The sequence below is a fragment of the Budorcas taxicolor genome, chromosome 1 (genome assembly GCF_023091745.1).
Source record: "Budorcas taxicolor isolate Tak-1 chromosome 1, Takin1.1, whole genome shotgun sequence".
Classification (NCBI taxonomy): Eukaryota; Metazoa; Chordata; class Mammalia; order Artiodactyla; family Bovidae; genus Budorcas; species Budorcas taxicolor.
In genome coordinates, this window is record NC_068910.1 from 113478627 (window position 1) to 113622805 (window position 144179).

The window sequence follows — 144179 nt, forward strand, 5'->3', positions numbered from 1 at the left end:
CGGCCTCAGCATCAGTCCTTCCAATGAACACCCAGGGCTGGTCTCCTTTAGGATGGACTTGTTAGATATCTTTGCAGTCCAAGGGGCTCTCAAGAGTCTTCTCCAACACCATAGTTCAAAAGCATCAATTCTTTGGTGCTCAGCTTTCTTCACAGTCCAATTCTCACATCCATACATGACCACTGGAAAAACCATAGCCTTGCCCTTGTTTATTGTGTTTTTTACTAATAAACTTTTCATAACTGTTCCACCACTCCCAGCATCTTTCATTTTAGCTAAAGATGATATTAAAGGTAGTGGCTTGGGCCATTTCAGAAAATTTTCCTGGGTTTCTCCTATGAATAAATGAGGTATGCATGTTATAAAATATCTTTTCATGTATGTTATTGTTTTTTATTTTTCTCTTTGTGTTTTACTACACCGGGGTTCTTAGCCACAAGAACCTAGAAAGGTAGAAGGAAAATTATTTTCCTCTCCTACGAAAGTCAACACATCTTACGATATGTAATAAGGAAATAAGAGAGGAAGAAACAAAGGTATTTTTGTAATGTGCACACACATACTCATGGCAAAATAAAGAGAAAATATTCATGATAATTACAGTTCTCCTTTCTGTAACTGATCATATGATGTTATACCTGGTCTTTATAAATATATTCTTCCACTATCCATTCTGGTTTTCCTATGCTTTCAGCAAGTAACTCAAGTGGTCATGGGCCTTTCCTTGGAAGAGAGACCAGGGACTTCATTCCTGAAGGTATAGTCCAGCCCAGATCATGTTGTTATTGTTTTCTCTTGACCTTAATCATAGGGCATGGTAAAATTAAGAGACACATTAAAAGATCTCTTGCATTCTAGACATGTATTTCCTTACCATTACTGTGGAACAACAGTCAAATTTCCTTTTGGTGGTCAGCAATAATCAATCTAGCCAGCACAATAACTTTCTATGCCTGTATGAGGTGTCCAAAGTAGCCAATGGTAGTCCTAACTTCCAATTCAACAGACTAATTACTGTGTCTTTTGGTGGAAAGTACTCCTCCCTCCAGAACTGAGATCTCTTGGTCAGCAAAGCATAAGACCAGGGAACAGGAAACAAACATTGTGAGGTGGATCACTAGGGGTAATAGTGAATAGAGACACTCCCATTTCCAGGCTTTTATTCCTAGGTCTCTAAGCCCCCAACTATGCAAGAAACAACATCATACACTGGACACTAATTCAGAACACATATAGCCCTCTGGAGAGAACCTTTCCCAGGCCTGCAAGGTATAGCCACCTGGCTGATGCTATATCTCATTCTTCAAAAGGCTTTGGATCCTTCTATCAAACAGCTGACTCAGGAAGATATGGAACATGATTAAGACTAGTGAATTTCACAAGCAGAAGCTCACAGCCAAAATTATGTAACTGTGAAATGAGTTCCTTGATAAGAAGCATGACACGCCAGTGGATAAAGCATTTTGTAAGCCTGTGGATGATAATTTTGGCAGACACACTGTATACAAGAAGGAAAATCCATATTAGAGGGTCCATACTCCATTTAACACCAGGAAAAGGTCAGTTTTCATTCCAATCCAAAGTAAGGCAATGCCAAAGAATGTTCAAACTACCACACAGTTGCGCTCATTTCACACTCTAGCAAAGTAATGCTCAAAATTCACCAAGATAGGATCTAACAGTATGTGAACTGAGACATTCCAGATGTTCAAGCTGGATTTAGAAAAGTCAGAGGAACAAGAGATCAGATTTCCAGCATCCATTGGATCATAGAAAAAGCAAGAGAATTCCAGAAAAACTCTACTTGTACTTGATTGACTATGCTAAAGCCTTTGACTGTGTGGATCACAACAAACTGTGGAAAATTCATAAAGAGATAGGAATACCAGACCACTTTACCTGCCTCCTGAGAAATCTGTATGCAAGTCAAGAAGCAACAGTTAGAACTGGACATGGAACAACAAACTGGTTCCAAATTGGGAAAGGAGTATGTCAAGGCTGTATATAGTCACTCTGCTTATTTAACTTACACAGAGAGTTCAGTTCAGTTCAGTCACTCAGTCGTGTTCCACTCTTTGAGACCCCATGAATCGCAGCACGCCAGGCCTCCCTGTCCATCACCAACTCCCAGAGTTCACTCAGACTCATGTCCATCGAGTCAGTGATGCCATCCAGCCATCTCATCCTTTGTCATCCCCTTCTCCTCCTTTTCCCGATCCCTCCCAGCATCAGAGTCTTTCCCAATGAGTCAACTCTTCACATGAGATGACCAAAGTACTGGAGTTTCAGCTTTAGCATCATTCCCTCCAAAGAAATCCCAGGGCTGATCTCCCTCAGAATGGACTGGTGGGATCTCCTTGCAGTCCAAGGGACTCTCAAGAGTCTTCTCCAACACCACAGTTCAAAAGCATCAATTCTTCAGCGCTCAGCTTTCTTCAGAGTCCAACTCTCACATCCATACATGACCACAGGAAAAACCGTAGCCTTGACTAGACGGACCTTAGTCAGCAAGGTAATGTCTCTGCTTTTCAATACGCTCTCTCGGTTGGTCATAACTTTTCTTCCAAGGAGTAAGCGTCTTTTAATTTCATGGCTGCAGTATACACAGAGTACATCATGTGAAATAGAGGGCTGGATGAAGCACAGGCTAGAATCAAGATTTCCTGGAGAAATATCAATAACTTCAATATGCAGATGACACCACCATTATGACAGAAAGTGAAGAGGAACTGAAGAGCCTCTTGATGAAAGTGAAAGAGGAGAGCTGGCTCAAAACTCAACATTCAAAAATTAAGATCATGGTATCCAGTCCCATCATTTCATGGCAAACAGATGGGGAGACAATGGCAACAGTGACATACTTTATATTCTTGGGCTCCAACATCATTGCAGATGGTGACTACAGCCATGAAATTAAAAGATGCTTGATCCACAGAATTAAAAGAAAAGTTATTACCAACCTAGACAGAGTATTAAAAAGCAGAGATATTACCTTGCCAACTAAGGTCCATACAGTAAAACCTATGATTTCTCCAGCAGTCATGTATGGATTTGAGAGTTTGACCATAAAGAAGGCTGAGAGCTGAAGACTTGATGCTTTTTAACTGTGGTGTTCAAGAAGACTCTTGAGAGTCCCTTGGACTGCAAGGAAATGAAACAAGTCAAGCCTTAACGAAATTATCCTGAATATTCATTCATTGGAAGGACTGATGCTGAAGCTTCAATACTTTGGCCACCTGATGTGAAGAGCTGACTCTTTAGAAAATACCTTGATGCTGGGAAAGATTGAAAGCAGGAGGATAAAGAATGACAGAGGACGAGATGGTTGGATGGCATCACCAACTCAATGGACATAAGCTTGAGCAAGCTCCAGGAGATGGTAAAGGGCAGGGAAGCCTGGCCTGCTGCAGTCCACGGGTCACAGAGTCAGACAGGACTGAGCAACTGAACAGCAATGACTACATTTTAGAGAATGACATCCCATCCTTTCTGGGTACCATCTCAAGGCTTTTGCTTTATAAGCTTCTATAAGCCATCCCCTTGTCTATCAGGCCAACGGCATTTTATTTTGGTATTTGATAGGATCAGTGGCTACAATACCACAGTCATGTGACTACTACTGCAAGTCCTTTGCTATAAAATAGAATACTTAAGTTGATGAAATGTTATGGTGAGTCCTATATTGGTGGATCAAACACTTCAGAAGCCTCAAATAATAGAGGTGTCTGAGGCTACATAGGCAGGAGAGGCAAACCCACAAAAAGAATATGGGCATATTTCAATAAAGATATATCTCTATCTTTTTCAGAGATATAAGGGTCCAATGTAATCAAATCTCTAACTGTATTTGGTTGATACTCTAAAGACATGCTACTATGTCAAGGGATTGTCAGTCTATAGATGACAAATGTATAGATACCAATTGCAGAAACTATATCAGTAACCAATGAGCCCACTGGGTTCAAGAATTGTTGCTATTCCTGCCACCATGACTAATGCATTCATGTGCCTATTGTGCCAGCACTGAAGTGGCTAATGACAGAAGATAGCTGATATCAACTATTTGAGTCGTTTTGTCTGCTTTGTCCTTCAGTGCTTCTTCTGAGAAGAATGGTATCTGGTGGGCTTTAATGTGCTCCACAAAGTTATTTTGCCTTCATACCCAAGTGTGAACCTTTTGACCTTTCCTAATGTTGGCATCCGGGGAAGGCATTGGCACCCCACTCCAGTACTCTTGCCTGGAAAATCCCATGGATGGAGGAGCCTGGTGGGCTGCAGTCCATGGGGTCGCTAAGAGTCGGACACGACTGAGGAACTTCACTTTCACTTTTCACTTTCATGCATTGGAGAAGGAAATGGCAACCCACTCCAGTATTCTTGCCTGGAGAATCTCAGGGACTGGGGAGCCTGGCGGGCTGCCATCTATTGGGTCACACAGAGTCAGACACGACTGAAGCGACTTAGCAGCAGTAATGTTGGCATCTTGACTTCACATAATGAGGATCCTTGTTTTCTCTGTTTCCAAGAGTCATCTTAACAGCATGTTAGTATCATGTCATGGAATCCTTTGCATTTTGTTAAATAACACATCCCCAAAACTGCTCCGATATTTATAAACTCTCCTTATTAAAAAAAAAAAAAGACCTACCATATCATCACCATCATCTTTAAAGAAATGCAAAGGTCGAGTTAGCAGTGAGGAATGGGATGCTGTCTCAAGTTCAGAAGATTAAAGCAAAGTGACTGTTCAAGATTTTTTAGAATATTAACCAACACCATGTCTCAGTAACCAATTGCTTCTCAGTATGTATGTATGTATGTATAATTCAACCAACACTGGAGATCTGCTACCCTTATGATAAAGTCTGACTTAGTACTTTACTCTTCTGTCCTCTAGTTGGAGGAAATAAGACTCCCATTTTAAGTTGTCATGGAGGCTTTCACACTTAGCCTTTAATTCCAAATTATTACCCCAGTCTTTTATTTTCTTTTATTAAGGCATTTATGGCCCTTAGCAACAACCAACTAGTTCTACAGTCTCTCTAATAACTTTTCCTCACAATTCTGAAGTTTGATATATTTTACCTCCAAGGCACATTCACTTTCCCTAATACAGTATCTCCACTTAACACCTTTAAACTTCTAACAATTGCACCACTACTGGATAGGAAACCATGGGTAATTCAGCTCCAGAAACTCATTTTGCAATGTGCTTTCTTAGAACTTCTGGTACCAAATGTCATAGGTCTGATTCTTTGGGAAACAGACTGAGAGGGAAATTTGTGTCCATGAAGTTAAATGGAGAGAGCACTCAGAAACAACAAATGTAATGAAGTCAGGGAAGCAGAAAAGGCCAGGAGGCAACAGAGGAGTTACATTAAAGACCCTCATTTGATCCCACAAAGAGTTCTGAAGATGAGAGGGCCCTTTAGTTTTGTCACAACTGAGACAAACAGGATGAATCTTTGCACTCCTCCATGGATCACTCATTAGATGTGGGTTGACTCCCTGAGATAGTGCATCCTTCAAAAAAGCAGATCTTCCGGGCAGGGTCGTGGAGAGAGACTTAGCTGTGGCCTACCAACAGGTAACATTCCGATAAGCTGGGGAAGATAAGTGTTTCTCTCCTGAAGGGGTAATCTGGTAGTGCTCTGCAACATCCTTTATGGAGGTTTGGACACCAATATGTGCTCCCATGTATACTTCACTGCTACTGAGCCATAAATTACCCACTTTAAAACATTACTGCTAATTTCTACATGATACATTTGTGAAAACCAAGCTTTTTATTTCTGGTTGGAAGTAGCACTGTGTTCTACTTATTAAGTAGGGAGTATTTCATGGGTGTTACTTATCCTTAAATGAGAGCAGACTTATTCAGGTTTGCAATTTACTGCTAAAGAATAAAGTAGAATTTTCTTCGGTCTTTCTTTCCTGTTTACCTATTTATCATCAGAAGCTTTCTCTTACATCTTCAACTAGAAGCCTCAATTTTATACACATCCCCTAAAGCCAAGTATCTTGTTTTTTGTTTTAAATCACTTAGCTCCCGGGAATGTGATGACTTAAGCAGATACTTACTTTCCATTTGCATGATATTATAAGGCCTATAATTTGAAGTAGCTTGTGTCTGGCTTTTCAATAAATCAGAGAATGAATGGAGGGCAAAATATGTCCCTCTGAAAGTCTAATGGCTCTTTGAGGGTGAACACTTTACTTTTGCTAACTTCCTCCAACCTGCAAGTTCACTTATTATTCACTTTCATAATTACCTTGGCAATATTTCTAAGATTTACACTTATATATTTGTTGTAGAAGAGAAATAATAATGGATTATAGTGCAGGGTGAAAAAGCCCTCATTTTCTGGGAAACTAATTGTGAACATTAGTGAAAAGCCTCAACTCCTTTCAGTTTGGGAAAGCACTTTGATATAATGATGATATGTGAAAGTGGGAAGACATAATTTTCTACAGAATATTGCTTGGACTCCATCACTTTTCTGCCTGAGCCCACAGTGTCTACTTCACAGAATAAAATTCCTCATGGTTTCTAGCAAATACACCAATATGCCTATACTATATTCCCAGGCAGTTAAATCTTTTGTATCTGTTTGCATTTTTATGAGTATTTTAACAAGATGGCATAAGATATCAAAAATCAGGCATTATACATAAATCAGGCATTATATATTAGAAACCTCAATATTCCTTTTTAAAATGTTAAGTAAACATAAATAGAAAATGATATAGTGATAATTTAGGTTTTAAGAAAAAAAAATACATAGCTTATTTTTTAGAAAGTCTCTTCAGTAAATTACATGCTTACTCAATATAAATCCTTATCTTTAAAGACCTCAGAAGAACATAGCTGAAAAGGGAGAACAAGAGCATAACTGACACTACCTTTCATGGTTAGTTTTGAAATTCAAGAAATAACTTTTTCATCTCAGAATATGCCATATGTATGAGAAGAGTCTCCTGCTTTCTTCCTTCATCTGGGAAGAAGAAAAATTAATAAGCAAAACTCAAAATGAACAAAAATTAAAATCTACTTCTCCCATCCCCTCCCCCTCAAAAAAACTTTGAGGGCTTTTACTATCCTTTAAGGCTTCCCAGCAGTGAAGAGTCCTCCTGCCAGTGTATGAGATACATGTTTGATTCCTGGGTGGAGAGGATTCCTTGGATGAGGAATCCTCATGAGGGAATGGCAACCCACTCCAGTATTCTGGCTTGGAAAATCCTATGGACAGAGGAGCCTGGGGGGCTGAAGGCCATGCAGCCATCACAGAGTCAGTCACGACTGAACACGTGCACATTCGTGCAGACACACACACACACACACACAATTCTTTAAGCACTCTTTTGCACTTTCATTCCACATAAAAAACACCAGAACTAAAATGTTGCTGTCTCATTCATATGATCAAAGGATCTAATAGGTTACATGATATTCTTTAAATAAAACTGAATAATTGTTTATAGTAAGTGTCATTACTTAAATTTAGCCAGGAGAAGTACATTGCATTGGTTCTTTTTTTTTTTAAAGGTTTACTGTTTTATCATAATATAGCTGTTACTGCATGTATAATAAGCTTTTTCATGTCATCTTATGTCTAATAACATTGGACAAGAGTTAAAATATGCCCATTCCTAAATAATATCAATATAGGGCATGTTCCTGTTCTCTTTACTGAATTTTTGCTAAGTTCATTTTAATGTCTACAGAAAAATTAAAATAAAAAGAATGTACAGAACAGGTGACAAGAAAGAATGCATAAATAATACTTACTTTGTTAAAATAGGTATTTACAGCCATGCAAGAAACTAACAAAGCTGTAGCAAATACACAAAAACATTCAGTCAACTTACAAAGATTTGAGAGGAGTTTTTATCCTAATAACATTATTTCACTTTTACCAAAATTAATTCAGAATAAGAATGCACATGAATCAATAGTAGATACCCAACCTGAAATGAAGTGATTGCTTTAAATGATTTCTAATACATCATATCTTATTATATTAGGATATGACAGGTTATGCTGTGCTTCATTGGGTTACATAATATCATTTGGAATATAACTTCAGTCTATCTAATATAAGATGATGAATCACGAAATAAAATGACAAGGACTCATTTATTTCAGGTCTTAAATTAGATTTTTCTGTCCACACAAAAGGAAGGAAACCAAAATGGCTTCCAAGAGGGCTGTCTCATTCATGTCAATGAGCAATCACCAGCTACTGTCCCTGATTCATTTTGGGAATGAATGTTTGTTGTCTTTGTAAGAACTAGCATAAATGAGACAGTTTTTATGAGACTAGCATATATCTGGCTTTCTACTGGTTTTGTGTGCCTGTGATACTGTCAGAAGCATTATGTCAAACTTGGGAAATCAGAATAGTGCACTCAAAATTATTATATAATCTGAGAACACCATGGAGACCTGCTATGATCCCATTATAATATATATTAAGAGAGGAAACAAGCTTAATGGGCATGTATAAGAAGAACCTAGTAATCAAATCATAACTGGATAGAATGTGGTTTAGTATATATTTTTAATATAAACATAGGAAATGGAAAGATGGAAAAAATATTTTTAGTTAAGAAGAGTAGGTTTATTCATGTCAATGTATAGCAAAAACCACTACAATTTTTTTTTTTAAGTCAATTCAAACATGTCTGACTCTGTGGGACCCCACAGACAGCAGCCCACCATGCTCCCCCGTCCCTGGGATTCTCCAGGCAAGAACACTGGAGTGGGTTGCCATTTATTATAAAGTAATTAGCCTTGAATTAAAATAATTAATTTTAAAAAACAAGAGTATACCTTATCTAGTTTAAAGCTCACTCTGGTTTCATGGATGATAAATATCAAACTGTATTCCAACATGGTAGGAGCAAAAATCTCATCACTAGAAAAATGTTAATTTTTATTGCTTAGGTAGGGAGGGAGGTAAACTTAAAGGGCATGTGTCCAAAGGTGTTATAGGTAATGTGGTATAAAAGATGTGTCATTGGATTACCAGTGCTGAAATATTAAAACCTTTAATACAAGTGAAAGAAAATGTGACATTTAATAAATGCAAATAAAAAGAGGTTGGAGTCAATATATTTTAATTCAGTTAATTTGTATTTCTCAGATATGTCTTCCTATGTTGCACATTCATTATATATCAAGGTTCTAGCAATCTACAAATTTAAGGAAAACAAATGGATCTCATTAAAACTTTAACAAAAAGTTACTTAAAGGGACAGTAAACCATGATGGCAAAAATAAAACCATTATATTACTCTGTGGTTAGTTTATCTATAAGGTAGAAATAACTGAATATTAGATGATCAAATTCACATTTGTTGTCACAAGTTAAAAAGACACACAAAAAACCCTCAATTATTTGCTATAGTTTCATGCTATAAAATTTGAATATATACCTTTCATAACTTTGATACTGGATCAGAAAATATAACAAATGCTTTTATATACTCATCATAAGTTACTTATGGGTTGCAGTCACTAAAATGTGCTTCAAGAATATTTAGGCACAACTGAAGACCAAAACATATAAGTATATCACATACAATAGTGAAGAATGTACCTGTTTCTCTCTTCCACTTGGAATGTGCTGGTTTGGCTGATAATTAATGAAATAGTAAATATTTGATTATACTCTTATAGACAGATAAATCAATACTATTTTCTGTATATAGAATAATTTTAGCTTCACTGCTGTAGATTTAAGACAGATAACATTCTATCCTGTAAAAATCTGGCAGTGATTTCAAACTAATAATGAGTTAGTCTTCAAAGCACTGAAATGTAATTAGCAAAGAAGTTTACATTGTTCAACCTAAAGATAACTCTACTTGAGAGGTATGGTTAAAGCTAATATCCTGTCATCTGCAAAGCACCATGTGATTATTTCAGATTATTTGACAATATAAGGGCTTATTATATATATCTTAACAGAATTGATAGTTTGCTGTAATGCACAATTAGGACACTGAAAACAACAACAACAACAACAGTTCAGTTCAGTTCAGTTCAGTCGCTCAGTCGTGTCCAACTCTGCCACCCCATGAATCGCAGCGTGCCAGGCCTCCCTGTCCATCACCAACTCCCAGAGTTCACTCAGATTCACGTTCATTGAGTCAGTGATGCCATCCAGCCATCTCATCCTCGGTCGTCCCCTTCTCCTCCTGCTCCTAATCCCTCCCAGCATCAGAGTCCTTTCCAATGAGTCAGCTCTTCACATGAGGTCGCCAAGGTACTGGAGTTTCAGCTTTAGCATCATTCCTTCCAAAGAAATCCCAGGGCTGATATCTTTCAGAATGGACTGGTTGGATCTCCTTGCAATCCAAGGGATGCTCAAGAGTCTTCTCCAACACCACAGTTCAAATGCATCAATTCTTCAGCGCTCAGCTTTCTTCACAGTCCAACTCTCACATCCATACATGACTACTGGAAAAACCATAGCCTTGACTAGAAGGACCTTAGTATGCAAAGTAATGTCTCTGCTTTTGAATATGCTATCTAGGTTGGCCATAACTTTTCTTCCAAGGAGTAAGCGTCTTTTAATTTCATGGCTGCAGTTACCATCTGCAGTGATTTTGGAGCCCCCCAAAATAAAGTCTGACACTGTTTCTACTGTTTCCCCATCTATTTCCCATGAAAAGCAACAAGGGGCTCCTAAAATAAATAATCTTTTGAAATTCACTTTTCCTTCACAATCATTTTTTGTTAGGTCTTCTTGCATTAGATTGTGAAATGGATGGGTAATTCTGTTTTGCTGATTCAAGTGCTATCATCCATCATCCATGTGAAGGCATCAGGGATACATTTCTTGTTTTCAGAATACATATACTACATTTTGAAAATCTTAGACATAACATCTAGACACAGTGCCTACTTTTTTGCTTTTATGCCATCTGCATAGAACTAGAAAAATAATTCTCTGCATCAGTTTAGCAAGGACAATCATCCATGAAAAATAAAAGTAGTTGGTTATTGTGTCTTGAATTTTGTTTGCTTTTGACTTTTTACTCAAAATTTAGTTTGGTTTTATTTGCTAATTATAGAGGAAAATTCATGTATATTCTTTTTCTTATTCCATACTTAATATCTATCTCCCTTTATCTCTTCTTCCCACTCTCTCTCTCTTTCCCTGCCTCTTTTCCTCCTTTTCTATCTCACTCACCCTCATGTATGTTAATGGCACCAAACCTAGAAGTTTTTGATTAGTTATTTACCTAGTTGGTTTCTGTTTTTATAATATTAAGGAGACTGGGATTCCAATAAATTCGATGAGACAGTACTTACATGTAAGACTCAAAAACAAAACTTTTTAGTATTTTTCAGAAGTTATTCTTTTCATGGACCTTAATAAACAGGCACATAGACTATCTATCAAATTGTTACTAGAAAAATAAAACAAACCAGTAATTGTGAATCGAAATGAGCACAAGCTTCACTGTAAACTAATAAAAATCCTTCATTTTAAAATGAGAGGTAAAATTTCACAAAGAAGTAGTGTGAACCAAAAGTTAAAACTGTTTTTATTTTCATTTTTTTGGCAGCACAGCATAACATGTGGGATTATAGTTCTTCTACCAGTGATCAAACCCACATCCTCTGCATTGGAAGCATGCAATCTTAACCATAGGATCACCAGGGAACTATATATTCTAAACAACTATGAAAACAGAATACGATCTCTAGCTGAAAATAAAGTTTCTCTATGAAAACTTGCTAAAAACCAGTCTATTGAATTTGAAGGAATTATTGATTGAATATTCCTGTTCAATAAAATGGTTTTCTTTGTAAATTCAACCATATTGGAAATATTTCATCATGCCAAATGCATGATTTACTACTCAATAGATATGCTACTTTGCTATGTACACATATATGTAAAATACAGTATTCATTAGATAGATAAATACCTATGTAAATTAATTTAGTGAAAAGCTGTGAACTAAGATTTAATAATAAGGACAGGTGTGTCCAACTCTTTATGACCCTGGACTGTGGCCCGCCAGGCCCCTCTGTCCATGAGATTTTCAGGCAAGAATACTGGAGTGGGCTGCCATTTCCTCCTTCAGAGGCTCTTCCAGACCTAGGGATGGAAACTGTGTCTCCTGAATTGCAGGTGAATTCTTTACCCACTGAGCCATCAGAGAAACCAATAATAAGGTCAAATAGTAGCTTATAGGGTAATTGTGTAGGAATAAATAATTAATAAACAAAACATTCTTTTTTCAACAAATCTCACTAATTCTTTGTAAATGTATTATTCAGAAATCCCTCATTTCCTACACTGCAGGTGGATTCTTTACTACTGGAGCCACCTGAAAAGCCCACAGTAGTAAATACAAAGCAGTAATTTGAAGTTTTGTTTTTTTTATTTTTTTAAGAAAAAGACATTTGAAATGATTTTATATTAATAAGTAAGTTGTCAAATCAATGGAAATTTCCTTTTTCATAGTAATGTTTCACTGGAGCATGAAGCTTCTTGTAATAGTAAGTTCTTTCCCTCAAACTATTTTAATTCAAATATTATGAGTTTTTGTTTTGCTCAAATATAAAACAGACAGAAAAAGGACAAGATCTACACAGATATTACCGTTAGTACAAAAATGTTATTTCTGCCCAATTCACATAATAATTAGGAACACAAGCCTTAGAACACATGACAAAGAAAATATGATGATATTAAAATGTAGATTTTTTTTCTTATAAATACACCATTTCAAAGGCAGTTGTCCTCTATAATTTAAGTGTCTCTCTCTTAAAATATATGAATAAAGTTGGCAATCAAATGATCCATGCAATTAATAATTTTATTATCACTTTTATTTTATGTTGGATAAATTCCAAAGCAGTCCTGAAATATGAGCAGGTATCTCTATAAAAATCAGAAATACCATGATCTACATTCATCCTGTGTTACTCTAGCTAGTTAAATATTGTTACTGTAATGATGGTTCAATTGTAATTTATAAAACATCTATACAAAATGAAATGCTGTAGAGTATTCTCTATAATATAATTAATTGGAATGAAATGGGTATATAAACAATCAGTGATAATCATCTACAGATATTATTAAACTTCTGTATAATAGGATATTGCTATGTGGAAAAGGAAATGTTCAAAACATGATTACAGTGTCTCTCTTTACCTGTGGGGAGGCTGCGGAAAAATGAAAAAGAAAGATGACTTGTTCCAGTCACTTTGTTGTTGCTGTTGTTCAGTCACTGAGTCGTGTCCAACTCTTTGTGACCCTATAGACTGCAGCATGACAGGCTTCCCTGTCCTTCACCATCTCCCAAAGTTTGTTCAAACTCATGTCCATTGAGTCAGTGATGCTATCCAACCATCTCATCCTTTACCACTCCCTTATCCTGCTCCAATCACTTTGCAAACATGTCAAGTGGTATATGGTAATCACACATACTTGGTATTTGGTAGCAGAAGAATCTTTATATTTGAGATGATTTTGCGAGATGCACTTAGCCTGATCAAGATTGCTTGCAGAAAATAAATGTGACATTTTAAGATGTTTGAAAAATGTAATATAAGATATAACTATCAAGGTATAACTTGTAGGTGTTTCATAAACAAATCAGCTCCTTTTTGTGTTAATGATGACATACATACATCATTTAGGGACCACAATGTTAAAAATCAAACCAGAGTACATCCTAAGGCTGCAAGTAACAACCTGGGGAGCTGTACAGAGTCCTGCACTTCACAATGCTTCTTCAACTATGTCTCACATTTATTGTCATTTTTGAAATGTTTAAATTAGTAAACTTTGATACTAGCTAGGTGCTCCAACTTTTATGGGATTTAACAATCCCAGGTTGGAAGTTATCTCAGGGTGGCAATCTTGTTTGAAAGAAGGAATTAAACTATTTACTTTAAAGCTACCTTAGCAAAGATATTAGTCTATATTTACATAGTCTGTATATTTTGGTGGAAAGGAGATTGCAAAGAAAGGTTTGATACAGATTATAGATTTAAAACTCCAAGCCCATCCAATTCTAGGCACTGTTGCTGTAGTATAAATAGTGTAAATGCCTAAGAGATAACCAAATCTCATTTGGTATGCATCAATTTCTTGAGAAGAAGAAATGAGACTAGTCATTTTTTCATTTTCTGTGTAATTTTTTATTCATATACTAGAAATGGCAACTCACTCCAGTTCTCTTGCCTGGAGAATCCCATGGAGGGAGGAGCCTTGTAAGCTACAGTCCATGGGGTCACAAAGAGTCAGACACGACTGAGGGGCTTTACTTACTTACTTAATTACTTAGGTATATACTACTATTAGTCACTAGGTGGGCATGTGAAGATATTTAGCAAATAAATGACCTACATGAATGTTCAGTTCAGTCACTCAGTCGTGTCCCACTCTTTGCGACCCCATGAATTGTAGCATGCCAGGCCTCCCTGTCCATCACCAACTCCCGGAGTTCACTCAGACTCACGTCCATCGAGTCAGTGATGCCATCCAGCCATCTCATCCTCTGTCATCCCTTCTTCTCCTGCCCCCAATCTGTCCCAGCATCAAAGTATTTTCCAATGAGTCAATTCGTCACATGAGGTGGCCAAAGTACTAGAGTTTCAGCTTTAGCATCATTCCTTCCAAAGAAATCCCAGGGCTGATATCCTTCAGAATGGACTGGTTGGAACTCGCTGCAGTCCGAGGGACTCTCATGAGTCTTCTCCAACACCACAGTTCAAAAGCATCAATTCTTCAGGTGCTCAGCTTTCTTCACAGTCCAACTCTCACATCCATACATGACTACTGGAAAAATCATAGCCTTGACTAGACAGACTTAGTTGGCAAAGTAATGTCTCTGCTTTTGAATATGCTATCTCGGTTAGTCATAACTTTCCTTCCAAGGAGTAAGCATCTTTTAATTTCATGCCTGCAATCACCATCTGCAGTGATTTTGGAGCCCCCCAAAATAAAGTCTGACACTGTTTCCACTGTTTCCCCATCTATTTCCATGAAGTGATGGGACCGGATGCCATGATCTTCGTTTTCTGAATGTTGAGCTTTAGGCCAACTTTTTCGCTCTTCTCTTTCACTTTCATCAACAGGCTTTTGCATTCCTCTTCACTTTCTGCCATAAGGGTGGTTGTCATCTGCATATCTGAGGTTATTGATATTTCTCCCAGCAATCTTGATTCCAGCTTGTGTTTCTTCCAGTCCAGCGTTTCTCATGATGCACTCTGCATATAAGTTAAATAAGCAGGGTGACAGTATACAGCCTTGAGGTACTTCTTTTCCTATTTGGAACCAGTCTGTTGTTCCATGTCCAGTTCTAACTGTTGCTTCCTGACCTGCATACAGATTTCTCAAGAACCAGGTCAGGTGGTCTAGTATTCCCATCTCTTTCAGAATTTTCCACAGTTGATTGTGATGCACACAGTCAAAGGCTTTGGCATAGTCAATAAAGCAGAAATAGATGTTTTTCTGGAACTCTCTTGCTTTTTCCATGTTCCAGCATTTGTTGGCAATTTGATCTCCAGTTCCTCTGCCTTTTCTAAAACCAGCTTGAACATCAGAAAGTTACCGGTTCACGTATTGCTGAAGCCTGGCTTGGAGAATTCTGAGCATTACTTTACTAGCATGTGAGATGAGTGCAATTTTGCGGTAGTTTGAAGATTCTTTGACATTGCCTTTCTTTGGAATTGGAATGAAAACTGACCTTTTCCAGTCCTGTGGGAACTGCTGAGTTTTCCAAATTTGCTGGCATATTGAGTTCAGCACTTTCACAGCATCATCTTTCAGGATTTGAAACAGCTCAACTGGAATTCCATCACCTCCACTAGCTTTGTTCCTAGTGATGTTTTCTAAGGCCCACTTGACTTCACATTCCAGGATGTCTGGCTCTAGATGAGTGATCACACCATCGTGATTATCCGGGTCATGAAGATCTTTTTTGTACAGTTTCTCTGTGTATTCTTGCCACCTCTTCTTAATACCTTCTGCTTCTCTTAGGTCCATACCATTTCTGTCCTTTATCAAACCCATCTTTGCCTGAAATGTTCCCTTGGTATCTCTAATTTTCTTGAAGAGATCTCTAGTCTTTCCCATTCTGTGTTTTCCTCTATTTCTTTACATTGATTGCTGAAGAAGGCTTTCTTATCTTTTCTTACTATTCTTTGTAACTCTGCATTTAGATGCTTGTATCTTTCCTTTTCTCCTTTGCTTTTCACCTCTCTTCTTTTCACAGCCATTTTAAGGCCTCCCCAGACAGCCATTTTGCTTTTTTGCATTTCTTTTCCATGGGGATGGTCTTGATCCCTGTCTCCTGTACAATGTCACCAACCTCATTTCATAGTTCATCAGGCACTCTATCTATCAGATCTAGACCCTTAAATCTATTTCTCACTTCTGCTGTATAATCATAAGGGATTTGATTTAGGTCATACCTGAATGGTCTAGTGGTTTTCCCTACTTTCTTCAATTTAAGTCTGAATTTGGTAATAAGGAGTTCATGATCTGAGCCACAGTCTGCTCCTGGTCTTGTTTTTGTTGACTGTATAGAGCTTCTCCATCTTTGGCTGCAAAGAATATAATCAATCTGATTTTGGTGTTGACCATATGGTGATGTCCATGTGTAGAGTCTTCTCTTGTGTTGTTGGAAGAGGGTGTTTGCTATGACCAGTGCATTTTCTTGGCAAAACTCTATGAGAGTTTGCCCTGCTTCATTCTACATTCCAAGGCCAAATTTGTCTGTTACTCCAGGTGTTTCTTGACTTTTTACTTTTGCATTCCGGTCCCCTATAATGAAAAGTACCTCTTTTGGGGTGTTAGTTCTAAAAGGTCTTGTAGGTCTTCATAAAACCGTTCAACTTCAGTTTCTTCAGCATTACTGGTTGGGGCATAGACTTGAATAACTGTGATATTGAAGTGTTTGCCTTGGAGACGAATAGAGATCATTCTTTCATTTTTGAAATTACTTCCAAGTACTCCATTTTGGACTCTTTTGTTGACCATCATGGCTACTCCCTTTCTTCTGAGGCATTCCTGACCAGAGTAGTAGATATAATGGTCATCTGCATTAAATTCACCCATTCCAGTCCATTTTAGTTCGCTGATTCCTAGAATGTCAACGTTCGCTCTAGCCATCTCTTGTTTGACGACTTCTAATTTGCCTTGATTCATGGACCTGACATTCCAGGTTCTTATGCAATATTGCTCTTTACAGCATTGGACCTTGCTTCTATCACCAGTCACATTCACAACTGGGTATTGTTTTTGCTTTGGCTCCATCCCTTCATTCTTTCTAGAGTTATTTCTCCACTGATCTTCAGTATCATATTGGGCACCTACTGACCTGGGGAGTTCCTCTTTCAGTATCCTATCATTTTGCCTTTCATACTGTTCATGGGGTTCTCAAGGCAAGAATACTGAAGTGGTTTGCCATTCCCTTCTCCAGTGGACCACATTCTGTCAGACCTCTCCACCATGACCCGCCCATCTTGAGTGCCCCACGGGCATGGCTTAGTTTCATTGAGTTAGACAAGGCTGTGGTCCTAGTGTGATTAGATTGACTAGTATGGCTTCAGTGTGTCTACCCTCTGATGCCCTCTTGAAACACCTACCATCTTACTTGGGTTTCTCTTACCTAGTGCGTGGGGTATCTCTTCAAGGCTCCTCCAGCAAAGTGCAGCCACTGCTCCTTACCTTGGATTTTGGGTAAATGTATCCTGCTCTTGATCTAGAGAATAATTTGGAAAAGAGCATAGAAGGCAGGGTTGGGAATGAAAGATGATATTTAATAAGGGAAAAATTGATGTAGTATTTATATATGGATATATGATTTATATATTGAGTTGTAGGGTTTATATAAGGACAGTCCCTTGGACTGCAAAGAGATCCAAGCAGTCAATCCTGAAAGGAATCAGTCCTGAATATTTATTGAAAAGACTGATGCTTAAGCTGATACTCCAATACTTTGGACACCTGATGCAAAGAATTGACTCATTGGAAAAGACCCTGATGCTGTGAAAGATTGAAGGCAGGAGGAGAAGTGGACAACAAAGGATGACACTGTTGCATGGCATCACCAACTCGATGGGCATGAGTTTGAGTAAGCAAGGGAGTTGGTGATGAATAGGGAAGCCTGGTGTGTTGCTGTCCACGGGGTTCCAAAGAGTCAGACACAACTAAGTGACTGAACTGTAATGGACTTATATATGGATGGGCTTCTCAGGTGGCATAGTGGTTAAGTATCCACCTGACAATGCAGGAGACAAAGGTTCGATCCCTAGGTCAGGAAGATTCACTGAAGTAGGAAATGGCAACCCACTCCACTATTCTTGCCTGGGAAATCCCATGGACAGTGGAGTCTGATGGCCTATAGTCCATGGGGTTGCAAAGAGTCAGACACAACTAAGCACACAGGCACTCACTAATTATATATGGATAGGAATGACAGTTGCAGAGATAATTTGGAAGCACTTGCAATCTGTTGAATGTCAGGAATTCTGGGTAAAAGTAAAATTCAGGATGAATGTAATTATATGTTTTCCCATAAGTAGTATTTGTAGACAAGAAACAAACAAATTACATGAAGAGTCCCAGAATACAATAGTTTGTCTTTTTTTTTTTTTTTCCTTTCATATAATCCACTGGTATTGGGAACATGAAAAGGGTGTGTTAGAAGATTCTCCCTTAGTCCTATGGATCTAAATGGATCCTAAATGGCTATTAAATACTATAATATATTCACATGATCTGTTCACACCAAGTTTCTCTTTAGCTGCAAAATAGATACAACCAGCAACCCTCCTCAAAAAAAAAAAAAAAAAAAAAGTGAGCTTTTTTAAGCTACATCAGTCACTTAATACATTGACAAGTGCCTGAAAAGCAAACAAGTATGAGAAACTGAAGCACAAAGAAAGGGCACAACATCTTGAAGAGTCAGAGAAAATGCATTTCTATCAAGAATACAATTTCAAAAAACAGAGAACTTTAGTATAAATAAAGGTGCTGGAGAACAAAAAGGGACCAGAGGGGCCTCCATGATGGAACACTCTTTGAAAGCACAAGCAGTAGTAGCAAAGGACAGACCCCACCTCTGCTCTGTCTACTGGCCAGAGAGGGGCACACTTCGGAGAGCTGGAGAGTGACTAGTCATACGGTGGAGACAGGGAGAGGGAAACCGACTGGCACAGGCAGAGGACAGGGTCACCGCGATGCGTTTTCCTCAAGTCTGTCTGAGCCAGCCAGGGGACCCTCTACCCATTTTCCAAGTTTGTGCAAGATGTGAACCCGAGCCATTATGTGCCATGGTTAACCTCGTTAGTAAATCAATTTGTTAGGTCAGTGGGGAGGATGAGACATAGGATAAGGGTCCACCACATTCACAGCTTCACATCAGTGCCACCTGAGGACTTACCTGGTTGTGAGGAGATGATCTCTACCACAGACTAGCTGGGTGACCTGCATCAGTTTCTTCACCTGCCAAGGTTTCATCTCCTTGTCTGTGAAGACCTTGATGGCTGGCCAAGCAGCCCACCCGAAGGGGTGTGATCATGTGGTCCTCCAAAAAGAGAAGAACTGGGCTGCCCCGGCCATCTTCCTGCATTCCAGGGCTTCAAGCAGCAGCACCTCATGGTTGTGCTGCCCCAGCGGCATGTCCAGCACTTAGACCAGGGCCAGCGGGTCTCAAAGGACCCAGCCTCTCAGTTTATCCTTGCTGCCCTTGTCCTCACTGACGGCCAAGCTGGTGTGACCCAGGAAGACAGTGAATAAGAACTCCAGCTGGGCCTCTGAGCCAGAGTCATTTGTTGGGCATGGAGCTGTTGAGCAGGACAGACAGCTGGACACGAGACCAGGGTGGGAATCACTTCACAGGAGCCACATGCACCAGGGCGGTGCAAGAACAAGGCACATGTTCAGTGAGCACCCAGAGACCTGCGCTTATGCATGGCTGGCCAGGGAGCCCACCCAGCAAGTGATAGATCCTACAGTGGGCTGAGCCAAGAAAGTCCTCAGGTTGTACCTTCAACTTCAGGGCTCTCCTCCTCCTCTCCACTCCTTCTCCTCAGTCCTGGCTGCCACCACCCACTCAACCCCAGTGAAGAGGAGGTCCAATATCACTGCTTTAAGTCACCACTCAGCCTTCAGTGAAGAACCACATGGTAACAGGTAACCTTTGCTACCTGTCACCACATAGCAGCAGTCAAAGCTCTACAACACTAAGAGCAGAACCCCCAAAATCAATCTGTAGGCGCCCAGCAGGAGCAGGGAGTGTACATGGGGACTCCCCAAAGCCATTTCTGCTGGTAGGCTAGGTACACGCCATGGGCTGAGGAGGCCCATTTGGCAGTAGGTCATAGGACCCTTGCTCTTGGCAGTTTAAACAGGGAAGTCTGCTTTTATGAATACTGGGGCTGGCCCAGGTGCATAGGTGGCTTTCCTTGTACAGAAACAGGTGTCCACTGACACGTAGGGACAGAAACAATTTCTCCAACCAAGGCAGCCAGCCACTTCATATATGTCTCCTTGGTCTAGTGATCAGACATTAATCACTGAGTGCTTTGTTGGTGTCCTTCTTGATGAAATTTAGGTATTGCACTTGGTCAATGGAGAACCCACCAAGATAGAGATGGTCTTTGTGACATCAGTAAATTGGTTGAAGTCTTGGCAGGTGTGCTTTGTGCCCTTCTAGATGATACAAATAGTGCAGAATGACACTGATGACTTCCTTTAAGTAACAGACACATACAAGGAAAATATTAGAGAAATGAGAAGTCAATATGACTCTTAGAGTTCAGTTTAGTTCAGTCATTCAGTCTTGCCCAACTCTTTGTGACCCCATGGACTGCAGCATGCCAGGCCCCCCTGTCCATCACCAACTCCCAGAGTTTACTCAAACTCATGTCCATTGAGTTGGTGATGCCAACCAACCATCTCATCTTCTGTCATCCCCTTCTCCTCCTTCCTTCAATCTTTCCCAGCATCAGGGACTTTTCAAATGAGTCAGTCCTTTACATCAAGTGGCCAAAGTATTGGAGTTTCAGCTTCAACATCAGTCCTTCCAATGAATATTGAGGACTTATTTCCTTTAGGATAGACTGGTTGGATCTCCTTGAAGTCCGAGGGACTCTCAACAGTCTTCTCCAACACCACAATTCAGAAGCATCAATTCTTCAGTGACCAGCTTTCTTTATAGTCCAACTCTCACATCCATATATGACTACTGGAAAAACCATAGCCTTGACTAGATAGAAAGCTTTGTTGGCAAAGTAATGTCCCTGCTTTTTAATATGCTATCTAGGGTAGTCATAACTTTTCTTCCAAGGAGTAAGCATCTTTTAATTTCATGGCTGCAGTCACCATCTGCAGTAATTTTGGAGAGAGAATTTTCTTCTGCAATTAAAAGGGAAGATATAAAGAAAAATCAAGGAAATAAAGAATTATAAGAAAATTCAAGTTCTGTTTTATATTAAAGTTAAGAAAATTCTAATAAAAATTGCATATAAGATTAAAAATTTTGGTCATATTGGAGAGAAAAAATATGAAAGATAATAAATACAAATGATCTCCTACATATAGTAGTAATTACTTAGAAAGCAGTGTTATCAACAATATTTTGAAAGTTTCTAACTCAAAATTTAAAAATAATTTGTCATTTTGAAAATGTTACATAAATATTCTTTTGCAAAATAAAACATTATTTAAAGTAGTACTCCACCTCACCCTTAGACTGAATTACAAACTCAAAAATGAAATAGTATGGCCCAAAATCGTAATACCTTTATATTTTAACCTAGTTTTATTGATTTTATGTAATTAAACTCTTTATACCTGGATAACTGTTGCTTTTGGTGGCTTCTTGAGAAAGAAAAATATTGAGACTTGCTGAGCTTATATAGAATAGCTTTGTTTTGTTTACTGTGGGGTTGAAAAATGAATCCCCTTCTAGTTTTTAAAGTATAATTTCCTACATTAAACTTAGAGGAGTATTAAAAAAATCCCAATCCATGAGTCTTCAGCAGTGTTCAAATTTTTATGAAAGATGTGAAGATAATGAAATCAAATCAAGAAATAAATTATTCTAACCAGAAAAAATAAAAATAAAAAATTAATATTATCTTAATCAAACACTAAAATGGCATATATCAAAAAAATCAAAGAATATTTTACATAGAGGGATAAAATGTAATGGCAAAATATTGAATATATAGTAAAAACACTGTGAAACAGAATCCAAAGAACTTATGTTAACAAAAACTAATTGAGTCCTTAAAATAACTAAAATCAAATTGACCTAAATACTTTCCTGTGCAGAAAGGAATTAGAATATTCTAATTAAAGAAATATAAGTAAAAGCAGGGTTTTCAAATATATAGACAATGAATTAAAAGCAGAAGGTATACCTATCAAATGTCCTCAGTAGTAAAGAAAGCAAACCAATGACCATGCAGAATAGAAAATAAAGCGACTGCAAAACTATGTAAATATGGAAGTCGTAAACATAAAGGTATTAGCACATTAATTATTAACATACATACACATATGTGAAATTGTATTAATATTTTTCAGATTTTATAGACATATTTGCATAGTACTTAAAAATTCTGGAGAGAGTAAGTGCTCAGTAGATAGTAGTAATTATGATAGTAGTAATAATGATAATTGTTCTATGATGCTTTTAAAAAGCATACCAAAAATATTCACACTCACACTATATACATATATATGCTGTTGCTAAGTCACATCAGTCGTGTCCGACTCTGTGTGACTCCATAGACGGCAGCCCACCAGGCTTCCCCGTCCCTGGAATTCTCCAGGCAAGAACACTGGAGTGTGTTGCCATTTCCTTCTCCAATGCATGAAAGTGAAAAGTGAAAGTGAAGTCGCTCAGTCGTGTCTGACCCTCAGCGACCCCATGGGCTGCAGCCTACCAGGCTCCTCCGTCCATGGGATTTTCCAGGCAAGAGTACTGGAGTGGGGTGCCATTGCCTTCTCCAAATGGAATATTTATTTATATATATATATATAAATGGAAAATAAGATGGAAACAAGTGTAAATTAAGATTAAACAGACATGCAATAAATAAGAGAGTGCATTTTTTTATATTAATTGATGCTTTAGTTTGGGAGGTTTTTTTTTTCCTCTCAGTTTCTAATTTCTGTTTGATATATCTACTATTTATTCAGAGAAAAGATTGTAGTGGAAAACAGAAACGTCAATGATTAACTCTGTCTTTTGAAAGCCTGAAGGCATTAGTGTAACAGAAAGGTTTTTAGGGTATAGGCAATGAATTACAAAGAATTTTAATAAGCTAGAACTTTTCTAACTAAAGAATATGTGCTTTATGTGTGCTGTACTTAGTCACTCAGTCATGTCCAAGTCGTTGTGACCCCATAGATTGTAGCCCACCACGCTCCTCTGTTCATGGGGATTCTCCAGGCAAGAATATTGGAGTGGGTCACCATGCCCTTCTCCAGGGGATCTTCCCAACCTAGGTATCGAACCCAGGTCTCCAAAATTGCGGGCACATTCTTTACCATCTGAGCCACCAGGGAAGCTCAAGAATACTGGAGTAGGTAGCCTATCCCTTCTCCAGCAGGTCTTCCCCAGTCCAGGAATGAAACTGGGGTCTGCCGCCTTGTGGATGGATTCTTTACCAGCTGAGCCACCAGGGAAGAGGTTTCTTATTCTGGGGAGGAGGTACTCTAAGGTCCCTGAGATATGGAGCATGCTAGTGAGAGGAGAGGCAGAATTCTCAGATAATTTTCTTCAATCTAGGAGTGAAAGACTTTGCTGTATCATTTTCTATGCTAGACTAGTTGCTGTATCAGCATTCTCTGAAACAGTTCTCAATGTAAAGGGCCTTTAAGTTCACTAAATTGGCTGACTCTCAGTGCTGTATAAGGACTGATGATTTCAATATGCCCAATATGCTTAAAGAGCCAGAATGCCTTCTAGATCCATAGAAATTGCTACTGGGAAACAGTGTAGCAAAGCAATATGCATGGTACAGTGACACAAACTCAAATGGTTAGTGTTTTTCTATGTGAAGGCAGTGTAGGAAAATATCTAGCAAGAATGAAAAGCTCACTGTTTCTCACACTACATCTTTATAAAGTCTTTTCATTGTAAAAGTTTTTTTGGAGAAGTGTTGAAGTGACAGATGTTGATGGAGTCCAACAGTGACTTGGAATTAATTTTGTTATCTAGGAGGGATGGAAACTCAGGAATTAAGTTGAGATTCCAAAAACTAAAAGGAAAAAGGTTTTCATTCTTATATATTTGAATCCTTGAAAGGAAATTTTGTATCAATGGCAATTATATAAAGATACATGATTGTTTGTGTGTTAATCGTGTTATATCAAATTAATAAATGTAAGCTACAAATTTATCAAAGATGTAGTATTCTACCTATAAAACCCAAGCCAGTCAGCAAAAACAATGAATAAAATTGATGAGTTTATGAATATGAACATTTTAAACACTTTCTAACTTACCACTAACAACTTGGAAAACTTATGAACAAAATATTTAGAACTACCTTAGGGAAAAAATGGTGAAATATTTAGAAATAATTTTATTGAGGACAATATATGATTTAAGAAATATTTGAAGAATAGAAATACAGAAGATATGAGTCATAATTATAAAGAAAGACATAAGTACTTCACAAATCAATGTATAAAAGTTACTGCAAAAGTAAAAAGCCCAAGGAAATATATTGAGAAATCTACAAATTCATTAAAGTGCTTTAGAAAGTTTGCCAAATACAAAATTAAAAACTATAAAATCACTATTATTCATATATAGAAAAATAACCAGGTAGACAATGTAATTGAAAAAAAAAATCCATTTTAGCAATAGCATAAAGCAAGGTGTCCAGTAATCAATAGTGATAATTTTGATTTCAGATGTAAATAATTATGAAAAGTGTGATAAAGAATTAGATTATAAAAAGAAAGTTCCTATTTTCTTCCACTGAATATATAAATGGAAGATAAAATAATACACTCAAATTTCCAGTTGTACGCAGAATGAGGAAGCTTGGGGCAGACCAACCAACATTATATCTGAGAAGAAATAGAAAAGCTGAATAAATTACAGAAATTATCTAGGTAAAGGGGCACCAGTCTAGAATTATGTAACAACAAAACATATCCTTACAAAATAAATGAAAAGATATCTCTCAATGATGGGAAAGGTAAACAGTGAGTAAATATAAATGAATATTGAGTATCTAAAGCAGTTATTTTAATATGTTGTCCTTTAAAATATATGCAACAGATATCATAAAGCAAACAGTAAGTACTTAAATACGCTTAAAGGCTCTAAACTTCTGGCGATATCAGTATCAGGGCTAAAGTAAAAGAATTGATTATATAGTATTGTTATATAAGTTATATAGTAAGCATTCAAGTCATATATTAAATTATTGTTGTTCATTGTTCAGTCACTAAGTCGTGTCTCTTTGTGACCTCACAGACTGCCCCATTCCAGGCTTCCCTGTCCTTCACCAACTCCCGGAGTTTACTCAAACACATATCCTTTGAGTCAGTGATGCCATCCAACCATCTCATCCTCTGTCAGTCCCTTCTCCTCCTGTCCTCAATCTTTGGCAACATCAGGGTCTTTTCCAATGGATCAGCTCTTCACATAAGGTGGCAAAGTACTGGAGCTTCAGCTTCAGCATCAGTCCTTCTAATGAATATAAGTGTTGATTTACTTTAGGATTAACTGGTTTGATCTCCTTGCTATCCAAGGGACTGTCAAGAGTTTTCCATAACACTACAGGTGGAAAGCATCAATTTTTGGTGTTCAGCCTTCTTTACAATTGTCCAACGATTACATTCATACATGACTACTGGAAAAATCATAGCTTTGACTACAGATAACTTTATTGGCAAGGTGATGTCTCTGCTTTTAATATACTGTCTAGGTTTACCATAGCTTTTCTTCCTAAGTTATATATTAATCATTTAAGTCATATTTTAAGTTAATCAGTAAAAATAAGAAAAATAACAATTTTGAAAGAAAAAGCACAAAAATATATGATTAATCCAAATTAAACCAAAAAACGAGATGAAAAAACCAGTAACATGATGAACCAACCACAGTAACCATAGTAATGCTAGATAAAGTAGTCCCAGGTTTCTGTAAATAAAGAGAATCAAACTTTTTATGTGGTCCCAGTCATACCCTGAACCCTCCAGGACTGATAAAACCAGGAGTAATAATCCTTGTTTCTTTCCAAGTTTCCTGTTGATTATTGCTGAAGATGTCTTACAATCATAACAAGAACTACAAGGACTGGTCCAACTACATCACTGCTGCTGCTGCTACTGTTGCTAAGTCACTTCAGTCATGTCCGACTCTGTGCAACCCTGTAGACTACAGCCCACCAGGCTCCCCCATCCCTGAGATTCTCCAGGCAAGAACGCTGGAGTGGATTGCCATTTCCTTCTCAAATGCATGAAAGCAAAAGCTCAGTTGTGTCTGACTCTTTGCGACCCCATGGACTGCAGCTTAGTCATTAGTTTCTAAAAGGGAACATGGGCCCTGGTGACAACCCCTAGACATTTCTAGCCAATAACATCCTTATGCATAGGATGAGGATATTCCCAGGCCAGGCTGTGTGGAAAAGGAGAAGGAACCCTGGCAGATCTTGACCAACTCCCTCAATGGAAGTGAAGGAGCTAAGTGTTATCATTCACATAAAATTCAAACAGGCAAAATTATCTTATGATGATTCAGGGCTTCCCTGGTGGCTTAGATGGTAAAGAATCTGCCAGCAATGCAGGAGACATGAGTTCAATCCCAGGGAAGATCCCCTGGAGAAGGGAATGACTACCCACTCCGGTATTCTTGCCTGGAGAATTCCATGGACAGAAGAGCCTGGCAGGTTACTTTCCATGAGGTCGCAGAGTCAGACATGACTGAGAGACTAACTCTACTACTAAGTCAAGGAAATCACTTTCAGCTTCCATATCAGGAAGAGTTCTCCTAACAAATTATATATATACAAGAGAGTCCCAGAAGCATCCTATAGAAACCTAGCTAACAATCACAATGTTGAAGAGCTTAAATTGTTCATAGAAGATATGCATAATTCCCTTCCCTAGATAGAAACCTTGTTGTTGTTTTGCTAAACTCATCTCTCTTCCAATCACCCATATCAAAATTTATCACATATTCAACTGCCTTCTGAGCAGCAACATCTATATATCTAAAATCACATACAACTCAGTTCAGTTCAGTTCAGTCGCTCAGTCATGTCTGACTCTTTGTGATCCCATGGACTGCAGGATGCCAGGCCTCCCTGTCCATCACCAACTCCTGGAGTTTACTCAAACTCATGTCCATTGAGTCGGGATGCCATCCAACCATCTTATCCTCTGCGGTCCCCATAAATTCCAAAATTAATTCATATATTCCTCCACTAACAAATTTCCCCATACATGTTCCATTCCAACTCTGTATTCTATGTCTAAGTAAAGTAAATGAGTATTAATAGCTCAGTCACGTTCAACTCTTTGCAACACCATATCAGGCTTCTCTGTCCATGGAATTTTCCATGTAAGAATACCGGAGTGGAATGTCATTCCCTTCTCCAGGGAATCATCCCCAGGGATGGAACTCAGGTCTCCTGCATTTCAGGCAGATTCTTTACTGTCTGAGCCACCAAGGAATCTCATTCTATGTCTAGGATATTTCATTTATAGACAATTATCACAGGTAACTTAGAAAGTAAATATTTATTTCTCTCTTCCCTTTATTATTTTTCTTCATAATAATCATCTAATCCTGGTAATCTTCTACCAGAGGTCTCCCAAATGTGACTGTTCTTTTCTGTCCCTAGTACTCTCGCTTTAGCTTATGCCATTGTTATCTCTTTAGGTTAGTACAACAGTCTTTGGTGTATCAGCTTCTGATATCCCTTTACTAACATAGTGATACACTTCTGTTGACATGGTCTAAATTTCAGATTTATACTTTCAGTTCAGAATGCCCAACCACAAATTAAACCTACCCAAAGCCAAATAAGTATATGAACATGTAAAAGAACTGGGGAAATGAAAGTCAGCTACCATAAAATCTGAGGAACTCCTAAACTACACAAAGATTTTATAAGACTTAAGTTAAAGGAGGAGATGAAGTCACATCCTAAGAAACTGGTGTTAATTGTAATAATTCTTAGATTAACCCTAAGAAGCTTTAAAATCAATCAACAGTGTCCCTTTCTCTCTCTGGAAATTCATCATCAGCAATGATTTGTATTCTCAGGCTAATTGCAAAAGGGAGTTAACTAAGGAAAGCAAGTGCCTGTCCTTCTAGGTCATCAATGGCACACAGAACAAAACAGAAAGCAAACGTCAAAGATGGTAAAGAAAAACTAAAAAGCAGCCCTTTCAAGTAGGGAAATATTTTAACTTGCTTCATTTTCTGAATAAAGATCTCTTTAGTTTAGCAAATCTTGATCCCCCAACCTGCCTATCTCTAAAAATCCAACTAGTTGATAACTCCTGACTTCTTTTCACTGAATTGTCCTTGAAGCTCTCTTTTCAAAGGTTTTCAGAGATACAAATGAAATCATGAAGATTGCTTGTTCCAGCAGAGTACTTCATTCATATCTATGAGGAAAGCAGGAGGATCAAGAAAACCAAGAAGAGAAAGGTAACCAAAATGCTTTCAGAGGAAAGTGATCTAATTCTAAAAGTAGATATTAAAAGCAGATTTTGTCATTGGTAGAGATTTGAGGGGTGTATAATGCTTGCAAAATCAAAAAGAGTCTGCAAGAAAAAAAAAAAGCAATCTGAGAACAACAAAATGAAATACATTGCAATTAAATATTTTGTTGTATGAAAGTATGCATGATTAAATTAACAAAGGAGTGAATAATCAGCTTTACATCAACAGGCTGGATAAAATCCATATGAGTGGCTGAACTGCTTGTCTGAAAAAATATATATTTTTTTCCTTCTTCTGACTCACTGATAGTATTCCTTTATCTGGGAAAATGCACATAACATTGAGTTCCACTTACTTCCACGTTTAGCTTTTCATCTTCCATTTTATGTTCTATGCTTTGGAAATGACCAGCAATTTTTATTTCAGTGATGTTCTTTTCAAAGAAGCTCTGGTTTTATTTTTCCTGATGATGGCCTTTCTGGTTACTGCATAACTTTGCTCTCACTATCTTTCTTACATATTACATATTGCTTAACTATGAGAAAAATGTTCTTAAATTCTCACTGACTTTGTAAGAAAAAAAAGAAGGCAATTATGCTCATTTTTCTTACCTCCAGTGCCAGCCTTTGGAAGTGTCCATTTCTTCATGGATACTTTTCAACCTAGTCCTCTCACCTCTCATCATACAGCCTTATACTGTAGTCTTATTAGAGTCTTATTTCAGAGTTGAAGAAATAGTGGTCTAGTTCAAGTGACATGTTCATGAACAAAAAGATATTTTATTACATAATTAGAACTTATATCTCATATATGATTTGTAAGTCAAAACATATTTTCTTTTCCAAAGTATGCAGTTCATGTTCACAATAGTTGGATGAGGAAACAACTCAAGGAAGATTAATTGGTTTGCTAACATGTATGCAAATACAGATAACCCTTGAATAACATGGGGGTTAGGAGTGCTCACCCTCTGCACAGTTGGAAATCCATGTATAACTTATAGTCAGCTATCCATATCTTGGCTCCATATCACATATGAAACCGACCTTGGATCCTATAGTATGATAGTATTTACTATGAAAAAAAAATTGTTGTATAAGTAAACTCATGCAGTTCAAACTCATGTAGTTGAAGGGTCAATAGTAGTAATGTTAATTTAGGGTATAAGGCCTATTGAGAACACCGTAGATCATAAATGATAAATGATATCCTACATGATAAACGTATATCCTATAAAATTAATAAGCATCTACATCACCATTTATAATCTCCTTTCCCCCTACTACTCATGTTCCATAAAAATAAAAGTAAAAATATCATTTATGCTCTCCAAAAAAAGAAACCACTATTAAATCTTATTTTGTGACATGCATACCTGGCCGTTGGTTTATCTTTTTCACATTTAATATGTGACAGATACCATTTTAAGGATTGTATATATTAATTTAATCCTCATAGCCATCTGGTGATGTAGGTTTTTTTTTATTATCCTCAATATACAAAAAGGAAGCTGAGGGCGATCTTAAGATGGCAGAGGAATAGGACAGGGAGACCATTTTCTCCCTCATAAATTCATCAAAAGAACATTTCAACGCTGAGTAAATTACACAAAACAACTTCTGAATGCTGGCAGAGGACATCAGGCACCCAGAAAAGCAGGTCATTTTCTTCAAAAACAGGTAGGAAAAAATATAAAAGACGAAAAAGGAGACAAAAGAGGTAGGGAGGGAGCTCCGCCCTGGGAAGGGAATCTTAGTAAGAGAGGTTTCCAAACACCAGGAAACACTCGCTGCCAAGTCTGTGGCGAGCCTTGGAAGCACAGAAGGCAACATAACAGGAAGGAAAAATAAATAAAACCAACAGATTACAAGCCCAACAGTAACTCTCCCATTGGAGAAGCAGTGCAAACACCTGCATCCACCACTAGTAAGTGGGGGCAGGGCAGGGAGGCACGGGAGGCGTGGGCTGTAGTGCTTTGTAAGATTCAGGCTGAATGCCCCACGCATAACCAGAGCGAACTAACTTGGGCTAGCAAACCAGACTGTGGGATAGCTACCACACGAAAAGCTTGAACATAAGACACCGCCAGGACCGCACACAGAACAAAGGACGGAACACAAATAGCCGGCTACAGACCATCCCCCTCCGGTGACAGGCAGCCAGAGCCAAAAGGGCTGGAAGGGGGCATCGCAGCCCAAGGAGACATTACCTACCAAAATGCAAGCAGGCTTCTTTGCTGACTAAGACTTCTGGGGGTTCTGGATAGTCATCAGCAGCCAGAGAAGGGACGCCAGTGATACACCCAGAAATCTGAGCAGCAGAGATGGGAAAGGCGATAAGTCGCAGTGATTGTGCTCGCCAAACACCTGAGCTACTCGGACCTGGGAAGGGCACAAAATGCAGGCCCAACCGAATCTGCACCTCTGAAGGCTACCTGAGCACCAAGCCTGAGCGGCTTAGACCGGGGAGGTGCATGCAGCCTAGGGCCAGCCTCAGAGGGTTCCCGGTGGAGCAATGTAGAGCCTGAGTGGTGTGCGCCATGAGCAGGGGCAGGCCCAGCGGAGCTGAGACACTGCAAGCACACACCTGTGTTACTCGTTTGCAGAATCCCTCCCTCCCCACAGCACGACTGAACAAGTGAGCCAAAAAAAAAAAAAAAAATGTGTCCACCATCACCCCCCCTGTGACAGGGTGGAAATCAGAAACTGAGGAGACCAGCAAACAGAAGAAGTTAAACAGAGGGAACCACCTTGTAAGTGACCCCACACTGCCCACACCACCAGAGAAATGGACAGATGTATCTTTACTATTTTTATGATCATTCTTTTTTGTTGTTGTTGATATTATTGTATGATTGTTTTTTCTTTTCTTTTTCCTCTTCTTTTTTTTAACCTTTTTAAATTTTTAAGTCCTTTCTTTCTCCTTTAATTTTTATTTTTATAATCTACTATTACTTTTCAAAAAAAAAAAAAAGACCCTATTTTTAAAGCAAATGTCATATATACTCTTTTTGTGGTTATTGTTGTTGTTGTTTTAATAATTCTTGTGGCTTTGCTTTTTTTTTTTCTTTCTTCTCCTTCTTCTTCCTCTTTTCTTTAATATTGTATTTTTGAAAATCCAACCTCTACTCTAGATTTTCAATCTTTGCTTTTTGGTATTTGTTGTCAATTTTGTACATTTAAAAACCCAATCTTCAGTACCCAATTTTACCTGAGAGCAAGATTACTGGCTTGACCACTATCTCCTCCTTTGGACTCTCCTTTTTCTCCACCAGGTGGCCTCTGTCTCTTCCCTCCCCCTTCTCTTCTCTACCCAACTCTGTGAATCTCTGTGTGTTCCAGACAGTGGAGAACACTTAGGGAACTGGTTACTGGCTGGATCTGTCTCTCTCCTTTTCATTTCCCTCTTTTATCCTCCTGGCCGCCTCTGTCTACTTCCTCCCTCTCCTCTTCCCTGTATAACTCTGTGAACATCTCTGAGTGGTCCAGACTGTGGAGTGAACATAAGGAAGTGACTACTGACTAGCTTGCTCTCTCCTCTTTTGATCCCACCTCATCTCATTCCAGTCACCTCTAACTACCCCCTCCCTCTTCTCTTCTCCATGTAACTCAATGAACCTCTCTGGTTGTCCCTCAAAGTGGAGAAACTTTTCATCTTTAACCTAAATGTTTTATCATCAGTGCTGTATAGATGGAGAAGTCTTGAGGCTACTGTAAAAATAAAACTGTAAACCAGAAGCAGGAGGCTTAAGTCCAAATCCTGAGAACATCAGAGAACTCCTGAACCCAGGGAACATTAATCGATAGGAACTCATCAAACGCCTCCATAACTACACTGAAACCAACACCACGCAAGGGCCAACAAGTTCCAGAGCAAGACATACCACGCAAATTCTCCAGCAACACAGGAACACACCCCTGAGCTTCAATATACAGGCAGCTCAAAGTTATTCCAAAACCATTGACGCCTCATAACCCATTACTGGTCACTTCATTGCACTCCAGAGAGAAGAAATCCAGCTCCACCCACCAGAAGTCCAACACAAGCCTCCCTAACCAAGAAACCTTGACAAGCCACTGATACAACCCCGTCCACAGTGAGGAAACGCCATAATAAAGAGAACTCCACAAATTCCCAGAATATAGAAAGGCCACACCAAACGCAGCAATATAACCAAGATGAAGAGACAGAGGAATACCCAACAGGTAAAGAGCAGGATAAATGCCCACCAAACCAAACAAAGGAGGAAGAGATAGGGAATCTACCTGAGAAATAATTCTGAATATTAATAGTGAAAATGATCCAAAATCTTGAAATCAAAATGGAATCACAGATAAATAGCCTGGAGACAAGGATTGAGAAGATGCAAGAAAGGTTTAACAAGGACCTAGAAGAAATAAAAAAAAGTCAATATATAATGAATAATGCAATAAATGAGATCAGAAACACTCTGGAGGCAACAAATAGTAGAATAATGGAGGCAGAAGATAGGATTAGTGAAATAGAAGATAGAATGGTAGAAATAAATGAATCAGAGAGAAAAAAAGAAAAACGAATTAAAAGAAATGAGGACAATCTCAGAGACCTCCAGGACAATATGAAATGCTCCAACATTCGAATTATAGGAGTCCCAGAAGAAGAAGACAAAAAGAAAGACCATGAGAAAATACTTGAGGAGATAATAGTTGAAAACTTCCCTAAAATGCGAAAGGAATTAATCACCCAAAGCCAAGAAACCCAGAGAGTTTCAAATAGGATAAACCCAAGGCGAAACACCCCAAGACACATATTAAACAAGTTAACAAAGATCAAACACAAAGAACAAATATTAAAAGCAGCAAGGGAAAAATAACAAATAACACACAAGGGGATTCCCATAAGGATAACTGCAGATCTTTCAATAGAAACTCTTCAGTCCAGGAGGGAATGGCAAGACATATTTAAAGTGATGAAAGGAAATAACCTACAGCCCAGATTACTATACCCAGCAAGGATCTCATTCAAATACAAAGGAGAAATCAAAAGCTTTACAGACAAGCAAAAGCTGAGAGAATTTAGCATCATCAAACCAGCTCTCCAACAAATGCTAAAGGATATTCTCTATACAGGAAACACAAAAAGGGCATATAAACCCAAACCCAAAGCAGTATAGTAAATGGCAATGGGATCATACTTATCAATAATTACCTTAAACATAAATGGGTTGAATGCCCCAACCAAAAGGCAAAGACTGGCTGAATGGATACAAAAACAAGACCCCTATATATGCTGCCTACAAGAGACCGACCTCAGAACAAGGGACACATACAGACTGAAAGTGAAGGGCTGGAAAAAGATATTCCCCACAAATAGAGACCAAAAGAAAGCAGGAATAGCAATACTCATATCTGATAAAATAGACTTTAAAACAAAGGCTGTGAAAAGAGACAAAGAAGGCCATTACATAATGATCAAAGGATCAATCCAAGAAGAAGATATAACAACTATAAATATATATGCACCCAAAATAGGAGCACCACAATATGTAAGACAAATACTAACAAGTATGAAAGGGGAAATTAACAGTTACACAATAATAGTGGGAGACTTTAATACCCCACTCACACCTATGGACCAATCAACTAAACAGAAAATTAACAAAGAAATGCAAACTTTAAATGATACAATAGACCAGTTAGACCTAGTTTATATTTATACGACATTTCGCCCCAAAACAATGAATTTCACCTTTTTCTCAAGTGCGCATGGAAGCTTCTCTGGGATAGATCACATCCTGGGCCATAAATCTAACCTTGATAAATTCAAAAAAATCGAAATCATTCCAAGCATCTTTTCACCATAATGCATTAAGATTAGATGTCAATTATAGGAAAAAAATTATTAAAAATTCCAACATATGGAGGCTGAACAACACGCTTCTGAATAATCAACAAATCACAGAAGAAATCAAAAAAATCAAAATATGCATAGAAACAAATGAAAATGAAAACACAACAACCCAAAACCTGTGGGACACTATAAAAGCAGTGCTAAGAGGAAAGTTCATAGCAATACAGGCATACCACAAGAAACAAGAAAAAAGTCAAATAAATAACCTAACTCTACACCTAAAGCAACAAGAAAAGGAAGAAATGGAGAACCCCAGAGTTAGCAGAAGGCAAGAAACTTTAAAAATTAGGGCAGAAATAAATGCAAAAGAAACAAAAGAGACCATAGCAAAAAATCAACAAAGCCAAAAGCTGGTTCTTTGAAAGAATAAATAAAATTGACAAACCATTAGCCAGATTCATCAAGAAACAAAGAGAGCAAAATCAAATCAATAAAATTAGAAATGAAAATGGAGAGATCACAACAGACAACACAGAAATAAAAAGGATCATAAGAGACTACCATCTGCAATTATATGCCAATAAAATGGACAACGTGGAGGAAATGGACAAATTCTTTGAAAAGTACAAATTTCCAAAACTGAACCAGGAAGAAATGGAAAATCTTAACAGACCCATCACAAGCACGGAAATTGAAACTGTAATCAGAAATTTTCCAGCAAACAAAACCCCAGGTCCAGACAGCTTCACAGCTGAATTCTACCAAAAATTTTGAGAAGAGCTAACACCTATCCTACTCAAACTCTTCCAGAAAATTGCAGAGGAAGGTAAACTTCCAAACTCATTCTATGAGGCAACCATCACCCTAATGCCAGAACCTGACAAAGATGCCACACAAAAAAAGAAAGCTACAGGCCAATATCACTGATGAACATAGATGCAAAAATCCTTAACAAAATTCTAGCAATCAGAATCCAGCAACACATTAAAAAGATCATACACCATGATCAAGTGGGCTTTATCCCAGGGATGCAAGGATTCTTCTATATCCGCAAATGAATCAATGTAATTCACCACATTAACAAATTGAAAAATAAAAGCCATATGATTATCTCAATAGATGCAGAGAAGGCCTTTGACAAAATTCAACATCCATTTATGATAAAAACTCTCCAGAAAGCAGGAATAGAAGGAACATACCTCAACATAATAAAAGCTATATAGGACAAACCCACAGCAAACATTATCCTCAATGGTGAAAAATTGAAAGCATTTCCCCTAAAGTCAGGAACAAGACAAGGGTGCCCACTTTCACCACTACTGTTCAACATAGTTCTGGAAGTTTTGGCCACAGCAACGAGAGCAGAAAAAGAAATAAAAGGAATCCAAATTGGAAAAGAAGAAGTAAAACTCTCACTGTTTGCAGATGACATGATCCTCTACACAGAAAACCGTAAAGACTCCATCAGAAAACTACTAGAGCTAATCAATGAATATAGTAAAGTTGCAGGATATAAAATCAACACACAGAAATCCCCTGCATTCCTATACACTAATAATGAGAAAGTAGAAAAAGAAATTAAGGAAACAATTCCATTCACCCTTGCAATGAAAAGAATAAAATACTTAGGAATACATCTATCTAAAGAAACTAGACCTATATATAGAAAACTATAAAACACTGATGAAAGAAATCAAAGAGGACCCTAATAGATGGAGAAATATACTATGTTCATAGATCAGAAGAATCAATAGCATGAAAATGAGTATACTACCCAAAGCAATCTACAGATTCAATGCAATCCCTACCAAGCTACCAAAGGTATTTTTCACAGAACTAGAACAAATACTTTCAAGATTTGTATGGAAATACAAAAAAATCTCGAATAGCCAAAGCAATCTTGAGAAAGAAGAATGGAACTGGAGGAATCAACCTGCCTGACTTCAGGCTCTACTACAAAGCCACAGTCATCAAGACAGTCTAGCACTGGCACAAAGATAGAAATATAGATTAATGGAACAAAATAGAAAGCCCAGAGATAAATCCACACAGCTATGGACACTTTATATTTGACAAAGGAGGCAAGAATATACAATGGAGTAAAGACAATCTCTTTAACAAGTGGTGCTGGGAAAACTGGTCAACCACTTGTAAAAGAATGAAACTAGATCACTTTCTACCATACACAAAAATAAAGTCAAAATGGGTTAAAGATCTAAACATAAGACCAGAAACTATAAAACTCCCAGAGGAGAACATAGGCAAAAGACTCTCTGACATAAACCACAGCAGGATCCTCTATGATCCACCTCCCAGAATACTGGAAATAAAAGCAAAAATAAACAAATGGGATCTAATTAAAATTAAAAGCTTCTTCACAACAAAGGAAACTATAAACAAGGTGAAAAGACAGCCTTCGGAATGGGAGAAAATAATAGCAAATGAAGCAACTGACAAACAACTAATTTCAAAAATATACAAGCAACATATGCAGCTCAATTCCAGAAAAATAAACCACCCAATCAAAAAATGGGTCAAAGACCTAAATAGACATTTCTCCAAAGAAGACATACAGATGGCTAACAAACACATGAAAAAAATGCTCAACATCACTCATTATCAGAGAAATGCAAATCTAAACCAAAATGAGGTACCATTTCACACCAGTCAGAATGGCTGTGATCCAAAAGTCTGCAAGCAGGAAAAGCTGGAGAGGGTGTGGAGAAAAGCAAACCCTCTTATACTGTTGGTGGGAATGCGAACTAGTACAGCCACTAAGGAGAACAGTGTGGAGATCCCTTAAAAAATTGCAAATAGAACTGCCATATGACCCAGCAATCCCACTGCTGGGCATACACACCAAGGAAACCAGAACTGAAAGAGACACGTGTACCCCAATGTTCATCGCAGCACTGTTTATAATAGCCAGGACATGGAAGCAACCTAGATGTCCATCAACAGATGAATGGATAAGAAAGCTGTGGTACGTATACAAAATGGAGTGTTGCTCAGCCATTAAAAAAAATACATTTGAATCAATTCTAATGAGATGGATGAAACTGGAACCAATTATACAGAGTGAAGTAAGCCAGAAAGAAAAACACCAATACAGTATACTAACATATACATGGAATTTAGAAAGATGGTAATGATAACCCTGTATGTGAGACAGCAAAAGAGACACAGATGTATAGAACGGACTTTTGGACTCTGAGGGAGAGGGAGATGGTGGGATGATTTGGGAGAATGGCACTGAAACATGTATACTATCATGTAAGAAACAAATCGCCAGTCTATGTTCGATGCAGGATACAGGATGCTTGGAGCTGGTGCACGGGGATGATCCAGAGAGATGATATGGGGTGGGAGGTGGGAGGGGGGTTCAGGATTGGGAACTCATGTACACCCGTGGCAGATTCATATATTCAATGTATGGCAAAACCAATACAGTATTGTAAAGTAAAATAAAGTAAAAATAAAAATTAAAAAAATAATAAATTAAAAAAAAAAAAAGGAAGCTGATATGTGGACAGGTTAGGTAATTTCCATAGCTTACATAGCCACTAAGAGCTAGGATTTGAAGTCAGGCTGTTTAGCTTCAAAGTCTTTACTTTTAATAACTATGCTATATTGTCTTTCAGCTGTAAATGTCAAATATTTAAATGTAAAAAAAAAAGTTGTTTCCAGTCTTTTAACTTTCTTCACATATCTCTTGATATGATGAAATGCACATAAAGAATGTTATCTTATCACCATCTAAATATCATAAAGAAGATATTATTTGAAATTAAAAATAAAAGAGTCCAATGAAATACAAACTACTGGGAATGAAATAGGGATTATTTGTTTCTATTATCAATATCATATCCTATCTGTAGAAAATAGATAAGAGTTACCCACTGAGTTAAAAGCTTGAATTGATATCTTCTACATAAATATATCATGTTTAATACCTTCACTGAGTAAAGGAGAAATGATGGATTTGACATTTTCTTGAGATATATTTAACAGTTTGGGCTATCCCTTGACTAGAAAGGACAATTCTTTTAGTTCTAGAGTAAACAAGATAGAGGTTAAGCATATATAGAATGAGATTATATGCTGACACAAAGGCACTGTTCTAAAAGGCAGTGAGTACACATGAGTTAGTATTCAATAAATTTTTGCTGTTTGCTTGGGTGAAAGTACACTCCTATCCCATGAGGTCCTTACCTATCCCATGAGGTTGTTTGGAAAATCAAGACTAATAAAAAATATGTGTAAAAAGCGGGACATAATATTAAGGTGCTATTTTATAGTTATTAGTGCAATAGGAGTCAATGTATACACTTTATACCCTCTTCATTCTTAAAATGAGTTATGAAGATTGATCTTAAATGATGACTGGGATTAGAGTAAGCATGGCAAATAGTGGAGAGAACCTCAGATTTGTAGAAAGGACAATAAAGAAGGTATAGAAATATGCATGAAAGGTAAAGAGCCAGAAGACAAATAGTTTAGGTTTGTAGGCTACAGACAGCCTTTATTATCATGTATTTTCCTTCTTTTTTCTCCTCAACCGTGTAAAAATGTGAAGAAAAAAACAATGTTCTTTGCTGGAGGACTGTAACCTAAGTATTCAACGGTCCAGATATGGCCAGTAAATTACAATATGACAATGCCCAGTTTAGAATGACTATGAAGAATTCTGCCTGACTAAATTGAGAGTTTAATACTGGACAATAGTGGCAGAGAAGGTTGGAAAGAAAAGATAAAGCCATACTATTGAAAACATCAAAAGCCAGAATGAACCATAGGTCTTGGATTTAATTTTATTCCCTAAATGTAGGTTTAGGGAATATTTATATGCCATTAATTTAGCATGTCTTTTACAATTAAGCCACATTGTTCTCATTGATCCCAGGAAATCGAATGGAGTATGTTTATTTTAACAGGACCATTAAACCCCATTTTGCATTATCTCTTATTAGGTGGAGTCAAAACATTCTCTCTCTCTCTCTCTCTTTTTTTTTGAATATCTATTGCTTCTGAAGGTACACCTTTTAATGAAATCCAATGACTGCTGATGTTGATATGTTGACCTTGGATGTTCTGATGCACATATTAAATGAAGACCATATGTGGCAGTTTTCTTTGGAAATGATGTGTATTTTTGTACTTGTGAAATCAAGGGAACTGTTATTGAAACTCAGATCCTAAGTTTTGTATTTGCTCACAGTTGGGGTTTCCCTAAGCCCTGGTAAGTATACAGCACATGCTTAGTTATGAGTTTCCTGCTAAAAACTCAGAGATCTTGAAAAGTTCCTGAATCTTCCCAACATCTTTATTATCCATACTTGTGAAATCCCAAGACAGTGGCTTTCATAGTATGATATGTGAGAAAGAACATATGTGGTACATATTACAGATATTATATATGGGAAATAATGTTATCATCTGAATTATTCATCCTGATAAATCAATTTATTATAAGATATATGCAGCTGTTATGGAAAGATGGAGAAATGTAGAAATGACAGCTTCAGCATCAGTCCTTCCAATGAACATTCAGGACTAATTTCCTTTAGGATGGACTGGTTGGATCTCCTTGAAGTCCAAGTGACTCTCAAGAGTCTTCTCCAATATCACAGTTCAAAAACATCAATTCTTCAGTGCTCATCTTTCTTTATAGTCCAACTCTCACATCCATACATGACCAATGGAAAAACCATAGCTTTGACTAGATGGACATTTGTTGTCAAAGTAATGTCTCTGCCTTTTAATATGCTGTCTAGGTTGGTCATAACTTCTTCCAAGGAGCAAGCGTCTTTTAATTTCATGGCTGCAGTCATCATCTGCAGTGATTTTGGAGCCACAAAAGATAAAGTCTATCACTCTTTCCACTGTTTCCCAATCTACTTGGCATGAAATGATGGGACCAGATGCTATGATCTTAGTTTTCTGAATGTTGAGCTTTAAGCCAACTTTTTCGCTCTCCTCTTCACTTTCATCAAGAGCCTCTTTAGTTCTTCTTTGCTTTCTGCCATAAGGGTGGTGTCATCTGCATATCTGAAGTTATTGATATTTCTACAGGCAATCTTGATTCCAGCTTGTGCTTCATCCAGCCCAACATTTCTCATGATGTACTCTGCATATAAGTTAAATAAGCAAGGTGACAATAAACAGCCTTGACATACTCCTTTCCCTATTGGGTTCCAGTCTGTTGTTCCATGCCCAGTTCTAACTGTTGCTTCCTGACCTGCATACAGATTTCTCAAGAGGCAGGTCAGGTGGTCTGGTATTCCCATCTCTTTCAGAATTTTCCAGAGTTTGTTATGGTCCACACAGTCAAAGGCTTTGGCATAATCAATAAAACAGAAAGATGTTTTTCTGGAACTCACTTGCTTTTTCAATAATCCAATGAATATTTGCAATTTGAACTCTGGTTCTTTTGAGTTTCTAAACCCAGCTTGAACATCTGGAAGTTCACAGTTCACATATTGCTGAAGCTTGGCTTAGAGAATTTTGAGGATTTCTTTATTAGCAGGTGAGATGAATGCAATGGTGTGGTAGTTTGAACATTATTTAGCATTGCCTTTCTTAAGGATTGGAATGAAAACTGACCTTTTCCAGTCCTGTGGCCACTGCTGTGTTTTCCAAATTTGCTGGAATATTGAGTGCAGCAATTTCACAGCTTCATTTTTTTAGGATTTGAAATAGCTCAACCGGAATTCCATCATCTCCACTAGCTTTGTTCATAGTGATGCTTTCTAAGGCACACTTGACTTCACATTCCAGGATGTCTGGCTCTAGGTTGGTGATCACACCATCGTGATTATCTGGGTCATGAAGACCTTTTTTGTACAGTTCTTCTATGTATTCTTGCCACCTCTTCTTATATCTTCTGCTTCTCTTAGGTCCATAACATTTCTGTCCTTTATTGTGCCTATCATTGCATGAAATGTTCCCTTCTTATCTCTATTTTTCTTGAAGAGAATTTTAGACTTTCCCATTCTATTGTTTTTCTGTAGTTCTTTGCACTGACCACTGAGGAAGGCTTTCTTTTTTTTTTTTTTTAATTTTTACTTTATTTTACTTTACAATACTGTATTGATTTTCCCATACATCAACATGATTCCGCCGCAAGTGTGCATGAGTTCCCAATCCTGAACCCCCCTCCCACCTCCCTCCCCATACCATCTCTTTGGGTCATCCCAGTGCACCAGCTTCAAACATCCTGTATCCTGCATTTAACCTAGACTGGTGATTCATTTCTTACATGATAGTACACATGTTTCAATGTCATTCTCCCAAACCATCCCACCCTCTCCCTCTCCGACGGAATCCAAAAGTCTGTTCTATACATCTGTATCTCTTCTGCTGTCTCGCATACAGGGTTATCATTACCATCTTTCTAAATTTCATAATATGTGTTAATATACTGTATTGGTGTTTTTCTTTCTGGCTTACTTAAGTCTCTATAATCAGCTCCAGTTTCATCCACCTCATTAGAACTGATTCAAATGTATTCTTTTTAATGGCTGAGTATACACAGCCATATACTCCATTGTGTATATGTACCACAGCTTTCTTATCCATTCATCTGTTGATGGGCATCTAGGTTGCTTCCATGTCCTGGCTATTATAAACAGTGCTGCAATGAACATTGGGGTGCACGTGTCTCTTTCAGTTCTGGTTTCCTTGGTGTTTATGCCCAGCAGTGGGATTCCTGGGTCATAAGGCAGTTCTATTTCCAGTTTTTTAAGGAATCTCCACACTGTTCTCCATAGTGGCTGTACTAGTTTGAGGAAGGCTTTCTTATCTCTCCTTGATATTCTTTCAGTTCAGTTTAGTTCAGTCGCTCAGTCGTGTCCGACTCTTTGCGACCCCATGAATTGCAGCATGCCAGGCCTCCCTGTCCATCACCATCTCCCAGAGTTCACTCAGACTCACGTCCATCGAGTCCATGATGCCATCCAGCAATCTCATCCTCAGTCATCCCGTTCTCCTCCTGTCCCCAATCCCTCCCAGCATCAGAGTCTTTTCCAATGAGTCGACTCTTCGCATGATGTGGCCAAAGTACTGGAGCTTCAGCTTTAGCATCATTCCTTCCAAAGAAATCCCAGGGTTGATCTCCTTCGGAATGGACTGGTTGGATCTCCTTGCAGTCCAAGGGACTCTCAAGAGTCTTCTCCAACACCACAGTTCAAAAGCATCAATTCTTCAGTGCTCAGCTTTGATATTCTTTAGAAGTTTGCATATCAAATGGCTATATCTTTCCTTTCCTCCCTTGCCTTTGGCTTCTTTTCTATTCACAGCTACTTGTAAGGCCTCCTTAGACAACTATTTTGCCTTTTTGCATTTCTTTTTTCTTAGGGATGTTCTTGATCCCTTCCTCCTCTACAATGTCATGAACCTCTGTCCATAATACTTCAGGCACTTTGTCTATCAGATCTAATCCCTTAAATCTATTTGTCACTTCCACTGTATAATTGTAAGGGATTTGATTTAGGTCATACCTGAATGCTTTAGTAGTTTTCCTTACTTCAATTTTAGTCTGAATTTGGCAATAAAGAGTTCATGGTCTGTGCCACAGTCAGCTCCTGGTCTTATTTTTGCTGACTGAATAGAACTTCTCCATCTTTGCCTTCAAGGAATATAGTCAATCTGATTTCAGTATTGACCATCTGATGATGCCTGTGTGTAGAGTCTTCTCTTGTGTTGTTGGAAAATGGTCTTTGCTATGACCAATTTACCTCTCCTAATATATAATATTTATAGGTACACAAGCTGGAATCAAGATTGCCAGGAGAAATATCAATAACCTCAGATATACAGATGACACCACAGTTATGGCAGAAAACTAAGAATAACTAAAGAGCCTGTTGATGAAAGTGAAAGAGGAGAGTGAAAAAGTTGGCTTAAAGCTCAACATTCAGAAAACGAAGATCATGGCATCCAGTCCCATCACTTCATGGGAAATAGATGGGGAAACAGTGGAAACAGTGTCAGACTTTATTGGGGCGGGGGGTGCTCCAAAATCACTGCAGATGGGGACTGCAGCGATGAAATTAAAAGATGCTTACACCTTGGAAGCAAAGTTATGACCGACCTAGATAGCATATTGAAGAGCAGAGACATTACTTTGCAAACAAAGGTCCGTCTAGTCAAGGCTATGGTTTTTCCAGTAGCCATGTATGGATGTGAGAGTTGGACTGTGAAAAAGGCTGAGTGCCGAAGAATTGATGTGTTTGAACTGTGGTGTTGGAGAAGACTCTTGAGAGTCCCTTGGACTGCAAGGAGATCCAACCAGTCCATTCTGAAGGAGATCAGTCCTGGGATTCTTTGGAAGGAATGATGCTAAAGCTGAAACTCCAGTACTTTGGCTACCTCATGCAAAGAGTTGACTCATTGGAAAAGACTCTGATGCTGGGAGGGATTGGGGTAGGAGGAGAAGGGGATGACAGAGGATGAGATGGCTGGATGCCATTACTGACTCGATGGACGTGAGTCTGAGTGAACTCCGGGAGTTGGTGACAGACAGGGAGGCCTGGCATGCTGCAATTCATTGGGTCGCAGATTCGGACACGACTGAGCGACTGAACTGACTGACTGACTGATTCATGATGAATTTAATTTGAAGAAAAAACTTTAAATTGCTTACCTATGCAGTTATCCATAATGAGTTTTTTCTTCTGCAAATTCACTATACTTTGACCAATACTTTGATTTGTTTATTATTGCTGATCGAAAAATTACCCTTTAGAATAATTCTAATGAACCATAACCTAAAGAGTTATTTCCTGATTGCTTCATAATGTCATGAAGAGTTTATGATAGTTATAGGTCAGAAGAGTTAGGACTGTGAGATTTCATATATCTCAAATTTTGTACTATGTGTGATCATTAGAGGTGAATGAACATGTTTAGCCATAGGCACATTAAAATTTAGTTAGTATAGACTGACTAAGAGATGAGAAGCCAAGGTTATATTTGGAGGCTTTTTCTTATTTTTTGTATTATGAAGGTCTACTATATGTAGTTATTCTTTGGGTTTCCTCTTTCTTCTAATTATTAAAATATAAAAATATCAAGAAATTTTCAAAATTTTGTGGCCATGGTGAATAATATATAGGTCTTATGAATAAATAAAACCCAACTTCCTCCAAAAAAGGGGAGAGGGTTATAAAGTAAATAAAAATAAAATACAAAAGAAAACAGATGTCATATTAAGAAGAAATTTAGCACAAAGCTGTCTATAAGTGGTGTGGCATTTTGGGGATGAAGAAAACTACTTCCTTTTAACTACTTGCCATACGAATTAAATGTGTCTCTTTTAGTGAGATGACTGTTTTATCAACTATTACTTTTGATGAATATATTTTACAATTGAAACTAAAATGCAATTTTAAACTTTCCAAAGCAAGACATGCATATCACAGCAGGGGAGAAAGGAGAAGCTGAAGGTCAAAGGGGAAATTCCTCATGCTAGAACTTGTTTTTGCAAGTTATGCCAATATCCACAATTTCACCATTGCTGACCTTCAATGAAGAGGACGCAGTGAATTAAAAAAAAAAAATTGAGAAGAGAGCTTGATAGCTATCCATAATCTCATGTACAAACTACTTGAAAACAGCAACAAAATTCTTCTTATCACACCATACAAATTTTTCTTTTAAAAAAAGTTTTATTTTTATTAACTTCTTTAACAACAAAATAATCTGGATTGAGGAACAGCCAATTAACAATGTTGTGATAGTTTCAGGTGAACTCTGATGGGACTCAGCCATACATATACATTTATCCATTCTCCCACCAAGGCCCTTCCCATCCAGGCTGGCACATAACATTTTTCTCATTAAATTAGCCATATTAGCATTTCTTAAAGAAATACTAGCCATACTAGCATTTCTTAAAGTAATAACTACAAATTAGACTGAATTTTTTATTAAAATTCAATGTAATGATTTAATTTTTTTCATGTTAATGCACTTTGAAATTATCAGCAAAGCCACAAGTTAGAGTATTATTTTAAAAAGACAAGAAATAACTATTAAAATTTTAATGTATGGCAAAAAAAAAAAAAAAAAAGCAAAAATTGGTGTATTTACCAAAGTATCAGGAGGGATCAAATACAGTTATCTTTCATTGAATTTAAATAGAATATTAGATTTCATATACTACTTTACTTAATGTCATTTTCCCACAATAAAAATTATAAACGTTCTTAATAAGATGAAGACCTCCTGAGTTTGTCACAGATATGTGTGTGTATATATATATATATATATATATATGCCTTGCTAATCCTTCAAATTCTCAGACATGAGAAGAAAGAGTACTGTTATATAATAGAAAGATCTATCTACTAAACATCAAGAAAATTTAGGCTTTAATACAAATACAATCTCTTAATTCACTACATGACTTTTAAAGATTATTTAAATTCTTCCAGCCTTTATTTTCTTATCTATAGCTTGAAAGCTTTGGGCTGAACTAGTCTCCTCTTCTGCAAACTTCTTTCAGAAATTGATGTTGTACTCATGAGAATCTTGAGCTATTTTCACTATTTTACAGTATTCTATGAAATAAAAATATGATTTCATTACTTCAAGCTAAAATTTTATAAGTTTAATGTAATTCCTGAAGACATGATATTAGGGTATTTGATCAAAGAGAGTGTGTGTGTGTGTGTGTGTTTTTTTTGTAAGTACATATTTTGAAAATGTAGGACTTGTGTGGAAGAGAACATTGAAAGCACTTTCTCTAAGGCACCAAAATATTACTTTTTTGTATTTAACTACTTTGAACCAATCCTGCCACAGTTCAAAGGTATTCTTTTACTTTGAAGTGTTGTAAATTGGGAATTTTGTATTTTTATCTTGTGTGTGTACTCAGCCACTCAGTCTTGTGCAACTGTGATTCTTTGTGTTTTTATCTTACATTGAATATTTTCATTCATATATTGTCTAACAATAATACGTGAAATCAATACTGCAATTAGTTTAGATGCTTAGAATCTTCTCACTTAAGATTATATTGTGTGGGAGAGTACTGTTGTTCAGTTGCCCAGTCATGCTTGACTCTTTGTGACCCCGTGGACTGTAATGCATCAGGCTTCCCTGTCCTTCACCACTTCCTGGAGCTTGCTCAAGCTCATGTTCATTGAATCGGTGATGCCATCCAACCATCTTGTCCTCTGTCATCCCCTACTCCTTCAGTCATCAATCTTTCCCAGAATCAGGGTCTTTTCAAATGAGTCAGCTCTTCACATAGGTGGTCAAAGTATTGGAGCTTCAGCTTCAGCATCAGTCCTTCAAATAGATATTCAGGATTGATTTCCTTTAGGATCTCCTTGCAGTTGAAGGGACTCTCAAGAGTCTTCTCCAATATCACAGTTCAAAAGCATCAATTCTTCAGTGCTCAGCCTTCTTTATGGTCCAACTCTCACATCCATACATGACTACTGGAAAAAAACATAGCTTTGACTAGACAAACCCTTGTCAGCAAGGTAATATCTCTGCTTTTTAATACACTGTCTATGTTTGCCATAGCTTTTCTTCCAATGAGAAAGAGTATTTTAATTTCATGGCTGCAGTCACCGTCTACAGTGATTTTGGAGACCGAGAAAATAAAATCTGTCACTGCTTCCATTGTTTCCCCATATATTTGCCATGAAGTGATGGGACTGGATGCCATGATCGACCTTTTTTTGAATGTTGAGTTATAAGCCAGCTTTTCACTCTCCTCTTTCACCTTCATCAAAAAGCTGTTTAGGTTTTTTGCTTTCTAACATAAAGGTAGTGTCATCTGCATATCTGAGGTTACTGATATTTCTCCCAGCAATCTTGATTCCAGCTTGCGCTTCATCCAGTCCGGCATTTTGCATGGTGTATTCTGCATAGAAGTTAGATAAGCAGGGTGACAACATACAACCTTGACATATTCCTTTGCCAATTTTAAACCATTCTGTTGTTCCTTTTCTGATTCTAACTGTTGGTTCTTACCTGCATACAGGTTTCTCAGAGGGCAGGTAAGGTAGTCAGGTTTTCCCATCTCTTTAAGAATTTTCCACTTTTTTTCTGTACCAAACAGTCTAAGGCTTTAGCATAGCCAATGAAGCAGAGATAGATGGTTTCCTGGAATTGTCTTGCTTTTCTTATGCTTCAGTGGATGTTGGCAATTTGATCTCTGGTTCCTCTGCTTTTTCTAAAACCAGCTTGAACATCTGGAATTTCTTGGTTCATGTATTGTTGAAACCTAGCTTGGACAGTCTTTGGCATTACTTTGCTAGCATGTAAAATAAGTGTAGTTGTTGAGTAGTTTGAACGTTCTTTGGCATTGCCCTTCTTTGGGATTGGAAAGAAAACTGACCTTTTCTAGTTCTGTGGTCACTACTGAGTTTTCCAAATTTGCTGGCATACTGAGTGTAGCACTTTCAAAGCATCATCTTTTAGGACTTGAAATAGGTCAACTAAAATTTTGTCACCTCCACTAGCTTTGTTTGTAGTGATGCTTCCTAAGGCCCACTTGACTTCGCATTCCAGAATGCCTGGCTCTAGGTGAGTGATCACACCATCGTGATTATCTGGGTCATGAAGATCTTTTTTGTATAGTTCTTCTGTGTATTCTTGCCACCTCTTCTTAATATCTTCTGCTTCTGTTAGGTCCATACCATTTCTGTCCTTTATTGCACCCATCTTTGCCTGAAATATTTCCTTTGTATCTCTACTTTTCTTAACAAGATTTCTAATCTTTCCCATTCTCTTCTTTCCCTCTATTTCTTTACATTGATTCCTTAGGAATGCTTTCTTATTGCTATTCTTTGGAACTCTGCATTCATATGGGTATATCTCTCCTTTCTCCTTTCCCTTTGGCTTCTCTTCTTTCCTCAGCTATTTGTAAGACCTCTTCAGACAACCATTTTGTCTTTTTGCATTTCTTCTTTGGGATGGTTTTGATCACCACTTCCTGCCAATGTTACAGACTTTCACCCATAGTTATTCTGGCACTCTGTCTATCAGATCTAATCCCTTGAATCTTTTTGTCACTTTCACTGTATAATTGTTAAGGACTTGGTTTAGGTCATACCTGAATGACCTAGTAGTTTTCCCTACTTTCTTCAGTTTAAGTCTGAATTTGGCAATAAGGTGTTCATTATCTGAGCCACACTCAGCTCCTGGTCATGTTTTTGCCAACTGTATACAGCTTCTTCATCTTCTGCTGCAAAGAATATAATCAATCTCATTTCAATATTGGCCATCTGGTGATGTCCATGTGTAGAGTCTTCTCTTGTGTTGTTGGAAGAGGGTGTTTGCTATGTTCAGTGAGTTCTCTTGGCAAAATTCTGTTATCCTTTGCCCTGCTTCATTTTGTATTCTAAGCCTAAACTTGCCTATTACCCCATATCTCTTGACTTCTTACAATTGCATTCCAGTCCCCAGTGATGAAAAGGATATATATATATATATATATATATATATATATATATATATAATTTTTTTTTTTTTTTTTGTACTGGTGGGAGAGTATAGGGAACCAAAATTTGTTACCCCATAAGATGTCTCTTTGGCATGTGGCCTGTTGCAATGAAGGCCCAAAAGATTAAGAAAGATCCATTGACCTTTCCCCTAACTGCCAAAGGGGTTTGGATAAAGGACCTATTCCAGAAAAGGAGTTCTTAGATAAATAGCTTGAGTATGATATGAACTAGGTTTGGTAGACAAGGAGGAGCCTAGCAAAGTCTGCTGCTGCTGCTATGTCGCTTCAGTCATGTCCGACTCTGTGTGACCTCATAGATGGCAGCCCACTAAGCTCCCCCGTCCCTGGGATTCTCCAGGCAAGAACACTGGAGTGGGTTTCCATTTCCTTCTCCAGTGCATGAAAGTGAAAAGTGAAAGTGAAGTCACTCAGTCGTGTCTGACTCTCAGCGACCCTATGGACTGCAGCCTATCAGGCTCCTCCGTCCACGGGATTTTCCAGGCAAGGGTACTGGAGTGGGTTAAGTAAAGTTTTTCTCAGTGTCCCCTTATTTATTTATGGCTCAGCAAAAATTCATAATCAAACACTTTCTCTTTTTCTGCTTCCTGTAAATTGCTTTCCTTAACTTTGAAGTGCCAAATCCCCAATCTTTTCCTTCTCAGATGGCATATAAGCTTCAATTGCTTTGCTTATTCTTAGGCTCCATATTCTTATTCAACCCCTCACCGAATGTTCATAACTGAACTTGATTTTCTCCTTTTAATTTACCTCATGTCATTACTCTACAGATGGTATGGTTGGCAGGATTAACATCTCTGGTTGAACTCTGCTGAAGCTGAGAGATCCTGAAGCATCTTATAAGAGTCCACAAATGGTAGGAATTCGTACCACATCAGTCTTCCAGATCTCTGCCTGCAGGAGCTGTTGGAAGTATCATTGGTAACAGCCTGTTTTCTCTTTTCTAAATTTATATTATCAGGAGAAACATGTGTAGAGCTATTTTCTTGGGCTTAGGTACTCTGGTAAATTTGGTAGTGTTTTATCGGTTTTATTGATCCACTGCCTTCTGGAGAGGGTCACAGTTTTTCTTTGTCTCTGTTGTGTCATTTGTCTTGTTCTATGTCCTGAGAACTTGACTTTATGACCAGTGGGAATATTCTATCTGCTAACCACCATCTAGAAAGTATACTTATCAGGGTGCATTTGGCCATCAGTTGACTAGACTGGGAATCGAAGCAGCTGTAGCCAGTTTGTCAGAAGTCCAAACAGAACAACCTGAATTTGTGACTGGCATCTCTTTGTCTCCCCCATGCCAGCCATCAGGAAAATTTATCATAGGGTTCTCAGTCCATAAGCGGTCTTCATTGTCTCAAACTGTATTTCCTCTTTTAGTGGCAACATCCTTACCACTTGTATGGTGAAATTCTTTGCTTTCTTAGACCATGGCACATGGTGCAGCCAAAAAAAAAAAAAAAAAAAAGTACTGAAATAATGTAAATAAATATGGAAAGAGATAGACGAGGAATTGGCAAGGAAGAGCCATAAGACTTTTCCCAGAATGGTGCGAATCTTTAGATGATTTTTAAGAAAAGGGATGGGGCTTTCCTCATGGTTCAGTGGTAAAGAATCTGCCTAACAATGCAGGAGAACAGGTTCAGCCCCTGGTATGGGAAGATCCTACATTCCACAAGGCAGGTGAGCCTATGTGCTACAACTACTGAGCCAGTGTGCTGCAACAGTGTGCTGTGAAGCCCTTGCTGCACAACAAGAGAAGCCACCACAAAGAGAAACCCGTACCCAGTAATGAAAAGTAGCCCCCACTCTTCACAACTGGGAAAAAAAAACCCATACAGCAATGAACACCTTGCACAGCCTGAAGTAAATAAATTAGAAAAACAACAACAACAACAACAAAAAGAAATGGGATGAGGATGTGGGATGCTGGATCTCCCAGATTCTCTGGAGCAGTGAGAGGCAATGAGGAGCTTGTGGTTTGCTGGAGGGCTTTGCCATACTCTCTCACTCCCAGCCACCTGGGCTGATGACTAGGTGGGCACCTCTTTGCAGCCCAGGGCCACCTAGCCTAGGAGCCACTTGCTCTGAGGATTCACACTTTGCTCTCAGACAGAGGATGCTGGCCACTCTGGGCCCCTTAATTTTTTTTTTTTTTTTAAATAAATGAGATAAATAAAACACCCAATGATGGAGTTAAAGGTTTTAATACAACACTATCTAAGGTTGGGTGAGCTAAGTGGACCCCCTATTGGTCTTTTAACATTAAAGAGCCTCAAATCAGTCTGCTCTATTTATGTGATTTAGAGTAATTTTAAAACAATCCAAAAGGGAATAATTATGTGCAATAAAATTCACTTTTTTTGGCAAGACAAGCAAAATTTAAACATAAAATTTTAGGACTTCCCTGGAAGTGGTTAAAAGTAGGTGCTTCTATTTCATGGTGAACAGGTTCAATTACGGTCAGGGAACTAAGATCTTGTGTGCTGTGAGGCACAGCTAAAAAATAAAAATAAATCAATAAACATAAAATTCTCTCTCTGCCCTTTGACCTCCTGGATGCCCCCTACTGTGCATTGTGTAAATATTTTATACATCAATTGAATCTCCCTCTTTGGCAGAAGTAATACTTAACCAAAAAGAACAACGTTCTCCTAGCATCAACAAAACAACTTCTTAAAAGATCACATTCCTTCTTGATCTTGTAAGAGGTCGTGATGATGCTTCCATCAGCATTGTGTAAACTGTCAATAATATGTCATTTCATGTAAAGTCCACTGTCTTGAAACTTCCATAACCGTGCGTTGATTTCTCATGAGCAGAATAGTTCTTAGAGCATTCAGAGTTACTCTTCCTGAGCTGTAATCCTCAAATTTGACTCAAATAAAATTTTCCATTTCTTTCTTCTATCAACAGACTAATTTTCATCAACAATTACAGTGAGAAATCTGGCCAGCAATTGCCTGGGCTAGCAAGAAAATTGACAAAAGAAGTGCCTGAGTCCCTTGGTTTAACCCCTCTGGAAACCCAAGGCCTTTTGCACAAAAATGGTGGGGGGAGGGTTGGGAAAGGTGGAAAGCATGTGTAGAGAAGTAGTTTCCAGGACTCCTTTATGTAGGAGTGTGATCTTGATACTGAAATCCACTGATGGGGCTCTGACTTGGGCATATTTTAAAAAATGTAAAAGTCTAAGGATTGATGTGATACTTGAGCAGGTGTTATATGAATAGTTTATGTCAGTGTTGCACAAGTGTTTTATAGGAATAAATGTTATGTCTGTCTGGGAATGCTTTCTCAGCTCAGAATTGCTGCATTGATGGGGTCCTAGGAAGTCCATCCCCTTCATGAATACAGTCTTGTCTTGGTAAAAGGGCTTGCATAACTCAATGGAGGATGAGTCATACTGTGCAGGGCCACCCATGATGCATAAATCACAGTGGAGAGTTATGACAAAATGTAGTCCATGGGAGAAGGAAATGGCAACCCACTCCAATACTCTTGACCTAGAAAATGAAAAGGCAAAAACATATGACACCAGAAGATGAGTCCGCCAGGTGACAAGGGCTCCAATGTACTACTGAGGAAGAGCAGAGGGCAATTACTAATAGCTCCAGAAAGAATAAAGTGTCTGGGTCAAAGCAGAAATGATGTTCAGCTGTGAACAAGTCTGGTGGTGAAAGTAAAGTCTGATGCTGTAAATAACAATATTGAATAGGAACCTGAAAAGTTAGGCCCATGAATCAAGGTAAACTGGACATGGTCAAGCAGGAGATAGCAAGATTGAACATCTATATTATAGGAATCAATGAACTAAGATGAAATTTTAATTCAAATGAACATTATATCTACTACTGTGGGAAAGAATCCCTTAGAAGAAATGAAATAGCCTTCATAGTCAACAAAAGAGTCTGAAATGCAGTACTTGGCTGTAATCTCTAAAACAATAGAATGATCTTGTTTTGTTTCCAAGGTAAACCATAGACATAAATTGAAGAAAGTTGGGAAAACCATTAGTCCATTCAGTTATGACCTAAATCAAATCCTTTTTAATTATACAATGAAGGTGATGAATAGATTCACAGGATTAGATCTGAGTGACAGTGCCTGAAGAACTATGGACTGAGGTTCATGATATTGTATAGAAGGCAGTGATCAAAACAATCCCAAGGAGAAAGAAATGCAAGAAGGCGAAGTGGTTGTCTGATGACGTTTTACAAATAGCTGAGGAACTAAAAACAAAAGACAGGGAGAAGGAAAGATATATCCAACTGAATGCAGAGTTCCAGAGAATAACAAGGAGAGGTAAGAAAGCCTAACTAAATAAACATGCAAAGAAATAGAGGAAAACAATAGAATGGCAAAGATGGAGATATCAAAGAAGAATTTCATGCAAGGATGGGCACAATAAAGGACAGAAATGGTAAGGACCTAACAGAAGCAGATGAGATTAAGAAGAGGTGGCAAGAATACTCAAAACTACTATACAAGAAAGGTCTTCATGACCCAGATAACCACGTTGGTGTGGTTACTCACCTAGAACCGGAAACCCTGCAGTGTGAAGTCTAGTGGGCCTTAGGAAGCATTACTAAGAACAAAGCTATTGGAGGTGTCAGAATTCTATTTGAACTTTTTATAATCCCCAAAATGATACCCTTAAAGCACTGCACTCAATATGTCAGCAAATTTGGAAAACTCAACAATGACCACAGGACTGGAAAAGATCAGTTTTCATTCAAATCCTAAAGAAAAGGAATGCCAAAGAATGTTCACATTACCACACAATCACACTTGTTTTATGTGCTAGCAAGATTATGCTCAAAATCCTTCAGGCTAGGCTTCAGCAGTATGTGAACCAAGAACTTCCACATGTACAACCTGGGTTTAGAAAATGGAGAGGAACTACAGATCAAATTGCCAGCCTTGGTTGGATCATGGAGAAAGCAAAGGAATTTCAGAAATCCATCTACTTCAGCTTCATTGACTACACTGTTTGGGTCACAGCAAACTGTGGAAAATTCTTAAGATGTGAATTTTAAGACCACCTTATCTGCCTCCTGATAAACCTGTATGCAGGACATGAAGCAACAGTTAGAACCGGACATGGAACAATATACTGGTTCAAAATTGGGAAAGGAGTACATCAAGGCTGTATATTGTCACCCTGCTTGTTTAACTTCTGTGCAGAGTACATCATGAGAAATGCCAGCTGGATGAAGCATAAGCTAGAATCAAGATTGACAGAAGAAATATAAATGCCAGATATGCAGACGATGCTGCTCTAATGGCAGAAAGTGAAGAAGAACTGAAGAACCTCTTAATGAGTGTGAAAGAGGAAAGCAAAAAAGATGGCTTGAAACTCAATATTATAAAAACTAAAGAAAGTGAAAGTGAAAATCACTTAGTCCTGTCCACCTCTTTGCAACCCCATGGACTATACAGTCCATGGAATTCTCCAGGCCAGAATACTGGAGTGGGTAGCCTTTCCCTTTTCCAGGGGATCTTCCCAACCCAGGAATCAAAACCAGGTCTCCCATATTTCAGGTGGATTCTTTACCAGCTGAGCCACAAGGGAAGCCCAGAAATAAAAGTGAAATTCCCTTAGCCCTGTCCGACTCTTTGTGACCCCATGGACTATACAGTCCATGGTGTTTTCCAGGCTATAATATTGGAATGAGTAGCTTTCTCCCCTCTTGAGCAGATCTTTCCAACCCAGAAATAGAATTGGGGTCTCCTGCATTTGCAGGTGGATTCTTTACCAACTGAGCTATCAGGGAAGCCCCAATAAAAACTAAGACCATGGCAATTGGTCCCATCACTTCATGGCAAATAGAAGAGGGACAAGTGGAAGCAATGACAGATTTGATTTTCAGAGGCTTCAAAATCACTGTGGATGGTGACTGCAGACATGAAATTAAGAGTCTTGCCCCTTGGAAGGAAAGGTATGACAAACCAAGGCAGCATATTAAAAAGCAGAGACATCACTCTGATGACAAAGGTCTGTCCATATAGTCAGAGCTATGGTATTTCCAATAGTCACATACAGGTGTGAGAGTTGGGCCATGAAGGAAGCTGAGACCCGAAGAACTGATTCATTTGAAATACGGTGCTGGGAGAAGATTCTCAAGAATCCCTTGGGCTGCAAGGAGATCAAACATGTCAATCCTAAAAGAAATCAACCCTGAATGTTCATTGGAAAGATTGCTGCTGAAATTGAAGCTCCAATACTTTGGCCACTCAATGTGAATAGCTGACTCATTGGAAAAGACCTTGATACTGAGAAAGAATGAAGACAAAATCAGCATCACTGATTCAAAGGACAAGAAGTTGATCAAACTACAGGAGATATGGGGAAGACAGAAAAGCCTGGCATGCTGCAGTTCACTGGGTCAAAAAAAGTAGGGCACAACTTAGTGACTGAACAACAACAACCAAAAGGAAAACTATGGTTAGAGACATGAGTTAATGAAATTAAGCTGAAAGTTTATGGGAAAAGTGGAGTATTAGAATAGGCTTGTTTTAGTCTTGCATATCTCTACAAAACCAAAAATGTAGTTCTAGGAGCAATTCAAAAACTCACCAGTCTTTACCATCTCAAACTTCCCCTGCTAATCTCAAAATGCTTGTAGACTGGGTTGTAAGTATTGTGTCTTTGTGGTGGAGATTTTCTACCTCCATCTTCTCTAGGACTTAAGAGACCTTTGAAAGGCAGATTTTAAGATCTTTCCCATCAGAGGGGGAAAAAAAAAAAAAAAAGGTGGGGGTGGGTTATTTGGAAATTAGACAAATGAGAAATCTTTAAAATCTTACCTACAAATATAAGTAAAAATTCTTTGGCTATGTTAAGAGATAATATTGACTTTTTCCAATTGCCAGAACCTAATTTGTATCTAACTATTAAATTATAAACTAGTGAGTTTTGTACTGTTCGACCCATCTCCTGACTTTTTTTTTTTTTTTTTTAAGCAAAACGCTATAAGATCTGTACATTTTGTATGTTTATCTGTGTATGTAAGGTGTGGGTGCATGATTTTGTTTTACCTCAGGGTGATATTGCTAAAATTAGTTTACAAAAGAACTTCATTTAATTGGCTTACACAAGCAAGTCCTCATGTAAAAATTCTCAGAGATGTAATAGAAACAAACCCAATTTTTTTTTCAAGTTAATGTGATATATAATAATCTGTAATTAAAAATTAAATTTTTCAGCTTAATTAAAATAGCTATGTTTTAAGAGTTATTGGTAGTGGATATAATGCAGGTATCCAGCTTTTATTTGAGAAAAATCATACATTGACTCAAATATGACCATAGAGCTTTAAGGAACTGAGGCTGGCTTTGTGTAGCCAATAAACCCCCTGGAAAAAATAGCCTTGCACTTTGCTTACACAGTTTCCAGCAGACTTACCAGGTGACTAAGGAAAGCCACTTCCTGGTAGGTACAGGAACCTCAAGATGCATTGGAGCCCTAAAGAAGAAATGAATGTATTCAACTAAGTATTATAGTTTAGTCTGTTGGTAGGTTCTTGGCTTGGTTTTCTGGCTTGAAAAGGCATTGGAAAGTTCAGTCTAAAGATTCTTGATGAAAAGTTCCATCACAGGAGACTCAAAAGAGACTTTATGATCAATTTCTATTTTTACTGTACTTGTGTAAATAATTGAGCCAAGTTTAATCAAACAAAACTCATTTTAGAAACAAATCAGTCTTAAGTTGATTATCTTGGTAGAAATGAGTGATTTTAGATAGAAAATAGTTTCAGTAATATGTCTACATGGATAGTAGATTCTAGTGCTGTTCATTGTCTTCTAAGGTTTTGTTTTCTACCTATAAACTGGACTGGATCCTGAATTCCCCTGGTTTGCTCCAATATTTGGCTACAACTCTTCAAGCTAGTGTTTTTAATCTTATCTTCCATCCTTTTTTCTTGGAATCATTAAGAACTAAAATTTCCCTTTGCACAAGCTACGCAAGCTAAAATTTTGCAACTTGATATAAAAATAGAAATCACCCAATAGATCATATATAGACAGTCTTCATGACTGTTGCTAAATGGGCCATTTAGAATGATTATCAGAGACATTCAAACTGCAGGCCAGGAAAATCTGTCAGTTTGCCACCACCTACCCTCACTCTATCTGATGATGCTTTAAGCCAGACATCTAAAATTTTCCTTGACTGATCGCCTTTAGAACTCAGCAACCGTGATTATAATTTACTCTAATCACTAAGCATTGCTTTTCTTTTGTTTATATAGAAATCCCTCTTATTAAATATCTGATTGTTTTTACCCTATAAGCAAAACTTTGAGACCTACCTGCTTTACTACCTTCCGAAATAAGATTAACTGAACTAAATCTATTGTCAGGACTAAGAGAGGGGCTCAATGAGATACACAATAATCTGTCAACTCAACTTTTGTACCATGAAACTTCTTGGAGAAGTTTCAAAGGCAGAACTGTACTATAGCAAAATTTAAGTGCTGACTCCTCAGTTGCTCAGTCTTGTCTGACTCTTTGTGACCCCATGGACTTTAACCCGCCAGGCACCACTTTCTTTTCGATATTTCAGGTAAGAATACTGGAGCAGGTTGCCGTTTCCTCCTCCAGGGGTTCTTTCTGACCCAGGGATTGAACCAGTTGGCTGCACAGGTAGATTCTTTACCACTGAGTCCCCTGGGGAGCTCAGGAGCAAAACTTGCCACCCTTGAAATGTATCTCTCAGGTATTCAGAGTATTTTAATTTGAAAACCATCAAGGTTTGAAAGACTCAGGAAGCACCTTTGATCTTCCCCTACTGCTTAAAGAAATTTAGACAGAAGACCTGTTCCTGGAATGGAGCTATCATAACTATAGCATGTTATAGTAGATAGGATAAACAGACAGGAACCTAGCAAAGTCTGTTAAAATTTCTCTCTGTCCCATTGTTTTGTTGACTAAAAGATACACAACTCGAGAGTTCCAAACTGAGTTTTACTTGGGGCAATATGAGGACTGCAAGCCGAGCAACAGCACCTCAGATAGCTCCAAGGGATTGTGCCAAAGAGGATGTAGTGAAAGGTCAATATGTAAGATTTGGTGAAGGGAAATTTCAATGCAGTGTCAGACACGACTGAGCAACTTCACTTTCACTTTTCACTTTCATGTATTGGAGAAGGAAATAGCAACCCACTCGAGTGTTCTTGCCTGGAGAATCCCAGGGACGGGGGAGCCTGGTGGGCAGCCGTCTCTGGGATCGCACAGAGTCAGACACAACAGAAGCGACTTGGCAGCAGCAGCAGCATGCTCTTTGCTTTCCAGAAGCCTTTCTGGTAGTCAACAGGAGGTGACATCACCATGATGGGATTGAGTGCTTTTCTAGATATGAAGAGATGCAAGGATTGGGATTATAAAATTACTTCCTGAAAATATCAAACTAACTAACGACCTGTTTCACCAGTTTCCTAAAGAGTGCCGCTACACTCTCCACACTGAATTCCCCTCAGGAGGTGTTGAAAGTCAGCAACTGTAGCAGCACAGTGTTCAATCTCTGCAGAAGCATGTGGCAAACACCATTGTTGCTGTTCAGTTCAGTTCAGTTCAGTCACTCAGTCGTGTCTGACTCTTTGAAACCCCATGATTTGCAACACACCAGGCCTCCCTGTCCATCACCGACTCCTGCAGTTCACCCAGACTCACGTCCATCGAGTCAGTGATTCCATCCAGACATCTCATCCTCAGTTGTCCCCTTCTCCTCCTGCCCCCAATCCCTCCCAGCATCAGAGTCTTTTCCAATGAGTCATCTCTTTGCATGAGGTGGCCAAAGTACTAGAGTTTCAGCTCTAGCATGATTCCTTCCAAAGAAATCCCAGGGTTGATCTCCTTCAGAATGGACTGGTTGGATCTCCTTGCAGTCCAAGGGACTCTCAAGAGTCTTCTCCAACACCACAGTTCAAAAGCATCAATTCTTCGGTGCTCAGCCTTCCTCACAGTCCAACTCGCACATCCATACACGACCACAGGCAAAACCATAGCCTTGACTAGATGGACCTTTGTTGGCAAAGTAATGTCTCTGCTTTTGAATATGCTATCTAGGTTGGTCATAACTTTTGTTCCAAGGAGTAAGCATCTTATAACTTCATGGCTGCACTCACCATTTGCAGTGATTTTGGGGCTCCCCCCCCAAAAATGCCTGACACTGTTTCCACTGTTTTCCCATTTATTTCTCATGAACTGATGGGACTGGATGCCATGATCCTCGTTTTCTGAATGTTGAGCTTTAAGCCAACTTTTTCACTCTCCTCTTTCACTTTAACCAAGAGGCTCTTTAGTTCCTCTTCACTTTCTGCCATAAGGTTGGTATCATCTGCATATCTGAGGTTATTGATATTTCTCCTGGCAATCTTGATTACAGCTTGTGTTTCTTACAGTCCAGTGTTTCTCATGATGTACTCTGCAGATAAGTTAAATAAGCAGGGTGACAATATACAGCCTTTATGTACTCCTTTTCCTATTTGGAACCAGTCTGTTGTTCCATGTCCAGTTCTAACTGTTCGCAGGCTGGCGCACTAAGCACAGGCGGTGGCAGCGGCGGTGGTGGTGGCGGTGGGCCAGCCCACTAAGCGTGGCCGAGAGCTACTGCACGTCCAAAGTCAGGGACAGTGGCCAGGAGTACCAGGCTGCGACCATGCAGGAATGGCTGGGAGGAGCCACCCCACATCCGAGGTCAGGGGCATCGGCCGAGAGGAGCTACCCCCATGTCCGAGGTCAGTGGCAGCCGGGAGGAGACACCCCATGTCCGAGGTGAGGGCGTCGGCCAGGCGGAGCTACCCCGCGTCAGAGGTCAGTGGCAGCCGGGAAAGACACCCCACGTTCAAGGTCAGGGCGGTGGCCGGGAAAAGCTACCCAGCGTCCAAGGTCAGGGGCGGCCGGGAGAAGCCACCTCATGCCCAAGGCCAGGGGCGGTGACCATGAGGAGCCACCCCGATCCCGATGCCATGGGCGGCAGCTGGGAGGAGCCACTCACGCCCGAGGCCAAGGCAGGCGTCTGGGAGGAGCAACCCAAGGTGGCTGAGCAGGCACAGGAGGGCCTAGAGGAGCTATCCCACGTTGAAGGTCAGGAAAGATGGCGGTAAGGAGATACGCCTCGTCCAAGGTAAGGAACAGCAGCTGTGCTTTGCTGGAGCAGCCGTGAAGAGATACCCCAAGCACTAGGTAAGAGAAACCCAAGTAAGATGGTAGGTGTTGCAAGAGGGCATCAGAGGGCAGACACACTGAAACCATACTCACAAAATACTAGTCAATCTAATCACACTAGGACCACAGCCCTGTCTAAGTCAATGAAACCAAGCCATGCCTGCTGGGCAACCCAAGACAGGTGGGTCATGGTGGAGAGGTGACAGAATGTGGTCCACTGGAGATGGGAATGGCAAGCCACTTCAGTATTCTTGCGTTGAGAACCCCATGAAGAGTAGGAAAAGGCAAAATGATAGGATACCAAAAGAGGATCTCCCCAGGTCATTAGGTGCCCAATATGCTACTGGAGATCAGTGGAGAAATAACTCCAGAAAGAATGAAGGGATGGAGCCAAAGCCAAAATAATACCCAGTTGTGGATGTGACTGGTGATAGAAGCAAGATCCGATGCTATAAAGAGGAATATTGCATAGGAACCTGGAATGTCAGGTCCATGAATCAAGGCAAATTGGAAGTGGTCAAACAAAACAGATGGCAAGGGTGACCGTCTACATTTAGGAATCAGCAAACTAAAATGGACTGGAATGCATGAATTTAACTCAGATGACCATTGCATCTACTACTGAGGGCAGGAATCCCTCAGAAGAAATGGAGTAGTCATCATGGTCAACTAAAGAGTCCGAAATGCGGTACTTGGATGCAGTCAGAAAAATGACACAATGATCTTTGTTCGTCTCCAAGGCAAACCATTCAATATCACAGTTATCCAAGTCTATGCCCCAACCAGTAAGGCTGAAGAAACTGAAGTTGAATGGTTTTACGAAGATCTATAAGTTCTTTTAGAACTAACACCCAAAAAAAGATGTCCTTTTCATTATGGGGGACTGGAATGAAAAAGTAGGAAGTCAAGAAACACCTGGGGTAACAGGAAAATTTGGCCTTGGAATGCGGAATGAAGCAGGGCAAAGACTAATAGAGTTTTGCAAAGAAAATGCACTGGTCATAGCAAACACCCTCTTCCAACAACACAAGAGAAGACGCTACACATGGACATCATCAGATGGTCAACACCGAAATCAGATTGATTATATTCTTTGCAGCCAAAGATGGAGAAGAAACAGTCAACAGAAACAAGACCGGAAGCTGACTGTGGCTCAGATCATGAGCTCCTTATTGCCAAATTCAGACTCAAGTTGAAGAAAATAGGGAAAACCGCTAGACCATTCAGGTATGACCTAAATCAAATCCTTTATGATTACACAGTGGAAGTGAGAAATAGATTTAAGGGACTAGATCTGATAGATAGAGTGCCTGATGAACTATGGAATGAGGTTCGTGACATTGTACAGGAGACAGGGATCAAGACCATCCCCATGGAAAAGAAATGCAAAAAAGCAAAATGGCTGTCTGGGGAGGCCTTACAAATAGCTGTGTAAAGAAGAGACGCAAAAAGCCAAGGAGAAAAGGAAAGATGTAAGCATCTGAATGCAGAGTTCCAAAGAATAGCAAGAGATAAGAAAGCCTTCTTCAGCAATCAATGCAAAGAAATAGAGGAAAACAACAGAATGGGAAAGACCAGAGATCTCTTCAAGAAAATTAGAGATACGAAGGGAACATTTAATGCAAGCATGGGCTCAATAAAGGACAGAAATGGTTTGGACCTAAAAGAAACAGAAAATATGAAGAAGAGGTGGCAAGAATACACGGAAGAACTGTACAAAAAAGATCTTCATGACCCAGATAATCATGATGATGTGATCACTAATCTAGAGCCAGACATCTTGGAATGTGAAGTCAAGTGGGCCTTAGAAAGCATCACTATGAACAAAGCTAGTGGAGGTGATGGAATTTCAGTTGAGCTGTTTCAAATCCTGAAAGATGATGCTGTGAAAGTGCTGAACTCAATATGCCAGCAAATTTGGAAACCTCAGCAGTGGCCACAGGACTGGAAAAGTTCAGTTTTCATTCCAATCCCAATGAAAGGCAATGCCAAAGAATGCTCAAACTACCTCACAATTGCACTCATCTCACATGCTAGTAAAGTAATGCTCAGAATTCTCCAAGCCAGGCTTCAGCAATACGTGAACCGTGAACTCCCTGATGTCCAAGCTGGTTTTAGAAAAGGCAGAGGAATCAGAGATCAAATTGCCAACATCCGCTGGATCATGGAAAAAGCAAGAGAGTTCCAGAAAAACATGTATTTCTGTTTTATTGACTATGCCAAAGCCTTTGACTTTGTGTATCACAATCAACTGTGGAAAATTCTGAGAGAGATGGGAATACCAGACCACCTAACCTGCCTCTTGAGAAATCTGTATGCAGGTCAGGAAGCAACAGTTAGAACTGGACATGGAACAACAGACTGGTTCCAAATAGGAAAATGAGTACATCAAGGCTGTATATTGTCACCCTGCTTATTTAACTTATCTGCAGAGTACATCATGAGAAACGCTGGACTGGAAGAAACACAAGCTGGAGTCAAGATTGCCAGGAGAAATATCAATAACCTCAGATATGCAGATGACACCACCCTTATGGCAGAAAGTGAAGAGGAACTAAAAAGCCTCTTGATGAAAGTGAAAGAGGAGAGCAAAAAAGTTGGCTTAAAGCTCAACATTCAGAAAATGGAGATCATGGCATCTGGTCCCATCACTTCATGGGAAATAGATGGGGAAACAGTAGAAACAGTGTCAGACTTTGTTTTTTGGGGCTCCAAAATCACTGCAGATGGTGACGGCAGCCATGAAATTAAAAGATGCTTACTCCTTGGAAGAAAAGTTATAACCAAAAAAGAAAAGAAAAGAAAAGAAAAGTTATGATCAACCTAGATAGTATATTCAAAAGCATAAACGTTATTTTTCCGACTGAGGTCCGTCTAGTCAAGGCTATGGTTTTTCCTGTGGTCATGTGTGGATGTGAGAGTTGGACTGTGAAGAAGGCTGAGCCCCGAAGAATTGATGCTTTTGAACTGTGGTGTTGGAGAAGACTCTTGAGAGTCTCTTGGACTGCAAGGAGATCCAACCAGTCCATTCTGAAAGAGATCAGCCCTGGGTTTCTTTGGAAGGAATGATGCTAAAGCTGAAACTCCAGTCCTTTAGTGACCTCATGTGAAGAGTTGACTCATTGGAAAAGACTCTGATGCTGGGAGGGATTGGGGGCAGGAGGAGAAGGGGACGACAGAGGAAGAGATGGCTGGATGGCATCACTGACTCAATGAACGTGAATCTGAGTGAACTCCGGGAGTTGGTGATGGACAGAGAGTCCTGGCATGCTGCAATTCATGGGGTCACAAAGAGTCAGACACGACTGAGCAACTGAACTGAACTGAAGAATTGAAATATGAAGCAATTTGGATTTGAATTTCAGGGTTTACAAGACATAATGAGAAGTCTAGATAAAAATTCCTGAATCTCTTATTTACAAAATGTGACATAATCTTTACAGCATAAAATTATTGCCAGGATTTTATAAAATATTTTTGAGGCATCTATATTGATTTATCCCTACATGATGCTGAAAGCTAAGCTTCTGTATACTGTGGCAAGTCAAATCTGAAAGTACAGTTTTGGATGAAGAAGGAAAGAGTAATTTTATTGTTTGCCAAACAAAGAGGGACACAGGCTCCTGTCCTGAAAAACTATGTGTTCCAGCCTTGGAGGATTTGATGAGTTTTCTAGCAATTTTTTTTTTTTTTTTTCCAGCAATGAGGAGTTTTCTTCTTCTGGTCTGGTCTGATTTCTGGTAGGGCCGAGTTCCAGTCCTGCCTTCTCTGGAGGCCCAGGGAAAAGTCCCATAACGCCTGGGCATCTGTAGGTGGCAGGAGACGTCTCTAAGGCAACCCCTTTTGCCGCCCCCCCATCCCGCCTCCTCCCCCTTCTTTCAACCTGGCTTCCTTTCCTCCCTTGAAATCTTTGATGTTAGTACTTGGATTCTTGTATTTAAGGGTTTCCCTGGTGGTGCAGAGGTTAAAGCATCTGGCTGCAAGGTGGGAAACCTGGGTGCAGTCCCTGGGTTAGGAAGATCCCCTGGAGAAGGAAATGGCAAACCACTCCAGTATTCTTGCCTGGAGAATCCCATGGACAGAGGAACTTGGTGGGCTACAGTCCATGGGTTGCAAAAAGTCAGAGATAACTGAGCGACTTCACTTTCACTTTCTAGCAATGATTCAAGGGTGGGGTTGTTGATAATATTAGGGTGTGTGTGCTGCCTCCACTTGTCAAATCTTTTTCTAGGTAATCTTGATGAACTTCTCTGGTTCTTTCAGTGTAGCCTCAGGTGATCTTTCTCTGGTGTGAAGAGTGCTGACATCTTAAAGAGCTTAAGCTTAAGTCACTCAGTCATGACTCTTTGCTACCCCATGGGCTGTAGCCTACCAGGCTCCTCTGTCCATGGGATTTTCCAGGCAATAGTACTGGAGTGCATTGCCATTTCCTTCTCCAGGGTATCTTCCCAAACCAGGGATTGAACCCAGGTCTCCTGCATTGCAGGCAGACGCTTTACTGTGAGCCACCAGGGAAGTCCCTAAAGAGCTTAAAGATATGGTTATATGTATCCCTTGAGATGGGACTAGGGCCGTGCCTGCACTATGGTTTCCTGGCTACTGCTCCCTTGTCTTTGCATTCCTTCCCTTCTCAAATTAACAACTGTTCAGATCTGTCCTTTGGAACTCAGGGAATGTCATGGAGGCTGATATCAAGAAACAAGAGACAAAGAAACAGAACAAAACAGAAGAACAACTTCTGTCCCAAGGAGCACCACAGACCCCTGCTTTGTTTCATGCAGATTAAATTAAAGAAATATGGAGGAGAAGAAAAAGCGTTTTGTTTCTTTGACACAAATTGTGTGACACATGTTTGTGATAAATCATTAATGACTAGGAAAAAAAGTCATAAAGGAAAGGATAAAAAAATTGGAGGAAAATAAGGTATCATTGGGATATTGGATGTGAAATTAGTATAAGTGAGACAAAGATTTAAAAAAAAAAAAGGAAATAGGAAGATCAGATCCCTAATTGTCATAAAGTGAAAAATCTAAACAAAATATTTTTTAGAGGAACAACTTAGGTATCTGATAATAAGAGTTATCATGTGGCTCTAATAAATCATCAATATTATTATTGGACTGTCTAAATCCTAAAAGGCATATTCGTATGTATAATTTCTCTTTTTTTTGTCACCTGATCTGAAAAAATATATACTAAAATATTAGTGATATTACAAGACCTGGTGGAGGCATCATCTTTGACAATTTTGTTTTAAGCATGTAACTTTATTTTTATTACTGAGTTCTACTAAAATATTTTTTAATTAATTGAAGGATATTTGCTTTATAATATTGTGTTAATTTGTTGAATTCTGTCACGTGAATTGGGAAAGGAGGCATATAACATACTAATACTAATAGTTATAGTATAATATTAATACATACTAATACTAATAGAGGCATATAACATACTAATACTGTACATATAACATTTAAAATTACATTCTAATAGGTAAAGGAATATGAAAATAACCTTACTGTAAACCAAACTGGAATTAGTGAAATAGACAGTAAAACGTCTGCCTGCCGTGCGGAAGGCCTGGGTTCAATCCCTGGGTTGGGAAGATCCGCTGAAGAAGGAAATGGCAACCCACTCCAGTAATCGTGCCTGGAAAATTCCATGGACTGAGGAGCCTGGTGGGCTACAGTCCATGGCGTCGCAAAGAGTCGGACACGACTGAGCAACTTCACTATGAAAGAGAAAAGCAATGTGTCATGGTAATTCAGAAAGAACTATGTATGCAGGGCAGGAAGCAACAGTTAGAACTGGACATGGAACAACAGACTGGTTCCATATAGGAAAGGGAGTATGTCAAGGCTGTATATTGTCAACCTGCTTATTTAATTTCTATGCAGAGTACATCATGAGAAACGCTGGACTGGAAGAAACACAAGCAGGAATCAAGATTGCCAGGAGAAATATCAATAGCCTCAGACACCACCCTTATGGCAGAAAGTGAAGAGGAACTAAAAAGCCTCTTGATGAAAGTGAAAGAGGAGAGCGAAAAAGTTGGCTTAAAGATCAACATTCAGAAAACAAAGATCATGGCATCCGGTTCCATCATTTCATGGGAAATAGATGGGGAAACAGTGGAAACAGTGTCAGACTTTATTTTTTGGGGCTCCAGAATCACTGCAGATGGTGACTGCAGCCATGAAATTAAAAGATGCTTACTGCTTGGAAGAAAAGTTAGGAGCAACCTAGATAGCATATTCAAAAGCAGAGACATTACTTTGCCGACTAAGGTCCGTCTAGTCAAGGCTATGGTTTTCCTGTGGTCATGTATGGATGTGAGAGTTGGACTGTGAAGAAGGCTGAGCACCAAAGAATTGATGCTTTTGAACTGTGGTGTTGGAGAAGACTCTTGAGCGTCCCTTGGACTGCAAGGAGATCCAACCAGTCCATTCTGAAGGAGATAAAAGCTGGGATTTCTTTGGAAGGAATGATGCTAAAGCTGAAGCTCCAGTACTTTGGCCACCTCATGCGAAGAGTTGAGTCATTGGAAAAGACTCTGATGCTGGGAGGGATTGGGAGCAGAAAGAGAAGGGGACGACCGAGGATGAGATGACTGGATGGCATCATGGACTCAATGGACGTGAGTCTGAGTGTACTCTGGGAGATGGTGATGGACAGGGAGGCCTGGTGTGCTGCGATTCATGGGGTCACAAAGAGTCAGACACGACTGAGCGACTGAACTGAACTGAACTGAACCTATTGTAACTTGGAGAAAGCTTCATGTTGGAAGTAAAAGCAGAGCTCTTGCATTTTCATCATCTACTGTTTCTATATTCTTTTGATCTCTTTTGGGATTCTATCTCCATTTTTAATTTTCCCTTTGGAGCACAATCCTAAAAATGTCCCTTTTTATCCCTGGCAGGAATGTCTTTTTCATGTGACTTAGGAAGACTTCATTACCCTTTCCTGTTGTCATTGTTCTTTAATTTTGAGCAGGAAAAGCTATTAGACTATATTGGAACAAAATTTACCACCTCAAATTGTGTCTTTGGCATGGGGATTATTTCAAGCAGAAAGCAATCAGAGCCCAAAAGACTCAGGAAGAGCATTTGCCATTTCCTCTAACCACCTAAGAGCTTTTCCCAGGTGGCACAGTGGTAAAGAATCTGCCTGCCAATGCAGAATATCTCTTGCATACAGGAGACACAGGTTCAATCCCTAGGTGGGGAAGATCCCCTAAAGTAAGAAATGACAACCCAGTATTGTTGCCTGGAAAATTTCATGGACAGCAGAGTCTGGTGGGTTAGAGTCCATGGGGTCACAAAGAGTCAGACCCGATTGAGTGACTGAGCATGCACACACTAACTGCCAAAAGAAATTAGGTAGAGGACCTGTTTCAGGGTAGTCATCTCTCAGAAATAACTATAGTATGATATGAACTAATTGTGGAGGAAAGAAAGAAACCTAGTAATATCTGTTTGTTAAAAATTCTTCTCTGTGTCCCTTGGTCTATTTATGCTGCTGCAGTAAGATGTTTGTTGACCAAGCATTTGCTTTTCTATCTCCATGTGAATTATTTGCCTCTCCTTTAAAGTCCCAAGTTACTACCCCAACATTCTTTTTTGTATTTCTCTGTTTTTTACTGAAGATGGTATATGAGTTGAGGACTTCAGTCATTTTGATAAGTTATTCAGTTTTTCTAGGTTTCGCTCATATGTGTATGTCATTGAACTTTTGTTTCATTTTCTCCTCTTCATATGTTTCATATCAATTTAATTCTTAGGCCAGCCTGAAGAACCTAGAAGGGTAGAGTAGTTGGCCTCCCTGACAGGGCAGTTCTGCCCCACTAATGATCAAGAGCATTTCTGGGGAAAACTAAATTGTGGAGAAATTTAAAAGGGGAAATTGTGAAACATCCATGAGAGGAGAAAGTAAAAAGTATTAGTCATTGCCCTGAATTGAGTTTTGCATGCATTAGAAAAGGAATAAATCATCTGTGAAAGGATAACCAGAAAGATAGTTTCAGAGGAATATTTTAGTCATTTATAAAATGGGGACTCAGAGTTTGACTAAGTGAGGTCCCTCTACATACTTCCTGAAACCAAGGCCATTGCATACAAGTGTTGTAACAAGGTTATTAAAAGTTATCAACTGCTTACTTGCTGCTAGAGCAGCATGGTCCTATATCTTGATCTGAAATATTTATATATCAAGCCCCTGTAAAGAAAATTACTCAAAGAAAAGTAGATATTCTAAATGCTTAAACAAATACAGTTGTGGACTAGATGTAAACTGTTAAAAATGAGACAACAGATTCAGCCCTGAGTTGCTTATACTAAGCCATTACCATATCAAGGTTTAATTTGTTTAGACTCTTTCAGAAGTGGAATCTTAAACCAGTCAATCAGGAATCATCTGATTAGCATTAGATAGGTCATCTGTCTAATATACCTTTGCCATTCCCTGGTGAAAAGTAACTTTGCAATAACTAACCCACTTTTTTGCCTAGTATAACTTTCTTGTTTCTACACCCTTCTGCCTATTAATTTCTTTCATTTTGTACACCTCCTCAGAGTTTCTTTTCTACCTGATAGATAAGCTGCTGCCCAATTCAAATCAATTTTTTCTCAAACTCTTAAAAATTTCAATATGCTTAATTTTACCTTCTAACAAAGTCAATGAGCCATAGAAGAAATATTTCCAGGAGTCTTTACTGTGCTTATATTGCTTTGCATATGTGCTGTTGTAGAGATTTCCAATTCCTCTGAATGAAGAATATAAGAGGAGAAATAATTCCTGGCTGAAAAAGAGAAAGCAATAATAAGACGAGAATAAACATTATGAAAAGGTCTTACTGCTTATCATCTATAACAAGCATAGCTAGAAAGACAAAGGGATCATCCAGTAAAATACTCAGTACTATGCCATCAATAACATTCTCAATTAATTTTTGTCTTTTTTTTCATCTTTTTTCTTAATTAACAATATTAATATAATATGAGATATAGGGCATTTATAGATGAAGTCATTTTTGCTTTGTGTTTTATTTGAAGGGTAGAAGAGTATGCAGTCCTAAAATATGTCTCTTTGGCATAAGAATTATTTTAACTGGATTATCTTGAAAAACAGCAGACTCAGGAGATGCTCAGAAAACAGAGTAGAAGTTACCTATCTTGTGCATTTACATTTATAAAGGAAAACATTTGTCATGTTGTCACTTTTTCTGTATCAGAAAGAGAAGGATGCTGTATATCACCAGGGACTCTTATCATAATGAAGAAAATATAGAGTTAATTTTGCATAACAAACCTTATCCTATCTTCCTTGTTTTATCTGTCCCATACCTGCACTCTCCCGCTCCCCCACATACAACTTTCTTTTGTCTCTAATGGCACCCTACTCCAGAACTCTTGCTTGGAGAATCCCATGGACGGAGGAGCCTGGTAGGCTGCAGTCCATGGGGTCGCGAAGAGTCGGACACGACTAAGTGATTTCACTTTCAGTTTTCACTTTCATGCATTGGAGAAGGAAATGGCAACCCACTCCAGTGTTCTTGCCTGGAGAATCCCAGGGACGGAGGAGCCTGGTGGACTGCCGTCTATGGGGTCGAACAGGGTCAGACACAACTGAAGCGACTTGCAGCAGCAGCAGCAGCAGCAGCAGCAGCAGCAGCAGCAGCAGCAGCAGCAGCAAACAATGGCATTGGGTTTCCCTGGTGGTGCAGCAGCAGCAGCAGCAGCAGCAGCAGCAGCAGCAAATAATGGCATTGGGTTTCCCTGGTGGTGCAGAGGTTAAAGCGTCTGCCTGCAATGTGGGAGACCCCGGTTCGATCCCTGGGTGGGGAAGATCCCCTGGAGAAGGAAATGGCAACCCACTCCATTATTCTTGCCTGGAGAATCCCATGGACAGAGGAGCTTGGTGGGCTACAGTCCAAGGGTGTGCAAAGAGTCGGACACGACTGAGCGACTTCATTTTCACTTTCACTTTCGAAGATGGTACTCAAGGTGGTGGCTTAGGCCACCTGAGAGAGCTGTTCATTTTTCTTGGGTATCTTCCATGTATAGATAAAGTATACATGTTAATAAACTTCTGTTTGTTTTTTTCCTTGTTAACTTATCTTTTATTAGATTATCATAACCAAGAACTTAGAAAGGTAGAGGAAGAAATTATTTTTTTCTCCTCCATACTGCTATTTTCTAATTTTCTAAGAGATTAGAAATTGCTTCATTAAAAAAAAAATAAATAAAACCATATTTCCAAATAATCCTAAAATTACAGGGTAATACGTCTTGTAGATTCAACTTGTATATTCTTATTTCAACCTTAATGTAATATCTTATGTTATCAATATTGGATATCTTGTATCCCTGCTTGTATAGAGATTTAAAAATGAACAAACAGAAGTGATTGACATTTTCGTCCTGCCTGTGTGTACATTAGTTGGGGGTTGACATTGAAAATCAAGATTTAAGGAATGTGGAAGGACAAATATAAATCCTGTTTCAAGCCTGACATTTTTCTCTACTTTTTAATGATCTCATCCATGTGGTTTAAAATATTGGAATGATCTAACTTGGAAGATAATTGCATACCAATACATTCATTTTGGAAATAGCTTTTTAAATTGGTCTTGGCACTAATAATTTAACCATAACAAGAGATTTCTCTGGCAAAATGAAGAGACTGTATGATCTGGGAGGTGGCTACTTTAATATAAACTTCAACAATTTTCTCTGGAAATATCCTTTTTCTCCCCCTATATACAGGGGATTTTAAAAATCAATCAAAGAAGAATGAACTGTCTTAGAAGAGACTGATCTCTTGAGAACTAATATCAATAAAGCCTTGAGACAAGTATTATTAAACAGGCTTTCAAATTGACTTGTTTTGCAGTTGTTTACTGGTTTTTTGCAAGTAATATTTTGATCTATATTAAAAGATTTGCTGTGCTTTTGATGTCGTTGTAAATATTTCATCACAAAATAGAATTTTAGCTGTATTGTAGTATACTTTAAAGCATATTGTGTTAGTCAATTTCCAATAATAAAGGTTAGAAATAGGTATCAGATCTGTGAAATAGCTAAATTATTCTCCTTGCCATGATACAGCAACCAGTAAGGACTGACTTTTATAGTAAACTAGAAAACCAGATAAATTATATGAGAACCAATTTTCAGACATTTTACAACTGTCAACACAAAGTTGTGATCTCTTCTAACAGGAAAGTGTGTAAAAAATTAATACACAGAAACCTCAATTAAACAGAATCAGTAGACCAGGAAGGAAAGCTTTCATGCCCTGCAATGATAATAGAGCTCATCAGGAACAATAAAGTCACCTCTTTTTTCCTGGCAAGGACTCAGCTAATGAAAAGCCATGGACTCTGTTTATCATGACCCTCCCAACTTACTTTCTCCTTCTATATAAATATTCTTCTTCCCCTGCCATACAAGGACTTTGAAGTGGTTTGGGATTGTTGCTTACCCCAAATTGCAATTCTCTTTTGATCCTAAATAAATCCATCTTTTCTGGGGAAATATCTGGCAGTCTATTGTTTCAGGTCAACATATGCAAGATGAGATTTAGGCTTGGACAGGCTTCTGCATGGAAGTCCAATCAGAATGAGGTGTGAGCATGTTCAGTCCAAGAAGAAGATACAAATCCCATGAACAAAGAGAGAACTAGCATGTGAGTCCACTGTGGCAGTAAGAATTCAAACGACAGAGTATGAAAAAGAAGAAAGTTACACAAAGAAGAAATTTCCCAAATGTAATAATGTTACATTAAGTCTTTGGACAACTATTAAGCTGTGCTTATACCAGCCAAGACTCTGTGGGCCTGTGGGACACACAAGTTATTGATCTGTGAGTTGGATGGAGACTCTACAGGTCATATGTGTATGAGAGACACAGAACCTCTATGTAGCTAGGCAAAAGAAAGCCTATTGCACGTTCACAACAATCAATTTACATACCATAGAGTCATCCTTTATGAAAAAACCTAGTCTAGCTTTTTATATTTTGTATCTGCCTTAAGATAATTTAAGATTTTTAAAAAGATGCATCTGATACAAGAACTGCCTGAGTTAAAACATATGTTTAGTTCAGTTCAGTCGCTCAGTCGTGTCCAACTCTTTACGACCCCATGAGTAGCAGCACGACAGGCCTCCCTGTCCATCACCAGACTCACGTCCATCGAGTCCGTGATGCCATCCAGCCTTCTCATCCTCTGTGTCCCCTTCTTCTCCTGCCCTCAATTGCTCCCAGCATCAGAGTCTTTTCCAATGAGTCAACTCTTCACATGAGGTGGCCAAAGTACTGGAGTTTCAGCTTTAGCATCATTCCTTCCAAAGAAATCTCAGGGTTGATCTCCTTCAGAATGGATTGGTTGGATCTCCTTGCAGTCCAAGGGACTCTCAAGAGTCTTCTCCAATACCACAGTTCAAAAGCATCAATTCTTTGGCCCTCAGCCTTCTTCACAGTCCATCTTCTCTTGACAAAAGCCTCACATCCATACACGACCACAGGAAAAACCATAGCCTTGGCTGAACTGACCTCAGTCGACAAAGTAATGTCTCTGCTTTTGAATATGCTCTCTAGGTTGGTCATAACTTTTCTTCCAAGGAGTAAGCATCTTTTAATTTCATGGCTGCACTCATCATCTGCAGTGATTTTGGAGCCCCCCAAAATAAAGTCTGACACTGTTTCCAAAAACATATTAAGGGGAGGCAAATATCCACAGTTCAGTTCAGTCACTCAGTCGTGTCCAACTCTTTGTGACCCCATGAATTGCAGCACGCCAGGACTCCTTGGCCATCACTAACCCCAGAGTTATCCCAAACTCATGCACATCGAGTCGGTGATGCCATCCAACCATCTCGTCCTCTGTCAGACTCTTCTCTTCCTGCTTCCAATCCCTCCCTGCATCAGGGTGTTTTCGAATGAGTCACCACTTCGCATGAGGTGGGCAAAGTATTAGAGTTTCAGGCTCAGCATCCATCCTTCCAAAGAACACCCAGGACTGATCTCCTTTAGTATGGACTGGTTGGATCTCCTTGCATTTCAAGGGACACTCAAGAGTCTTCTCCAACACCACAGTTCAAAAGCATCAATTCTTCAGCACTCAGCTTTCTTCACAAACCAACTCTCACATTCATACATGACCACTGAAAAAACCATAGTCTTGGCTAGCTGGACCTTTGTTAAAATAATATCTCTGCTTTTGAACATGCTATCTAGGTTGGTCATAACTTTCCTTCCAAGGAGGAAGCGTCTTTTGATTACATGGCTGCAATCACCATGTGCAGTGATTTTGGCGCCCCCCCCAAAAAAAGACAGCCACTGTTTCCACTGTTTTCCCATCTATTTGCCATAACGTGATGGGATCAGATGCCATGATCTTAGTTTTCTGAATATTGGGCTTTAAGCCATTTTTTTAACTCTCCACTTTCACTTTCATCAAGAGGCCTTAGTTCCTCTTCACTTTCTGCCATAAGGGTGGTGTCATCTGCATATCTGAGGTTATTGATTTTCTCTCAGCAATCTTGATTCCAGCTTGTGCTTCTTCCAGCCCAGTGTTTCTCATGATGTACTCTGCATATAAGTTAAATAAGCAGCATGACAATATACAGCCTTGATGTATTCCTTTTCCTATTTGGAACCAGTCTGTTTTTCCATGTGCAGTTCTAATTGCTGCTTCCTGACCTGCATATAGGTTTCTCAAGAGGCAGGTCAGGTGGTCTGGTATTCCCATATCTTTCAGAATTTTCCACAGTTTATTGTGATCTACACAGTCAAACACTTTGGCCTTGTCAATAAAGCAGAAATAGATGTTTTTCTGGAACTCTCTTGCTTTTTTGATGATCCAGAGGATGTTGACAATTTGATCTCTGGTTCCTCTGCCTTTTCTAAAACCACCTTGAACATCTGGGAGTTCATGGTTAATGTATTGAAGCCTGGCTTGAAGATTTTGAGCATTACTTTACTAGCTTGTGAGATGAGTGCAATTGTGCATAGTCTGAGCATTCTTTGGCATTGCCTTTCTTTGGGATTGGAATGAAAACTGACCTTTTCCAGTCCTGTGGCCACTGCTGAGTTTTCCAATTTTGCTGGCATATTGAGAGCAGCACTTTCACAGCATTAATTTTCAGGATTTGAAAGAGCTCAACTGGAATTCCATCGCCTCCACTAGCTTTGTTCGTAGTGATGCTTTATAAGGTACACTTGACTTCACATTCCAGGATGTCTGGCTCTAGGTGAGTGATTACACCATCGTGATTATCTGGCTGGTGAAGATTTTTGTATGTGTGTAGTTCTGTACATTCTTGCCGCCTCTTTTTAATATCTTCTGCTTCTGTTAGGTCCATATCATTTCTGTCCTTTATTGAACCCATCTTTGCATGAAATGTTTCCTTGGTATCTCTAATTTTCTTGAAGAGATCTCTAGTCTTTCCCATTCTGTTGTTTTCCTCTATTTCTTTGCATTGATCACTATGGAAGGCTTTCTTATCTCTCTTTGCTATTCTTTGGAACTCTGTATTCAAATGAATGTATCTTTCCTTTTCTCCTTTGCTTTTCACTTCTCTTCTTTTCACAGCTGTTTGTAAGCCCTCCTCAGACAGCCTTTTTGCTTTGTTATATTTCTTTCCCATGGGGATTGTCTTGATCCCTGTCTCCTGTACAACGTCATGAACCTCTGTCCATAGTTCATCAGGTACTCTGTCTATCAGATCTAGTCCCTGAAAACTTTTTCTCACTTCCACTGTATAATCATGAGGGATTTAATGTAGGTCATACCTGAATGGTCTAGTGGTTTTCCCTATTTTCTTCAATTTCAGTCTGAATGTGGCAATAAGGAGTTCATGATCTGAGCCACAGTTAGCTTCTACTCTTGTTTTTGCTGACTGTATAGAGCTTCTCCACTTTGGCTGCAAAGGATATAATCAGTCTGATTTAGGTGTTGACCATCTGGTGACGTCCATGTATAGAATCTTCTCTTGCGTTGTTGGAAGAAGATGTTTGCTATGACCAGTGTGTTCTCTTGGCAAAAGTCTATTAGCCTTTGCCCTACTTCATTACATATTCCTAGGCCAAATTTGCCTGTTACTCCAGGTGTTTCTTGACTTCCTACTTTTCCATTCCAGTCCCCTATAATGAAAAGGACATCTTTTTTTGGGTGTTAGTTCTAAAAGGTCTTGTAGGTGTTCATATAACTGTTCAAGTTCAACTTCTTCAGCATTACTGGTTGGGGCATAGGCTTGGATTACTGTGATATTGAATGGTTTGCCTTGGAAATGAAGAGAGGTCATTCTGTCATGAAGAGGTACCCCATGTCCAAGGTAAGAGAAACCCAAGTGAGATGGTAGGTTTTGTGAGAGAGCATCAGAAGGCAGATACACTGAAACCATAATCACAGAAAACTAGTCAATTTGATCACATCGACCACAGCCTTGTCTAACTCCATGAAACTAAGCCATGCCCATGGGGCAACCCAAGACGGGTGGGTCATGGTGGAGAGGTCTGACAGAATGTGGTCCACTGGAGAAGGGAATGGCAAAACACTTCAGTATTCTTGCCTTGAAAACCCCATGAACAGTATGAAGAGGCAAAATGATAGTATACTGAAAGTCCCCAGGTTGGTAGGTGCCCAATATGCCACTGGAGATCAGTGGAGAAATAACTCCAGAAAGAATGAAGGGATGGAGCCAAAGCAAAAACAATACCCAGCTGTGGATGTGACTGGTGATAGAAGCAAGGTCCAATGCTGTAAAGAGCAATATTGCATAGGAACCTGGAATGTTAGATCCGTGAAGAAGTGAAGTGAAGTCACTCAGTAGTGTCCAACTCTTTGTGATCCCATTGACTGTAGCCCACCAGGTTTCCCAGTCCATGGGATTTTTCAGGCAAGAGTACTGGAGTGGGTTGCCATTTCCTTTTCCAGGGGATCTTCCCAACCCAGGGATTGAACCCAAGTCTCCCACATTGTAGGCAGATGCTTTACCCTCTGAGAATTAAGGCAAATTGGAAGTGGTCATACAGGTGATGGCAAGAGTGAACGTTGACATTCTAGGAATCAGCAAACTAAAATGGACTGAAATGGGTGCGTGAATTTAACTCAGATGACCATTATATCTATTACTGTGGGCAGGATTTCCTTAGAAGAAATGGAGTAACTATCACGGTCAACAAAAGATTTTGAAATGCAGTACTTGAATGCAATCTCAAAAATGATAGAATGATCTCTGTTTGTTACCAAGGCAAACCATTCAAATACCCACAATATCCAACAATTAAAAATAAGTAAAAAGAGATAAAGTTTCTAGGAGTATGACTCTTCTTGAATCCTTAAGAGGGCAAACTGCTGCCACCAAGACTGGAAAGACAGGTGAATGCTGGGAGTCACAGTCACTGAATCAGAGATGTATGAGTGGAAACTTCTGTAGGAACCAATGTCGGGGTAGGAAAACCTGAATAGCAATTGATGAATAGCTGGAGGTTTAAGGTGGAAAAATCTGAGTTAATTCTACTGAGGTATTATCAGAGCCTAACTGACCAAGGAGAAAAGTAACATCCAATTCATGATAAAAACTAAAACAAACAATAAAAAAAAAAAAAAACAACTCTACCTCAGCCTATCGTTATCAAAATACATAATATCAGAGAGAAAGAAAAAAATTCTGAAAGAAGCCATAGGAAAAAAAATGCATCACCTATAAATCAAAGACAAGAATTATATTTGACTTCTTAAAAACCATTTAATCAAGAGAAGAGTAGACTGTAATATTTAAAGTGCCAAGACAGGAAAACTACCAACCAGAATTTCTGTACCTCAAAAGTATATTTCAAAACAAAAGGAGAAATACTTTCTCAGACAAAAAAATAAGGGTATTAGTTGCCAGTAGATCAGCTTTACAATAAATGTTTAAAAAAAAATCCTTTAGAACTAAAGAAAATCATATAGGTCAGAAATTCAGGTCCAAACAAATATCCGCAGAAAAGAGCATTAGAGGAAGAAATGGACAAATTCTTAGAAAAGTACAACTTTCCAAAACTGAACCAGGAAGAAATAGAAAATCTTAACAGACCCATCAGAAGCACGGAAATTGAAACTGTAATCAGAAATCTTCCAGCAAACAAAAGCCCAGGTCAAGACAGCTTCACAGCTGAATTCTACCAAAAATTTTGAGAAGAGCTAGCACCTATCCTACTCAAGTAGTTTGTAGTTTGTCGCTCAGTCGTGTCTGACTCTTTGCAACCCCGTGGATGCAAATATCCTACTCAAACTCTTCCAGAAAATTGCAGAGGAAGGTAAACTTCCAAACTATTCTTTGAGGCCATCATCACCCTAATACCAGAACCTGACAAAGATGCCACAAAAAAAAGAAAGCTACAGGCCAATATCACTGATGAACATAGATGCAAAAATCCTTAACAAAATTCTAGCAATCAGAATCCAGCAACACATTAAAAAGATCATATACAATGACCAAGTGGGCTTTATCCCAGGGATGCAAGGATTCTTCTATATCTGCAAATCAATCAACGTAATTCACCACATTAACAAATTGAAAAATAAAAGCCATATGATTATCTCAATAGATGCAGAGAAGGCCTTTGACAAAATTCAACATCCATTTATGATAAAAACTCTCCAGAAAGCAGGAATAGAAGGAACATACCTCAACATAATAAAAGCTATATAGGACAAACCCACAGCAAACATTATCCTCAATGGTGAAAAATTGAAAGCATTTCCCCTAAAGTCAGGAACAAGACAAGGGTGCCCACTTTCACCACTACTGTTCAACATAGTTCTGGAAGTTTTGGCCACAGCAACCAGAGCAGAAAAAGAAATAAAAGGAATCCAAATTGGAAAAGAAGAAGTAAAACTCTCACTGTTTGCAGATGACATGATCCTCTACATACAAAACCCTAAAGACTCCACCAGAAAATTACTAGAGCTAATCAATGAATATAGTAAAGTCGTGGGATATAAAATCAACACACAGAAATCCCCTGCATTCCTATACACTAATAATGAGAAAGTAGAAAAAGAAATTAAGGAAACAATTCCATTCACCATTGCAACGAAAAGAATAAAATACTTGGGAATATATCTCCCTAAAGAAACTAAAGACCTATATATAGAAAACTATAAAACACTGATGAAAGAAATCAAAGAGGACACTAATAGATGGAGAAATATACCATGTTCATGGATCGGAAGAATCAAGAGAGTGAAAATGAGTATACTACCCAAAGCAATCTACAGATTCAATGCCATCCCTATCAAGCTACCAAAGGTATTTTTCACAGAACTAGAACAAATAATTTCAAGATTTGTATGGAAATACAAAAAACCTCGAATAGCCAAAGCAATCTTGAGAAAGAAGAATGGAACTGGAGGAATCAACCTGCCTGACTTCAGGCTCTACTACAAAGCCACAGTCATCAAGACAGTATGGTACTGGCACAAAGACAGAAATATAGATCAATGGAACAAAATAGAAAGCCCAGAGATAAATCCACACAGCTATGGACACCTTATCTTCGACAAAGGAGGCAAGAATATACAAAGGATTAAAGACACTCTCTTTAACAAGTGGTGGTGAGAAAACTGGTCAACCACTTGTAAAAGAATGAAACTAGATCACTTTCTAACACCATTCACAAAAGTAAACTCAAAATGGATTAAAGATCTAAATGTAAGACCAGAAACTAAAACTTCTAGAGGAGAACATAGGCAAAACACTCTCAGACATAAATCGCAGCAGGATCCTCTATGATCCACCTCCCAGAATACTGGAAATAAAAGCAAAAATAAACAAATGGGATCTAATTAAAATTAAAAGCTTCTGCACAACAAAGGAAACTATAAACAAGGTGAAAAGACAGCCTTCTGAATGGGAGAAAATAATAGCAAATGAAGCAACTGACAAACAACTAATCTCCAAAATATACAAGCAACTTATGTAGCTCAATTTCAGAAAAATAAATGACCCAATCAAAAAATGCGCCCAAGAACTGAATAGACATTTCTCCAAAAAAGACATACAGATGGCTAACGAACACATGAAAAGATGCTCAACATCACTCATTATCAGAGAAATGCAAATCAAGACCACAATGAGGTACCATTTCACACCAGTCAGAATGGCTGTGATCCAAAGGTCTACAAGCAATAAATGCTGGAAAGGGTGTGAAGAAAAGGGAACCCTCTTATACTGTTGGTGGGAATGCGAACTAGTACAGCCACTATGGAGAACAGTGTGGAGATTCCTTAAAAAACTACAAATAGAACTGCCTTATGACCCAGCAATCCCACTGCTGGGCATACGCACCGAGGAAACCAGAATTGAAAGAGACACGTGTACCCCAATGTTCATCGCAGCACTGTTTATAATAGCCAGGACATGGAAACAACCTCGATGTCCATCAGCAGACGAATGGATAAGAAAGCTGTGGTACATATACACAATGGAGTATTACTCAGCCATTAAAAAGAATACATTTGAGTCAGTTCTAATGAGGTGGATGAAACTGGAGCCTATTATACAGAGTGAAGTAAACCAGAAAGACAAACACCAATACAGTATACTAACACATATATATGGAATTTAGAAAGATGGTTATGATAACCCTGTATGCAAGACAGCAAAAGAGACACAGATGTAAAGAACAGACTTTTGGAATCTGAGGGAGAGGGAGAGGGTGGGATGATTTGGAGAATGGCACTGAAACATGTATACTATCATGTAAGAAAGGAATCGCTAGTCTATGTTCAATACAGGATACAGGATGCTTGGGGCTGGTGCACTGGGATGACCCAGAGAGATGATATGGGGAGGGTGGTGGGAGGGGGGATTCAGGGTTGGGAACTGATGTACACCTGTGGCGGATTCATGTCAATGTTTGGCAAAACCAATACAGTATTGTAAATTAAAAAAATAAAATTTAAATTTAAATAAATAAATAAATGCTAAAAATAAGAGCATTAGAAAGAAATAAGTGAAGGAAAAATGCAAATATATATATATATTTTTTCTCATTCTTTACTTAACAGATAACAGTTCAAAATAATAATAGCAAGAAAGTATTAGGACAAGTAAACATATGGATATTTCATATATATGCAGCCATGAAATTAAAAGACGCTTACTCCTTGGAAGAAAAATTATGACCAACCTAGATAGCATATTCAAAAGCAGAGATATTACTTTGCCAACTGAGGCCCATCTAGCCAAGGGTATGGTTTTACCTGTGGTCATGTATGGATGTGAGAGTTGGACTGTGAAGAAGGCTGAGTGCCGAAGAATTGATGCTTTTGAACTGTGGTGTTGGAGAAGAAATCTTCAGAGTCTCTTGGACTGCAAGGAGATCCAACCAATCCATTCTGAAGGAGATCAGCCCTGGGTGTTCTTTGGAAGGAATGATGCTAAAGCTGAAGCTCCAGTACTTTGGGCACCTCATGTGAAGAGTTGACTCATTGGAAAAGACTCTGATGCTAGGAGGGATTGGGGACAAGAGGAGAAGGGGACGACAGAGGAAGAGATGGCTGGATGGCATCACTGACTCGATGGACGTGAATCTGAGTGAAATCTGGGAGTTGGTGATGGACAGGGAGGCCTGGCGTGCTGCGATTCATGGGGTCGCAAAGAGTCGGACATGACTAAGCGACTGAACTGAACTGAACTGTATACATATATATGGTTCTGTATGCTTAATATAAGTGAAATGCATAGCATGATAAAAGGAACCATAGGGAGGAATTAGGTTCATTTTGTTGTTACAAGAACACTACATGTATAGTGTTGTAGTGGTATTTTAAAGATGACTTGAATTACAGTTGACCTTTGAATAACATGGGTTTGAACTATGTGGGTCCATATATACCTACATTTTTTTTTCAGTGAATACATATCACAGTACTTCACAATCCACAGCTAGATGAATCTATAGTTGTGGATCCATGGATATGGAGGAACAACTGCTGATTTTAAACCATGATGGGAGAGGAGGAGATATGCACTTCTAATTCCCACTTTGATCAGGGATCCATTATATTTGTAATGTATATTGCAAACTCTAGAGCAACCAATAAAAAAGTAAAAAATGAAATAAAACAAAAAAAGGAACACAAATATTATGCTGAGAAAGAAGAAAAAATAGAATCATAACATGCTCCAATAAAACCACAAAAGTCAGAGAAATTGTGGAACATAAAAACAGGAACAATAATCAATGGCAACAAAAAGAAAATAGTTACAAATATGGTAGATATTAACTCAATAATATCAGTAATCACACTGAATGTCCATGGTCTAAATATACCATTTAAAAGACAGAGATTCAGAGTGCATATAAACACGTGCCAACTCTAAGTTGTCTATAAGAAACCCACTTTAAATATAAGGATACATATACATTAAGTGTGAATTAAAAGTATTCTCTAACATAAATCAAAAGAAAGCATGAATGACTACAGTAATTTCAGACAAAAGAGTCTTTTAAGGATGAATCATTATTAGATATATGTATGAGCATTAAAAAATAGTAAATTCTCCCAAAAAAAGCCTAGAAATAACCTTTCATATTTATGTACCTAACAACAGAGTGTCAAATCAAATAATGCAAAAAAGAAAATAATTGCAGAGAGAAATTGAGTAATCTACTCTGATGGTTGGAGACTTCAATGCCCCTCTATTAGAATTGGTCTTGGATCTGATTGGGGAAAAAAATAGCTATAAACTGATAATTTAGGAAACTAAAAAATTGACAGCATATTAGATATTAGTGTTATACAAGGTTACATTTCCTAATTTTAATCACTGTATTTTAGATATATAACAGAACGCCCTTGTTCCATAAAAAGGAATAGTCACTAAATTATGCTCAAGTGTTTCAGGAAAAAAATTGTACACATACATACAGTCAAACTCATACACAAGAAGGAAAAACATAGCAAGAGGAATGCGAGAGTGAGAGAGAGAGAGAAACAGAAAGACAGAGATAGATATTAGAGTAAATAACACATGATATAAATATGGCACATGCTGAGCGACTAAACTGAACATGCCTGCTAGTTCAGCCGCTTCAGTCATGTCTGACTCTGTGACCCAATGAACTGTAGCCTGAGAGGTTCGTCTGCCCATGAGATTTTTTTCAGACAAAAATACTGGAGTGGGTTGCCATCCCTCCTCCAGGGGATCTTCCTGACCCAGGGATCAAAATGAACCTTCTGCATTGCAGGCAGATTCTTTACCCACTGAGCCTCCTGTAAAATCCATAAATAGAGGTAGATCTGGGCAGTTCAGTTCAGTCGCTCAGTCATATCCAACTCTTTGAGACCCCATGAACCGCAGCATGCCAGGCCTCCCTGTCCATCACCAACTGCCGAAGTCTACCCAAACCCATGTCCATTGAGTTGGTGATGCCATCCAACGATCTCATGCTCTGTCATCCCTTTCTCCTCCTGCCCCAATCTCTCCAGCATCAAGGTCTTTTAAAATGAGTCAACTCTTCGCATGAGGTGGCCAAAGTACAGGAGTTTCAGCTTTAGCATCATTCCTTCCAATGAACACCCAGGACTGATCTCCTTTAGAATGGACTGGTCGGATCTCCTTGCAGTCCAAGGGACTCTCAAGAGTCTTCTCCAACACCACAGTTCAAAAGCATCAATTCTTTGGTGCTCAGCTTTCTTTATAGTCCAACTCTCACATTCATACATGACTACTGGAAAAACCATAGCCTTAACTAGATGGACCTTTGTTAGCAAAGTAATGTCTCTGCTTTTTAATATGCTGTCCAGTTTGGTCATAACTTTCCTTCCAAGGAGCAAGTGTCTTTTAATTTCATGGCTGCAATCATGATCTGCACTGATTTTGGAGCTCAGAAAAATAAAGTCAGCCACTGTTTCCACTATTTCCCCCTCTATTTGCCTCGAAGTGATGGGACTGGATGCCATGATCTTAGTTTTCTGTATGTTGAGCTTTAAGCCAACATTTTCACTCTCTTCTTTCACTTTCATCAAGAGGCTCTTTAGTTCTTCTTCACTTTCTGCCATAAGGGTGGTGTCATCTGCATATCTGAAGTTATTGATATTTCTCCCAGCAATCTTGATTCCAGCTTGAATTTCCTCCAGCCCAGCATTTCTCATGATGTACTCTGCATATAAGTTAAATAAGCAGGATGACAATATACAGCCTTGACATATTCCTTTTCCTATTTGGAACCAGTCTGTTTTTCCATGTCCAGTTCTAACTGTTGTATATATTATATATATTTTTTGTTGTCATTCAGTCCTAAGTGTGTCTAACTCTCTGGGACCGCATGGACTTCAGCACACCAGGCTCTTCTGTCCTTCACTGTCTCCTGCAGTTTGCTCAAATTCATGTCCATTGAGTCAGTGAATATTCCATCCTCTGCCACCCCCTTCTTCTTTTACTTCAGTCTTTCCCAGAATCAGGGTCTTTTGCAATGAGTTGGGCCTTCAATTTTGGTATCAGTCCTCCCAAATAATATTTGAAATTGATTTCCTTTATGATTGACTGGTTTGATCTCCTTGTAGTCCAAGGGACTCCCAGGAGTCTTCCCTAGCACCACAGTTTTAAAGTGTCTTTAAGGTTCAGCCTTCTCATAGTCCAACTTTCATATCCATACATGACTACTGGAAGAACCATACCTTTGACTATATAGGCCTTTGTCAGCAAAGTGATGTTTCTGCTTTTGAATATGCTGTATAGGTTTGTCATCGCTTTCCTTCCAAGGAGCAAGTGTCTTTTAGTTTCTTGGATGCAGTCACCGTCTACAGTGATTTCAGAGCCCAAGAAAAGAAAATCTGTCACTGCTTCCACTTTTACCCCATTTTATTTGCCATGAAGTGATGGGACCAGATCCTGTGATATTAGCATTTTTTTAATGTTGAATTTTAAGCCAGCTTTTTCACTTTCCTCTTTCACCCTCATAAAGAGGCTCTTTAGTTCCTATTTTCATTCTATTATTTTATATTAAATTAAATTTTATATTAAATTTAAATACATCAAAATAAGTTGCAAACATATCAGATAATCAAAAACAAAATGAAATAATGATTAAAAGAAAAATGGGAAAAATTGTTATCATCACTTGCCAAAGTAACTGTACTTTAAAGACTGTGTTAACAGGGATCCCAAAAGTAATTTTACACTGATCCTCTAGCTTCTGGCAGAGGGAACTGATGGATTAGATAAATAATTCATAGTACAAAGCTAGATAGTTGCATAGCCAGACTTATGCTTCAAATCTTTTTACAATCAGTTCATTATCCTTTTCCCATTAAATATATTGTCTCTCCTCACAAATTAAAGCATAGATACTAATCAGTTGGGCTTCCCTGGTGGCTCGGATGGTAAAGAATCTGTTTGCAGGAGACCCTGGTTCAAACCCTGAGTTGGGAATGGCTGCCCACTCCAGTATTCTTTCCTGGAGAACTCCATGGACAGCAGAGCCTTGGTGGGCTACAGTCCATGGAATGCAAAGTGTTTGATAGGACTGAGGGACTAGACTTTTACTTTTCACATGCAGATAGAGAGGCATTTTGTGAAATGCAAAAGAGCCAACATCATCTGCACTTTTCTCCCATCTTACTTGCCTTTTTCATAGTGAGAGGTAAAAATACAAAATTCAGAGAGGATCCTTGGTAATAGTTTTTTTTTTTTTTTCATTGTTAAATTGATCTCTATTAATTCTGCATGTTCTCTTACAGAGAGATTTTATTCTTTCTAAAAATGAAGTTTAATTTGCCATAATAAAATTGTCTTTTCTCTAACACTGCAAGGCAATATTTCACTTTTCTGTATATACATGAATATTTCCCCAATACTTAAAGGCTCAAATTATCCATTAAAATAGAGGGAATAGTGGATATAGAAAATGCATTTGGTCACATACACAAAATCATATAATGCATTTTGTGGACTATGAGCATGCGTGCATGGTCAGTTGCTTCAGTTGTGTCCTACTCTTTGCAACCATATGGCCTATAGCTGTCCAGGCTCCTCTGTCCATGGTATTTTCCAAGCAAGAATACTGGAGTGGGTTGCCATGCCCTGCTCCAGGGAATCTTCCCAACCCAGGGATCAAACTTGCATCAACTACATCTCCTGCATTGCAGGTATATTCTTTATCGCTGAGCTACCAATATAAGTGAAAGTAAAATATGTAAAAATACATATGAAAGTGGCATATGTAAACAAGCACAGATGTTACTTTGCCAAAAAAGATCTGTCTTGCCGAAGCTATGGTTTTTCCAGTAGTCATGTATCAATATGAGAGTTGGACCATAAAAAAGGCTGAACGCCAAAGAATTGATGCGTTTGAGTGTGATGTTGGAGAAGTCTCTTGAGAGTCCCTTGGACAGTGGGAAGATCAAACCAGTCAATTCCAAAGGAAATCAATCCTGAATATTCATTGGTAGAACTGATGCTGAAGCTCCAATACTTTGGCCACCTGATGCAAAGAGCTGACTCATTATAAAAGACCCTGTTGCAGGGAAAGATTGAAGGCAGGAGAAGGGGATGACAGAGGTTGTGATGGTTGGATGACATGACTGACTCAATGGACATGAGTGGGCTCCAGGAGATGGTGAGGGACAGGGAGGCCAGGCGTGCTGCAGTCTATGGTTTTGCAGAGTCAGACACAACTGAGCGACAGAACAACAACCAACATAAGTTGTCATATTTCCCACTTTGTTTTACTCATGCATTTTGCTTTATTTGGATAACATTTTTAAAACGAATTTGAAGATTGTGCTGTGCTTCATCATGTCTGACTCTTTGCAACCCCAGAGGTGCCCATCAGGCTCCTCTGTCCATGGGAATTTTCCAGGCAAGAATAGTAGAGTGTGTTCCCAACCCAGGGATCAAACCCAGGTCTCCCACACTGGAGGCAGATTCTTTGAGGTCTGAGCCACCAGTCATATTTCTCACTTTGTTTTTCTACTGCACATTACTATATTTGCATATTTTAAAATGAATTTGAAGATTAGACTTTTAATAAATCTATAATAGTCTCACTACTTTGCTAAGTTCAACAGACTGGATTTAAAACCTAAACCATGGCACTTGAATGCAATGTAAAAGAATAAAAGTTCTACATATTGCTTATCATGTAGATATTTTATAGTATGCATGCCTGTTTATTAAAAGAATAAAACAGTCACTCTCTAAGAGCAAGAACTAGAAAAATTATCATTCAGTTTAAAAGTTGTTAATTTTTATTATTTTCATTAAAGTTTTCTAATCTGCATTAAATAATTTCTAAGAAATATCCCTCAATTTGTAATTTGAGTATAAAAAACTGTGGAATGTAAATGATGAAGACTAAAACTGTGCCTGATTATTATGTTTTAAAAAGTTTCTATTGTTTCCATTATGTACATTTTTTAATCATCCATTTTCAAAATTCTTACTATTTTCTACCAAGAATGATCTTAATATTTGTATATTCCCTTCAATCTGGAGTTTTGTTGCTAATATTAATTCATATTTTCAGTCTTGCAAAATCATATCTATATTAATCTTCCTATGTAGATATTTTGTTGTTGTTGTTGATAAGGAGCTTTTTGTTCTTCAGTTGTATTAATTCTTCAATTTATGATGGTTAACTGTATCCTTTTTCTTACATTTATTTTGCATGTTTTTAACTTTGATAATTATCTTAATTTTAAAATAATTTTCTTAATTATAATTATGGTTATTACCAAAAGTTATCTATGAGTGTTATTTGACTTCTGAAAAGTTTCAGCTATAATGTTTTCTGTTTTTATTTCATAATAGTCTATCATTTCAGTTTCTATTTTCTTTTCTGGCTCAAGTTATTTTCATATATGTGATTCAAAAAAAGTCATCATTTAAAAAAAACCCAAAAGCAGAACACAATACTGCTCTTTTAAAGTTTTAAACTACTAATTTAACTGCAAAATATTCAGAAAATATTGCCTTTACACAATTTCTAACTTTTAGAAATTTTTAATATATCTCTTCCTGTATACAAATTCATAGTTTTTGTAAGTAAATGTTTCAGAGAGACTTGAAGATCAAATAATTCAGCTGTTTTAATAAAAAGATGTGCTTATCACTTATTGTGTTCTACAAATATCTTGTAGCTTTATTTAATTTTATATAGATAATAAAATGAGCACTGTAGAGAAATAAGAAATAGCATGTTCTAAAAATAACTGGTTTCTTAATTCTCTCAATTTTGCTTCATTTTTCTCAGTATGTAAAACTCATCAGTGTTATATTTTCTTGGTGGCTTATAACTTTTATGAATATTAAATATTTCCTCTTACTCATTTTGTTAACTTATCTCATATTTTTCTAAATTTCATTAATGTTTTCATGCTTTCTTTCTTTCTACAGCATCTTTGTAATGTATTGTCAATCAATTTTGCTATTTGTTATCGATGCTTCTTTTGTAAGCTTAATATTTTTAACATAAATTGAAAAACCTATGTCTTTCTTGGAGAAATGTTTCTAATTCCACTTATTATAAGCCATGATTTTTTGTTAACTTGATTTTGGGCATGGTGTTTCATGTAGAGAAAGGTGAAATATGTAGTTAATTTTTATAAATAATTTATCTCTTTCTTATTTGACAGTGTACCTGCTTTTCCTATGCTGCTTCTTATATGTAAATTGTGTGTTTGTGCTCAGTCCTGTTGACTCTTTGCAACCTCATGGGACTGTAGCCCACCAGGCTCTTCTGTCCATGGGACTATCCCAGCAAGAATACTGAAGCAGGTTGACATTTTCTCCTTCAGAAGTGAAGTGAAGTGGCTCAGTCTTGTCTGACTTTTTGTGACCCCATGGACAGTAGCCTACCAGGATCCTCTGTCCATGGGATTTTCCAGGCAAGAGCACCGGAGTGGGTTGCCATTTCCTTCTCCAAGGAAATGGGAAATATATAAATACATATATATATATATATATATATATATATATATATATATATAAAGAAAGAGAGAGGAGAGTTCCCCACCTTTTCTGAAACTAATTAATTAATGACTAATTAATTAATTAACTAATCAATACCGTTAAGATGTTATACAAAATTACACATACAAAATCTGATCATTTACAAAATTTTATTGAAATTATCTGCAATTTTAATCTCAGTTGATAAAATTGTATTTATTTTATTCCTCTAAGTTTTGGGGAAAAACTGCTTAGTATGTATTTTAAATTTTACAGTTATACTATTTATTGTGTTTAAACAAAGTTATAAGTAATAGTAGTTGCTAACTCAAAATGCTTATCTAACCATCTTCATAATCTGAATTACACTTGTTAGTTCATTTGTTTGTGTATGTTATTTACTTATCTTTCTTATTTGTTAGTAGTTTTATGATGACTGAATCATGAGTGTTATAATTGAATCATCACAAATTTGAAAATATGACTAGTAGAGATTTTGGTGTTAAAATAACTTATATTAAATATACTCATACCCTTATTTTTGTTATGGCTGAATTGGGTCATAAATATTTACACTCAACTGGCTTAAAACAGTGTTCTCAACCTAGACAGTTCGCTCCTTCTTTGCTCAGACTGAGGAGAACAAATTTAAAGATCTGAGTTCTTAAGGTGGGATTATTTAGAGATAAACTTAAAGAAATACGTTCAATGATAGAAAAAAATTATTACGGTGATGTGATGGCAATGCTGCAGTCATGGTAAGATATGCAGATATTCAAACTACTATTGTGACTTGGGGAAATCTCTCCCCACAAGTAATAGCAGTTTTGTTGCCTCATGATTCTTTCTAAATATTTACAAGTTATGGGACTTGAGCAACAGAGGGTAAACTGAAAAGAAAATCTAGAGCAAAGCTTATGTTACCATATTGCTTATGTCCTTTCATTTCTTGCCACTTTACATCTTTTTACAGGCCCATTTTCAGGTCAGCACATCTATAGAACACTGCATGAAGTGACAGTGATAAACTGAATAGTATTGCTGTTAGTGTGAAATGGACTGACTATAGTGTAATCAATGAACATGTTGGACACATGAACCACTATTGATAGATATGAAGATAAAGATGTGGAATTAAATCTCCTCATGTATAAGCAATCAACAGTATGTAAAATTATCTACTTGAAACCAACTAATGTATAATACTTTGCCTTAGTAGAAAGCCCAAAAGCAAGATGAGTCAAATAAGAATATATATATATATATATATACACACACACACACACACATATATGTATTCTTTCAGTAATTTTAAAGAAACTGATGTATTTTTTCACAAATGATATTATTTCTTCTTTGTGTAGCTTATTCTTTAGCCTTGTCATTTAATTGTGAAGTAATCATAAGCATTGATGTGATAGTGGATTTTAACATTTTTTAAAAATACTTGTATTTGCACTCTTTACACATTAGCCATGAGCTACAATTTTAACTCATTACAATTAATGGAATTTGCATCAGTATTACAATTAAAATGGTCATCAAGTGATAACAGATAACAAGTATAAGCATATATTTTTGCATATTTTCTTGAAATAATATTTTCTTATGTAATCTCAAAGACCTTATAGTAAAACAAATATAGATGTAAATGGATCAAATAACTAAATTCAGCTATACATTATTCCATGAACTTTGAAACAACACAAGCAACATAGGTGATATGAAATTTCAACGTGGACACAACACAACTTGAAAAAAGTGACACAGATGATTAGAATCACAAGAATTTGGAACATGAGCCAGGGATGAGACTGTGATGCTTATAAATTTGTGATTGGCAGTAGGGCACTTGATTTCTTAATGACATTAATTGTATTTCTTCTTAAAGAACCCGTAAAAGTAGAGAAGAATATGTGTGATAAATTATCACAGAAAGTAAATTAAAAATTGAATGCATTAGAGCCTTAACCAGATGTGACACAAAACTGAAAGCTGAAGGTTGCAGTTTGGTCATGAACATAACAGAACAAAATCCATTGGTTGAAAACGTTCACTTTGTGACCTGTGAATGATGTTTATTCAAATTACTTCATCATCACACACAAAGGCTAGAGACCAGACCCATTCTATGAGTTCTAGCATCAAAACTTTGTTGAAAATGAATAGTCCTACTCATGGAAACATAAACGAGTCATAAAGTATCAACCAGCATTAAAAGTTTTAAATCCAGGTGGTGATGAAAATGACAAATATAGTCTTGACTGTTAACAGGTTATAGATGCAGATTTTGTTTTGTTTTGGATTCATTGAATCTTTTCCACATCCTTTCACTTTTTTCTGCTCTATGTGTTTTCTTGAATGGATCATAAAGATAAAAATCAAAACCAGTTACAACTATTATTATCATTATCTGCTATTTTGACTCACACATCCACATTTTCTTTTGTTTTCTGTAATATTACCACAGATTCTTCTAATAGATATATTTCCAAATTTATAGTACATGTGTTTTATGAAGACATGAAATATAGATATGACATGGAGTTTTCCACTCCTAAAATCTTGGTAGAAGAAGATAAGGTTGTAATGAATGAATTAAGCTAGCCTTAAATGTCTGGGCAGCATATAGTTTTGTGAAATAATAGCCCAATATATAAATCTTTTTATCTGTTCTCTCATATTTAATCTCATAGGCTTCCTGTATACATAACCTAAATGCACAGCATAAAATACAGATATACCTAGAAGCAGGAGGTACCAGGCAAGGCCCTGAGGGATCTTTGCTACAGCTAGACAGGAGATAAAGACCTGAATTAATTTCACTTCTCTTCTCATAACTTAGACCTGGACAAATTTGACACAGATAATTAAGAAAGAAAAACAGACTTTCAATCATCTTATCAATATTAATTCTACCTCTCCTTCTCCAGGTTCTTTTCTGTCACATGTTTGTTGCATTTCTCCTCTCTTTTTCTCTTGTTTCTTCCATCCATCTTCTTATAACCTTGGCTCCTGCAAAGGGCAACATAATTATAGTGAAAGAGTAAAGAAAATCCATTCAAATGCTTATTTTCTCAACTCAAGCTGAAGTTGAATCTCTGTTACCAGACTTAATGACAAAATATGGTCTTACAGATGACTATTTGTGTAAAATAAGACCAACATGCAATGCTGGCATTACCAAAGTCTGTGCCTCCCCATGGGAGGAAAGAGATGAATGTTTTCTGTGAAGGATTTTCTTGCCTGTCTCTGCTTAGTTGATCCACAATTTGCTTAGTGACATTAGCTTTATTTAATAAGGTGATGGGAAATAACTTACATACTTAGCAATGAATGATGAGTTCTCAAAAAGGTAATAGGTTTTTGTAAACTTAAGAAAATAAGAGGCAAATTAATGTCATGTTAGCTTGAGGATAAGCCTGCCATTGTGAATAAATGACCGTCCTTTACCCACACTGATACTGTAGGTTGTTTCCATAAAAATTATATATAAAACCTATTTTCAAACATTGCAGTAGAATATTCTCACTGTAAATATCACTTAGTTTTTGTTTTCCTCTTTATGAACACATTCTTAAAGTCTATAGCTTTTTCCAATGTAAATATTGAACCCAGGTCTGAAAGAGAATTTATAAATAGAGAAAGAGTGATGTGTTATAAAGGTTTATTGTGATTTCAGACATATATTAAAAAACCTATGAGGTGACATTAATCACTAGTAATATACTATTAGTGGTTATATGAGAGTGAAAGAGGAGATAGAGAAGTGATGATTTGCATCACTGAAAATTCTGTACTTTGAAGCTGACAGTAATATGACTAAGTATTAAGTTCAGTGCTGTTGGCAATACAAACACTCCACCCATTAAGGATGAATTCGTTTTTCTGAGTTCCAAGAATCATGACCGAAACACAGGAGGGGCAAACTTGATACATTCTGTGTTTTATTATTAGTTATCCTTTTAAAGAATAATCTTTGAAGCAGAGGAAGGACAAAATTTATGAATTATTAAAATATTTTAACTCATACTTGGACTTTTGATTAAGTCTGCTCACCACTGAAAGAAAAATATGCTACCTATTTGGGATAATCTTTTTTAAAGGCTATTTAGCTGTTAACCATATTTTTAAATCATTGAGAAAAAATCTTGATTAATTTTCTGGGGACAAATATCACTGTACCTGCCACTAATTCTTCCTTTCTGACATTGGCTACTGAGATCAGTTAAATTATGATTTTACCTTTGGCGTGTCTTAGCATAGGTGTGGTACCTTTCTTGGCCTCTTGACTTTAGGTGTGATCATACATGAATCGCTTTGACTAAAGGTCTGAATATAGTGAATGCTGACAGTGTGCCATATCTGAATCTAAGTGTTCAGAAGCCTCACATGGTTCTGTGGGTTCCTCTGTACTCTTACAAGTGCATACAAGAACATGCCCTGGCTGGTCTGCTGATGCAAGGAGGACAAGAGACATGGGAAGTAGACCAGAACCCATAGATCCTCAGCGTGGAACAGAACTGCCCTTCTGAAGTAGATGACCCACATTTGACTCTCAGGATCATAAGGAACATAGTCAAAATCAACTGAGCTGAAAAACTGAGCCCTGACTTGGTCGGCCAATCATGCCTAATATTTAAGTGCAGGATTAAGTCACTCATTCTTGAGTTAGTTTGATATGAAGATATATTTTTGTTTGTTTCTTTTGTTTTGGCAATAATTAATACAAGCTACTTTTAAAAACAGATTTCCCATGTGTTTATTCTGTTGCCCTTTTTCTGAAATAGGTAACTAAAATAATTGAATAAAGTATTAAGTAGGCCACATGAAGGAGTACATCAAGGCTGTATATTGTCATGCTGTTTATTTAACTTCTATGTAGAGTACAAAATGAGAAATGCTGGGCTGGAAGAAGCACAAGCTGGAATCAAGATTGCTGAGAGAAAATCAATAACCTCAGATATGCAGATGACACCACCCTTATGGCAGAAAGTGAAGAGGAGCTAAAAAGCTTCTTGATAAAAGTGAAAGAGGAGCGTGAAAAAGTTGGCTTAAAGCTCAACATTCAGAAAACGAAGATCATGGTATCTGGTCCCATCACTTCATGGCAAATAGATGGGGAAACAGTGGAAACAGTGTCAGATTTAATCTTTTGGGGCTCCAAAATCACTGCAGGTGGTGATTACAGCCATGAAATTAAAAGATGCTTACTACTTGGAAGGAAAGTTATGACCAACCTAGATAGCATATTGAAAAGCAGAGACATTACTTTGCCAACAAAGGTCTGTCTAGTCAAGGCTATGGTTTTTCCAGTGGTCATGTATGGATGTGAGAGCTGGACTGTGAAGAAAGCTGAGCATTGAAGAACTGATGCTTTTGAACTGTAGTGTTGGAGAAGACTCTTGAGAGTCCCTTGGACTGCAAGGAGATCCAACCAGTCCATTCTAAAGGAGATCAGCCCTGGGATTTCTTTGGAAGGAATGATGCTAAAGCTGAAACTCCAATACTTTGGCCACTTCATGCGAAGAATTGACTCATTGGAAAAGAGTCTGATGCTGGGAGGGATTGGGGGCAGGAGAAGGGGACGACAGAGGATGAGATGGCTGGATGGCATCACCAACTCAATGGACATGAGTTTGAGTGAACTCTGGGAGTTGGTGATGGATAGGGAGGCCTGGCATGCTGCAATTCATGAGGTTGCAGGGTCGGACATGCTTGAGCGACTGAACTGAACTGAACTGAAGGAAATCATAGTGTATATTCCATGAACAGTAGAATGACTAACAAGTCACATAGAAATATTTAAGTTCAGTTTGTCCCAGATATTCATAATAGTAATGCTTTGTGAGCTTTAGGATGTGTCTTTTAGGTTTACCAACATCCCCTGGAGTAGGAAATAGCAATACACTCTAGTAATCTTGCCTGGAAAATTTCAAGGACCGAGGAGTCTGATGGGCTATAGTCCATGGGGTCACAAAGAATCAGTCATGACTGAGCATGCACTCAGGCACACACTTTCTTTTTAATTATTGAACGTTTTTTTTTCTTTTTAATTTTTCTTTGATGAGCTTCCCAGGTGGGCCTAGTGGTAAAACCTGCCTGCCAATGCAGGAGAGGTAAGAGACACAGTTCTATCCTGGGTCAGGAAAATCCCCTGGAGGAGTTCATAGCAACCCACTCCAGTGTTCTTGCCTAGAGTATCCCATGAACAGAGGAGCCTGGAATGCCATGCTCTATAGGGTTGTAAATAGTCAGAGAACTGAAGTGACTTAGCACACATGCATGCACTTTTCTTTGATACAGATATACACGCTTGAAAAGTGAAAGTGAAAGTTGTTCAGTTGTGTCCGACTGTTTGTGACCCCATGGACTATACAGTCCATGGAATTCTCCAGGCCTGAATACTGGAGTGGGTAGGCTTTCCCTTCTGACAATCGCTCAAAAGCATACTCTACAAAGCCACTTAAATCTAAATTTTGAAGTTTCATTCTCTCTTAATACCTATTTAAAATATCTTAAAACTCTCTTTCCCTGGATGTGCTCTATCTGGAAAAATTCTAAATGTTGCTTGTTGCTCTCAAGACATCTATAACTGGTCAACATCATCCTCTTAAAGGTGAAGATGCTACTGAGTAATCTTCAGCACCAACATTCCCATAAAGTTCCCCCTGTCTTAACTGTGCTATGGCAAACATTTATGAGATTGTTGACTAAAGCAAGTTCAATCCAAAATATAAATGACTCATAAAGAATCAGATCTGTGTTCATTCATCAGTGTAGCAACCATGCTGGGGAACCCAGAAATCACCTAATTGAAACAGAATTGGTATCTCGATGGCAAAAGAAATCAAATTACCTAAGTCATAAATAAATAGTGTAACAGTAGCAAAATATGATATAATGTTGCATACATATTTTGAACATCTAGTGAGGCAAAAATCAAAGACCAATTTGGATATAAAACCAGTGTAAAATTGGTTCACTATCCTGGGCAAGAATGTATTTAATCATGCAGCATAAAAAAGCAGAAACATCCCTTTGCTGATGGACTGTATATAGTCAAGGCTAGTTTTTCCAGTAGTCATGTATGGATGTGAGAGACCATAAAGAAAGCTCAGCATCAAAATTTGATGCTTTCAAATTGTGGTGCTAGAGAAGACTCTTGAGAGCCCCTTGAACTGCAAAGAGATCAAGCCAATCAATCCTAGAGTAAATCAGTCCTGAACATTCATTGGAGGGATTGATACTGAACCTGAAGCTGCAATACTTTGGCCACCTGATGCAAAGAACTGACTCATTGGAGAAGATCCTGATGCTGGGAAGGATTGAGGGCAAAAGGAGAAGATGGCAGCAGAAAGTGAGATGGCTATATGTTAATAACATCACTGACTCACTGGACATGAATTTGAACAAGCTTCAGAAGATAGTGAAGGTGAGGGGAGCCTGGTGTGAAGTCCATGGACTCAGAAAAAGTTGGACATAAGGACTGAACAACAACAACAAAAATACTGCTTGCAGTGCTACTGTGAACAGCTGTCATATCTGATTAGAATAACTAGGTTTAGACAAATTACTGAGGGAATAGACAAAATAATTAAATTTCAATGGCATTCCTATTGTAGAAGTAGTCTTTAAATGATATAATCAAAATTTCACTTTTGAATAGCTAGGACTTCATGAATCCCTACAAAAAATTATGTTTTCTAGTAGAAATGAACTAAAAAGAGTATAATGCAGAATGTGTATGTGTGATATAATAAAACTATGTGTATGTAACACCACACTATTCTTCCTATTCATCTTTAAGTCATGGAAGAACTGAAATTATTATATATGGTAGGTTATATATGGTGTATTATATATGGTAGATTATAAATGCTAGACATGTATTTTCAGTTACTGGGTTGGAATGCCCTCTTTGAATGTAATTGAGCAACTTTATCTGCCAAGTGTCTTTCAAGGAATTGGTATTTGTTGGTTATACCAACTGAATCATATCATACTTCTTGTGCCAATCAGAAATGACAGCATGAGACCCATTGCATGAAAATTTCAATTTCTATTTCTTATGAAGATGCAACACCAGAAAGTGGAGCTTACTAAGTTAAGGGTCAGAACCATTTACACTACAAATTGTGCTAAAGGAAACACTATGGACATCTTATTATTATAGACTCCAAATCAGGAAAATAAGAGGTTTTTGAAGGTGGTGAATTTTAAATGCTATTAAAAAGGTAAAAAGGATCTAGAGTGACTATCTAGTTTTTGTTGAAAACCATTGTTATTAAAAATGTGGTTTCAAGAAGTCTAGAGGTTCAGAGTATGTGTTCAAGAAAACCACATCCCTCAGCTGTTGTTTCCTACAGTCAATTTTATCACAAGGATTTTAGAACATGCCTATGAAATTAATGGACTTACCAAGTAACTCATTACCACATAGTGGCTGGTCTAATGAATGGCTTACTGAAGATTCAAACATGGCATTAGTTGGGAGACAATATATTAAAAGAATGGGGATATCTCTTACAGGATGTATTTTATGCTTTGAATTAGGACTATCGTATGATACTTTCACCCCTTATACAGAATACAGGAATCAGGAAATCAAGGAGTAATCAAGGGATTGTCTTCTCTCACTATCATTCCTATAATCAATAACTCTTCACTTTTTGTCTGGCAGCTTCAAGCTCCACTTGTAATACAGACTTAAGTCTCAAGTGGGGAATGCTTCCTTTATGAGAGGACAACACTGATATTATTGAACTGGAAAACAAACTTGCCACCCACAATTTTGGTTCCATATTGATTGAACAAATAGAAAAATGTTACTGTAAATGGCTGAGGTGATAACGACTCATTACCAATAGATAAAGATTTTGCTTCTACACTGTAGGAACACATAGGACTTTTAAGTCTTTCATGTATAGTAGTTGGATCACAGTAAACTGTGGAAATTTCTGAAAGAGATGGGAATACCAGACCCCCTAACCTGCCTCTTGAGAAATCTGTATGCAGGCCAGGAAGCAACAGTTAGAACTGGGCATGGCACAACAGACTGGTTCCAAATAGGAAAAGGAGTACATCAAGGCTGTATATTGTCACCCTGCTTATTTAACTTCTATGCAGAGTACTTCATGAGAAATGCTGGACTGGAAGAAACACAAGCTGGAATCAAGATAGCCGGGAGAAATATCAATAACCTCAGATATGCATATGACACCACCCTTATGGCAGAAAGTGAAGAGGAACTAAAAAGCCTCTTGATGAAAGTAAAAGAGGAGAGTGAAAAAGTTGGCTTAAAGCTCAACATTCAGAAAACGAAGATCATGGCATCCAATCCCATCACTCCATGGGAAATAGATGGGGAAACAGTGGAAACAGTGTCAGACTTTATTTTTTGGGGCTCCAGAATCACTGCAGATGGTGATTGCAGCCATGAAATTAAAAGACGCTTACTCCTTGGAAGAAAAGTTATGAGCAACATAGATTGCATATTGAAAAGCAGACACATTACTTTGCCGACTAAGGTCCGTCTAGTCAAGGCTATGGTTTTTCCAGTAGTCATGTATGGATGTGAGAGTTGGACTGTGAAGAAGGCTGAGCACCGAAGAATTGATGCTTTTGAACTGTGGTGTTGGAGAAGACTCTTGAGAGTTCCTTGGACTACAAGGAGATCCAATCAGTCCATTCTGAAGGAGATCAGCCCTGGGATTTCTTTGGAAGGAATGATGCTAAAGCTGAAGCTCCAGTACTTTGGGCACCTCATGCGAAGAGTTGACTCATTGGAGAAGGCTTTGATGCTGGGAGGGATTGGGGGCAGGAGGAGAAAGGGACGACCGAGGATGAGAGGGCTGGATGGCATCACGAACTCAATGGACGTGAGTCTGCGTGAACTCCGGGAGTTGATGATGGACAGGGAGGCCTGGCGTGCTGCGATTCATGGGGTCACAAAGAGTCGGAAACGACTGAGTGACTGAACTGAACTGATGTATGGTAGTAAAGGTAAAATGAAAACTAGAGCATCCAAAGAAAGGATAACTACTGAGAACCAAAATCCTGCAAAAATGAAGGTTTTGAGTTGTCACAGCTGATAAAGAACACCGCTTAACTGACGTTCTAGCTGAAAGCTCAAAGCTACCAATCCTCACTTATGCAACTGATTATGAGGCTATCTTTGATATCTGAAAATTATTCTCTTGTTACTTAGCCCATATTGTATTTTCTCAGGAGAAATATCAATAACCTCATATATACAGATGACACCACCCTTATGGCAGAAAGTGAAGAGGAACTAAAAAGCCCCTTGAAAGTGAAAAGTTGGCTTAAAGCTCAACATTCAGAAAACGAAGATCATGGCATCTGGTCCCATCATTTCATGGGAAATATATGGGGAAACAGTGGAAACAGTGTCAGACTTTATTTTTTTGGGCTCCAGAATCACTGTAGATGGTGATTGCAGCCATGAAATTAAAAGACACTTACTCCTTGGAAGGAAAGTTATGACCAATCTAGATAGCATATTGAAAAGCAGAGACATTATTTTGCCAACAAATGTCCATCTAGTCAAAGCTATGGTATTTCCAGTAGTCATGTATGGATGTGAGAGTTGGACTGTGAAGAAAGCTGAGTGCTGAAGAATTGATGCCTTTTTTTAAAAAATAAATTTATTTATTTTAATTTGAGGTTAATTACTTTACAATATTGTATTGGTTTTCCCATACATCACCATGTATCCACCATAGGTATACACGTGTTCCCCATCCTGAACCCCTCTTTCTCCTCCCTCCCCACTGATGCTTTTGAAGTATGGTGTTGGAGAAGACCCTTGAGAGTCCCTTGGACTGTAAGGAGATCCAACCAGTCCATTCTAAAGGACATCAGTCATGGGTGTTCTTTGGAAGGACTGATTCTAAAGCTGAAACTCCAGTACTCTGGCCATCTCAAGCGAAGAGTTGACTCATTGGAAAAGACTCAATGCTGGGAGGGATTGAGGGCAGGAGGAGAAGGGGACAACAGAGGATGAGATGGCTGGATGGCATCACCGACTTGGTGGGCATGAGTTTGAGTGAACTCTGGGTGTTAATGATGGACAGGGAGACCTGGTGTGCTGCCATTCATGGGGTTGCAAAGAGTCAGATATGACTGAGTGAGTGACTGAACTGAAATATTGTTTTACTTATTATCTATACATATTTGTTTCGCTACATGTATCACCTATATTCTTCTTATTCTTTGCTTATATTGTTAAATGCAAATAGTATTGAAAGTTTAACTCTCATTTTTTCTTAGGTAACAAATATTCAGTGAAATGATGACTGGATTGGAGTACTAACTAATATAGTCAGTGATGAGATCCAATGACAATTAGGATTTTGTGTCCTCTCACTTTGGGAGAGTGAGAATTTCATCCTTTGTATAAGGAATAACTATATGTTATTAGGCAGAAACATGAAGTTGCTTTTGTTGCTTTATGAAAGTTCAAACTTTTGTATGAAAGTGTGTATAGAATTCAGTATAAAATGTAAGTGTTATTGATTTATTGACTGCCAGCTTCAGGTCAATCTTTTCTTTATATGCATTGTTGTTACTAGACCTGGACATTAATCTTTTGACATATGATTTTGATATTCATTTTTTCAAGAAAGGGTACTAGAGGGAAATTGCAAAGCTAAAGCAGGATGAAGAGGTTGAGCTGTTTTCCACCTGACAGGCAGTGGAGTGGAATGTTAATGTAAGGATGTTGGTTAAATGGCCTGGTAGTGTTAACCTCAGAGTCCCTTGTGAACAATTTGAGGACTAAATACTCTGATGGGTTTCTCTGCACACAGCAGGCTGCTGCTGTGTGCTGGGGTCCAGCTCCGGTGGATCCAGGGAATTCGAAGTGAGGACAGCGTTGGCGAGGAAAAACTTACTTATTTAGAGATATAAGGTTAGATTAGGAAGAAATAGTATAGTAGGAAAATTAAGTGGAGCAAAGAGGCTGAATAACTTGGTATATGTGGAAAGCCAATAAAGTTCCAGACAAGGAACTTGCACCATCTACGTTAGGCCACCGGGGTCCGTTTGAATATCGGAGAGTGCCCTGATTTGGGTTGTCTCTCTTATGGATCTTAGAAGCTGGGACAAGTAAGTAAACATGGTGAGCCTCCATGCACCAGATGGGAATTCAGGCAAAAAAGGGAGAAAATAATGACATGGGGAAGCCCAGCATCGGTGCAAGACTCCAAAAACTATTCTTCAAAATCAGCTTATATACCCCAAGTTGTACATAAAGAAATAGAGTTATGCAGGGGCAGCAGTCCTGACCCTCACTGAGACAAGGCTTTCTTTTTGCATACCCTCCCTATACAAAAGGTCTCAGGTAGTTTACATTATCTTCTGGCCAAGAGGCTTATTAACATTTTTATGGCTCTCTTCCTGGATAATTGTCTATCAACCAGAAAACTTTTCCCTAGAAGTGTTTTATCTTTACTCTGCATCACCCTCAAAGTACTAAATAAAGTTACATTCCTATAGAACAAAGGTGCAGTGGGTTATAACAAAGAAAGTACTTAACTCAAAGATCTAATGTTGCTAATACCAGGTCTAGTACCTGTTTTTCTATATACCAACTATATCTAAAAATAGAGGATATGAAAATTTGATAGCAAGTATTGGCTCAACAAATGAAACCTTTAATCAGTCCTATTCTAACCATTTTGACTCCTCGGAAGCCCCTACATTCCTAGGATGTTTTAAGCTTCCTGTGCCTCCCGCAGTCAAGAGGCCTCAAACAATCACATGCGCAGCTGTATGAGTCCTGCAGGCAGGCTAAAAAGCCATCAGAGGGGTTTTTGGATTGAAACACTCATATTATGCCCAGGAGATTTATTATCTAAAAGCTCTAATTTTTTCCAGAAAAAGGTGGTGGGGGTACAGTCCCCGGTTAATGACAGAAGAGTAGCACATAACATAACACAGTAAAGCATAACACAGTAAAGCAGGCAGATTCTGGTCTTGGCGGGTGGATACTCAGGAATTTCCAGGGGGAATCCCTGAAGCCGATCACGTCCTTGCGTTTTGTCAGGCTTCCTTCCGCATGACCTTGTCACACGTGGAATTCCTCACGCTGGCTCCTGGCAGCTGTGGACCAGCTACAGCTCACACAGTTGCACAAGTTTCTTCACCACCTGGAGGGTTGCCCACACCTGTCAGCTAGTTTGCTCACCGTTAGAGTCTGTGTCCCTTTCCCACACTTCAGCCCGGCCTTGAGTCTGTCTCTATCATAAGTTTTCTTTTACTTTATTTTAATATTTATTTATTTGGCTGCCTTGAGTCTTAGTTGTGGCACCTGGGATCTTTGTTGCAGTGCTCAGAATCTCTCTCTAATTGGGTTGTATGGGCTTAGTTGTTCCACGCCATGAGGGATCTTAGTTCCCTACCAGGGATTGAAACTCGAACCCCTCCATTGCAAGGTGAATTTTTAACCATTGGACCACCAGGAAAGCCCATAAAATAAGTTTTTATGTTCCTTTCTTATTTACTTTCCCTCAGCCGTAGAGCTAGGAACAAATTTATATATCTGCTGTTTCTGTACTCCTGAAAGTTTTATTTATCCTATTTAGTATCTCTTTATATTAGCCATCAATTCTTAATATTAAATTCCCCCATTCACATTATTGATATAATTTCTGTCTTCTGAATTGATATATAACTGTACTTCTTGTTGTACTTGTATTTTTTTATTTCTATTGACATTTGTTTTGCCTTCCTTCTTTCTATTATTCCAATCCAATTACTGTCTTTAAATTTAAAACTTGGACAGTAATAATGTTTATTAAGTATTGCACTGTTAACTTTTAAAGTAAGATAAATTGAGTCTTTTTATTTCTCTAGGGAAAAATTGTATTTTTAAAAGTGTTAGCTATAATTAGCTTCTTATGCAAATCAAGTCTTTGGCTATTAAAATTCTGAAGTCAGTATCCAAATTCAAGCTTAAAGTACTGGCATGCCCTTGATGTATAACCACCATCTCTCCAAATCCAGGTGAATTTCAAGATATATCTCCCATACATATAATACGCATAAATGAATGAGCATCAGAGTATGAAACTATTAATTCTTATGCTTTTCAAAAATAAAATTTCACTCAGTATGGTAAGTTTTTTATGGGTAAACTGAGGAAAAAGAAATATTAAGCTATAAATAAATTTGGAATGGGAGATAAAGGACGAAGACGTTATATGACTCCATTTAGAGATATAAGGTTATATGACTCCATTTTCAGCAAATAGAAGAGGTCCAAATAACAACCCTAACCCTTAAATGTAGTCAATATCTAAAGCCAGGAAAACAAAATTGTCACTGAATAATAACTAGCTTTTTAATATTCATTGTCTATCTATGTGATTTTGTTTTGGTTCATTTATCTATTTTCTATTTATTACATTCAACCAAAAATTTAATCCATCTAAAAATGTTAGAATTTCACAATGCAATGATCATGGCAGGAAAATATGTTATATTATAGGAAACAATCTCCCTAAATATCTGAAGGTGAATTTACTTTCAACTTTGCTTCCACTGAAGAAGCAAGATAGAGATTTAAACAAAAATACACAGATTTAGCTAGTGGAGAGGATATTGATAATCTTAGCTTCAGCCAATGAGGCTGGCTTTGATTTGGAATGGCAGTGAGTCTTTACATTATAATAGCATAAGTAGAAGCATATTAAAATTAATTTGATAAGTAACAGCTTTTATTAAAATTTTAGGCACAGTAAATGTGAAAAAATCCTTTTTTCCCTTTATCAGACTATATTCAGTTTTAGATTACTTCTTTAGAGTTCAAAATGAAGATATTTTATTTCCCTTTAGATGCAACCAAATGAAGACCTGTAGAACAGATGGAGGGCACAACCTGGGATGGAGCCTTATGGTGACAGATTTGTCATAAAATCTCTACAAATCACATTTTACCACTTCATGTGGTGTACACCTGTGGCTGTTTGATAATGTAGTTTGCTGCCACACAGAAGACAGCTATAGTCTTGCAAATGCTTATTTTGCTGTCCCTATAATGTGCCTTAAAACAATAACAAAAGGAACTAGGGTGTCATAGGGAGATAATGTCCACAGGAAGTATATAAGATGCTTTAATAATACTTCTTCCTGCCAAAATTCCTATATTTTGTGTTCTAGCCCCTTGTTCCTCTGGGGTGAAGATGAGAATTTGCCATTGAAGATTGCTTTTCTGCTTCTTATGATTATAAAACACACCTGTTCAAAATAACTTTACGATGATAAAGAATTCCTTTTATCCCTTTATCAGACTAATTCATTTTTAGATTACTCCTTTAGAGTTGATGACTAAAGAAATTTTGTACTGTTTCTTTGCGTATGCCCTGTGTTTTGTCTAGATCAGGAATTGGTCTTTTGATAGACTGTTGAAACAGCAAGTTGTTCAAGAGGTGAAATATGTAATATTTCATAAACATAGAGTCTCAGTTTATTTATTTTAATATTGAAACCTTGACTGATCCCACCAATGCCTAGCTTCTTTTATGGTTTGAGGACAGTCTGAATTCTGAATATTAAATATTATATCATACTTAAGCATATCTTTATATTTTACTGTATCTCATATATAATGGGACTCTTAGTCTAGTTTCATGGTATTTTAGGTCAGTGTGACTGTAAATCCTCAATTCATTATTCATAGTAATAAAAATTGTGACCATATAACAAACTAGATCCAGTCTCTGTGAAATTTTCTCAGTATTAAAATGAATCTGAGTAATAACTTTGCACTTCTAAAGTGTAAAAACAATAGAAACTTAATGAACACAATATATTTCTTCAAAGTTTGAAACATGTAAAAATGCCCCAAATGCAAGCAATACAAAGAAACAGAAGGCTTACATTTGAAACATATTTTGAAATTAAAAGTATTAAGGCAATTGGTAGTTTAGTATTAAAGGTAATTTTGATAAGCTCTATTTCAGTTCACAGACGGTATCAGTTGAAATAGAATCAGTTCAGTTCAGTTCAGTCGCTCAGTCGTGTCCGACTCTTTATGACCCCATGAATCGCAGCACGCCAGGCCTCCCTGTCCATCACCAACTCCCGGAGTTCACTCAGGCTCACACCCATCAAGTCAGTGATGCCATCCAGCCATCTCATCCTCTGTCGTCCCCTTCTCCTGCTGCCCCCAATCCCTCCCAGCATCAGAGTCTTTTCCAAAATAGAATAGAAATGTACAAACACATCTTAAAAAGTTGAAAACTCAGTCTCTCTCTGTGGTTCAAAGATCTCTAAAAACTGCTGATTTCTGATGCTAGCCCTCCGTATGTCTTATTTTTCTTATTCTACAAATATTTTTGGTTCTATTTACACGTGGTTCAGTTTGCATAACCCCCAACACCTGTCCCATGCAAAATATCAGCCATAGACCTTAATTCTTTGTTAAATAATTTCTTTATCTAAATTCTGAATCTCAAGAAAATAGAATTTCACTTGTCCAATTTGGGGAAGTAGGACAGCAATTTTCACATGCTTCTTTTATATTATTGCATATTTTTAAAAAGTGGAAATTGGTGATGAAATAATGATAATCATCTAATAAAGTATTGACATTTGGTAAGAATTGGGTAAATTAATGGGGTAGATTTATAATAGCTAGGTTTTTGTTTAGTAAAATGTAAAAACAACTTTTGTGTTTATTCCACAAACAAGCCCTTATTCACTACTGTGAGGTCAGTTTCTTTTCACACAATTCACCCAACATTTCATACTGAATTCTGTTTCCAATACAGTTTGTCATTCTTCATTTCTTAATATTTTCTGGAAGCTTCTCTACTGAACTTATCAAATGTCAGCACATCTGTAATACAAACAGCATGTTAATATACCATTCAATTTTATAATTGTGTCACATATAATTACTGTTAACAATTTACATATGTTCATGTGTGCACCTGGTCACACCTGCACAATTATAGAATTATTAAAGTCACACTGCTTCTTATACATATTTCTCCAATACCATATCCACATTATCTATTGTAAAATTCTGTAATTAGAGTTTGATGCTAGCCTCTTATGGCCGACCATCATACATTATTCCTCTTTAAAATCCCAGAGAGAGCTTAGGACTAGAATTATAGTTATGATTCAGTAAAAACGTGCTATAAAGCTTTGGATTTGACTGAGTTACTGAACAACAACAACAACAATGTATGGTCAGATTCTAGTAAGAAATCATATAAGCTAGTTCCAGAATGGTTTGAGAGTATTTTCTTTCATACCTTCATTGATAAAACATGTGAAAGACCAGAACCAAGAGTACCTACAATTTATGGAGGGCTCACATATAAATTGATCACAGGTTAAAAATGGAAAATTAACCTTAAATTTCACTTAACTGAATTGAATGAAATTTTTTTCTTTAACATTTTAGAAGAAATAGAATTCAGTTTGGGTCCATTTTATTAGATTATCATTGTTCAAATAAGAAGTGAATACACAGAAAAATCAATAAATATGCTTTAATTTTTCATGCTGTTTTTCTAATGAGAAATTTTAACATTTACTAAAATACAATTTATGTTTTATAAATGGACTTCTATGCAATGTATTCAGTGTGGGGTCAAAAGACCACCTGACAGATCACAGGCTATTATCATATTCAGTTCAGTTCAGTCACTCAGTTGTGTCCGACTCTTTGTGATGCCATGAATTGGAGCACACCAGGCCTCCCTGTCTATCACCAACACCCAGAGTTCACCCACACTCATGTCCATCAAGTAGGTGATGTTATCCAGCCATCTCATCCTCTGTCAACCCCTTCTCCTCCTGCCCCCAATCCCTCCCAGCAACAGAGTCTTTTCCAATGAGTCAACTCTTTGCATAAGGAGGCCAAAGTATTGGAGTCTCAGCTTTAGCATCAGTCCTTCCAAAGAAATCCCAGAGCTGATCTCCTTTAGAATGGACTGGTTGGATCTCCTTGTAGTCCAAGGGACTCTCAAGAGTCTTCTCCAACACCACAGTTCAACAGCATAAATTCTTCAGTGATCAGCTTTCTTCACAGTCCAACTCTCACATCCATACATGACCACTGGAAAAACCATAGCCTTGACTAGATGGACTTTTGTTGGCAAAGTAATGTCTCTGCTTTTGAATATGCAATCTATGTTGCTCATAACTTTCCTTCCAAGGAGTAAGCGTCTTTAGTTCCATCACTGCAGTCACCATCTGCAGTGATTTTGGAACCCCCCAAATAAAGTCTGACACTCTTTCCACTGTATCCCTATCTATTTCCCATGAAGTAATGGGACCAGATGCCATGATCTTCATTTTCTGAATGTTGAGCTTTAAGCCAACTTTTTCACTCTCCTCTTTCACTTTCATCAAGAGGCTTTTTTGGAGAAGGAAATGGCAACCCACTCCAGTGTTCTTGCCTGGAGAATCCCAGGGATGGGGGAGCCTGGTGGGCTGTTCTCTATGGGGTCGCACAGAGTCAGACACGACAGAAGCGACTTAGCAGCAAGAGGCTTTTTAGTTCCTCTTCACTTTCTGCCATAAGGGTGGTGTCATCTGCATATCTGAGGTTATTGATATTTCTCCCAGCAATCTTGATTCCAGCTTGTGTTTCTTCCAGTCCAGCGTTTCTCATGATGTACTCTGCATAGAAGTTAAATAAGCAGGGTGACAATACACAGCCTTGATGTACTCCTTTTCCTATTTGGAACCAGTCTGTTGTTCCATGTCCAGTTCTAACTGTTGCTTCCTGACCTGTATATAGGTTTCTCAAGAGGCAGGTTAGGTGGTCTGGTATTCCCATCTCTTTCTGAATTTTCTAGTTTATTGTGATCCACATAGTCAAGGCTTTGGCATAGTCAATAAAGCAGAAATAGATGTTTTTCTGGAAGTCTCTTGCTTTATCCATGGTCCAATGGATGTTGGCAATTTGATCTCTGTTTCCTCTGCCTTTTCTAAAACCAGGTTGAACATCTGGAAGTTTACGGTTCATGTATTGCTGAAGCCTGGCTTGGAGAATTTTGAGCCTTACTTTACTAGCATGTGAGATGTGTGCAATTGTGCAAAAGTTTGAGCATTCTTTGGCATTTCCTTTCTTTGGGATTGGAACGAAAACTGACCTTTTCCAATCCTGTGGCCACTGCTGAGGTTTCCAAATTTGCTGACATATTGAGTTCAGCACTTTCACAGCATCATCTTTCAGGATTTGAAATAGCTCAACTGGAATTCCATTACCTCCACTAGCTTTGTTCGTAGTGATGCTTTCTAAGGCCCGCTTGACTTCACATCCAGAATGTCTGGCTCTAGATGAGTGATTACACCATCGTGATTATCTTGGTTGTGAAGATCTTTTTTGTAGAGTTCTTCTGTGTATTCTTGGCACCTCTTCTTCATATCTTCTGCTTTTGTTAGGTCCATACCCTTTCTGTCCTTTATTGAGCCCATGTTTGCATTAAATGTTCCCTTGGTATCTCTAATTTTCTTGAAGAGATCTCTAATCTTTCCCATTCTGTTCTTTTCCTCTATTTCTTTGCATTGATCACTGAGGAAGGCTTTCTTATCTCTTCTTGCTATTCTTTGGAACTCTGCATTCAGATGCTTATATCTTTCCTTTTTCCCTTTGCTTTTCACCTCTCTTCTTTACACAGCTATTTGTAAGGCCTCCCCAGACAGCCATATTCCTTTTTGGCATTTCTTTTCCATGGGGATGGTCTTGATCCCTGTCTCCTGTACAATGTCACAAACCTCATTCCAAAGTTCATCAGGCACTCTATCTATCATATCTAGTCCCCTAAATCTATTTCTCACTTCCACTGTATATCATAAGGGATTTGATTTAAGTCATACCTGAATGGTCTAGAGGTTTTCCCTACTTTCTCAGTTTAAGTCTGAATTTGGCAATAAGGAGTTCATGATCTGAGCCACAGTCAGCTCCCAGTCTTGTTTTGCTGACTGTTTATAGCTTCTTTGTCTTTGGCTGCAAAGGATGTAATCAATCTGATTTCGCTGTTGACCATCTGGTGATGTCCATGTGTAGAGTCTTCTCTTGTGTTGTTGGAAGAGGGTGTTTGCTATGACCAGTGCATCTCTTAGCAGAACTCTATTAGCCTTTGCCCTGCTTCATTCCGTATTCCAAGGCCAAATGTGCCTGTTACCTCAGGTGTTTCTTGACTTCCTACTTTTGCATTGCAGTCCCCTATAATGAAAAGGTCATCTTTTTTGGGTGTTAGTTCTAAAAGGTCTTGTAGGTCTTCATAGAACCATTCAACTTCTGCTTCTTCAGCATTAGTGGTTGGGGCATAAACTTGGATTTCTGTGATATTGAATGGCTTGCCTTGGAAATGAGCAGAGATCATTCTGTCGTTTTAGAAATTGCATCCAAGCACTGCATTTTGGACTCTTTTGTTGACTATGAAAGCTACTCCATTTCTTCTAAGGGATTTCTGCCCACAGTAGTAGATATAATGGTCATCTGAGTTAAATTTACCCATTCCATTCCATTTAACTTCGCTGATTCCTAGAATGTCGACATTCTCTCTTGCCATCTCCTGTTTGACTACTTCCAATTTGCCTTGATTCATGGACCTAACATTCCAGGTTCCTATACAGTATTGCTCTTTATAGCATCAGACCTTGCTTCAATCACCAGTCACATACACAACTGGGTATTGTTTTTGCTTTGGTTCCATCCTTTCATTCTTTCTGGAGTTATTTCTCCACTGATCTCCAGTGGCATATTGGGCACCTACCGACCTGGGGGGTTCCTCTTTCAGTATCCTATCATTTTGCCTTTCATACTGTTCATGGGGTTCTCAAGCAAGAATACTGAAGTGGTTTGCCATTCCCTTCTCCAGTGGACCACATTCTGTCAGACCTCTCCGCCATGACCCACCCCCCCCCCATCTTGGGTGGCCCCACACGGCATGGCTTAGTTTCATTGAGTTAGAGAAGGCTGTGTTCGTTTGATTAGATTGATTAGTTTTTTGTGATTATGGTTTGTGTGTCTGCCTTCTGATGCCTCTCACAACACCTACCATCTTACTTTGGTTTCTCTTACCTTGGACGTGGGGTATCTCTTCAGGGCTGATCCAGCAAAGCACAGCCACTGCTCCTTACATTGGACAAGGGGTATCTCCTCACAGCCGCCCCTCCTGACCTTGAACGTGGAGTAGCTACTCTCAGCCATTAGGATTTTAGAAAAATACACAGTCTTGTTCATTGAGAATGTATTGCTATGAGAAAAAATAACATTGTGTGAGCTTAATAATAAAGATGGTTTACTTTTTGGCACAAACCAATTTATCAAGCAGTAAATTAGCTCTTTGTACTAATTACTTTCATTGATGATGAAAAGCTATACAAAACTTAATACCTAATATGTATATAATTTTTGTACAACTTGTATAATTGTTGTTCAGTTGCTATTGTGTCTGACTCTTTGCCATCTCATGGACTGCAGCATGCCAGGCTTCCATGTTCATCACCAACTCCCGGTGCTTGCTCAAACTCATGTCCATCGAATCAGTGATACCATCCCACCTCTCATCCTCTGTTGTTCCATCCTCCTCCCACCTTCAATCTTTCCCAGCATCAGGGTCTTTTCCAGTGACTTGGCTCTTTGCATCAGGTGGCCAAATTATTGGAGCCTCAACTTCACAGTATCAGTCCTTCCAATGAACATTCAAGGTTGATTTCCCTTGGATTGACTGGTTTGTTCAAGGGACTCTCAGGAGTCTTCTCCGGCATCACAGTTTGAAAACATCAGCTCTTCAGTGCTTGGCCTTTTTCATGCTCCAACTTTCACATCCGTAGGTGACTATTGGATAAAGTATAACTTTAACTATAGGAATCTTTCCTGGCAAAGTGGTCTCTCTGCATTTTAATACACTGTGTTTGTCATAGCTTTTATTCCAAGGAGCAAGTGTCTTTTAATTTTATGGCTGCAGTCACTATCTTCAGTGATTTTTGGAGCCCAAGAAAAAAAGCCTGTCATTGTTTCAATTTCTTCCCTATCTATTTACCATGAAGTGATAGGACTGGTTGCCATGATCTTTGTTTTTTGAATGTTGCATTTTAAGCCAGCTTTCTTACTGTCCCTTTTCACCCTCCTCAAGAGGCTCTTTCATTCCTCTTAGCTTTCTGCCATTAGAATGTTATCATATGCATATCTGAGGTTGTTCATATTTTTCCTGGCAATCTTGATTTCACTTGTGCATTCATCTTGGTATTTTGCATGATATACTCTTCATAGAAGTTAAATAAGCAGGGTGACAATATATAGGCTTGATGTACTCCTTTACCAATTTTGAACCAGTCTGTTGCTCCATGTCCAGATCTAACTGTTGTTTCTTGATCTCCATATAGGTTTCTCAGTAGATAAGTAAGATGGTCTGGCCTTCCCATCTCTTTCAGAACTTTCCACAGTTTGTTGTAATCCACACAGTCAAAGGATTTCACATAGTCAATGAAGCAGAAGTATATCTTCTTCTGAAATTCTCTTACTTTTTCTACCAGCATATGTTGGCAATTTGATCTCTGGTTCCTCTGTTTTTTCTAAATCCAGCTTGTACATGTGAAAGTTCTCAATTCATGTACTGATGAAGCCTAGCTCTAAGGATTTTGAGCATTTCCTTGCTAGCATGTGACATTAGCTCAATGTATGATAGTCTGAACATTCTTTGGAGTTGCCTTTTTTGGGATTGGAATGAAAACTGACCTTTTCCAGTCCTGTGGCCACTGCAGAGTTTTCCAATTTGCTGGCACATTTAGTGCAGCACTTTCACAGCATCATATTTTAGGATTTGAAATAGCTCAGTTGGAATTCCATTAGTTCCACTAGCTTTGTTCACAGCAATGCTTCCTAAGGCCCACTTGACTTCACAGTCCAAGATATCTGGCTCTAGGTGAGTGACCACAACATCATGGTTATCGAGGTCATTAAGATCTTTTTTGTACAGTAATTCTTTGTATTATTGCCACCTCTTCTTAGTATCTTCTGCTTCTGGTAGGTCCACACTACTTCTGTCCTTTATTGAGCTCATCTTTGCTTGAAATGTTCCCTTGGTTATTTCAAATTTTCTTTAAGAGATCTCTCAGTTCTCAATTGCTCAGTCATGTCTGACTCTTTGTGACCTGATGGACTGCAGCATGCCAGGCTTCCCTGTCTATCACCAACTCCCAGAGCTTAATCAAACTCATGTCCTTCAAGTTGGTGATGCTATCCAACCATCTCATCCTCTGTCATCCCCTTCTCCTCCTGGAGCTTACCCAACTACTTGAAGAACCATAGCTTTGACTAGATAGATTTTGTTGCCAAAGTAGTATCTCTGCTTTTTAATATGCTGCCTAGGTTGATCATAGCTTTCCTTCCAAGGAGCAAGTGTCTTTTAATTTCATGGCTGCAGTCAACATCTGCAGTGATTTTGGAGCCCAAGAACATAAAGTCTATCACTGTTTTCATTGTTTCCACTATCTATTCTTTCCTATTCTATTGTTTTCCTCTATTTCTTTGCATTGGTAACTTAATCAGGCTTTCTTATCTCTCCTTGCTATTCTTTGGAACTTTGCATTCAGTTGTGTATATCTTTGCCTTTCTACTTTGCTTCCACTTCTCTTCTTTTCTCAGCTATTTGTAAGGCCTCCTCAGACAATCATTTTACCGTCTTACATTTCTTTTTCTTTGGGATGGTTTAAAGAAGCACAACTTTGCTTGTATATTCAAAATCTTTTTGTATAGTTTTATAAGTCAGTATTATCTTTGAATTTTAAAGCCTGTCTATTAAGGCATGAATGAAGTTTAAATTAATTGATTTAAATAAGACAGTTATCAGACTTCTAAGAAACAATGCTACTACCTCTCTGCTCCCTATTTGACACATACTACCTCATATCTTTGGGTTTTGCACCCAAGGATTTAATCAATCAATTATTCAGCCAATTGTGAATTGAAACTTAAACCCCAATTTGTTGAATCTTAGAATGCAAAACCCACAGGTATAAAGGTCCAAATGTATTCATTTTACTCTGTGTGTGTGTGTGTGTGTGTGTGTGTGCATGTGCACGTGCACACATGTGTGCACTCAGTCATTCAGTTGTGTCTGACTCATTTTGACCCCATGGACTGCAGTCCACCAGATCATCTGTGCTTTGAATTTTCCAGGAAAGAATACTGGAGTGGGTTGCCATTTCCTCCTCCAGGGGATCTTTCTGACCCAAGGATCTAACCTGTGCCTCTTGTGTCTACTGTATTGGCAAGCAGATTCTTTACCACTGAGCTACCTGGCAAGTCCATTTGCTGTACTCCATCACTTTATATGACTCAAGCATCTGCAGATTTTGGTATGCATGGAGGCTCCTGGAACCAGTTTCCTCTAGATACTGGGTGATAACAGTTCTAATACCTAATGCTTTTTTTTTTTTTTTTTAATCAGTGAACGTGATTTCCTCATAGCTCAGTCAGTAACGAATCTGCCTGCAATACAGGAGATATGCTCAATTCTGCAGTCAGGGAGATCCTCTGGGGAAGGAAATGGCAACCCATTCCAATATTCTTGTCTGGAAAATTCTATGGACAGAAGAGCCTGGAAGGCTACAGTCTATGTGGTCCCAAGAGTCAGAACATGATTTAGCGACTAAACCACTACAAAGTTTCCTTCATTTTGAAATGCAGTTTAACTGGTTATAGAATTCTTGGTTGACTTTGGGCTGCTGTAGCAAAATGCCACAGACTGGGTGGCTTATAAACAATAAACATTTAGTTTTCATGGTTCTGATGACTGGAAATCCAAGATCAGGGTCAAGTTATGATGAAAGCCTCTTTCAAGACTGGAAAATAGATGACAAGAAAAATTGGGAAAGAGGTATGTGAATATTCCCTTCTGAGCAGTCAGATAATGTAAAGATATTTGTGTTCCATGTGAATGGTCACTGGAGAGTAACCTCAGCAGAGTAAGACTTTAATAATCAAGTAAATAACATCACCCATTCTGTGGGTACAAGTCAATTTCTTTCCCCAGCCACTTCTATTACATCCAAAGGACTCATGAACAAAGTGACTATGATAGCAAGGATGGAGATTACACATGGGTTTAGCATCACTGACTTCAATTTACCAAGGCTACAACCTGGCTACCACCCTTCTTGTTGTTATCTTTATTTGGAGCTTAAGTGGGAGTTTAAGGAGATATGTATGGTTGACTAGTGAAGCTCCAATACTTTGGCCAACTGAGTGAAGAGACAGCTCTTTGGAAAAGACCCTAATGCTGGGAAAAATTGAAAGCCAAAGGAGAAGAGTGTAGCAGAGGATGAGATGGCTAGATAACATCACTGACTCAATGGACCTCAAGCAAATTCTGGGAGATAGCAAAGGACAGGGAATCCTGGTGTACTGCACTCCATGGTGTTGCAAAGAGTCAGACAAAACTTAGTGATGGAACAACAACAAGTTTGCAATGGTTAATTTTATGTGTCAGCTGACTGGGCCACAGGGTGCTCAGATGTTTAGTTGAACACTATTCTAGGTGTGTCAATTAGAGTGTTTCTGGATGAGATTAACATTTGCATTGGTAGAATGAAAAAAGCAAATCACCCTCCCTAATGTGGGTGGACCCCATCTAATCTGTCCATGGAACAAAAAGGGTTAAATGAGATAGAATTCCTCTCTCTATGCCTGTCTGCATTTGTTTATTGAAAAGAAAATAATTTTGGTGTTGGAGGATGTTCAAAACATGTGAAATATAATAGTCACAATGACAATTGTGATCTGAGCTCTACACATTCTAACAGGTGAGTCAGATTAAACAAGTGTGATTAAGAGGTTAATTTCAAGTGGTAATAACTACTATGGAGGTCTGGCTTCATGGGCTTACAGTCTGAGCAGACATATAGGAACCTGTATCTAGAAAGACTATGCATTTTCTTTAATGCTCTGCTCTCACTGTCTTAAAATTCTTAGTAGTTTTTGAACAAGGAGTCTGGTATTTTTATTTTTTCAATGGACCCTGCAAGTTATGTAACCAGACCTGGTGGTATAAAGAAATCCAAACAGAGTAACAGAGAGTGATAGTCTGAAGTGAAATGAGACTATTTTAGATAGTGAGGCCAGGGAAAATCTCTCTGAAAAGGTTTTACTTTAATTAAGATGTCAACAAGATATCCATATATCCATATGAACAGAACATTTCAGACAGAGAAAACAAGAAATGTAAAGGCACTGAGTGTGCTGTTTAGCTGTTGTTGAGTGTGAGAAAACAAGCTGATATGACTGGATGGTGGAGCATGTGACAAACGCTAGGGGATGAGGTGAGACAGGTGATGGGGACTAGGGTGTGTATAATGCATGTGTGCTCCATTGCTAAGTGTGTCTGACCCTTTGCACCTGTGTATAATACTTTGGTATAAGAAGGAGGTTTACAGTTTAATTTCTTAGATTACTTTTATGTGTGCAATAGGCATTCACAAAGATTATAAAGGAAGAAAACAAACATGATAATAATTTGGGCTTTATGTTTGATAGTTCTATCATGAGAAAAGATTTTTACTATTATTATAAATATTATTTCCAGATAGGCATAACGAATATCAGTTCAGTTCAGTTCAGTTCAGTCACTCAGTAGTGTCTGATTCTTTGTGACCCCATGAATCACAGCACGCCAGGCCTCCCTGTCCATCATCATCTCCTGGAGTTCACTCAAACTCACATCCATCGAGTCAGTGATGCCATCCAGCCATCTCATCCTCTGTCGTCCCCTCTTCCTCCTGCCTCCAACCCCTCCCAGCATCAGAGTCTTTTCCAATGAGTCAACTCTTTCCATGAGGTGGCCAAAGTACTGGAGTTTCAGCTTTAGCATCATTCCTTCCAAAGAACACCCAGGGCTGATCTCCTTTAGAATGGACTGGTTGGATCTCCTTGCAGTCCAAGGGACTCTCAAGAGTCTTCTCCAACACCACAGTTCAACAGCATCAATTCTTCGGCATTCAGCTTTCTTTACAGTCCAACTCTCACATCCACACATGACCACTGGAAAAACCATAGCCTTGACTAGATGGACCTTTGCTGGCAAAGTAATGTCTCTGGTTTTCAATATGCTATCTAGTTGTTGAAAATTGGACACTGCTGTTGGAAAAAGAGACATTTTAGAGTTATGAGACAGAAGTAAAACATCCAATCCTGTTTATTTTCTTCATGTTCTGATTTACTGTTTCTCATCAATTTCTAAATCTTTTGGGTGGACTGCCCACATTCTTAAATAGTTCATTCTCAAGACCACATTCTGGACGAAATAGGAGTCCAATACATACAATCATTTTATATGAGGAAAATATGTACCTTATAATTATCTGTGTAATTAATGTTGTAATCCTAATATAAGATCAGAATTCTTGTACCAAGCCATTTTTTTTTCTTTCTGAAATGATCCTTCAGCATAAGTTACAGCTAAGGATAAATGAAACCAGAGCAGTCTCTATTGATTAGGTACAGGGAGAACTTTTTTAATTAGATTCTTTGACTGTGCTTTAAAACATCATCATCCTTAAAACTCTAGTCATCATATTACTTAATGTGATCATATTATTCATTTTAACCACCCTAAGTGTCATATTCCCCTTGAATTTGGAAAATGTTGCTTCTAGTCCCATTATAATAAAGACCGTGTACAAAATGATATATAAAAGCTACAATTCACTCTTTAAAAATCACCTTTAGGCCTTGTAAAAGTTTTAAAAATATGTGTTTGTGTATAAAGAAAAAGATTGTCCTAAATACTTCTTTTATTTCTTTAGTCATTCATCCCTAGTAATAGCTTCAACAAAGGACATGTACAGCATGTAGTTACATGGAAAGTAAAGTGCCCTTACATTTTGTCATAGTACTTTAATAGTCTCAATAAATGGGAGGTCAAGTTTAGAATTCATCATATTTTTGAAAATTTATTAAGTATCGTGGAAACCTATGATTTAGATAGGAGAAATAGATCTTTCCTTTTCCTGATCATATTTTACTCTTGGTAATTCTTATAGTTCAAGATGAGTATTATGTGGTACTATAATTATATTTTATGTTCTTGACATAAACAGCAGAATTTTATGATGCTCTAATTTGGAAAAATTAGAAGAAATTATGAATTCAGTGTTAATGTTAGCCTTATCTCGAAGTCAAGAAATGAGAGATATAATTATTAATTTGTATTTGTGCAATCTAATATCCTCCACATTTTATTTCTATTATTTATCTGTAGGGGAAAATTACCTGTTCCAACAGATTAAAGCCAAAACTTAACTCAAAAATTATTGAATCTTTTTTCTCTTGCTCATGACAAACATATTCCATAGTGAGAGAGTCATCTTTTTTGAGTGTCAATATAGTTTTATCAGATATCCGAAAACTCTTTAATATAGCTGTGGTCAGCAAAATTCACAGGAAATATGGGTGGTCACATAGAGCCTTAAAGCTGGACTCCAAATTTTCTTGATTGTTCCTTTTATTTTAAACTTTTGGGCAAACTAGAACTTCTAATGGTTGCCAGAGGATTGGACAAAAGCACCTCATGCATGAAGCACTGCAATAGAAAGTACAAAAATGATATGGTCATGCAGTCTTCTGGCTTTAAGAATTAAGGACTGAGTGGCAAGTCACTTCAACTCTTTTGGAATATTTCCTATATAAGAATGGGGGTACCCTATAAAAGGTGAAATAATGGGCCATCAACAATGTTCACTTTTCAATCCTGAGAATTTATAAGGTTTTTGCCTTACATGGCAAATGGACTTAGAAGACATGGTTACTAACAATTTTGAAATGGGGAGATTGTCATGGATTATCTGTTGGGCACAATGTAGTGTCCTTATTAGTTATAAAGGGGACAAGAGAAGCAGAGTCAGAGAAGGAGATGAAACAACAGAATTAGAGGTTGCAGTGATCTGACACATTTTTGTGAGCTTTGAAGACAGAAAAGGACCCTGAGCCAAAGAATGTAGGTGGCCTCTCAAGGCTGTAAAAGTCAAGAAATTAATGCTTCCCTAGAGTCTCCAGGATGGCAGCCCTGCCAACACCTTGATTTGAGCCAGTAAGACCCATTTCATACTTGTGATCTCCATTGATGTAAGACCGTAAATTTATAAGCCACAATATTGATGGTAATTTGTTAGCAACAATAGGAAACTAATGCACTCCACATTGTAAGATTTTTTGAGGATTACATTTTCTTAGCCCAGATTTGGGCCTCAAGAAACATTATATTATACAAGATGTAAACGGAACGTAAGCAGAGATTTGCTGAGAACTGTGTGGATATGCTCCCTTGAAATTTCTCTTATCCGGGAAACAGTGGTTATAATTACTTTGGGGAGACTAAAGAACTTGGGCACAGGAAGAAATGTTATTGTGTTTTCTTAGCATGAACAGTTTCAGTGTGCTGAACTATAGCATTGCCTGGCCTTAAAAGTGTGCTTAAAATTTTTCTATGTGCTGTGCATCACTGCTGAATAGTGAATTACTGTAGTTCAGTAGTCTGTGTTTTCCTTCTGCCCCCACCACATTGTCTACCATATTTTTTCCCATTGCCTTGGGGAGTTCACTCATAGGTTAGAAGTTTCAATTGTTTTACTGCTTCAAGGCACATTTAGACTCTGAGTTGCCAAGAAATCTAACCTGACAGAATGAGAAATAAACAGCTCTATCTCTTGGAATGTGTATGATTATGAGTTACTGGTTAGTACTTTACTCCTGGTTTCAGAAAAAGAAACTGCCATAAAGGTCACAGCTGCAAAACATTCCAGGTGACTTTGATATTTTTAGTTACCATAAATAAACATGCACATTTCCTTGTTTGTGTTCATTTCCTTACCCAGATACTGGGTCTAACCATTGCCTGATTGAGTGAATGACCTCAACCAGAAAATGAAGCAGATTTTATTTTACACATTTAAAGGAGCTATATGGAACTTTACACCATGTTTTATCTCCTATTCAGTGACAAGTGCTTTTAATTATTATAGACATATTTAAATATTACAAATGTCTCAGAGACCTAAGATATAAGATAATGGTTGCAGTTGTAATTTGTATTCATTTATGGATGATCTGACAGCTTAGAGGTAGATATGACACTAGAGGCCCTAGAATTTAAAGCAAACATAGATGCTTAATTAGAAAATAAATTAACTCTGTACATTTATATTTTTAATGTATTACATGAGTCATTCAATGTAATTTCACCTGGACATGTACATATTTTATTGCCTTTTAATGTAGTAATCACCTTTCTTTTGCTCTCTGACACTAAAATATAATTTGAATGGCTTTTTCCACTCCCATTTTTATCCAAGAGCCATATAGAGCCAACGTTTTTGCTTTTGTTTTTGTTTTTTGGTTCTTTAAAATCCATTAATGCATATTAAAATAACTAAAGGCAGCTACAGCAGACTTAACTTGTCTCATTATCAGGATATGTAATTTAACAGGGCGTTTATGTAGAAGTGCGTTCTTAATAGTTTAGTTCAGTTCAGTCACTCAGTCGTGTCTGACACTTTGAGACCCCATGGATTGTGGCACGCCAGGCTTCCATAATCATCACCAAGCCCTGGAGCTCGCTCAAACTCATGTCCATCGAGTCGGTGATGCCATACAACCGTCTTGTCCTCTGCCATCCCCTTCTCCTCCTGCCTTCAATCTTTCCCAGCATCGGGGTCTTTTCTAATGAGTCAGTTCCTTGCATTAGGTGGCCAAATTATTGGAATTTCAACTTCAGAATCAATCCTTCCAATGAATATTCAGGACTGATTTCCTTTAGGACTGACTGGCTTGATCTCCACACATTCCAAGGGACTCTCAAGATTCTTCTCCAACACGACAGTTCAAAAGCATCAATTCTTCGGTGCTCAGCTTTCTTTATGGTCCAACTCTCACATCTAAACATGACTACTAGAAAAGCCATAGCTTTGACTAGATGGACCTTTGTTGGCAAAGTCAAGCATCTATGGTTTAATAAGCTGTCTAGATTTGTCATAGCTTTTCTTCCAAGGAGCAAGAATATTAATTTCATGGCTGCAGTCACCATCTGCAGTGATTTTGGAGTCAAAGAAAATAAAATCTGTCACTGTTTCTGTTGTTTCCCCATCTATTTGCCATGAAGTGATAGGACCTGATGGCATGGTCTTAGTTTTTTTAAATGTTGAGTATCAAGCCAACTTTTTCACTTTCCTCTTTCACTTTCATCAAGAGGCTTTCAAGTTCCTCTTCACTTTCTGCCATAAAGGTGGTATCATCTATATATCTGATGTTATTGATGTTTCTCTTGGCAATCTTGGTTCCAGCTTGAGCTACATCCAGCATGTCATGTCACATGATGTACTCTGCATATAGGTTAAATAAGCAGGGTGACAATATACAGCCTTGACGTACTCCTTTCCGAATTTGGAACCAGTTCATTGTCCCATGTCCGGTTCTAACTGTTACTTCTAGACCTGCATATAGCTTTCTCAGGAGGCAGGTAAGGTGGTTTAATATTCCTATCTCTTTAAGAATGCTCCAGTTTGCTGTGATTCACACAGTCAAAGACTTTGGCTCAGTCAATAAAAGAGAAATAGATGTTTTTCTGGAACTCTGTTGCTTTTTCGATGATACAATGTATGTTGGCAATTTGATCTCTGGTTCCTCTGCCTTTTCTAAACCCAGCTTGAACATCTGGAAGTTCCAGTTCACATTTTGTTGAAGCCTAGCTTGGGGAATTTTGAGCATCATTTTGCTAGCATGTGAGATGAGTGCAATTGTGCAGTAGTTTAAACATGATAACATTCTTAATACTAATGTTATTAAAAATTCTAAAAAAGTGAGGCCTTAATGGAGAGAAGCAGCCCCCAGCAGCTGGAGGACAAGCTGTAAGTGAGGTTATTGATGGGGGAGTGATGTAAATATATTATTTGATAGTATATAATCATCTTCATGTAGAAATAAAAATTAAGCCAAGAAAAAATAAATACATTAGTTAGATATAAAGGAGAAGAGAAAATTGGAAGGAGAAGTATAATACTTACATTTTTGCCCAACCATTGTGTTCGGACAGAATTTGGAGAGAGGATTATGCTAATTTATTTAAAGTGAAAAATTAAGATGTTAGATACTGGATCCCAGATATCCTTTTGGCATTCCCATTCACTGCAGTCTGTTTCTCTTGCATACCACTTCTTCAGCTCCTGCACTAAGGCTACAAATCTTAATGTAAGAAGTATAGACTCAGAGGAAATTTCAGGACTCTCAGTGGCTTATAAAACCTTCAGGATTTATTTCTCCCTGGGATTATTAGGTCGGAGTAAGAACAGCTCTGTTCAGAGCAACAAACATTAACAAGATGACACAATCATGTCTTGAAAAATGAAAAATACAAGTAATGCAGTGAAAGAGAAAGCCACTTAGTCATTTCTGACTCTGGAGTGGATAGCCTTTCCCTTCTCCAGGGGATCTTCCCAACCCAGGGATCAGACCCTTGTCTCCTGTATTGCAAGCGGATTTTTCACCAGCTGAGCCACAAGGGAAGCCCAAGAATGATGGAGTGGGTAGCCCATCCCTTTTCTAGCAGATCTTCCTGACCTAGGAATCAAACCAGGGTCTCCTGCATTGCAGGCAGATTATTTACCAACTGAGCTATCAGGGAAAAGTAATTCAGAAAACAAAATTATTTTTCCAAAATTTGATATAGTTTGTAAATATGAAGACTTCCTTACTATGTATAAATGTGTTACTATATATAAATTTATTACTGTAATATAATTATAAACATGTAATATGTTATATAATGTTTTATAATAATATATAAATTGCTACCATATATAAATATTTTTTAAATTTCTATACCCTAGGGAATATTTTGGCAAAATAATTCAAAAGTTCAGAATAAAAGTTTTGATAATGTCTATACCTTTGACATTTATATCATTAGAATATACCCACTTGGGAAATCATTGCAAGGAAAAAGAGTAGATGAAGGGTTGACAGATTTAATGTCTATAAAAGTGCTCATACACCTGAATAAGACAAAAGCTAAAGTAGAAGCAACACCAGACAAAGTGAGTAAGAAATCAACAAAAGAAGAAAAATATACTGCTCTAATAACAAATATGATATACTAACCAATGTCATTTATAAGCAAATAAAAGGTAATTAAAACATACAGCATTTTGGACTATTAAATCTTCATTTATTTAAAGAGAATCATTACTGGTGACATAATCAAAATGAAAAGATGTATGAAATGATGGAAAACACTGATAATATCACTGACTCCAATGTTTCTGTTAAAGATGAGCTGAGGCAAAACTAACCCACCTTCACCTTGAATGCCAACCTAATTCCCTTCTTCCTCAGATTTTCTTTACAAACTTGATTCTAGAGTCTTATTTTTTTTATGAAATTACATATTCTAAATAACTAAAGATGTATGCTTTCAAAATCTTTTCTAGAATGTTGTAGAATCTACCAGATTCGCCATGGTCCTATTTGAAGAACAGCTATAAAGAAGAAACATGCTAGATAGAGCAATAGATAATGAATGTCTTCTTCAAGACTGCTAACTTAAAAGATACCAGCGTAATAAAGGGTATATTCATCTGCCTTTTATCTTCCCTCTAATCAAGCAGAATTATTCCATGATTCAGTTTCAAAAAATCAGAAGATAGAGTATGAAGTAGAACTAAATATTCTACCACCTGTTTTCTTCTATTTATACACCTAGTTGAGGAAATGCTATAAAGTAAGCATTCCAATGCTAAATAGATGAACATATGTTTTTACCTCTAAGTGATTTAATAACAATAACTAAGGAAATTTTTATTAACTTTTATTGCAAGTCAGTGACTAAGGAACAAGAAAAATAGATTTGAAAACATGAAAAATAATTTAAAAGTACAGTAAGAACAAACATATGATTTTTTTGTCTTTACTGAATGTTCTATTGGTCTTAATTTTCATTAATCACTAGCACTTTTCCAATCAGGAACTATCCTCTTCAATAACTTAAAAAAATGAATAGTATGAAGAAATGCATTCAGCTGAAAAAATAAAGATAAGAGATGAAAATGAAGAAGAGACAAGCAGAGAAAGGGATAAGAACTGATTTTGAACCCAATTAACCCATTCTTCATTTTTTTTATTAAGTTCTCATGATACTAAGTTCAGAATGTTCCCTTGTTCTTTCCATTTGTAATCAAGTTGATTATCAACACTATCTGAGAGAGACAAGTGTATAGCAAATCAGTATAGCTTATGTTATTTAATGTGATAATTAGGCAAACTGAAATTTCTCTTTCCATATCCAGATTCTCCAGAAACTTACCAGTTGAAAATGCATATTATAACTGGAAATGAAGCAATGAAAATAACCCTTGATTTCACACTCCTAATTCTATTTATTTTATTGATAAGTATATCTTGAAAAATACTTATTTTTACTGTCTAAGAAACTTTGATATAAACCTCCATTTTCAGATCCTCCTTCAGAATGTTGTAAAATTAACCTTAAACAAAACAAAATTAAATTTTAAAATAAAGGTTGAAACTGAGAGTTTAGTCAACAAATCAATATCCAAATGTGTGCTAGAACCACTAAAAATGTATTGCAGCTTCCAGTTTATTCTGTTGCTACAATATTGTGCCATGAGATAGATGAATCTACACTGAAAGATACTTTAACATTATTTGAAAGATCATTGATTCTACTACTACATTTTACCATTTTCTTTGTAATGATTCTGCCTCACCATTATTCCATTTTTTTTTCATTCCCTACACCATTTATTACATTTTCAGTAATTCTATTAATCCATTTTCATACATATAATTGGCATTATTTTTTAAACTGAGACAGAAGCCATTTAATATGAGACTCCTTAAGCTTACTTTTATAAATTTTTATCTTTATCAATAGATTGTTCATCTTTCCTGCATCACGAAAAAACATCTCTATTCTATTTAGAGAGCTATTGGCTTAGTTTTGATTGCTTCTAAAATTTTACTCCTACCTTACCCCATCAATTACCACACTCCTTTTTCTCTTCTATTTTTTTTTTTTTTTCCTCTTCACTCTGTTCTCTCACAGATTTTTGCCCCCCAAATCTGGCTATAAAATGCTCCAGTTTCTCCTATTAAAAGAAAAGAAAAAGGTCGGAAGTTCCTTTTAGTCACTCTGTTTAAGGAGAACGATAAGTATTTATTGAAAGCATTAGGTATTCACTGTAGCTGATATAATATTTCAAGTTTTACTGATGAGTTAATTAAGGTCTAGAGGGTTAAGGGTTAATTGATGTGCCCAATGTCACAAGTAAATGGTAAAATTGGGCTTAGCTATAACTCTGCCTCACTCCACATCACACTGTCACATTTATTATTTTTATAGTAGCAAGATTATTCCCTACACTACCTTTATACAATATATGCCTCACAGTATTTGCAATCTGTCTTCTGCTACCACATTTCTTTTTTAAACTCCTTTCTTGATGGCAGCAAGGATGTGTTTGTCACTGAAGGCTAAAATTTCTTTCAGGATCTATATTCTTTAAAAATTCTGGACATTATCACTTATGACCTCTTCTTTGTTCTTATAATGATCTGAATTCTTGGCTTTCATGAACCATCTTCCCCTAGTTTATTTTCATTCTTTATGGCTGACCTTTTTCTCTTCCTTTGCCTTTTCCCTTTTTTCCTCATCCTCAAAGTTCTGTCATTTGCTTCTTTATTCAATACTCTCTCACTTGGGCTCATATTATTATATCCCAACTGAGCTATTACAGGAGCTGAGCAATTGATAATTTTCTCTCTTTTCATTTTTTGAAAGGACAAGACTGAGCCTCTCTGTAGAATAAGGTCTATTAAGTCAGCTAGAAATTAAAGACAAATGAAAGAAAGCTAATTTTAAAATATTTTTTAGAGAAAAGATACCAATTGTTATTTACATCTTAAAAGTAAGGTAACACAGCAATAGATGATACACTAAATGCAAATCATCATGGATAATTCAGCAAAGAAAAAATATAGAAATAGTAGTAGGTAGCTCGTACTGGAATTTCTGGAATAAGGAATTAATTTGGAATGTGGGCATAGAGGGAATCTTGGTAGTCAGAACAACAGCAGAGTCAAATACAGAAACATAGTAGAAGGGAGTTCTGTCAGAGCTACAGAGCAGTTGACCACAGCTTCATCCACCAGTGCACAAGGCACTGGTTCTAGAATCCCATTGGTGTATCATATAATGATGTTATAGTGATAAACAATAAAGGAAAGGAAAAGTTCAAAAGATGTACTGCTAGGGACTGGTGAACGTAAATGAGAAACAGGATAAAAGAGCTATGAAGATGAGTTCATTCTCATATTAAAACCTTTATATTATTTCTAGATTGTGTAAATAAGAAAATAACAGCATTAGCAAAATAGCTGGGAAACTGAAGGAACCTAATAGGAAAAGTGAAAAAAAAAGTTGAGAAAGGTATAACTGGAAATTGAGACTGGGCATGTAGAGATTACAGCCAGGAAATGTTAATCTTTATTATAAAACTTTCTAGACAAGTACAAGTATTTCATAAATTAAAGCAAGTAAAGTAAAGAAATAAAGCAACTGTAACTTAATGTCTCTGTAGGTAACTTTTCTTTTTTTTTAATATACATTTATTTATTTTATTTTTCAATTTCAATTTGTTTATTTTAATTGGAGGCTAAATACTTTACAATATTGTATTGGTTTTGCCATACATCAACATGAATCCGCCACATGTGTACATGTGTTCCCAATCCTGAACCCCCTTCCCACCTCCCTTATAAATTTATTTATTTTAATTGAAGGTTAATTACTTTACATTATACTGGAGCCTATTATACAGAGTGAAGTCAGCCAGAAAGAAAAACACCAATACAGTATACTAACACATATTTATGGAATTTAGAAAGATGGTAACGATAACCCTGTATGCGAGACAGCAAAAGAGACACAGATGTATAGAACTTTTTCTAATGAACAGATATAATTTCTCTAATTGCCACATCTACCTATTTTAGAACTGTAAAAACCCAATTAAAAATTTGGATTAATCTCTTCATTCCATATTAATATGAAAGAAGACATTTCCCAACAGTATTTCATAGTTTTCTTGTCAATAAGTTCTGTTTATATTTATACTTCTAAATGGTCGTAGTTTTTTGGATTTTTTTTACATTTTTATCTTAATTCTACCTTGTCTCTTTCTAAATATATTATACACACAGTCTGTCAGGTACAGAAATACCATCTCATAGAAATCTAAGGGACAATATGTTGATGAAAATACTGCTGCCTCTTCTTTGAAGAGGAATCTCCATTCAAGGCAAAAACATATTTGCTGCTAGATTGGAGTGACCATGTGAATTATATATGTACCAGCTTACATATGTAGAAAAGTTACGATTATACCTTAAAAAAATCAGTAAACTAACATACTGCCTCCTGTATGTTAATGTTAATAAAGTATCATTTTAAAATGCATTACATTCAGAGTCTGTCATTCAGACTCCCAAATCATTCCATGTGAGTGCACAAATATGTTTCCTAAACATGTAGAGTTGAGCTCAAGGTCAAATTAGATAGCTGTTACCACGAGTTGACCTACAAAGTATACTGGAATATTTAGTCAGTAGTTAGAAAGGTATCTGGCTAAAATGTAAAATTGATATCAATATTTGCACAATTAATTTCTTGAGAATAGACCATCCATAAAGACACAAAAGCAGCAATCCATTTGAAAGATGCTTGGAAAAAATCCACACAGTTTATATTAGATTGACCATATCAAAGAAACTTTCAAGAGGAGGATTGTGACATTACAGACACACTGTACATTTTTACTATTCCTTGTGTTTTCACTTGCTGTTTTTCCTATTTAGGAGGTTCTTTGTCCTGTCCGGCAAACTCCCACTCATTATTGAGAACAATTTGAATGTCATTTTATCTGTGAAATCTGCTTCCAAAAGTGTGTGTTTTACCTCCTCTGGTTCCTTAGCCCTTTAATTCATATCACCTACTGAATTTTACACTATTGTATTAGTGTAAAATTAGATAGATAGATGGTAAATAGATAAATGGTATTAGATAGATAGATGGTAAATAGATAAATGTGTGTGTGTATATCAACAAACTAAACTATGATTCTTAAAGGACAGAAAGTGTGCTTTAACTATATATTGCTAGTTCTTGACACAAAACATTTCACATAACAATTTAATAATAATCTACATAATCAATTAAAAGTAATTGATTATGATAATATTAAATTTTCATCATACCACCCTGAAGTCATTTAAATATACTATATAATTGATATTAAACATATGTTAATCTTAGTACATGTAGCAAGTTATGGAAGTATGTTGAAATGAGAGGGTGTCATGATAAAGAGCACACATATTTTATCAGTTTGATGGATTTTTCTCAATAGCAAACTCATGACTTTGGTCTGATTTATTACCATTTCACATTAATCATGAAAATACTTTTGTAAATCTTGATCTATTGCAAAGCATTTAGATATCAGTTATTTTATTTGATTGAATTGACTCAACATCCAAAACAAGATTTTGTGATAGTTGGAGAAAACATTGTTTCTCTGATATATACATCTAAAATCAAATAACTTACCTGAAGTTGCAGAACAAACTAGTGGCAAAGTCAGATCTATCTAATTCCCACTGAGAGCTCTCTGTACTTTCATTCTGCCTTTCTGATTTATAATCTGATTTGTAATCATAAGATGGTGTGTCTCAAAATGTCTTCCCCATTTTTCAAATAATTCTATGGGAATAGTCCTTGTGCAAGAGGCAGAGTTCATCTTTTAATAATATTCAATCCATCAATTATAAATCCTTTTTAAACCATAAACTACTTTGGAAATACTTGTATTTGTTGAACAAGGAGCAATCTTGCATTTATTTCCTTATTGTTAACTATGGAGCTTGGTGCATTTTGGTAACTATTACATGTCTTTTTAATAAATTAATAATTTTGAATACTTCCAAAACTCAGACTTTAATTTGATTAAAATCTGATTGTTTCTAACCCTTATGGCAGAAACTGGAGAAAAGCTAAAGAGCCTCTTGATGAAAGTAAAAGAGGAGAGTGAAAAATTTGGCTTAAAGCTCAACATTCAGAAAACTAAGATCATTGCATCCGGTCCCATCACTTCATGGCAAATGGATGGGGAAACAGTGGAAACAGTGGCTGACTATTTTCCTGGGCTCCAAAATCAGTGCAGATGGTGATTTCAGCCATGAAATTAAAAAACGCTTACTCCTTGGCAGGAAAGTTATGACCAATCTAGACAGCATGTTAAAAAGCACACATTACTTTGTCCACAAAGTTCCATCTAGCCAAGGCTATGGTTTTTCCAGTGGTCATGTATGGATGTTAGAGTTGGACTATAAAGAAAGCTGAGTGCCAAAGAATTGATGGTTTTGGACTGTGGTGTTGGAGAAGACTCTTGAGAGTCCCTTGGACTGCAAGGTGATCCAACCAGTCCATCCTAAAGGAGATCAACCCTGGATGTTCAATGAAAGGACTAATGTTGAAGCTGAAACTCCAATATTTTGGCCACCTGATGTGAAGAGCTGACTCATTTGAAAAGACCCTGATGCTGGGAAAGATTGAGGGCAGGAGGAGAAGGGGACGACAGAGGATGAGATGGTTGGATGGCATCACCAACTCAATGGACGTGGGTTTGGGTGGGCTCCAGGAGTTGGTGATGGACAGAGAAGCCTGGTGTGCTGTGATTCATGGGGTCGCAAAGAGGCAGACACGACTGACTGAAATGAACTGAACTGAACTGAACTGAAGTGATTTTAACACATCAGGAAGGTTGCATTCCATTCATTTGGTGCAGATGACTGAACATACTAGAGTCATGGTCCTCAACCTTGGTTACACGTAAGAATTACTTCAGAAACTTCAAAATGATCCCCATAGACAGACTCTAACTCACACCAGTTAGATCAAAATCCCTGGGCTTGACCTAGGCATCTGTAGTTTTAATGTTTCCCAAGTAAAAGCTAAAAAGTCAGTCTAAGTTTGAAAATGAATGCAATAGAGATTATTCTTATTGCTTTGACTGATTTATCATTATTTGGGGATTTCATGATAAATTATGTTATTATATGGATAACCAACATACATTATATCAAAATAGCTGTGACATGGACAAGTCCCTTTACATTGGCTTTTTTTTTTTTTTTTTTAAGAAAATTCCAATTATCTTTTTTGCCATTGATCAGTACTCAGTATGTGATCCGTTTTCTGGATGTATGTTTCCTTTAAAAGCAAGCTCTTTCTGTCTTCCCATCTCCATAGCACTCTGCTGAGACACTGCTAATGCAGAAGTGAAGACTAATTAATTAGCTCAGTTGGACCCATGACACAACAAGCTGCCACTCCATTTACCTTTTGCAGTGCTTGTCCAAGCTGAGCAGTTGTTCTAAATATTGTGTGCTATAGAAATGCTGCAGCTAATGGCGTCCACATCTAGCACTCACCATGCTAAATCATGTTGCCATGCCATGCTGTCATTATTCTGCCTCCTGAGGAGATCCCATTTATTAAAACAGATCCTTATGTGGTACACACCAATTATTGTTACAGAGAACACACTGGAAACAGGTCTCATAATTGCATGCTAGTCAACTAGTCAAGACTATAAACAGAATCACTCACTCCCTTATTACCTCTTTTACCTTTCTCTATATTCTGTCTGTTGACTGAAGAGATTTTCTTATGCTTGACTTTCTTTTTAATTCGTGAATAGTAGTATACTGTCAGTCCAGATATCCTAAAACTTTAGAAATTGCTTAAGATGTTTCCATACCTCATGCTTACTTGCTTGCTTCCTATACTGAGAGTTAATGTAGGAAAGCCATTACTGAGACAATGAACATCAGGCCAGAATTATGTTGCTAATTAGCAGATTCAGATGGTGCTAAGAAAGTCAGTTTTTTTCTTTACTACTGAAATGAGTGGGAGGGAATTAGAGCAGTTATTCCCAACAGAACCACATCTTTCTTTTATTACTCTTTCTTGCTATCAGTCTGTCTCCATTGGTTCTCTATGTTCTTATTTTATGTATAGCAGGTTAATTTTATTTGATACATATAGACTCTACAAGTTAAAGTCCTAACTTTTTAGTAAAACTGTGTTAACTTACATTGCTTCATTTCTGATTTTTCTCCTGACATCACCCTGTGGTCATTTTATGTGCTCTGTATTTTAGAATATCCACCTTGATTTTGAACTGTATTCATGACTTTTGCCTCATCCCTTCCCTGCCCCTTATCCAAGTTCTATTTGTTACACTTTCTGAGACTTTCAAAACTCACTGTGAGTTAAACAATAGCAAACACGGCTTTTCTGATCAAAGTGTGAAGTCTACCACATCTTGCAGTTTCAGAAAGTGTTAGTCACTCAGTTGTGTTTAACTTTTTGTGACCCCATGAACTGTAGTACACTAGGCTCCTCTGTGCATGAAATTCTCCAGGCAAAGATACTTGGGTGGGTTGTCATGCCTTCTCCAGAGGATCTTGTCAACCCAGAGATTGAACCTGGGCCTCCTGCATTGCAGCCAGATTCTTTACTAGCCACCAGTAAAGCCTCAAAAGCTAATTATTGACTCCCTCTCTGGAGATCTCCCTTTTCTCTTGAATGAAAATCTCAACAAAATCATTCATTTGAGACCTTTCCTATCACTCCCTTTTCTGCACATCCCATTTGAAAAATCTAATCAAGGAACTATGCTGAGGACTATTCTAAGACAATCCAAAGACAGGAGTCAGTTCCCTGTCTTACCAGGTTCTTATAATGGTAAGTGTTTTTCCGGGCCATAAAAGTGACTATTGAGGAGATGGAACAACCTCTGATTAAGATTCATGGCTTCTTTACACAATCTTGGGTGAAAAGATAAATTATGGCACAGTGTATGAATACTAAAAGTCAATTATGGGAGGGGAAAATACATGTTTGAAAACCATCCTTTCCTCTGAAGTCAAATTTCATCATCATTATTCCTTGTTGAGTTAATATTTTTCAGCACTTTAAAATTCACATGAAATATTTATTTCTAAACCTTCTTTTGCAGCAGAATTTCCATTATTCTGACATTTAAATATTTAAATATTTTACATTGAGGTTTATTTTTATTATAATTGGCCATGAGCCAAGCCAATGTACTTTTAATGATATCTGTCTTTTCATGATTATTGTCTGCAATATATTAAAAATATCCGATAACCTTTCAAGAACCAGATTAACCATAAAAGATCTAGTCATTGTCTCTCCTACAGTGGGTTGAATGGTAGTCTTAAAACAATGTGTTCATGTCCTAAACCTTAGAACCTTGAATGTCAAGGATCTCTGTAGATGTAGTTAAGAGTATTGATATGAGATCATTCTGGGTTATACAAGTAGGCCCAAAGTCCAATGATAAATATCATTAAAAGGCACAGAGATCTATCCCAATGTTCATTGCAACACTGTTTACAATAGCTAGGGCATGGAAACAACCTAGATGTCCATCCACAGATGAATGGATAAAGATGTTGTGGTACATATATACAGTGGAATACTACTTTGCCATAAAAAGGAAACACATTTACATCAACTCTAATGAGGTGGATGAACCTAGAGCTTATTATACAGAGTGAAATACATCAGAAAAAGAAAAACAAATATTGTATATTAATGCATACATATGGAATCTGGAAAGATAATATTGATGAACCTATTTGCAGGGCAGCAATGGAGATACAGACATAAAGAACAGACTTGTGGACACAGAGGGGAAAGGAGGGCGTGAGACAAATTGAAAGAGAAGCATTGAAACATACACATTACCATCTGTAAAAGTATATAGCCAGTGGGAATTTGCTGTATGAAACAGTAAGTTCAAATGTAGTGTCCTGTAGCAACCCAGAGGAACAGGATTAAATGGGAAGTGGAAAGGAGGTTCAGGACAGAGTGGACATATATATACCTATGGTTGATTCATGGTGATATATGGAAGAAATGTTGTAAAGCAATTATCCTCCAATTAAAATATATACTTAAGGAAAAGACACTGAGAAGAGACACATGTAAAGGAAAAAGACATATGAAGATGAGGGAAGAAATTACAGTTATGTAGTTGCAATCGAAGAACACTAGAGTCTGGAAGAGGCAAGGCAGAATTCTCTGCTCAGCTCTCCAGAGGCAGCCTCCAGAACTGTGAGAAAATTTATTCCTGTTGTTTTGAGTATCAAGTTTATGGTATCAATAATTTGTTATATCAGACCTCTAAAACTAATATACCTTTATACTTCTTGATAATTATATATAGCCAATTCTAAGTTATATATGAATAATAATACCATATAGTCAATAAATATAAATAAATATTAGCAAAGCCATATAGGAATGGAAAGGTGGCTTCTTGAATTAAGAACAGTCACCTCATCTTAAAGGACAGGATCAGTTCCAGGATCAGTTGTGCTTTCATCCGGAATAGCAGGAGTAAAGACATAGGGCAAGAAAAAGAATAGAGTTAGGGATGTGCAGGCAATTTGACACAACTGAAAAGTAAAAGAGAAGATGGAAAATGTCAGAATATGAAGCCAATGAGATGCCATGTCACAGATGTGGGGCATTAAGCTATGTGGGTATGAGTGCACTGTATGATGGAGGTTCTTGTTTTTCAAACAAGGCATGGGAAATTCTTGGGAATAAAGCTACAGGACACATGATAAGCATGATTAGTTTTTCTGGATTGTGTTTACTTAACCATCTGGAGGAAATAATATTTAATAAGTGAGTTGGAAGTCATTTATCAATGCAAAGAAAAAACAATTAATGATTAGTAGATTCAATTAACACAATTTGTAGAAGATAAAACATAAGACTTTTTACAAGTAACCTGATTATGAGTGAATGGAAATAAGGAGAGAAGGTTTGAGTTAGGCTTCAGATTCATGTAGAAAAAATTTGCTTTCCTTTTCCATTAGCAGAAACTCTACAGGAGTAAACATTGAGGCATGAGTTAATTAGAGGATTATACAGTATTGAAAACAACATTAGCAATAATAGATACTAATTACTGATCATTTACAATGTGGGAATTCCTATTCTGAAAGCTCAGATGATATTTCAATCATCATATTTGTGTTTAGCAAGAGTTCATGAAATAGGTAAAGTAATGCTCAAAATTCTCCAAGCCAGGCTTCAGCAATATGTGAATTGTGAACTTCCAGATGTTCAAGCTGGTTTTAGAAAAGGCAGAGGAACCAGAGATCAAATTGCCAACATCTGCTGGATCATGGAAAAAGCAAGAGAGTTCCAGAAAAAAACATCTATTTCTTCTTTATTGACTATGCCAAAGCCTTTGACTGTGTGGATCACAATAAAGTGTTGAAAATTATGAAAGAGAGGGGAATACCAGACCACCTGACCTGCCTCTTGAGAAACCCATATGCAGGTCAGGAAGCAACAGTTAGAACTGGACATGGAACAACAGACTGGTTCCAAATAGGAAAGGAGTATGTCAAGGCTGTATATTGTCACCCTGCTTATTTAACTTATATACAGAGTACATCATGAGAAACTCTGGACTGGAAGAAGCACAAGCTAGAATCAAGGTTGCCAGGAGAAATATTAATAACCTCAGATATGCAGATGACACCACCCTTATGACAGAAAGTGAAGAGGAACTAAAAAGCCTCTTGATAAAAGTGAAAGAGGAGAGTGAAAAAGTTGGCTTAAAGCTCAACATTCAGAAAATGAAGATCATGGCATCTGGTCCCATCACTTCATGAGAAATATATGCGGAAACAGTGGAAACAGTTGCAGACTTTATTGTTTTGGGCTCCAAAATCACTGCAGATGGTGATTGCAGCCATGAAATTAAAAGATGCTTACTTCTTGGAAGGAAACTTATGACCAACCTAGATAGCATATTAAAAAGCAGAGACATTACTTTGCCAACAAATGTCCGTCTAGTCAAGGTTATGATTTTTCCAGTGGTCGCGTATGGATAAGAGAGTTGGACTGTGAAGAAAGCTGAGTGCCGAAGAATTGATGCTTTTGAACTGTGGTGTTGGAGAAGACTCTTGAGAGTCCCTTGGACTGCAAGGAGATCCTCCCAGTCCATTCTAAAGGAGATCAGTCCTGGTTGTTCTTTGGAAGGTCTTCTGCCTAAACTGAAACTCCAGTACTTTGGCCACCTCAGGCGAAGAGTTGATTCATTGGAAAAGACCCTGATGCTGGGAGGGATTGGTGGCAGGAGGAGAAGGGGATGACAGAAGATGAGATGGCTGGATGGCATCACCGACTCGATGGACATGAGTTTGAGTGAACTCCAGGATTTAGTGATGGACCGGAAGTCCTGGCGTGCTGCGATTCATGGGGTCGCAAAGAGATACGACGGAGCGACTGAATTGAACTGAACTGAACTGAATGAGTATGACCTAAGTGACTGTGACTTTCAAAGTTAAGTCTGGTTGGCTTGGGATGCTCCAACATCTGTGCTGTGAGGAAGCCAAGGGCACATAAAGAGATATAGCTTTAGTCTTCTGGTACAGTGTTCCAGATGAGTTCCCAGCAGAATTCTCTGCAGCCATCTAGTGTTGACAACTAAGGACTTGCAAAACACAGGCAACCATCCCTGATATTCTTTGCTTTTGTTTCTAAACTATAGAAACAATGAGCATAATAACATTGTTTCACAGCTTTAAATTTGGAGGTTATTTGTTGTGTAGCATTAGATAACTAGAACAGAGCTAGAGTTTAAAGAAAGCACATCTACTTTTAGCCATTTGAACTGTTACCACATCATTTCTACTTTCATTCCTTTGATAAAATTCAGTCATTTGGCTCCATTTAACTGCAGCGTGGCTGTGAGGCACTGGAACAGTGAGCGGCCAAAAGGAGATACCCACATCCAAGGTCAGGAGCAGCGGCCGTGAGCAGATACCCAACGTACAAGATCGGAAGCCACGGCTGCACTTCACTGGAACAGCAGTGTGGTGATACCCCTCGCCCAAGATCAGAAAAACCCCAGTAAGTCAGTAGGCACTGGAGCGGCTGTGAGGAGCTACCCCATGTCCAAGGGCAAAGGAGAACCCCAGCAAGATAATAAGAGTGGTGAATTCGTTTAAAATCACACCCCATTCCAGCCAGAGATGCTTAGAGGGCTCAAACAAACCTTGTGCACACCAGGACCCAGGGAGTCCACAGAGACTGAGACAGAACTGTGTTTCAGCATCTCCTGTGGAGGTACTGGCTGCAGGGACAGGGGCCCTTGGGTTGAGTGTGTATGGCATAAGTCCTCTTGGAAGAGACCACCTTTAACCCCACTATAGAGATGCCAGAACTTACATCAGTTCAGTCATGTCCGACTCTTTGTGACCCCATGAATTGCAGCACACCAGGCTTCCCTGTCCATCACCAACACCCAGAGTTCACTCAAACTCACGTCCATCGAGTCGGTGACACCATCCAGCCATCTCATCCTCTGTTGTCCCCTTCTCCTCCTGCCCACAATCCCTCCCAGCATAAAAGTCTTTTCTAATTAGTCAACTCTTCGCATGAGGTGGCCAACGTCCTGGAGTTTCCGCTTTAGCATCATTACTTCCAAAGAAATCCCAGGGTTGATCTCCTTCAGAATGGACTGGTTGGATCTCCTTGCAGTCCAAGGGACTCTCAAGAGTCTTCCAAACACTACAGTTCAAAAGCATCAATTCTTCAGTGCTCAGCTTTCTTCACTGTCCATTCTCATATCCATACATGACTACTGGAAAAACCATAGCCTTGACTAGATGGACCTTTGTTGACAAAGTAATGTCTCTGCTTTTGAATATGCTGTCTAGGTTGGTCATAACTTTCCTTCCAAGGAGTAAGCGTCTTTTAATTTCATGGCTGCAATCACCATCTGCAGTGATTTTGGAGCTCTCCAAAATAAAGTCTGACACTGTTTCCACTGTTTCCCCATCTATTTCCCATGATGTGGAGAACTGACCTAGGACTGGAAAATAAACTCTTAGAGGGCGCAGCAGAACCTAATGCACCAGGACCCAGGAGAAAGGAACAGTGATCCCACAGGAGACTTGCCTGTGGGTGTCCGGGAGTCGCTGGTGAAATCTTGGGTCGGTGGTGGCCAGCTGAAGCATTGGGGGCATGGACTGTAGTAGTACATGCCTGGGATCTTTTGAGGGATGTCACCATTATCTTTATTACCTCCACCCATATTTTGGCCCCAGGTAAATAGCAGGGAGGGAACACAGCCCCACCCATCAACAGAAAAGAGCTGAGTGTGGCTCAGATCATGAACTCATTATTGCAAAATTTAGACTTAAATTGAAGAAAGTAAGGAAAATCACTAGACCATTCAGGTATGAAGTAAAATCAAATACCTTATGATTATACAGTGGAAGTGACAAGTGGATTCAAGGGACCAGATGTGATAGACAGAGTGCCTGATGAACTATGGATGGAGGTCCATGACATTGTACAGGAGACAGGAATCAAGACCATCTCAAAGAAAAAGAAATGCAAAAAAGGAAAATGGCTGTCTGGGGAGGCCTTCAATAGCTGTGAAAAGAAGACAAGCCAAAAGCAAAGGAGAAAAGGAAGATATACCCATTTGAATGCTGTGTTCCAAAGAATAGCAGAGAGATAAGAAAGCCTTTCTCAGTGATCAATGCAAAGGAATAGAGGAAAATAGAATGGGAAAGACTAGAGATCTCTTCAAGAAAATTAGATATAGCAAGGGAACATTTTATGCAAAGATGGGCTCAATAAAGGACAAAAATGGTATGAACTTAACAGAAGCAGAAGATATTAAGAAGAGGTGGCAAGAATACACAGAAGAACTATACAAAAAATATCTTCATGACCAAGATAATCATGACCATTGCAATCACAATCTGCAATGAGTTTGGAGTCCAAAAAAATAAAGTCAGCCACTGTTGCCACTGTTTCCCCATCTATTTCCCATGAAGTGATGGGACCGGATACCATGATCTTCATCTTCTGAATATTGAGCTTTAAGCCAACTTTTTCACTCTCCTCTTTCGCTTTCATCAAGAGGTTCTTTAGTTCTTCTTCACTTTCTGCCATAAAGGTGGTGTCATATGCATATCTGAGGTTATTAATATTTCTCACGGCAATCTTGATTCCAGCTTCTGTTTCTTCCAGTCCAGCATTTCTCAAGATGTACTCTGCATATAAGTTAAATAAGCAGGGTGATAGTATTCAGCCTTGACGTACTCCTTTTCCTATTTGGAACCAGTCTGTTGTTCCATGTCCAGTTCTAACTGCTGATTCCTGACCTGTATACAGATTTCTCAAGAGGCAGGTTAGGTGGTCTGGTATTCCCATCTCTCTCAGAATTTTCCACAGTTGATTGTGATCCACACAGTCAAAAGCTTTGGCATAGTCAATAAAGCAGAAATAGATGTTTTTCTGGAACTCTCTTGCTTTTTCCATGACCCAGCGGATTTTGGCAATTTGATCTCTGGTTCCTCTGCCTTTTCTAAAACCAGCTTGGACATCAGGAAGTTCACAGTTCATGTATTGCTGAAGCCTGGCTTGGAGAATTTTGAGCGTTACTTTACTAGCATGTGAAATGAGTGCAATTGTGTGGTAGTTTGAGTATTCTTTGGCATTGCCTTTCTTTGGGATTGGAATGAAAACTGACTTTTTCCAGTCCTGTGGCCATTGCTGAGTTTTCCACGTTTGCTGGCATGAGTGCAGCACTTTACAGCATCATCATTCAGGATTTGAAATAGCTCAACTGGAATTCCATCACCTCCACTAGCTTTTTTCATAGTGATGCTTTCTAAGGCCCACTGGACTTCACATTCCAGGATGTCTGGCTCTAGATGAGTGATTACACCATCGTGATTATCCGGGTCGTGATGGTCTTTTTTGTATAGTTCTTCCGTGTATTCTTGCCACCTCTTCTTCATATCTTCTGCTTCTTTTAGGTCCATATAATTTCTGTCCTTTATTGAGCCCATCTTTGCATGAAATGTTCCCTTGATACCTCTAATTTTCTTGAAGAGATCTCTAGTCTCTCCCATTCTGTTGTTTTCCTTTATTTCTTTGCATTGATCACTGAGGAAGGCTTTCTTATCTCTTCTTGCTATTCTTTGGAACTCTGCATTCAGATGCTTATATCTTTCCTTTTCTCCTTGGCTTTTTGCCCCTCTTCTTTACACAGCTATTTCTAAGGCCTCCCCAGACAGCCATTTTCCTTTTTTGCATTTCTTTTTCATGGGGATGGTCTTGATCCCTGTCTCCTGTACAATGTCATGAACTTCCATCCATAGTTCATCAGGCACTCTGTCTATCAGATCTAGTCCCTTAAATCTATTTCTCACTTCCATTGTATAATCATAAGAGATTTGATTTAGGTCATACCTGAATGGTCTAGAGGTTTTCCCTACTTTCTTCAATTTGAGTCTGAATTTGGCAATAAGGAGTTCATGATCTGAGCCACAGTCTGCTCCTGGTCTTGTTTTGGCTGACTGTATACAGCTTCTCCATCTTTGGCTGCAAAGAATATAATCAATCTGATTTCGGTGTTGACCATCTGGTGATGTCCATGTGTAGCATCTTCTCTTGTGTTGTTGGAAGAGGATGTTTGCTATGACCAGTGTGTTCTCTTGGAAAAACTCTATTAGCCTTTGCCCTGCTTTATTCCATATTCCAAGGCCAAATTTGCCTGTTACCCAGGGGTTTCTTGACTTCCTACTTTTGCGTTCCAGTCCCCTATAATGAAAAGGTCATTTTTGGGGGGTGTTAGTTCTAAAAGGACTTGTAGGTCTTCATAGAACGCTTCAACTTCAGCTTCTTCAGTGTTACTGATTGGGGCATAGACTTGGATTACTGTGATATTGAATGGCTTGCCTTGGAGACGAACAGAGATCATTCTGTCATTTTTGAGATTGCATCCAAGTACTGCATTTCGGACTCCTTTGTTGACCATGATGGCTACTCGATTTACTCTGAGGGATTCCTGCCCGTAGTAGTAGATATAATGGTCATCTGAGTTAAATTCACCCATTCCAGTCCATTTTAGTTCACTGATTCCTAGAATGTTGACGTTCACTCTTGCCATCTCTTGTTTGACCACTCTAATTTGCGTTGATTCATGGACCTGACATTCCAGGTTCCTATGCCATATTGCTCTTTATAGCATTGGACCTTGCTTCTATCACCAGTCACATCCACAGCTGGGTATAGTTTTTGCTTTGGCTCCATCCTTTCATTCTTTCTAGAGTTATTTCTCCACTGATTTCCAGTAGCATATTGGGCACCTACTGACCTGAGGAGTTACTCTTTCAGTATCCTATAATTTTGCCTTTTCATACTGTTCCTGGGGTTCTCAAGGCAAGAATACTGAAGTGGTTTGCTATTCCCTTTTCCAGTGGGCCACATTCTGTCAGACCTCTCCACCATGACCCACCCGTCTTGGTTTGCCCCATGGGCATGGCTTAGTTTCATTGAGTTAGACAAGGCTGTGGTCCTAGTGTGATTAGATTGACTAGTTTTCTGTGAGTATGGTTTCAGTGTGTCTGCCCTCTGATGCCCTCTTGCAATACCTACCATCTTACTTGGGTTTCTCTTACCTTGGGTGTGGGGTATCTCTTCACGGCTGCTCCAGCAAAGCGCAGCTGCTGCTCCTTACCTTGGGTGAGGTAAGGACTAATTGTGATTAGTCCTTAGATATGCATTTATATTTTTTCCTTAACATGATTTTTATAATATCATCATTTGCCTTCTCTCTCCTACAAATATTCGCAGACATTACTTTTTCAATAAAAAACACCATTTTACCCCTTTCTCTTTATTTTATTATCATATTCATTATATTTTCTGCTCACTATTTGCTTCCAGCTGCAGAGAGCTACATACATAGACTTTTTCCTTTATTTTCACTAATGCTTTTGATTTTGCTGTTCTTTTTCTGATCTCAGTTATTATAATACATAGCCTATTTTTTTCTAATTTCTGCACTAATGGCACCTGCATATGAGTTCAAAAATGTTCATGTGCAAACAAAGACTATTTTTTTATAGAGTCCATGGTTATGTTTCACATAAAATAAATGTTATAGATATATTAAGAGATATTCAATTGCAAACAAAGATGTTGAATTGGTATCCATAGCGTGCTACAAGTGCAGCATAAGACTAAATGTAGACATGAATTTAGGGAATGTGAATGAGAGATTTGCTTAAATGATGAAAGATTGTTTCTAAAGGATCCAATTCTTAAAGAACAATTCCAAACTGATAGCCTATTGGAGGGATTGCTTTAATTTATAAAGGAGTTGTGATTAGTCCTTATATATGCATTTACATCGTTTAACTACTCTAGAGAAAAACAAAGTTCTACTATTATACAAAAAGGAAAGAAAAGGCTGACTAATAGCTCAAACTGTATTTCTGCCCAATTCATAATTCTTGTGGTTACTGCTGTGTCCCTGGAATTTGTGACACTTCTGATTCTCATTTAATTAACTCTCCTCCCCTATCCCTTGCCATCCACCTGTGGATTTAAATATTTATTTTCATGTTTCCAAAGGCCATCCATTTGTTCTCTGTCAGTAAACTACCTGCTTGTAAGTCCTGCCTATGTAAGGAGACAGGATGAGGTGAAAAGCAAGTTAATCTACCCAGAGGTATTACAACAGTGTAAAGCAAATATGAAATGTTTATTTCATATGGTGCTTTTGACTGAATCTTAATTTGTCTGGCTTTGTATTATTTATTACTCATAATAGCATAGTTGGAGAAGGGAATGGCAACCCACTCCAGTATTCTTGTCTGGGAAATCCCATGGACAGAAGAGCCTGGTGGGCTACAGTCCATGGGGTTACAAAAGAGTCAGACATGATTTAGCAACTAAAACAACTACAAAATAATAGCACAATAGAAATCATGGCATTTATTACTACTGAGAACATGATTTATAGGAAGTGTTGATGAACTGCAGTGTAGAATAACATAATCCAAATTTCCAAATTATTGGGTTACTCAATGAACACTTAATTGAGAAAGGCCCTGACTGCCTGTGGAGAGTGTGAGGCTACCAAGAAAATAATGAAACTGTCTTCTGGCCTTTCATTTCAGTTCAAGGCTCTAGAAATCTGGGACAAATTCTCGAAACACTGCTAATTTAGAGGTTACTGTTACTGAATATACTTTATTAGATAATCTGAGTTTCAGATCTCTGTAATATAGTGTCAAGCAGTAGGGTGGTAGATTCTATTGATTCTGGAGTCAGGCTGCTTGTGTTCAAATGCTACTTTAGCAATTTATGATTTTCTGAACATCATTTCATCTCACTATGCTGATTCCCTCAACTGTTAAATTGAAGCAATAATAGAATCCATTTTATATTAATACATTTATTTGGAAGATCAACAAATAATACATATAAATTGCTTTGATCAGTGCTTTGTACATAATATATGTTCAATAAATGCTAACTGATCCCAAGATCAGCACAAATAAACTCATTACATTACAAACTGTTATTTACCAGATATTTCCCCTTTTCTTTCCCTTTAAAATACCTCTCTATGTAATAAAAACATAGATATGATTGTCTTTACATATGAAATAGCACCCCCCTCTTTCACAGCCATTTGAGGATTGTTGTTGTTCAGTCACTAAGTCGTGTTCAACTCTTTGCGACCCTGGACTGCAGCACAACAGCTCCCCTGTCCTTCAGTATCTTCCTGAGTTTGCTCAAATTCGTCCATTGAGTTAGTGATGCCATCCAATCATCTCATTCTCTGTCACCACCTTCTCCTCCTGCCCTTAATCTTTCCCAGTGTCTGGGTCTTTTCCACTGAGTGAGCCCTTTGAATCTGACAAAACATGGTCCACTGGAGAAGAGAATGGCAAAATACTCCAGTATTCTTGCTTTGAGAACCTCATGAACAGTACCAAAAAAGCGAAAAGATATGATAACGGAAGATGAGCCCCCCAGGTCAGTAAGTGTCTGATATGCTACTGAGGAAGAACACAGAAATAGCTGCAGAAAGAATGAAGAATTGTGCTCATTTAATATGCTAGCAAAGTAATGCTCAAAATTCTTCGAGCTAAGCTTCAGCAGTATGTGAACTGAGCACTTCCAGATGTACAAGCTGTATTTAGAAAAGGCAGAGGAATCAGAGATCAAATTGCCACATCTGTTGGATCATAGAAAAAGCAAGGGAATTCCAGAAAAATATCTACTTCTTCTTCATTGACTCCCCTAAAGCCTTTGACTGTGTAGATAACAAAAAACTGTGGAAAATTCTTGAATAGATGGGAAGACCAGACCACCTTACCTACCTCCTGTATAATCTGTATGCAGGTCATGAAGCAACAGTTAGAACCAGACATGGAACAACAGACTGATTCAAACTTGGGAAAGGAAGTACATCAAGGCTCTATATTATCTATATTATTTAACTTGTACGCAGAGTACATCATGTGAAATGCCAGACTGGATGAATCACCAGCAGGCATATATATGTAAATAAATATTATAATCCTAAATATTTTAAAGATAAAAAGGAATACATTCTTTAAATCCAGCATAGTTAAAAATAACAGAATAATTACAACAGCACAAACAAAAAAAGAATAATTTAGATAAAAAGTAGCACAAATAGAAAATCCAGAAAATGTGTCCTTTAAAGACTGAAAATTTTATGTGTGCATGTAAAGTCACTTCAGTCATGTCCTACTCTTTGTGACCCTATGGACTGTAGCCTGCCAGGCTTCTCTGTCTATGGGGGTTCTACAGGCAAGAATACTGGCCTGGGTTCCCATTCCCACCTCCAGGGGATCTTTCCACCCAGGGATCAAACCCATGTCTCTTATGAGTCTCCTGCATTGAAAGGAAAATTCTTTACCACTGGCACCACCTGGCATTTCTTACAAATAAATCATGGAAAATAAAGTCACAAATACATGACAGTATCAATGATTCAGTGTAGCAGTATAGATTAAATACATTTTAAAAATGAAAGAATTATGCCAGTTTGCTAATTAATTTGAAAATCATAGGAAGCTATATATAATTTAAGAAAGGATAATTGATTAATTATAAATTTAAAAATGAATTATTTCTTTGATAAACTTTATCTGTCATAAGTTGATCTGCACATCAACAAACACAACAGCAAATTATCTTTCAACATTCTGTATGATACTGAGTTCAGACTGTTTTAGGTGAGATTTCCATAACATTTTTAGGCAATAGATTAAGCCTATGTTATTAAAATTGCTTGAGCACACAAACCAATTAAAACTATTTCTCATTGCATTTTTGAACTCAGCATATACCCTTTCAGTAGGAAACATTTTTAAAAACACAGACAAAACTCCACATAATATCCTTGTCAATTAAATTTAGTATCATTTAAAAATTAAATATACCAGGATCAACTTGTGTTTATCCTTAAAATTCAAAGATGATCCAACTAGGAAATTCATTAGCTACAAATTAGATTAAACAAACTAAAAATAGATTTGATTAAATTCAACATTCCCTTTTAGCAATATAACAAAAACAGAACAGGCTATTGCTCCAGCAAAATAAAATTAGCATTGTATCAAACCAAAAGCAGTAGTCATGGTTAATGTTTAAATATTCCACTGACAAAAACATTTCTATAAAGAATCAAGGACAAGAATTAGGAAGCTCACTATCACCCTAAAACAATGACAAAATAAAGTAAAACAATGAAATAAATATTGAAAAATAGAAAAAAAATTTAATATTGTATATTTGATTGCCCCTCTGAGCAGTTAAAAAAAGAGAATTAAAATATTTAGTCCATTACAAGATATTTTAAATACAATTTTTCTAAATAAAAGAAATAATCTGCTATATAAGATGAAATAAATCATCTCATTAGTAAAAATTGCCCAAAATAAATAATAAATTGAGTGACATCTATAAATGTGTTATATAAAAATAATAGAAATTAAACTGATGGATAAAATAATTTAAATAAATGTAATGGTATAGTAGGTCCCACAGTAAGAATGCTCAGTGTTATCAAACATGTATTGATTCTTATATTAGCCTATTAATTTATTTATTAGACTTTTAATGAAAAAGTTCATTAGATTTTGAAGCTGGAAAATAATGTTTCTTAAATTCATCTTGGAGTATAATATATAGACTCATGTAAAGAACAGTGGTGATTTAGCATATAACAAAACAGACTATAATTTTACAATTCAATAAGTAGATACAATTATTATGAATTTATATAGTATACAATAAACATATTAAATTTAAATTTAGAAATATATTCAAACATAAAAGAGGTGACAGTTTCCTTTTGGATAAAGGACAAATGTGTATCTCATACTGTTTGTCTCTTAGTTTTTATTTTTATTTTATTTTATTTTTAAAAATTTATTATTAGTTAAAGGATAATTGCTTTAGGATATTTGTTTTTTGATTGTTTAATTTTATTTATTTTTGATATATTTCATACATAATGCCAGAGCTAAACTCAGATGTGTTCAATATTTAATATGAATAAGTCCATATTGGCAAATAGTTAAATGATCATCAGGTTAGAAAGAACGAGTAAAACAAAGAAATAATTTTGCTATATAAAATGCAAAAAAAAAAATAAAATCAATCCATATGATGAAAGGCCTCTTTAAATTATTAAAAGAGGGAGAGAAATCAGGAAAACTATTTGCAACAAGTACAATAAACTTGGGTTTGATATCTTAACTATATAAAAATATTTTTACAAAAATATGAAAAATTCAGTCTACCAACTTTTTAATTAACTAAGTATATATTATGATAATTAGTAGAAATACAAAAACTATCTTCATGAAAACACATTTTACTATGTCAATGTTAATTATATTAAATATATTATTTAATGACTAGAAAGTGAAATCACTCAGTCATGTCTGACTCTTTGAGACTCCATGGACTATAGCCTACCAGGCTCCTCAGTCCATGGAATTCTCCAGGCAAGAGTACCAGA